Below are 122,818 nucleotides of genomic sequence, written 5' to 3'. Positions count from 1 at the left end.
AAGTTATGACCCAGGGGTTAAGTCTCCAAGGGTGGGGCAGTCCCCAAGGCCATCCTGGAAGCATATGTGCAATCATCTCTTTATACTCAGCAATTGTATATACCGTTATAGGGTGGGGCTCTCAACTGTTTCCAAGCTGTGACTAACAAACTAGGTCCCTAGGGGTTCGGTCAGACCCCAGGGTCTATTCTGATATCATGACTGCATTCATCTTTTTATGCCCAGCATTTATATATATAGTTTTGGGGTGGGGATCTCAACAGTTTTAAAGTTATGGCCCAGGGACTATGTCTCCAAGGGTGGGGCCAGACCCTATAGCCATCCTGGAAGCAAATGTGCATTTTTCTCTTTATACTCAGCAATTGTATACCATGGTTATATGGTGGGGATCTCAACCATTTCTAAGTTATACACTTTTTTTGCCCCACCCCTTAGCCCAGGGGGTCAGCCCCACCATTTGTATAATTTTGAATCCCTGCCTCCCATGAATGTTTCCGACCAAATATGATTGATATCCATGGCATAGTTCTACAGGAGAAGTCGTTTATAGCAATATAGCCATATTGCCCCCTTTTTGGCCCCGCCCTCAGCCCCACAATTTGTATGAATCCCCACCACCTAGGGATGCTTCCAGTCAAATATGGTTGATATCCACTTCTTAGTTCCAGAGAAGAAGTCGCTTAAAGCAATATAGCCAAATTGACCTCTTTTGGCCCCGCCCCTCAGCCCCCTTGGGGGTCAGCCCCACCATTTGTACAATTTTGAATCCCCACCACCTAGGGATGCTTCCAATCAAATTTAGTTGAATTCCAATCAGTGGTTAAGAAGAAGAAGTCGTTTAAAGAAATTGTTGACGGAAGGATGGACGGACGGACGGATGGACGACGGACGCCCGGTACAGCATAAAATAATAAAATAAATAAATAATGAAAGCTCATTGATTTCTGTGTATCATAAAGAATTCTACACAACTATAAAATATCTGATCTTGGGATCTTTGCCCTTTGTACCATTATGAATGGAAGGGACCACAATGCACTTTTTGAGACATCCAAAGATTTACCCAGGAATAAAACCAAATGACAGGGTATTGTCCAACATTATGAAAAGAATTCAGACTGTGTCATGAACTCGACACCCTTTTTTGGCCTGTTGAAATTCCCAAAAATACTTACGTAATGTTATCATTATTAGACTACATGTTTTGCTCTTGGTATAAAAACTTTTTGTTTTGTCATTGCAGGGAAAGAGAAGACAACTCCAAAGAAGCAGGGAAAACAAAAGACGGTCCCAGGTGAACGGCAAACAAAGGGAGATAATTTGCACAAATTTCAAACAGACTTATGACATAATAGACAATGTAATGTAAAGTGCAATCTGTCAAGTCTGAACTCATCCAGGTTTTTCTGATAACAGGGTTCACTTCATTTTACAGAGAAATCTAAAAGTGGGATTCAATGGGAGACACAGCCAATTTAATTAAGACATGTGACAATGGTTTAACCCTTTCACCATTGAAGACCATAATGGAATCAATGCATGGTTGAGTCTACTAAAGTTACATAGGGGTGAAAGGGTTAAAACAATTTTAAAAAAATTAATGAACCTGCATTTCCATATTTAAAAGAATGAAGATCTTCATCCATTTAGTTATTAATTGATGGCACTTAATTATCAATTGAAAATGGCACTCCTCTGACATTGTCACAATATACATGTAATCAGATCTGAACCATTTACACAATGTTGAAAATAGCATCTGTCATTCAATATGTTAAAATAATTGCTTACTACATGCATCATCATGAGACATATATATTTCAATACATTGTTCAACATTTTTTCTTCAACAATTTTGTTTAAAACTTGGTGTCATAGCATAAAAATGGTTTCAATTTGTTACATTTGTGCGAGAGCTGAAGCTATAATTTAAAAAACCCAATTCATCACGAGTGCAGATGTCAATATTTCTGAATTAAGACCGGTAAATGCTTACATATATATTTATTGTTTGATTAAGTGGATGTAGGAAGTACCTTATTGTAATGGTTTGACTAAATGTACACAACAGTACCTGCAATGTATGTAAATAAAAAATTTGTTTAACAAGTTTAACAAGTAATCTTTTTTATTTCTTCACTTTTCTACAGTTTTGAAAATTTAGTCACAAGGAATGCATGGTACTTTCCCACAATTCTGTAGCTGTGACCTTGACCTTATCAATTTTAGCTGTAAAGGCTTTTGAGAGATTGATGTCTGAAATATATATGAAACCTTAAGTCAGGAACCTGCAGCCAAAAATCTAATGAACCCATTACAATGTCCAGATTCTTTAGTTGTGACCTTGACCTTGAACATATGATATTACTGTATATTCACATGGACTCAAATGATCGATATAAAATATACTTGAATCGAGGTTATTAAAAGTTGATTCCAAAATTTTGTCAGGAACCTTCAGACACGCTGAATGTACTACTTCCCCTTTCAGATGTAGAGAGTATGTTACGGTGACCTTGACCTGGAATGAATAACCTCAACTTTATCAGTGGCTCCAGAGACTGATAACAGGAATAGTTTCGTCAAGTTTCATGAGCATGTATCCACCAGTAAGTGAAGGTTTTGAGTCAATGTGTTCGTATTTACAAGTCATGCGACACTTGATTAATCAGAGACCAGGGCCAACTTGTATAAAATATCTCAAATCTGAGATTTTTTCTCAAGTCTAAGATTTCCCATAGACAATACATTGCGTGAGATTTTCCTTAACTTTGAGATGTTTTATACAAGTAGGCCTAGGCACCCAAACTAGTAGAGTGGCTTTGTTGACATGGTACTGGATCATTATGATTCTGATTGCCTACTTGCCCGTGATCAACATCATGTCCAAATCATTACTCAGAAAAAGTCATCCCAAGGTTTTGACAAAATAAATGAATTTTCAAAATTTGCATACGTTGTATTTTTTTCCCCATCCTTCACAGGTATGTCTCCTGTTTTAGCCAAGAGAGATCAGCTTGTCACCCCTTAGGGGGAGGTAGCCCCGTGCAGAAAAGCATGCACTAAACTATGAGGTCTTAATAAGAGAAAGACGATCATGATGTCATAAAAAGGTGAATCGCGAACATTCTAATGCCAAATATGCTTTGTTTACAAATATGGCTATTGTTGGTAGAGTTGTGACTGAAAATACAGGATGGGAGAAAAATAATCATCCCCTACCTTGGTGATGAAACGGAGAAATCTCCCCTCGGATTGGAATTTTCTCTGTCACACCTCCAAGATAGGGGAAGACTCTATTAGTCATTCAGGTCAATGTCCTGTCCAAATATCTAAGCCACAGTAGTCAAGTGGTTAAGGCGTCTGCCCGTCTACGATCACCGAAACCTTAAGTTTCCTTAAATGACCACAGCTGTTCATAGGACAATAAACCCAAACAATCAAACCAAATGGCACTAGGCCACTTGACCTAGTTATGTTAATGTTTTATCAGAAAAGACTGATTTGGGGGACCTGGTCGTATTGAGCAAATGGTCACAATACAGTGTCCTGAAGAAAACTCAGTAGAAAAGTTTCAAAATGGTAGATTGCTGGTCACTTACTGAAAGCGGTACAATTTCAAAGTATCAATAAATAAAACCAAAGCTCAAACAATGGACTTATCATTTTTAATAATTATCATTTATCAGCACTTATGATGTGGATATTTCATTGAAATAGTAATGTTCAAACCAGATATAAAAATCATATTCTATAACTTAAACACCGATTACCTGCAAGGTTCTTTAACACGTGTTATTAATCATGAAAAGTTGGATCGGACAATAAAGAAATGTATTTTGTTACTCGTTAATAAAAACTCCAACAGGCAAAATTACATACCCAAAGTAGAGTAGATCGTTGTCATTCAAAACTACCTACCAGTAGGTTGCCAGATTTCTTTCAAATTTAAATTTTATCAAATGAAAAACAATAGAGGATTAAGGTTGTATGTAATACCTTATACAATAAAAACATTAAGTAATTTTCTGTTAATGCTTCGCTCTCATGCTACACACATAAACTAGCATCATAAAGTTTACATCGGTGTTATCAATGTATGGATCCACGTTTACCTTTGAAATTACCACTCTATGATAGATATTTTAACAGTTTCTATGAGTGGAGCTCTATTGGAAAGTGATACATATTGCAGCAATCCTTAAAAGCACCTCAATAGCATAATGGTGGGGGTTTTGGGGTTTTTTTCCACTGGGTGTACTATTCACAATCGCGCAGTAATCATTTTTTGCAAAAAATATATCCAAACAATTTCCATAGCTGATTGATCCAGTAATCCTTACAGTAGCACTTTGTACGATGGCCGTAAGACCCTATATCTGCAAATGCAGGTCCCCCAAAAATAAGATAATTTTAGCAAAGTTGCAAAAATTGGGCACTGCAAAAAAAAATTCACAGTGATCAGTTTAAGAAAGTCATCGTTGTTTTAGGGGGATTCTGGATTTATAAAGTTCTACCATAAACAATTAATTATTCCAACACATACAGTAGTAATATTGCACACAACATTGTTATGAGCACTTTTTACTTGAAACAAGATATTGTAAATATCTGTATGATCGTCAGGTGATGAATCTCTAGATAAACTCTAAACCGTAAATTCAGTATACTGTGCAATGCAAAATAGCCACTTTTAACACAGATTCTGTATCTAGAATGGAAATGAATATTTCATTTTACGAAAACCCAAGGTGACAAATGGCAATCTAATAAAGAAATAATCTCCTAACAAAAACAGCAGCACGATCTAAATATAGTCCTGTCCGAAGTGAACATGATGATAAGGATTGGACAGGTTTAGAAAATTAGAATAGAACTACATGAACAATAAAATCTAAGAGGTCAGATAAGCACATGTTGACACACCTGAAGGCTCGAGATATCGGAGGTATGCTTGTCATAAACATATATATTCTTGTAAACATTTTCTACATTACTTCACAGAATCCACCAAGCTGTATCTGTCCACACATAATAAAATCCTGGATCTAGCAACTGTATACATTGTACTAGTGATGGAGATTGGGACGAGGTTAAGGAACAGCATATTTACTGATTTTGAAAAAGCGTCCCAAAATTATGATATATTTGAAATTGCCACTCTTTCCCATTAATACCCTAGTGATATCCTTTTTTTAGAGATGTAAAGAAACAACCATGGGCTCATATTTAGCAAAAACAAACTGTGTACGGATGACACATCTGGTGCAGACTCATGTGGATCACACAGTCATGTGATAAAGCTTGATACATGTGTATAACATTCGGTCTGAAACACATACACTCCGAATCCAATGGGACAAAATCGGTAATATTTTTTCCACATTTTCTCCCAAGTGCACTTTAAAACCAGATTATGAAAATGCCATGAAAAGTCTTTTGTCTTTCCCCCCTCCCTCCTCAAATCTAGATCCCTCACTGATCTTTTGCGTACAGATCAGCAATAACATATTTCATTTCAATAAAATATTGCAACATTCACTCCATTGTCAATAAACAAAACAGATATTTAATTCAGAAGATGAACTGATAAAACACTTTCCAGAATCAAATCCAAGTCAAATAGATGTCTGGATGTTTGATGTACAGTAAAAAAAGGACCTCACAAACATTCCAACACGGAGAAGGATCAAGCACTTTGAATGAGTGATCAATTCATCTGTACATATCAAATGTGTCATCAATTCATGTGTACATAACAAATGTGTCATCAATTCATGTGTACATTTCGAATGTGTCATCAATTCATGTGTGCATTTCAAATGTGTCATCAATTCATGTGTACATTTCAAATGTGTCACCAATCATTTGACCTTGTCCTAGTTAACAAAAGGCAAATTACATCTCTTAAAAGTGAGGAACTCTTCTAGAATGGAGATAAAGTTACAGTGTGGTAGCATATTCCTTAACATTAGACATCAAGAACAACGGGTAGGGTATGAATAATTGAAAATTAAAAAGCTAATGATATAAGGTATTTAATAAGCACATCATCAGCTCTCAGTCTGTCATCACAAGACACTTCAGTCATAATCAATCAAAAATAAAGTTATCTATAACCATGACAAGCATCACATACCAATAAATTTATTAAACCTGTTGTGTTTGAAATACCTGTGCTAAATATTCCCCATTCTCATCACATCTTGTAGAGAGTCCATTTTGTTTATCACAAATATACATTTAAATCAAAAATCAATCAGCATGTTCAGAAACTGAATGGCTACACTACTCCTCACAAAAAAATAGAGGTTGAGTCACAACTAGCATGTTTTTTGTCCTCTATCAAGCTGTATTTACCCTCAACTGTTCCCTTCTACCCATTTGTATAAATCAGTACAAGCATCATGGGAAGTACTGCTGAAAACGCTGGTGTCCTTCTGCAGGGAATGTCTGTACTTTCAGTACCAGAATCTGAAATGTCAGCGGTTTCACTGACACAACGACTGCTCTTATTGTACCTGTGGATTTTATCCTTGGTCTCAAAAACTCTTCTTTTTTTATGAAAAATGGATACATAATACATTCAGAAAACAAGTACATTATCGGAACAAAATATTACCCTATTTTTCCCGTTATTAACAACATTAACTTATTTCTGTCTCTTATGCTTTCTAAAACACGTAGAACCTCCCTTCAATAGATGGCAGAGTTACACAAGCTATCCCTCAAAGTATCAGTAAAAGACAAAATTACTCGCAAAACTGTCTATAGAAAATATACGTATCGATCTTTCTTTTAGAACTACTGTTAATATTTGTGGTGGAAAATATCTATTTACAGCAAAAAACATGTCTTAATTAATCAGTATCCAACTCTAAGAGTTGTTTTTGTTTTTTCGCATGCAAAACATATAACAACAATACAATGTATGTTATCATTCAATACTTGGCATCATTCGAACCAGTTAAGCACTCAGGTTTCTGTGTATGACCAGACATTTTCTCTATATACGATAAGAAGCATGTCTATTATTATTAGTCAGGGCTTTCAGTTGACTCTGGACATTCTGCAATTTCAGAAATCAAACAATGTTTTTCCTGAAATTTAAAGAGTCAAAATACATTTCATATAGATGTTTTCTTCAAATCCTTAGAATCAGAGCTCCTTTTGGGGAGTCAGAAACACTCAAAGGTCTTATGAAAGCCCTGATTTTTAAGAACATGTTTACTAGCAGTGCAATCATGAACCTCCAATAGAACCACTGACCAGTGGCATGGTCAACAACTGTGACACTCTGATAATGAACCAGCTGTTTCAATGCGACGATGACAAGAGACATCACCATGGAAATGTACCATCATGACAGTGAACCAACTGTCATATCATGACAGTGAACCAACTGTCATTTCATGACAGTGAACCAACCGTGACATCATCACAAAGAATCAGCTGTGTTGCTGTGACAACAAACCAGCTCTTGTTGCCATGACAATGAACCAGCTATGTTGCCATGACAATCGGTTGTACATGACAATCAGTTGTGCCATAATGCAGCCTAACAAAGCTGCTTCCCGTTATCTACAAATATATAAATAGTGTCAGTCTTGTAGAGCAGCATATTTGTTCCCTAGGGACACCTGCATATTTGCTTTTGAAGAATCATCCATTTGTTTGCCGCCCCCTTGGACACGCTCAAAATTGCCAACCCTGCAACACAAAAGTTTCAAATCAATGTACATTCTTGTATTTAGCCTATATTTATACTTTACTTTGCCTGGGCATGGCTGTATTTACGAAACCAGGGTCCTGATTATAGCATTTAAAATCTACACCCATAGAGTACAATTTCAGTGGTATATCAAAGCAGTGATATTCTCGGTCCAAGATCCCTCTGCTCCGAAGGGTGTTTTGGAACCTCTCTTTAACACTTAAGCTTTATGATCACAGAAAAAGTTCTCAGAAAAGTTTATAACAGCAACTGGCCTTTGGTCCAGGTGAGCTAACAAATTAGTTAGTGCAACAAATATTTGCTTTACCGACAGGGTTAAACAAGTTTTTTCTTACCCTGATGGCCCCCAGGCTGCCACCTCTGGTGCACCGCCCCCAAGAGTTGGGAAGTCGTCTTCACTCTTCAGGTTTGGCGCTCCTTTCTTCCTTCTCATCATAGCGGCCCTGCTGGGGCAGTCAGAGTCCCCTGAACCTTGAGACCCGCGGGCCCCGGGAGGCACATACTTGGTAGGAGCCTTGGGAGCCTCTTCCTTGGATGGCTCCTCAGCTGGTGTAGGGGGAGCTTCCTCTACTTCTACTTCTGCAAAAAAGAAATGTTGCAGGTGATCAAACTTATACCCAAAACCATTGGCATCCATTTATGAAGTTGCCCAGATTCACAGGGGCTAAAACTTTTGTCATTCCTTGGTCCAGCCCAGAAAGTCGGGGTCCTTACATGGTTTTTGTAGGTCTTCCCACAACATAAAGGTCAATGAATAACGCTATTTAAAAGTAAACACTATGTAGTCTAAGATGAAAATAACCCCTTTAATTATGATTAAGCGCCAAAAATGGCAAGATATTTTTTATTTTTTTCACTTTGACAACATGGGAACATGTAGGTCAGACAGACTTTTTATAATATTTTAGCTAGGTCCGCTAGTCAATTTTTGGGGCCCTGAACTTTGGACATAGGAAATGTTTAGCCTCTGCTACCAACACTATATCAAACAAGGCAAAGTATTGCCATCAATACATGCTTCTCGACCTCCCAACAATCTTACTGTCAAAAATAAATAGGGTCTTGTACCCCACTCTATTTATAGTGGGGTACGAGACCTATTTTCACTAAATGACACTCCCCCATGGCCAGAGGTAATCACATACAAAATTTGGAAATTGTACGCGACAGAGTATATCCAAGCTAGTGTTGGTTATAGGTTGAGATTTCAACATCGATGATCGGATATAATCGGTTAGTGTCAATCGATCCATTTTCGTTTATTAATCGGTAAGCCTACCGTTACATAATCCTTAAAAAAATATTACTTATTTTTTAACAATGGCATGGCTTTTCCTTTTACAAATGTATTAATACTACGAATGAAATTTCAACTTTTCTGCGTAGTTTCGTATCTTTATTGTTTATCATACCATTTCAACGTACCAATCTCTATTGATGAACAGTTATCATTTATATTTTTTGCAATTGATTATGTTTAAATAGCATGATTGGTAAGAAAATATAGTTAAGAGTAAAATGACATAGAACTCTCATTATCTCTTAGTGAAAATGAAAGTAGAACCTTGCCGATGTTGACATCTCATAATCGATTGTCGGGAATCAGTTGCCTTTCCGATTAGATATTGATTATGATCGGGACAACACTAATCCAAGCTAAATGAGCTATGCCCCGAAACAAAGTATTCCAAAGTGAACAAATGGCAATAACTAAATGTATAAAGATAGATGGGCAAAGCTGGGCTAGACACTAACTTTTTTTGCTTGGTAGTCCAAAGGACTAGTTGAATAGATTATTTACTAGTCCTTCGTCAATGTAACTAGTCCCAGATTTCCTGATAAGGACACATCGCGATCTACAGCACGAAACATAAAAAGTAATCAACTATAGGGACTTGAAATAATTACTGCCATAAAAATATGGTGAAGTTTTGGGAAAAGTTTGACAATTATCATGCAATATATCTTATTTTAAGCTGTGTTCTAAATTTTAAAAAGATATCGTCTTATTTCATAATAATATTTTTCACAAGTCCAAAGGATCAGTTAGGTTAGGTGATTCAATAGTCCTCGTTGAAAACTACTCGTCCAGGAGGACTAGCGGACTAGTGTTAGTGTCGACTCCTGCGAAAGACTTAATTGCAGTACACAACACTCTGGAGATTATAGGTAACAGGGTATACATAGGACATGCCCTGGACAAAGTGACAATCTGAAAACGACTTGACCGATGGAGTATGTATACAAAGCGTAGCCCCCTCAAGCCCCCGTACTACCAGCAAGGGACTAATAACTGGCGTGGATGTATTCAGATTAAATGCCAGATTGCATATGCTTTCCAAACTGTTTTCTTTAAACCATCATAAATCTTTTACTTCAATTGATGAATAGCAGCAAGAGTCCAAGTGACAATGTGTTCACCCAGTAAAAGGGCCACAGTTAAAACCTAGACACAGGCAATCCTGATTTGAATTATATATTACCCCATTAACATTGCATATCAATAGCAGCAAGAGTCCAAGTGACAATGTGTTCACCCAGTGAAAGGGCCACAGTTAAAACCTAGACACAGGCAATCCTGATTTGAATTATATATTACCCCATTAACATTGCATATCTATATATAATAATTAGTATCTAGGAATGTTGTATATATGACTGAACATATGAAGATATTAGAACTTGAACTCACTTTTTTTTTTCTTCTTAACCTCCGCTCGAGGCTTGCCTGATTGGGATGTATTCCATGGACCAGACGTGTCACGTTTCTCACCACTTTCTCCATCTTCATCATTTTCATTGTCTTTATCATCTTCCTCTACCTCTTCTTCTTTACTGCATATCAAATTTGAAAACGTTTTATTTGTCAAATCCATTAAATATTACAACTTTTTTTCTGAAAAAATTGAAGCTCTATTTTTCCAATTTCATCAAAATATTAAAACATTTATCTGCTTGAATTTTGTGAAAATGTTGCAGTATTGTTATTTCCTCTCTTATTTTTATTTTTTTAAATCCACAATTGTCTCAGTCAGAAACAAACTTGAGTGGGTGATCGTTACTAAAGTCATGTGAAGCAAGTTCCATAAAAATTTTAAAAAATATGTAATTTGTTCAAAACTGAGCTTGTAGTCAATACTCTTAGTTATGTGTAGAAAGTTTCATGAAAATCATCAAAGCATTCCTTCAAGAGTAATCTTACAGAACCAAACTTGGATGCTGAAATCCAACCTGGCTCCCAACAGCCATACTGAATTTCTGATCAGACTGCATGCTGGCATCCATATTGAATTTCAGATCCGAGTCAAAAACAAACTTCAGTGGGTAACTGACATTTGTGGGAAGTTTCATGAAATCATTAAGGCATTCCTTTAAGAGTCATCTCATGGAAACCTTTGTGTGGACAACATTAACCATAGGATCATGGTCAGTCAATATAAGTTATTTCTTTTAAATTCTGGTCCTCAAAGGCTAGAAATATACTTTTGACTCTGAAATTAGTCCTCATCTATCATACATTTAGTTATAAATAGTATTCTTTAATCAAACGTATTTCTTTGTAAACAGTTAAAACTATACATCAGTGGACTTAAATACTGACCAATGAAATTCAACTAATAAATGAAGAAGAATGTTAGTTGATCATCAATGGCCATCACTTACTTTTTAATTTGCAGGTTTTGTATCCTTAATCCTGAGTAATCTTTCTCAGCCTCATCCTCATAGTCCACCCATTCTTCATCTTCCTGAAAACAGATCAGTATTAAATCTTAATTTCATTCGACTACAACTAGCCTAGACAATCATGGGTCGACACTAAGACCAGTCCGCTAGTCCTGGTCTCGTAGATTTCAGTAAGGATTAATGAATTACCTAACTGGTCACTTGTAAAAAAACATGATTATGAAATAAGAATATTTTTTTTTTTAAATTTAGAAAACTGCTTAAAATAAGATATATTGCATGATAATTGTCAAATTTTTCCCAAAACCTTTTCCATACTTTTATGGCAGTTATTTGAAGTCCCCTACAGTTGATTACTTTTGATGTTTCATGTCGTAGATCATGATGTTTCCTTAAGGAAATCTTGGACTAGTTACATTGGTGAAGGACAAGTAAATAATCTATTCAACTAGTCCTGTGGACTACCAAGCAAAAACAGTTAGTGTCTAACCCTGACAATGGTGGCAGTGATTGTTTAAAATCTATACATAAGACTGAACTATTTTAGACAAGTTACCAGCTATATACAGGTCCAGTACACTCTGCCGATTGAGCTATATAGCTATAAAGACCTATATAGCTATATACACCTATAAATTATAGCTGTATTGAGCTATACTTTCTCTGATTTCAATTTTCATTAAATTAAAGCAAGCTTAAGGTCGCATAAAACAATAAGGTTTTTGGTAATGGTGACTACAAAAAGCATAGTTAGAAGTTTATTTTCATTTTTCATAAATGTGAAATTTCCGATTTTTTTACATCATTATTTTTTAAAAAGAATACTTATACTTAATGTCTTTTGTTATCAACCTAATGATACAATCTTCTTTTAAAAGCGACTTTGTTTTGTTTTCCTTAAAAATGAAAATCGCTTGAAAATAGCTCAAAAGACCTATTTCAGATAGGTCAATAGAGCTATTATAGGTCTTTACAGCTATATACTAGCTCAAATTATCCTGTCTGCAGGGACATTGGATTTATGTGGTCCTGTTATGTTTTTCTATTACTTATGTGAGTGTTTGTTTGGATTACATTTTGTATTTTTGAAACACTTTATTTAGAATACAAATTTTGATACAACTGCACATTGCCAAAGTTGCAGATAGTAAATGATTTTTCATCGTTATATGAAATTTTACAATCATCTAGTCATGCTAAATGCATGTCAGTCAGGTAAATTCATTTTTGTTTTTCCGTGTGTTGTGCTTGTTTAAAAGTTTCCAGCATCCTTCATCATATATACCTTGTGCATGTACATGTAAAATTGTTTGTAAAATATCTGATTGTTTCTGGACCCGATCTGTTTGAATGGCACAACTGACCATTATATCCAATTGTCTAGAGCAAAGACATGCATCATGATGGCTGTGACAAATAATCAATTATATCTGGTTTATGCCCATTTGTGTGCCTTGTGGTTTTGTTGTCAATACCCAAGTTCTTGATGAGAGGACTTGAGGAAGTGACATTCCTTTAACTTAGATTTACGTGGTAGTGTCTTTGATTAAGCAAAAGATGCTTACCCTATCCGAAACACCTGGTCTTATTCGCCTTGTACGTTTTCAAGGTTCTCCCTGTTAATCCTAATCATATTTTGCCCAAATTTTAATGAATTTTATTCATTATTATGTTATTGTTGACATTGGTATTCTCATTGGTGTTTTATTTATACTAAATTTTATGTTTTTATTGAATTGGGCTCTCTTTTGTGGTTTATTCAAAAGGGATAATTCTGGAGGGGCATGGGATTCTGGAACTTTCAAAGACAGTCTCAAAATCTTCCAGTAAACAGGCAGACATATCTTAATCATATTTAATGGATCTGCAATTATAACTTAAATATATATTAACATCATGCTCAATAGTATTCTTTGTAGATTTTAATTTTCTAGGCTTTCCCAACAGACATTTTTGGATCCTTCCATCATATTGTTAACGAAACTGATATAATATATATATATATATCCTATCAAATTAGCAGAAAACACAACAGCCTTTTTTTCAATTCCTTTGCACGAATGAACCTTATTATTTCAATATTATGCAGCAGAGCTGTATTTGGTCGATCGCCGGCGACCTGATCTAGATCAATTGGTAGAGCCTCTGTCCCTTGTTCGAGCCCCAGTCTGGCTGTGTATTTCTTTTTCTCCTGTTACAATTAGAGTCTTTTCATCAACGTGGCCTTTCCTGTGGTGACAGGGAGTTAGATTTGATATATACAACTTACATGTTTGAATTAAATATGCATTGTCAATATAATCTTTTAAACCCCATAAATCTCGAACATTATATTTTCGGGTAGGACCGATACATCCAAATGCGAAAAATCTTGAATTTCTCTTGTTCGAAATCATTGCCCGACGATGCAAAATTCTGACTCAATAACGCTTAGTTTATTTATTCAGAAGTTCAACTGTACACTCTTCAACTAAAAATGCCAATCCCATTTGTATCAGACAATGTCAATATAAGATGTACCTACAACAGAAAATGAAACTGTCAACGGGCCGCTGTCAACACCAGATGTTAGCCCGAATTTCCCAATAGAAAAGTAAACATACAAGACTGGACAATAAAAATATCACCGTCAGTTATACCTTATTTAATCTGACATTTCCGGTATTTGTTGAGTCGGAATTCGACGTGGCAGCATTCTCTTTATCTTTCTTTTTCTTCTTCGATTTTGTGGTTTGGCTGCCGGTGTTATCTTCGGGTACGAAATTGTCATGCTTCGACAGGATATCACTTGGTGTTGTTTTTGACTTGTTTTTCTTTTTACCTTTGTCTTTCTTCGCAAAAAAGTCGTCAAGACTTGAGTCCGCCATTGTGTTTTAACTTGTCTTTAGATGAATTGTAAGAAATTATGTAAAAAATACACTCTTTATACGAAGAAACTTGAAACGTGTGGTCTATCCCCTCCATATGCGCATGCTTTTCTTGGAGAGATTTTCAGGACCGCAGAAATAGTACTTCCGGTAAAATAGGCCAGTCTTAATTATTTTTTAAATGAAAATATTAATTAGATGCTACCTGTGTTAATATGAAATGATCGAAAAAAATAGTTATGTTTCCTTGAATGACGAGGAAACAGCTCCGAGCACGACAGAGCAAATTGTGGTAACTAGTATTCAACGCAAGACTGATTCCGCGCACTGACTTGTTGAGTACCGCTGGAATTCCAGATCTTCATCTTCATCTGATTGACTTTCTCCGTCGATACCGACGATAACGGAAGTAGGGTCGTTGTGCTGTTGTGCGTTAATTATGTACAATGATGCTTTTTTTGATTTTTTTTTGTTATTTGCTATAGGATAAAAACAGGTTAAAAGCATTGAGTGAGTGTTAGTTTATGTTGTAGTTTTTGTATGTTCGATTATGTTGTATGTGGTGCATGTCCTGAATTCTGCTAGTGTATTTGATTGAATTATTGTTGTGGGAAGGAGGTTCCATTGTATTATGGTGTATGGAAAGAATGAGTGTCTGTATGTGTCTTTGGATGTGTAGATATGTCTGTAACTAAGGTCGTATCCTTGACGTGTTCTGGTGTCTGCCGGGATGAGATTGTTAGTGTGTATCTATCTATATATTCTGCATCACCCTCTTTCGAGTATTATATGCAGCGTGCGCGTCTGTGCATGTTAAAAGGTATTTTGTGGTGACCGAGATAGAAATGATAAAGTGCGGACTGGTGCATGCATAAGGGAGAGCGAGAGGAAAGAAAGAAAAGTGTGATGAGAGAGTATTTGGTGCTTAGAAATGTCTATCAGTTTAGACCTGCTACTGCCCATACAAGGGCATATTTTATGGAACCTCTACGGACGTATGTTGATAGCTCCTGTTGTACAAAATAGCGGATCTATAATGGACTTTGAGTCGGGGTGTGAGGGAGGGGGGGGGGGGGGGAAAATAATAGTTTGAAGAATGTTTACCTAATATATAGTAACATACACTCAAACTGTGCTGTATTTGGAAAGAGTTCTGATTCGGTGTTGGTCATATCATCTCTGGCCACCTTTAGGAACTCTTTCCAATACAGAGCCAGAAATAGTTTATTCGGGTAGGTGAACTATGTATTGCTACTTGTTGGTGTATTATTTTGTAGAGAAGAATAATGCGTATTCTTGTTCTGCGTGTGTGTATTGTTGGCCATTGCAAGTTATGTATCATGTCTGTGATGTTATATGGTATGCCTGATAATTTGGAATATGAGTATGATGTGTAGAATAACTAACAAATACCAGAGACGTATAATACATAATACGTCTCTGCAAATACCAAGAAAAATAGTTAAAATATATAATTTTATATGCAGACGAAAATTATGTATTTAAGTGAATTGTAAGAAATTATGTAAAAATACACTCTTTATACGGAGAATCGGAATTTATAAAAAAAAAAAAAAACTAAAGAAACTAACGTTAAATCATGTTGACAGATATGAAATATCACTTGAGGTATATTATGTTAAGGATTTTTCATCCTTCTTAGGCCCTAATACATATATGGTTTTTTTTTAATCTTGTTGTATTTTCTGTCGTCATTTCCGTTTTAAATACGTATCGGGGATTCCGATGCTGTGGGAATGGTCTAGAGAAATTCAACGCAGAAAAATACAAAACATTACATTAAGGATCCGATCATCCAGAAGTAAATTATACAATGAAAGAAGGAAACCTGGATAAGGAATAAAAAAAAGTAAATCAAGAAAAGATCTGGGCGTCATATTTGACAATTCACTTAAATTCAGTGTACATATAGGCATAGCGGAATGTGCAAAAAAGGCAAACAGGATGACAGGGCTAATAAGTAAATGTTTCTGCCATTATATAAAGCTTTGATAAGACCACAGCTTGAGTATGCCGTTACAGTATGAAATCAAATGCTCTTAAGGGATATATAAGCTATAGACGGAGTACAAAGACGTGCAACAAATCATACAGCGAAAGGCTATTGATTCTTGGTCTTCCAACATTTGGAGTACAGGAGGAAAAAGAGTGATGTTATCCAAATGTATAGGCTAATGACTAACATAGACAATCTTAGCCAAAAAGGTCTGAAAATGATAAAACCAAATATTAATTAAATAATATCATTTTTTAATTTTCATTGACCTCTTTATCAGGGACAAATATACCTAAGTATCAAAATTAAGTCCCTGTCACTATGATAATATTTTTTTTTTTTATCGAGAACAGTCGTTAAAAAACCTAAACAAATAGTGTTTATTTCAGCTTGTGATACGGACTAACCTACTAAAAGCCGGTATAATAATAATAATAATAATAATAATAATGCTTTATTTATACAAGGTAGCTCAATTAGTTACAAAACTATTCTCCCTTGAGGCCTTCTCTACAATCTACGGCAATAATATATACAGACTAATAGCATTAAATATGAATATAAATTCAGGTATAATCAAAGGCAATATTGCATAGATTTGAAATACAATTCTAGCATAATTACAGCCAAATATGTTGCTGTAAAATGTATAAAAATTAATTGTACATGGACACAATGCAATTATATTATCAATACTTAAATATGAAATCAAGAAGCATATACATAGTAATTTACAGACAACATTGCAAAGATTGTAAGCTTAGATTCTAGTATAGGAACTTGATAACATGGAGGATACAGCATATGGTCATAGTATATATATGGATCAAACAAGAATTCAGAGGTGAAGAAATTAAGTGTTGTTTCTTTCATTTTATTGACAGACAGACCTGTGCGAAATTAATGACTCATGTATTGTTATGGAATGTAATATGTAAATTTGCTTCGTATTACACATATATCGCATTTTAAAGTTTTATCATGAACAAATCTTATTTTGTCTTTAGTTTTAGACAAAAAGCTGGATCATGGGAACTGTTTCAGAGACCAGGGCCCGTATTCATTAAGCCGTTCTCTTGCCTAGTCAAATTTAGATTCTGTGCTCAAGCCCAATTTAATTTTCCGGGGACAAATTGATGGAAAAAAATCAACTTTTGTCAATGATTTGGAAGAAATTTACTGAGACGCACACCCAGCTGCTATTTTCAGTATCACAATCCTCGATATCCATGGGTTTCTCTCACTTTCGAGGGGGCTGCAGAATCGGGTTTTTTCTTCTGTGTCTTCTTCTAAATGACATTGAAACACAAATGTGCTAACCCCATTGCAACATTTGAGATCTTTATATGAAGTTTCTCTCGACTCCATAAAAACCTTGTTGTTTCCTAGTGACTTGCTTGGTAATACCTCACCTTTTGCCTTCATATTGACAAACACAAGTCCTTAAAATGGCAGTTGTTTATTCCTGTCCTGTTCAACGTTCAGCATTTAGGGTTATCCCAACAGCTGGTTTATGCCCGTTGTCAGTATAATGTGACCGGCTGGAATACCGTGCCGTGGCATGGCAGTACTCTAAAGTCGGCGTCAAATCTGCGCTATCGCCGGTAGGGAGACAAATACATCAACATACCCAGCTTCCAAGCACAAGTTCACGTAAGCACTTATGCATTACACACTTGGATGCACGTAAGTTGAATGACATCAGCTGTTCATAGGACGTTAAACAAAATAAAACCAAAGCCAACCAGACCCTCTTCCTCCTCACAAATCAAGTTCACTCTTTGATATTCCCGCTTAATCGTCAGTCGTAAATTAATGCAAGGACATACCTTTAGTCCCATTCGATGTGTTTTCACCAGGGAATTCTCGTTTTTTTTGTTAGACATGACACCGCTACAAATTAGTAGATATTTCTGGCATATTAACAAATCGTTCCCCTTACAACGTAACTTCCGGTTTACAGTAAAAATATAATTTCACAGATACATGATTTACAAGTATTACTATGCACTGGTTATTTTAGGATAACTCGCCAGTGTCATCACCTATTTTGCTGTAATTTGTGTTCAGAAAATATTTTCCTATCATTTAAGGTGAAAAATCGCTAGATGCACGTTTTAAAGACAAACTTCGTCTTAATAAAACTGTAATGTGTCTTAGGTCAGTAATATAAGATTTTGTAAATATGTCTTTATTATAACAAAACCTAGTTATGGTAACTGATTTGTGCCTCAGTTACAGTGCCAAGGAGAGATGGTTGCGTATGCGTAGCCGCTTTCATATATTGGCCCATGTCAACTAGGAACCGCCTCAAGGGTGTGAAAATCTGTCAATCATATTGATAGCGTCAAGCGATTACCTACTAATTCAATTTACTTACCTCAGTGTTTAAAAGTAGACATATAATTGTCATAGACAGCACAGTGCATAAGATGTATCGTAGAAGAATACATTTTTTAATATTAAATATAAACCTTGTTTTAGTATTGATGAACTAATTTTTAGTATTGATGAACTAATTTTCAGCATTGATGAACTAATTTTTAGTTATGTTGAACTCATTTTTATTATTGGGTGCCAATCATATATTGTTTGTACATTTTGAGATCATAGTTGTAGGTATGTTATGTATGCAAAATTGACATGTTACACTTTTAATAAAATAAATTGTGTTGTATTGTACCAGAGACGTATATATTATTATATATACTTCTCTGATCGTACGAATTCGAAATTTGTTATTGATCATATTTTAATACTGTTCATAGATAACAGCATTAACATGAAACTTAATTACAACAATGATTTCCAGTGTCTTTCCACTTACAGAACCAATTATCTACTAAATAATTTTCTAGTAATATGTTTGCGTGATTCACAATTACACAATTCACGGCGTTCGTATTTCCCGATGATAACTAAATTACGAATTAAAATTATTACCTTCTAGACACAATGAACTCTATGGTTCAGTGAACGAGTTAACGATCTAGAGTGGTTTTTTTTTTTAACCAAATGGACCATAATATGTCCAGCACATTTTCGGAGTTCCATGAGTGCTATATGCTTATTGCATCTGGTATTAACGTCTTATTTGGCGACATGGCAAGGGCGTGGTATAGTTTCTCTAATCTAGCGGAATATCACGTGAAACTGATACACATAGGTGAACAACCACCAAATGTCAAAACACGTCAAATTTAGTGTCAAAATATTAATAAAACGTATTAAAACTAGTTGTCATTTAATTTTTCGTAAATACATGTGAAGAAATCAGCAAGTGTTGCGCAAGTCTGACGTCAAACTCATAAATATGAAAAATAGGCATTACTGACTGATGGCTGATGGATAGTGGTATCAAACCGCACAGGGACCTGATAATTTGTTACAGCTATATTTGGACCTAAACTAAGGTGTTCAGAGTAATTTTACATCTTTAAGGGAATTACAGGGATACGTGATTCCGTTACAGTGTTAAGATAAGTCCACTCGTATCACCCGCAAAATCATCATACAGATAATTAGAGCGGTACACTTTGATTTCAAAGACGCATTTAATTCAGACTTTTGTGCTAGTGGTATAATCTATATATTCATTTTTGAACTTGATTTCTTTCCGCCACATTCAGTTCAAGTACATGTTAAATATTACTATATTTTTATTTTACAAATAACCTTTTTCAAAAGTTGAGACGGGCTCTTGAACTCCTTCTTTTCCGGAATCAGACTACCCTATCGGTTTGTAAATTATACCTTAACCGGAAGTAATTAACATTTTTAGCGTACCCTTTTTGTTCGCTGTCGGAAATCTGCCAGAGAAGCGGCATTTTCAACGAAGTCCTGCCTGATTTATCTACCTTATATGTGTAAGCATAAGTATAAGCAACCCGTTTCCCTAATGCACGTTAATAATACGCTAAAATGGTCGACAATACGTGTATTTTTCGACGTACTCTGACAAAGCCTTGCCTCGTGATGATACAGTGACGTCATAATTATTTTGTCCGGATATCACGGCGTGGTTTTGAAGATATGGCTCGCCGGTTTTGTACATTCCTGTTCAATTTGTAAATCAGTAGACTTATTTCATCTGTTTTGTTCATAGATTCCCCTCTTTGTCAATATACATCCATCAGAATTGAAGATGCCGATGCTCTTTGTGTACAATACACAGCCCCCCCGCCAATACACAACCCGGCCAGGCGTTTTGTCATTATTATCTGAAATGTTGACTTTTTTTAACAAGCTGACAAATTATTTTGGTTACACAGTGGTTTTTCTCTGGATATGTTTAACAATAAACACAGTTTTTTTTCTCTAGATCTGTTTAACAATAAGCTTTTCGACAGAACAGTGGAAAAAGTAGATCATGCGATGAGTGATCTCACTAAGATATGTTTGGCCTAACCCTATTCTGGAAAGAAAGCTGATGAATAGCAGGCTTCTTTTTAAGTTTCCAGCTTTAAATGAGAACACTGAGATGTAAATTAAAAAATAAAATGTTCGAAACTCATCCAGTGTGAAGTGATGTTTCCAAATGTCCTGGAGAGTCTTCGATTTGAGCATCAAAAACGCAATTTCCTAGTTTTACATAGAAACCTCTGACTATCATACCAAATTTATATCGCCCAAGTTGTCACTCAAAAGTTTTAATGCTGCAGGGCAAAATCTGAGACCACTTATGTGCACAATAGTCTTTCTAACTGCTGACATGAGTCATCGATCAGGCTTATGGATTTACAAGTTAAATTGACCATCTAGGTGTTTCAGAAGCAATTTAAATACACAAGAATTTGTAGAAACCTTGATATTAATCCAATACGGCAGTATCTGTGTCATATCTTAACTCATTTCAAAACTGCCCAATTATTTTCCTAATACTATGATTGTTCATTAGACAATTTGAAAACCATGTGAAGTCTTTCCGCGCTTAGTATATGATAAAATTGACTAATATTTGTAAACGACAACATATTTAAAATTTATTTTTAAGCCATATCTCTTTGTAGCCCAAGTTTTATCTGGCTCCAATACTAGCTATAGGCTTCTGACATCTTGGAATCTGATGTGGCACCAATATACCACTTTTTATCCAAATATGGAATTATTCTCAGAAAATGTTAGGGTGTTGACAAGTTTTGTGGTACTGTCAAAAACTCTGCTAAGCTGCAACAAGAGGCGCCAGGATTCACCGCGATACACTTGTACCACGATTATTCATGTTCAATTCGATTCACAATATTTTTTTCGGATTTCCGATACGTCACGATCTGAATATTTGTGTCGCTTCAGCTGAAACGTCTGTGAGACGTTCAATTTCATTGGCTGATCTCTAAACCCTCAAACAATCGGCTGCGAGGATGCAGTTTTCACAAAGCATTCATATCAAAATGGCAGACCGCCGTAAGGAAATGAAAATTTGTGATGCTCGGCCGGCAGGCTTCAAATCAAATGTGTGTAAACACTGCAGGTTTCCGTGTATCGACGGCTTATATATCTCATTTTGTTTATATTTTAAACTAAATGTGCATCGAATCGAAATAATCGAATGGTGGTACAAATATCGAGATTCATTTTGAATCCTGGGTAAAGTGTATCGTGACAGCTCTAGCTGCAACACCTACCTGACATGATGTATCCAAAACCAGCTACTTGTCACAAAATCAATGTTCCATTTCCATATGGAGAATATGGAGAGAAAAAAAACTCCAATCAAGTATTAAATCAAATTCAGTTCTATGTTTAATTTGTGAAATGAAATAAAGGTCTGTTGAGAGATATTAATTTAAACCTAGATCTTCAGAGATATTCAGATAGATTTCAGATTGTTTTGAGACTTCATATCATGACATTATTCAGAAATTTTAATTATATTTTTGTAACCAATAATTGCACTGGTAACAATAAAAAAAATGTTAAATTAATTTTGTGTCATTTTGCAGTATACGACCCAAAGCTACAAGATGTTGGACTTGTCCAAAATTAAGGAGGACTTCTCGTTTATGGTGAAGGAAGCCCAACCATGGACTCTCACTCAATTTGTAATGTGGCTAGACCTAAAACTGTCTGAATACAAAATTAAAGGATATATGGTCCTGGGTAAGTTTGCAACATGACTAACCAAAAAATATCTGCACATTCATTGTGGGTAACAGAAGTTGTAGTTTTATATTTCAGTACCAGTATTTGTTTTGTAAAGTGATTTAATACTATTGTGAATTTGTTTATACCATATCGTTCACAGGGTTTTCATTCACAATAGACAGCAGGTCAAAATGACTGGTTCAGCTCTTAGTATGGCCTGTTCAAATCACCTTTTTCTTATGCACTTAAATGTACATCTGTGTTTAATGATTGTATTCCCTTAGCTTGTATAGCGATGATAATTTTCTGAATTTATTACAGACAAATTCATCATGAGAAGTTGAATTACAGGCAAATTCATCATGAGAAGTTGAATTACAGGCAAATTCAGTATGAAAATATTAAATTACATATATATGGTTAAGCCCACAGACAGTAATCGTTAATATTAAATACAGATTATTTATTTGTAAGATTTCAAACTTTTATTTAATTATTTTTTTCAGATCATGAAAAGACGACTAAACCACGTTGGTTAAGTCCAGATGATGATAATGATGCTGCCGGTGATATAGCACCACAGCCCCCTAACTGTCCGAAGTGTAACACAAATAATCAGGGACAGACAAGGGCAGATAACTCCAATCAATTACCGCAGAGAAGAAACCAAAACACATTTCAGAGGCAGCAGCAAAGGAATAGAAATACACATTTCCGACGTCAAGGAAATGAATCTTACATAAATGAAGTTCTTTGTGTTGGTGACAATGTACAGAATTCCAGGACATCCATCGACCCCAGTGCACGGGGAAGCAATAAAGACATGATGCCTCAAGTGATATCGTTAGAACCTGCCACGGACCTTACGGCAGAGGACATCAAAGAGATGGACAAAGTGTTTCAAAGCAAAGACTCGTCCAATGTTGATGACGACGTTGTTGAGATTTCTCACCCTGCCAGCAGGGGAATTCAGCGTCATCGTAGACCTCAGGTTTCATCCACTGTGACTTCAAAACAAGACATTGGGCGTGGTTTCATAACAGCGGGAAGCACAGTGGGGTCTTCCTTTTTGCAGGAGGGACATGATCAGGAATCATTCTCGCGCCCTCCGAGAGAAGAATCGCCACCCAAAAGGCAGGTAGCCATGGTCGACTTATCTCGTGCCTCTGTACCTGAAGAGGAACCGTCGTACGACCCACCACCGACTAGTATTAGACCTGAATTATTGATGAGTGCTAGAAATGAACCCACACAAAACATGTCCCATAACCAGACAGGACCCGGTAGTGGTTTGTCTGATCAGCCCATCTCCATGTCTTTACCTGTACCTGTAGCACTCCATGTAGCCAGACCCAGTGACCCGGGTGGGTCAACCCCCATGGAAACATCCTCCTCAGTCGATCCATCCGCCACCGAAATCAAACAAGAAGTCAATGATAGTTTCGAAGAATGTTTCCTAACAGGTTGGTTTAACCGCTATAAGGTTCATGATGATGTACACAACTTGTTAACATTGTCAGTGATATACATACAGCAGAATGGTTGAATTCTGGATATTTCTTCCCTTACTTTAACCATTTTGATATTTTTCTCTCCTTTGTTGACCATAAAATTGTAATAAGTTGCCTGTGAAGCTCTCTACAATTTTGCTTGGATAATTAATCAAAAAACATTTTTCCAATATCTATTGTCAAGGGTGTACATGACCACTAGCCTGATGTCTGTGGCTAGTAGGTTTTATATTGGAACTAGTAAAATATTTCACTATTTTATTTGATAATATTGTTAAGACTGAATTGTAGAATTCTTTGAATTCCGCTTGCAAGCAAGTACTTTGAATTTATATGAAATAGAACATACTAAAGAAGATTATAAAATCACAGTTCAAGGCATTATATAAATTTATAAGTATGAACAAATTTGATTTTCTACATGCTTGTATACCCTTCCATTTCTTCATTCATTTAAATTCTTGTTGTAAGTTGTTTTAACCGTCTGAAATATAAAATTTGATGATGGCGAATTCGTGCTTCATTTGTTGTACAGGTACAGACGAACAGAACAGTCAGATGTATATGATGGGCGACAACAGTTTATCAGACAGCGAAGCAAGTTTTAATCAAGGACAGGCATACTCCCCCCAACAGAACCCCGGTACCAGTGGCATGACTCCTATGGGTTTTGGTCAAGGTCTTTACACTGTAGGCGAACAGGAAGTTGATTTACCGAAATTTGAAGATCCATTAGTTCGAAGAGTATTAGAAGACGGTGCTGCCCCCTCACGACATATGTGGTCTAAGATCATCACGAGATGCGCGTATCATATGCTGTCGAAAGGAGTCCCCCACAAACACGATTACCAACTGTTCAGTAAAGCCTTCTATCTGCGATATCCGTGCATAGGAACGAATCGAGGGCCAAATCCATGGGTAAGTCTTTATGTCATTTTTCTTTCGGTGTACACAGGCAGATGTTTCCATCTGACTGTGTATACATACAGTACAACTAGAAATTCCATCAACATATCTGAGCACTTTAGACACTGCAGGGTCCCTGTGATTGAAGTTGACACAGGGTCCCAGTGATTGAAGTTCTAGAGTCAAAAGGGTTGGGTAATCAGCTTAATAGCAAGCTACAGTGAACTGTAGGCTGTTAAAAGTGCCAGCATTTATGATCATTTTGGTAAAATATTAGAAATAAGGTAACTTATTCACAAATATATAGTTATAATGGCCTATTTATAGCTTTTTGTAAAATCTGGAGTTCTTTTTGACAAACACTGAAATTATTAGCTGATTTCATGAAAAATCAATTACTACTGATGAACTGTCATATATTTAGTCAAGCACATCAGGTATTGTGTTTTAAAATTTGTGAAAATGTCATTTTCGTATAAACAATACCAGAGTCAGCCATTGATTTTCTGTCATTTACAGTGTTAGAGGTGTAATTAAGATCACTGTAGCTTACTATTCAGCTAACCCTAAAAACAGAATTAAATGTTCTTAGGATTGAAGATGAGTAAAACAGCAAGCTTGCGTTAGATAACAACCAATACAGCACCTAGTCCATCGTTCTTTGCTTGCTGTTATTCAATTGCTTTTATTGGGAAGATATGTATTTTTTTTTTCTTGTATTAATTTGCAACAAGGGTTGGTCATCAATTCCAGTATCTGGTGGATTCAAATCAAAATCAAATTTCTCAAATAAATCCATGGTATAAGTGACCGNGGGGGGGTAGTTATAGGTGTAGTAGGTAAGGGGGGAGTTATAAGTGAAAGTAAGGGAAGTTAATCGGTGACGATGAGAAGTGTTTAGGTGAAGGTAGAGGGTGGGGATTGGAGAGTTTCTAGGTTGCTGTGAAAGAAGTTTATAGGCTGAAGTATAGGATGAAAGTTTATAGGTAAAGACAAGAGAAGTGTATAGGTGAAGGTAGAGGGTGAGGTTGGGAGAGTTTCTAGATTGCTGTGACAGAAGTTTATAGGCCGAAGTATTGGATGAAAGTTTATAGGAGAGAGAAGTGTATAGGTGTAGCTGAAGGAAGTTTATAGATGAAGGTGGGGAGGAAAGAAGTTTGTAAGTGGTGGAGAGGGAGATCCTGGTTCGCAATAAACATAACTCAAGGTCACATCATGTCATTGTATAGGTACTATGTGTCATAAAGAAACAAGATCATACAATTTTGTAAAAACAAGAGTTTCTTTTTTGTAAATTTTCTATTCGAATTATACTAATCACACTTGATAAGGCATTCTGCAGCCTGTATTTGATAGTAAGATTGAAGTTTAATTTGTAAATTCTCCTGGGTGTCACAGGCAAGCCATTCCCTGACAAATTCTCATGACGTGTCCGAAATTAGCAACTCTTCAAAAACTGTGCTCATGAAATAATTCAGTGGTTTTCATAATTTCCTTTTTAAATGGAATATGTTGTTAAGTAATGGCCAAAAATTGAAGATTTGCTTGATCAGACAAATAATGTCCAGTTAAACTGACTTGGGAAGCCAATATCAGTGACCACACAGGAAAGTATTTTATCCCAGGTTGCTGGATGTATTGTCACAGAGTGTTGATTTGAATGCCTGAGAAGGACCTTGATGTGACCTTAACAGTTTACACCAATATGTTGATGGAATTTCTATGTTAAATTTGTTTAACACATTTTGGGCTGACAGTTGAACTTTTAAAATGTTCTTATTTTGTTGCCGTTTAACCACACTCTTGTTCTTCATATCCATACCATGTTCATACCACTTTGATTCTATAAGCTTCCACAAAATAGAAGTCTGATAATTAAGATCTCAAACATATGTACAGCCTTAACCCTTTCACCACTAGGTAACTTTAGTGTACTCTACCAAACATTGATCTGGATGAGTTCATTATGGTCTACAGTGGTGAAAGGGTTAAATGAAATATTGTTTTTTTATGGAGAGGTATTGGTACTGGGTCTTCTTTGGTTCTTCGACTAAATTAATGTTAAACCACGAAAAGACATCTTGATGAAACTTGAAGAATACCTACCTGTGTCAGTCCCAGATGGTGTGCAGTACTAGTGCACTGTAACTAAATCACTGTTACCTTCACCTCCAGTCAAAAGTCAATTAAGTGCAAAAGTATACCTGCATCCCCCGCAGCAAGTGTACTGTGAATTGCATTTATGTCACTGTGACCTTCACCTCCAGTCAAAAGTCAACTAAGTGCAGAAGTATACCTGCATCCCCCGCAGCAAGTGTGCTGTGAACTGCATTTATGTCACTGTGACCTTCACCTCCAGTCAAAAGTCAATTAAGTGCAGAAGTATACCTGCATCACCCGCAGCAAGTGTGCTGTGAACTGCATTTATGTCACTGTGACCTTCACCTCCAGTCAAAAGTCAATTAAGTGCAGAAGTATACCTGCATCACCCGCAGCAAGTGTGCTGTGAACTGCATTTATGTCACTGTGACCTTCACCTCCAGTCAAAAGTCAATTAAGTGCAGAAGTATACCTGCATCACCTGCAGCAAGTGTGCTGTGAACTGTATTTATGTCACTGTGAACTTCACCTCAAGGTCAAATATGAAACAAGTGCCAAACAAAAATAAATATTGAATATTAAGAAACTTTGTATCACTGCCAAAACTGTATCTGTACATTTTTTAAACTTTCTTTTAGCATGACTGTAGATTGGATAAATCTTTTAAAAAATCAACCCATACCTTGTGGAGTTTTCATGAAAATAATAAAGGTGAAATAAAAAAAAAATCAACAGTTCTCTTCTCTTTGGTTTAAAAACAAATCTCCGGAAGTTTGCAATTGTTATCCAGAAATATATATAAGATACAACACTGATAAGATATAGAACTGCACCCCTGACCCATGTAAGTCATTATGATGCTCTCCAAGTCTTCTTCATCACTGAACTATCAAAAATACCTGCAGAATTTAAAAAACCCACAGAATCCTTAAAAAACATCGGAAGATTTATTCTCAGCATCTTGTATGAACCATTTTCATGGGAAATCCCTAAGTCCCTATAAGACCTTCAAATTGATATTCAAAACCAGAAAAAAATCTGACCATTTTATAATTTTCCTTTGAATATATAGTACTTTGCAACTAGTGATGGGCAATCAGATTTATAACTTAATCGATAATCGGTTTGTAATTGGAAGTAACATTCCAGTAAACCGATTGATTATTGAATACATAATTCAGTTGATTAGACATGAAAATAAAGTGACTACACTATTGTAGACATATAGGCTTCCTTTAATTGAATTGATTACAATGCAAACAGCCAGCAAGCATATAATAAAAGATTTAAAAAAAAAAATCTAATGTTCTTTGTAAGCGTTTGACTTTGAATCCAGTAATGAACCCATTTTATCGACTATGAGATTTGTAATCAGTTATTAGAAAGGACAAACTGATAGATTTTCAATTTTAATAGATCATCATGGTCAGACCATCACTGTTTGCAATGTGTTCTGAAATCTCTAGATCTAGATCACAGCATAGTGTAGAGAATTTCATGGACGTGCAGGTAAGTGTATCTATTTATAAGTTGAACTGTCAGTCCTTTTTATTCCTTTTCTTGCAAATATATTAGAAATGTGTTGACTTAAATGTTAAGAATATATATGCTAATTTGATTCACAACAAATTAAAGACAGAATGAATTTGTGCTATACGACATGTCTGAATAATCGCACAGGAACTTTGTTAGTTCGCAAATTTCGTCAATCTGAAAGGCAAAATGTATACGAGTAACTGCATATCCTGGTAATTCTTTATCGTTATTTTTTCTTCAATGTTTAGCGAAACTAACAAGGTTCCAGTTCACAATCCTTTTGAATATTTGAATGCATTTAGGCTCTAGAATTGTAATTACTTGCTTGAAGTTTACTTTGTGAATACACTGATGTGAGAAATAGTACAAACGATGGCGATCAGATTTGACTGAACGGTTACGATACATACGATTTAAAAAAATGATGGAACAAATTTAAACCGATTCTGTGATGAATGAAATAAATGTACCGAAGACCAGTCTAATAACTCCTCGCCTTTGTTACGATCTAGTTACGTTCGCTACAAACTTATATACAGTAGACATTTTATCATGCTGTATTTATTGAACAAGTGATTGTATTGTTTAACAACCTTGAAGATATAATTTGTCTCCCGGAATGTTGTTTCTGTTCTCATGTGTCGGCTTAAACGCTATGGCCTCATGATGTAGCTTGGTCATAATGAAATACTGCGTATGACTTGTAATAAGGCTTTGTAACTAGATTAATATACCTACGACATCGTGATAAAACTTTTGTCTCAATGGTACACAGTTTATGACCGAGAAATAGAGTGTTGTCATTATGGAATGGTAATGGCTAACTTGTAATAGCTTTGCAACCCCTGAATTATAGTTTTGTTTCACCGGAATAATTTCTATGACCGTGAACTGAAGATTTATAACACCGGAGGCCTGGAATCGTACTGTTATAAGTGTGGAATTCAAATAAATTTGAAAATACAGCGTTATAAACTAATCTCTCTCGGATGAAAGAAATTAAATACCAAACTTTTTAAGATTATGCTCTGGAACTTATGTTGGAAGATTAAAATGAATTAGTACTACACAGATATACTACTTACAATCAGAACATAATATATATATTTTTACTGTGTTTAATGCCAGATAACACTGTTAATGTGCGGGTGTATCTTTTCATAGACTTGAAACTGACAAAAGTATGTGATATGAACAACACTCGAGGAGTAATGCCAGTCAGCTGACATTGGCATTCATACTGGGATATGAATATTAAATGTAAATGTAGAATTGTGCAATTTTTTTCGGGGGATTGTTATTTTGAGGGCATACTTTCTTGATTCTAACACGAGTTGGTAACAAACGTTCATGCATGTCACTTTATAGCAAACTACCCAATCGGAAATTAAAGAAGCCTTCAGAAGCCAGTCATATAGCACCGCTGGCACATGCTCTATATGCTTGACAACAAAGTTTACATTGCGATATTTCTTCAACCTCCTATCACCAACGGTTTTATACATAGATTTAAATTGGCCAGATTCTTGTAAATTCTTGTCATCACAAGCCGAAAGTATTGACATTTGTTGTGGATGTGTAAAATTCATATCAAAGTTGCGATATATATATATATGTGAACAAGCAATATTTCGTTTTTGGTTGAGGAGTCAACAACTCACTAAAGGGATCTAAATTCCAGTAATAAGTTGTGGTACGTGCAATCTGTACAGTGGTTTGTCATCAGACTTTGTCAATTAACCCTTTCACCACTGTGGATGGACCACAATGGACTCATCCAGATAAAGCTATGGTAGAATCTACTAAAGTTACCTAGGGGTCAAAGGGTCAGTTCCTCTTGAGGATTGATCATGTTTTGATTAAACACAGGCTAGCCGGTCTTATTGGGGTTCTATCGTATTAGAACATGATCAGTATCCAATCAAAATACATGTTTCAAATGGGTTCTGTTAGAATGTTGGGAAGGAAATAAATAACTGGAATTGTAGTTCATATGAATTACATAACTGAGAAGCAGTAATCTTCTCAACTTGAAATCGGTTGGGATTTCTGTCAATAATGTGGAGCAGAAAGCTATATGATTCTGGAGTGAGCCGTCTGTTGATGGTCTTTATAATCAGTTTGATGTGTACTGCGAGTGTGAAACAAGACATATTTTTGGCCTTCGTGTCAATTTTAGTTCTGGTCGGAGCTGTAGCTTTATTGCCCTGGCTCAAATGGTATCATTTTTGTTCAATATGCGAGTACTGTTGGTGAATAGATCTAGAGACAAAGGTCCCTGTCAGTCAAGTTTTAAGTAATCATTTTAATAACACGAAACCTGTTGGCTGGACTCTCGTGTATACTGAGTACATAAGATACAAGCTCATATATTTGACTTACTATGGCATGTACAGCAATTTTCTGGATTCGGAAACTGATCTATATGCGGAGAGATTGCTTAGAATTATAAGATTTTGGATGAGAATTACATTATAACTGAGGCATTGAGTGGGGTCGACTCACGACTTTATGTACAGGGATGAAGGCCAAGTAATTTCGAGTTTTGGGATGGGGATCTATATATGTGATTTTAAGGTGGGGAAGTGGCCATTGGGATATAGTGGTATTTGTGGAAGGTGGCTATATATGAACTTACAAAATTGTCAAGTTTGATAATACCAGTGTCTCGATTTGCAACAACAACAAAAAACACAATATGTGAGGGTAATACTATTCTTCTATCAAATATGTGGGATTTGTTGATTGGGTGTAAAAAAATGGGGTATAATTTTTGTTAGATTTGTTGTCATAAAATGATGAATTTGTTGATTGTGAACAGTTGATTTGCTGATTATGAAGAAACATTCAATGTGTTGTCACTGAATGGTGGATTTGCTAATTTTCATTCAATCTTGGATTGTTGATTGTCGTAGAATGATTTGAAGCTGATTATAAATGTTGTAGAATGATTTGAAGCTGATTACAAAAGCTCTTTTTCCTTATAAGAAGATTTTAAAACAAAAGAGAAGGATTTTTACGTGCATTTTGAAAGTTATGTTCATCGATATAGCCTATTATTATCTGAATTCATAAAAATGAAGAAGAGAAAAGCAGAATTACCAATTTTAAAAAGTTAACATTTTGAAAATTCAGTCACAAAAAAAGCCATAAAAATCCTTTTCTATCCTCTTTACAGAGCGTGTTTGCAAAAACTGTGTCACAGAAAATTCGGACTGCACGATGGCAGCATAAGAGACCTGTTGGACCAAGAGATTTAGGAGTATAGCTTTATAACGTTTAGGTAATCTATACTTCTCCAGACACTTCAGTATACTGTCATACTGATAGGTAATCTATACTTCTCCAGACACTTCAGTATACTGTCATACTGACCCCTGTACGCGCAATAGGTTGGGGAAATATTGGAACACTGGTCCAGAAATTAAAAGTATAGGAAATGATGCCTTTAGTTGGAAAGAATATACTTGGCCAGCATTTGTTGCTGGTACTATATGATATACCACAGTGTAATACATAAAGCTGGTGTCCGTGATTCATTGTTAAGAATCATGTGACAAAATCTAAATGTCTTAAAAAGCACTTTAAAAAAATTAAAATAGAAACATAATAAAATGTTCAAGTTGTTCTATGGAGTGAAAAACAATTGTATTTGTACAAAAAGCCAGATGTACTGAATTTCTGCTGTTGTCAAAAATAAAATAAAAAAGGGTGTGAGAAGTGTGTCTTCCCTCTAATGTAGGGAAACTTGACAAGTACTGTAATTTGATTTGAAGGTTTATACATGCATGCAGCTAGACTTTCCAACACCTGGGGAGACCTACTGACCTTTCTAACAATTGTGGAGTTGATATATATCAGCACTGGCATATATTGTAATGTTACATGGTATTTAACTCATTCACCCCTGCCATTTCATAATGAACTATTCCAACCTTTGAATTGGAGAAGTTCAAAAGTGTCTTCAGGGGTGAATGAGATAAACCTGGAGCTTTTCATGTAAAAACTTCATTCTGATGCACATTTACCTGGAAATCTGGGCTAAATTATGGAAAATATGAGTATAATTTTGAAAACAAAATGAAATTGCGGCAGGCTGGTATTATTATAACATGGACTTGAGCACTGTTGTAAAGGGAAATCCTTTATTCTTTCAGACTGAATTCGCAAAAGCCATTTCACAAAAAGTTCGTAATGTGCGCAAGTTGGTGCGGAAACCAGACCTCCACGGAGTCCAGATTTTCTAAAGAGACAGTTCATAGTCAATACCGGCAGGTGCCATGCTTCACTTCCCATGAACAATATTTTGTGATATGCTATCATTAGTTTCCATGGAAATATAGACCCTTCTTTTAAACACTAATATATGTATATACTTACATGAAACCTATGTTATCGGTGGTCCTTCGGATTGTCTTCAGATTGATGTAAATGTCTCGTAGATTTCCGTCAATTTATTCTTACAACACTGTGATCTCTAAAGAAAGCCCACCGGTGATTCGAATTTGAGATTGTGTTAAGAGACAATATCTGTCTGCTTAATTAAGTTCTGATGAGAAAAATAGGAATAAGTAATTGCTGTACTCTGTATACTACAGAATGTCTACAAAATGTCTTGAAATAATGTGACCAAGATACAACATTTGGTATATATGGTGAATTTGTGATGGTGTTACTTATGAATCAATTCCTTATATTTAAATACTGATAAACCATGATGCATGGTATTAAATCAACCAATTATGTTCATATGTTGTTGCTGTTCGTAATGAGAGTAAACCTTAATTAAAAATCAAGATGATATGCATTTTATGTAAGGGTCGGACCCCTTGGCTATTACAAGTCAAACAAAGTATTGGGTATAATAATGGCCTTTGTGATTTATAGAACACAGACAAGGGAGTTTATTTGACAATCATTGGAAGCTTTAATATGGAAGAACCATTTGTAAAAGACTCCATTTTCCCTTTTTCTTGCTTCCTTGACTTTGTGTTGTGCGCTTTGATGAAAACCAGAAGAGTTCAACTGAAAGGTTAAAATCATGATCTTTTAAATTGATTGACTTGCGCTGAAGGGAGCATAGTAATGTAAGCTGCTAAAGGATGCTGTGTAGAATGACATGGAAGAGCTTAAGGATGTTATCTGGAAAATGTTTTCTTGTAAAGTTGATCAAATTGATCATAACAAATGCAGATTTATGTCTATATATAACGTTGATTTTGAGATGAAATATTTTGAAAGAAGGAAGTTGAAGATTAATAGAAGACTGATGATAATAAATAGAAATTTAGAAGAAACCAGATGAAGTGAATGTTGGTGGAACCAACATGGTACTTTCATCTTTTAACCACTGTAGGCAGTAATGGACTCATCCAGATCAATGCATGGTAGAGTTTAATAAAGTTACACAGGGGTGAAAGGGTTAATTGTTACAGACGGCAGAAAAAATGGGAAGGGTTCAAGAACATTCCGATCTAAATATCTCCAAATTACTGGTGACGTGTTGAATGAATATTACATTGATCACCTGACCATTAAATGTGTTTGTATATAGCATGGTGAAGCCTCACACAGCTTCCCACTGTACATTACATCGCAAAAAAACACCTTTGTGCTACACATGTATTTTTCTTACTGCCCCTTATTCCTTATTTTATGTTCTAGATATATATACTTATTGTGATAATATTATTGTTGTTATTTTGCATAATACTGCAATGACACAGGAAGGACTGAATGCACAAAAAACACATAGACTCTAAAACAAAATTGTGAAAAAAATGTTGCTACCAATGGAATTGGTTTAAACTTATTTTTATTGCCTTGAAAATGACAAAAAGGATTGGGCACAAGTTCTTACAACTTAATTAAGCCCTCTCCTCCTAACTTAAATACATTTTACGTACATCATAGCTGTCTTTAACATGTACATGTACATTTCATTTTTTTTTTTTTTTAATTTAAGTTGAGTTAACAAAATAGGTTGTTTACGACTGTTTCTCTGTACCCCGACCTGCTCATAGAGAATTAACCGAGGTTTTCACACAGATAAAGAAAATTTAATTCTTCGAACATGATGTAATTGTTGTAATGAATGGAATTGATTATATATATATTTAGAGGAGACCCCAAAATTCATACGGAAAATTCTGGGAATGACTATGAGAGTCGACTTGATTTAATATTGTAAGATGGACTACTTGGTTCAGATATTGTATATCGTATGCTTGAAATTTTGTTCTTTGATATGTTCCAATTTTCCAATAATTCAAACTGAATCCGCTTTCTGTGCTGTTCATTCCAGAGTGTGTTTTCTAAGACCTTGTCACAGAAAGTTCGCAACATCCGCTGGCAGAAACGGAAGGGCTACACTTTTACTGATAAACAAAGTGCTTTTGAAGGAATGTCTGTCAATGTCGCTGAACTCGACTCTCTGTTGAATTCTGTGCAAACTGATTAGATAGCAAAACATCTGTCCATGCGTGTTGTATAGAGCTTTACCGGATGGCTTAAATTATTGTGGTGAAATGTTTTGTATGTCAGTAATATTGAGAAAAAAACAACAACTTTCGTAAATTTTGCTTGGTTTATAATAAACATCTTGGCTTTGTGGCTGTACCTGGTAGTTGTTGCAAAATAAAAAAAAAGTGTATTAATGATATTCCAAATGTTGTTTAGGTTTGTTTTGTTTTGAAGAAAAGTTGTTCACAATTAAGTGATCTTTTATACCAGTTTATAGCGGTGTTCATATATGGGCTGTCTGCATCACTGCTGGTTATAATGATTTCTTAAAGAGAATGTCAGTTAGCAAAATATAGGTTTATTGAAAATTATTGCTCTATTAATATCTTACAATAGAATCTGTACCCAAATTGAGAAACTTTATTTTAATTTAAACATCATATCAGTTAAAAAGATACGAGACGATGAATAGAATCTGTACCCAAATTGAGAAACTTTATTTTAATTTAAACATCATATCAGTTAGAAAGATACGAGACGATGAACCTTAAGAAATCTGAGAGTTATGGCACAGTTAAGTTGTGGGGTGCTGCCCTTACGGGTAGAGGCAAGGAGATATAAGAATGAGGCTATGAATGAATGGACATGCGTTTTGTGCAATTCTGGAACTGTGGAGGACAAAATTAATTCTGTCTTTCTGTCCACTTTATATACTATTAAAAGAAAGAATTTCATTTTGAACATTGGCGTAGCTGCATAATTGATAATAGAAAAAGTGTTTTATTCAGTAAAAATTATCTTTTGTCTCAAAAATTGATAGACTTAGCCACCTAACAAATTATAGCTTGCAAGTTAATATGAAGCAAAGTGACTTACGGTACCCTTTTGGTCGTGTGCTAGAAACGTTTTGGAAAAATTATGAATCATCTTGAAAGTATGAAATTGTGATACATGCACATGTCAAAATAATCATTAAATTTCTTAAAATTTATGATGAATACAGATCTTTTATCTGTGTTGAAGGGGAATAGTTTTTAGGGAAAACACATAAAATAACAAATATTTTATAAGACTGAAGCTGTTAACGGACAGGTCAATAACCCCAAAAAGGTATCTAAATTGCCACAAAAGTAAGATCATGGTAGCCTATTTTGATTGAATGAGACCTTGCCGTAAACTGCTAAGATGGCCTGCAGTTTCATGTGTCTTTGAAGGAACAAATAAATAATGGAGCAGCACAAAACAAATAAAGGATAGAGTGATAAATAACAAATACATAATGTAGTTATGAAAAACCAATACATAATGTAGTGATGAAAAACAAATACATAATGTAGTGATGGATAGAGTGTTGAAAAACAAATACATACTGTAGTGATGGATAGAGTGATGAGAAACAAATACATACTGTAGTGATGGATAGAGTGATAAATAACAAATGCATACTGTAGTGATGGATAGAGTGATGAAAAACAAATACATACTGTACTGATGGTTAGAGTGATGAAAAACAAATACATACTGTAGTGATGGATAGAATGATAAATAACAAATACATAATGTAGTGATGAAACTAATACATAATGTAGTGATGGATAGAGTGATGAAAAACAAATACATAATGTAGTGATGGATAGAGTGTTGAAAAACAAATACATACTGTAGTGATGGATAGAATGATGAAAAACAAATACATAATGTAGTGATGAACAACAAATACATACTGTAGTGATGGGTAGAGTGATAAAAAACAAATACATAATGTAGTGATGAAAAACATATACATAATGTAGTGATGGATAGAGTGATGAAAAATAAATACATAATGTAGTGATGAAAAACAAATACATACATAATGTTGTGATGGATAGAGTGATAAATAACAAATACATAATGTAGTTGTGAAAAACCAATACATAATGTAGTGATGAAAAACAAATACATACATAATGTTGTGATGGATAGAGTGATAAATAACAAATACATAATGTTGTGATGGATAGAGTGATAAATAACAAATACATAATGTAGTTGTGAAAAACCAATACATAATGTAGTGATGAAAAACAAATACATACTGTAGGGATGGATAGAGTGATGAAAAACAAATACATAATATAGTGATGAAAAACAAATACATAATGTAGTGATGAACAACAAATACATACTGTAGTGATGGGGAGAGTGATGAAAAACAAATACATCATGTAGTGATGGATAGAATGATGAAAAACAAATACATACTGTAGTGATGGATCGAATGATAAATAACAAATACATAATGTAGTGATGAAACTAATACATAATGTAGTGATGGATAGAGTGATGAAAAAAAAATACATAATGTAGTGATGAAAGACAAATACATAATGTAGTGATGGATAGAGTGATACTGTAGTGATGGAAAGAATGATGAAAAACAAATACATACTGTAGTGATGGATAGAATGATAAATAACAAATACATAATGTAGTGATGAAACTAATACATAATGTAGTGATGGATAGAGTGATGAAGAACAAATACATAATGTAGTGATGGATAGAGTGATGAATAACAAATACATAATGTAGTGATGGATAGAGTAATGAAAAACAAATACATACTGTAGTGATGGATAGAGTGATAAATAACAAATACATAATGTTGTGATGGATAGAGTGATAAATAACAAATACATAATGTAGTTGTGAAAAACCAATACATAATGTAGTGATGAAAAACAAATACATACTGTAGTTATGGGTAGAGTGATGAAAAACAAATACATAATGTAGTGGTGAAAAACAAATACATAATGTAGTGATGAAAAAAAAATACATACTGTAGTGATGGGTAGAGTGATGAAAAAAAAATACATAATGTAGTGATGAAAGACAAATACATAATGTAGTGATGGATAGAGTGATAAAAAACAAATACATAATGTAGTGATCAAAAACAAATACATAATGTAGTGATGGATAGAGTGTTGAAAAACAAATACATACTGTAGTGATGGATAGAGTGATAAATAACAAATACATAATGTAGTTGTGAAAAACCAATACATAATGTAGTGATGAAAAACAAATACATACTGTGGTGATGGATAGAGTGATGAAAAACAAATACATAATGGAGTGATGAAAAACAAATACATAATGTAGTGATAAAAAACAAATACATAATGTAGTGATGAAAAACATATACATAATGTAGTGATGGATAGAGTGATGAAAAAAAAATACATAATGTAGTGATGAAAGACAAATACATAATGTAGTGATGGATAGAGTGATACTGTAGTGATGGAAAGAATGATGAAAAACAAATACATACTGTAGTGATGGATAGAATGATGAAAAACAAATACATAATGTAGTTATGGATAGAGTGATGAAAAACAAATACATAATGTAGTGGTGAAAAACAAATACATAATGTAGTGATGGATAGAATGATGAAAAACAAATACATAATGTAGTGATGAATAGCAAATACATACTGTAGTGATGGATAGAGTGATGAATAACAAATACATAATGTAGTGATGGATAGAGTAATGAAAAACAAATACATACTGGAAAGAATGATGAAAAACAAATACATACTGTAGTGATGGGTAGTATGATGAAAAACAAATACATAATGTAGTGATGAATAGCAAATACATACTGTAGTGATGGATAGAGTGATGAAAAATAAATACATAATGTAGTGATGAAAAACAAATACATACTGTAGTGATGAAAAACAAATACATACTGTAGGGATGGATAGAGTGATGAAAAACAAATACATAATGGAGTGATGAAAAACAAATACATAATGTAGTGATGAACAACAAATACATACTGTAGTGATGGGTAGAGTGATGAAAAACAAATACGTAATGTAGTGATGAAAAACAAATACATACTGTAGTTATGGGTAGAGTGATGAAAAACAAATACATACTGTAGTGATGGAAAGAATGATGAAAAACAAATACATAATGTAGTGATGAAAAACAAATACATACTGTAGTGATGGGGAGAGTGATGAAAAACAAATACATCATGTAGTGATGGAAAGAATGATGAAAAACAAATACATACTGTAGTGATGGGTAGTATGATGAAAAACAAATACATAATGTAGTGATGAACAACAAATACATACTGTAGTGATGGGTAGAGTGATGAAAAACAAATACATACTGTGGTGATGGGTAGAGTGTTGAAAAACAAATACATAATGTAGTGATGGAAAGAATGATGAAAAACAAATACATACTGTAGTGATGGATAGAATGATGAAAAACAAATACACACTGTAGTGATGGATAGATTGATGAAAAACAAATACATACTGTAGTGATGGATAGAGTGATGAAAAACAAATACATAATGTAGTGATGGATAGAATGAAAAATAACAAATACATAATGTAGTGATGGATAGAATGAAAAATAACAAATACATAATGTAGTGATGGATAGCGTGATAAATAACAAATACATAATGTAGTGATGGATAGAGTGGTGAAAAACAAATACATAATGTAGTGATGGATAGAATGATAAATAACAAATACATAATGTAGTGATGGATAGAGTGATAAATAACAAATACATAATGTAGTGATTGATAGAGTGATGAAAAACAAATACATAATGTAGTGATGGATAGAGTGATGAATAACAAATACATACTGTAGTGATGGATAGAGTGATAAAAAACAAATACATACTGTAGTGATGGATAGAGTGATGAATAACAAATACATACTGTCGTGATGGATAGAGTGATGAAAAACAAATACATACTGCAGTGATGGATAGAGTGATGAAAAACAAATACATACTGTTATGATCGATAGAGTGATAAACAAATACATAATGTAGTGATGGATAGAGTGATGAAGAACAAATACATACTGTAGTGATGGATAGAGTGATAAAAAACAAATACATACTGTAGTGATGGATAGAGAGATGAAAAACAAATACATAATGTAGTGATGGATAGAATGAAAAATAACAAATACATAATGTAGTGATGGATAGAGTGATAAATAACAAATACATAATGTAGTGATGAAAAACAAATACATACTGTAGTGACGGGTAGAGTGATGAAAAACAAATACATAATGTAGTGATGGGTAGAGTGATGAAAAACAAATACATAATGTAGTGATGGAAAGAATGATGAAAAACAAATACATAATGTAGTGATGGAAAGAATGATGAAAAACAAATACATAATGTAGTGATGGATAGAATGAAAAATAACAAATACATAATGTAGTGATGGATAGAGTGATAAAAAACAAATACATACTGTAGTGATGGATAGAGAGATGAAAAACAAATACATAATGTAGTGATGGATAGAATGATGAAAAACAAATACATACTGTAGTGATGGATAGTATGATGAAAAACAAATGCATACTGTAGTGATGGATAGAGTGATGAAAAACAAATACATAATGTAGTGATGGATAGAGTGATGAAAAACAAATACATAATGTAGTGATGGATAGAGTGATGAAAAACAAATACATACTGTTATGATCGATAGAGTGATAAACAAATACATAATGTAGTGATGGATAGAGTGATGAATAACAAATACATAATGTAGTGATGGATAGAGTGATGAAAAACAAATACCTAATGTAGTGATGGATAGAGTGATAAAAAACAAATACATAATGTAGTGATGAACAACAAATACATACTGTAGTGATGGAGAGAGTGATGAAAAACAAATACATAATGTAGTGATGGATAGAGTGGAATTACAAGTTGAACAAAATATAATGAAAAATATATATATATATATTGTCCTTGTGCCGATATATATTAAACATTTATGTAATACAATATTCGGTATCTCAATACATTTTATTAAAATGAAAAATAGAAGTGATATAAAACTGCTTTGTTTGAAGTTAAAATAAAGGAACAAATCAGGATTTTTTTTTTAAACTTTCCAAATTTCTGTTTGAGTAGGGTAACTTTGATATGTTACAGTAAAACTCTATCCTTTTATCCACTTTGTGTATTTTCAGAGTGTCTTTGCCAAATCAGTTTCCTCAAGTGTCAGAAAAATGAGATGGAGGGCAAAAAGAAAAGCAGTTCATGCATATGATGCATTGCTTGTTAACTAGGCTCTAGAGAGGTACAGAATGTCTTATAAACATGTGATAGCTAGACTCAAGAGGAGTACTGATTGTCCCTTTTTCTTCCATTTTATAAAATTTCCTTTTAATGTACGAATAGAACTTGAATAAAACTTAACTCAATTAATATTATAAATTTAACATAACAAAATCCTTATCTTACTATCTAAGAACCTGAAAGGACCATGACACCCAAAATCTACATAAAATGTTTGAATTTGGCAATAAAAAGGTTTTAACAAGAATAAAAATAATAATTTGTAACAAAACTTGACGATGACTTTCTTAAATTCATGATTTATTGGGTATATTGTTTGTGATACATGTATTTGTGTATGTTTTTGAAAGGTACAATATATAACAATCTTTTCCCACTTTCTCTCTGAAGTGAATTGATATTTTTGAATGACTGTTGAGAAATGGGAATGCAGACGGATCGGTTATCACAATTTTAATGATTCTGAAGTTCTAAAATTTGTCATAGAATCTTAGTTAAACACTTTAAAAAGGTTTCCAAAAATTTCAAGTGCCAAGGTTTAGTAATGTTTCTCAGTTACATGTTTGTATGTGGTTGAAAACCTACTGTGATAATGATGTCATAATAATGGATTTTGGCCATTTTGGTTCATCAGTGTAGTGTGTAGATCTTAATCAATTCATTTTTGACTATTGGTGATGGTGAGTTTCTTCACGAAGTTTGCTTCTGATTTCTCAAGTCTACCCTTTTCCAAAACTCTCTTGTTTTACTTTCAGAGTGTGTTGGCAAAATCTATATCCGCAAGTGTTCGCAACCTTAGGTGGAAAACAAGGAAATTAGCCAAGCAGAAGATTTATTTCTCCGAGATCGGAACCGTGAATTCGGACAGTTTGTCTGTATTAGAGGAAAAGTAGTGTTTTGTGTTTTGGCATTGGACATTTCAGTTTGGACGTTTTGGACGTTTGGACGTTTTCAGACTTTGCCATTGGACTTTTTAGGACTTTGTTTTTTACAATGAAGGAACTTTTCCAGTTGACATGCATACACATGTATTTATGCTTTAGCTGTGAACATCATATCGTATTGGAGAACTAAAATAAAGCTTTCTATACCTGTACAGACCACACTCACCCACTGCCCTGGGGAAGAGACTAGAGGACTCGAGGTTGATCAGTTGTTGTATGTACCTTGGATATTAAGGTTTAAAAGTGCTCTCACTGAGGTGTATTTAATGAGTGGGGGACAGAAACCCTTTTCAAGAAAAGTGCAATTTTTTCTATATTTTATTTTTCAGAATCTAAAAAATGTAGCATTTTGATAGTGGGAAAATATTTTTTAAGACTAGTGCAAAACTCTTTTTTGTTTTTTTCAGAGTTTTTTTGCAAAAACACTCTCTCGAAGTATCCGCAATATTCGCTATAGCAACAAGAGGAGATGCAAGATCATGGTGCAAAACGCTGTGGAAATGGACGGTTTGTTGCTCAAAAGTGATAACTTTAACGTTACTGATGAAATATGTTCAGGATCTTCCTTCAGTCAGTGATAATTTAGGGTGCAGCTCGACTCCGGAGTTTGTGTACATTTTGTAAATATTGCCAGTTGGACTGATTCTCATGCTGCGTGTGTGTGCATGAAGCCACGAACAGACACAAAACATTTTCCTTCCTTTATGAATGCCTTGTCACGAAAAATACTTCGTAAAAGTTGAAGTATATATTTTTACGGGAAAAGGATGATTTGATCGAGATAAATACATCTTCTATTGCCATGATGGTTCGTGCCAATATCTGGATACTTTTGTTCATGTACAACTCACAACTGTTGGATTAACTTCCTTTGTTTCTTCATAGTTTTGTGAGCAAGATTATTCTTATACCTATATATATTTTACTTGAAATGTCCCGAAGGAATGTTGATGCGATCTGACTGACTCTGTACACCTTGTTTTCCAAGATTGAAATCAAAAACAGGTCAGCTTGTCCAATATGATTAGTTTGATTATTAAAAAATAGGTCAATTGCATCTTTGTCAAAACGCTACCTTTACTAAAGTTTTATGTGGACTTGTCATATTGACAGAAAAATGGAGCATACTTATGCATATACCAAAACTTTTTATATCAATACAAGTACGCCAGGATACTTTGTGCTGACAGTGGATCTTTCTTATCATATATATAGCTATAGTCTTTTATCACTGTGATGGTTTCAAGTGTGGAGCATGCTGATTGGTTGTTAGAAAATTAACGGAAACACACAAAGATAACCGTCAGGATTTTGGAGATACACAGTCCAGTAGCTAGGATGCAAGATTTAGTGTTGTGAATAGTATATATATGACTTTGAAGGTTAAAATGTATTTAAAAATGTATCAAAAAAGAATCTGGATAGTTTGATACAATTAACAGTATCTGTAATGGAAGTCAAGGTTGTGTTCGGTTTCTTTGTATTTTTTGTACCCGGGGGTCAGTTTTATGACAGACATCTTTGAAGTTTCGACTTTGACCTACTTTGGAAATGTTATTAGGGCGGTGAATGTGGCAGTATACAGTGTATCTATGTCACGCCCGCCACAGTTGAGTATCATTGATCAGATGAACAACCTTCGTAACTGAGTTTATATAAAGAGTAAGGTAGGTCAAATTACTCGATTGAATTTGGTTTAACACTTTCAAGTTCAAGGCGAACTAATGAAAAAATTGTCGGCATCATTGCTCTAGCTTATTTTGTTTTGATGGAATTATTCAAACCTTAAAAAAACATTGAAGAGTTTGTGTATCAAGGCCAAGGCAAAGGTCGCCATTTCTTTAAACAGAACAAGGTTTTGTCAGGGGTTATATTGCTTCTTATAATGAATTATTTTAAATAAGTAATGAATATGAAAAAGTACATATGGATATTTATCTGAATTTATCAATTATGATAATTACTTTAGCCTTGAATGAGTTTGTATATCAAGGCACCAAGGTCTTGAGGGATAAGGCCTAGTAAGTTGTAAAAACTTGTGCCCAATCCCTTTGACTGTTTGTTTTCAATAAAATATGTTTGAATAAAATTTAAGTTCAAAACTAAGTGAAACTGTATCAATTTGCCAAACAATATATATATTTAATTTTACACTACAACTGTGCAGCATTTATGTCCCAACAGACCTTTTCCTGTTTCTGCAGGATTCACAATGTATCTCTGTGATACCAGTGTTAGCCCTGGTGCTGAGCAGGAACTATTATTGAGACTACCAAATATAGAAATGTAAAACAGAATCATCCCCATGGAATTTGTTCTTATTCTTCACTTTAAGTATACTTCAAAACCAAAATGAATATATATGTATTTAAGCATTGCTTGCAAGTGTAAGACATAATTCTATTATACTTGTAATTATAAGAGCTGTTTGCTTGTGTTGTCATTGACGAATTAATTAGATGTAGATAAATGTATAAAATGTTACACTGTATGTAAAACTTATTGATATGAAAATAAAATTTCTGTAATCCTTTTTTTGATATATCAGAGTCTATTGTTTGTATGAGATATTGTTGATGAATTTTTTGGATGCCATACACTTTAGGTTTACAAGTAAGAAGCTTATGTAAAGCAAGCAGTGATTAAGACAAAACCAAACATGTTATGATTATATCAGAAGTTTGGCAGAGATTAAGACAGAACCAAACAATGACTCAGACAAGTAGTGATTATGACAGAAAACAAGTAGTGATTAAGACAGAAGACAAGTAGTGATTAAGACTGAAACCAAACAATGATTAAGACAGAAAACATGTAGTGATTAAGACAAACAAGTAGTGATTAAGACACAAAATAAGTTGTTAGTAAGACAGAAAACAAGTAGTGATTAAGACAGAACACAAGTAGTGATTAAGACAGAAAACAAGTAGTGATTAAGACAGAAAACAAGTTGTGATTAAGACAGAAAACAATTACTGATTAACACAGAAGGCAAGTTGTGATTAAGACAGAAAACAAGTTGTGATTAAGACAGAAAACGAGTAGTGATTAAGACTGAAAACAAACAATGATTACGACAGAAGACAAGTAGTGATTACTGCAAGACTGAAACCAAATAATGACAAAAATCATGCAGTGAAAAAATAAAATACAAACCAAGCAGTTAACACTGAAACCAAGCTCTGATTATCATGGAAACCTTTTTAGTTAGCAGTTATTCAGACAGAAACCAAGCAGTGGTTAACACAGAAACTGAATGGTGAATATAGTTGACAGGTTGTGGTAATTGGATTATGTTTGTGCCTAATATTATCGGAAAGTGTTCATTTTGAATCCAAAGAGATGAATATTGTGTTCTGAACTCTAATCATTAAGCTAATTTCCTGAACCTTAATTGGTCATGAAGCTGATGTTGTTCATTACAACACAAACAAACCTCAGCATTTCAGCAGAGTGGAATTAATTTACGGTCATGTACAAACGGTAATGAAAACTCTCTCTGAAGTTTTTGTCTCTATGACTTGTGGGTTCAACAAATCCAAAAAGATCAAACTTTATGTTTAGTCTTCATGACTTTGGGGGTTAAATATAGAAAGTTTAAAAACTGAACCAAAGTTTTTGTTACTATAATGAATCGGAGTTCAACAAGTTCAAGAAAACAGAACTGAAATTTTGGTCTCTTTGATTTTTGGGTTCAATCTTGCAAGTTCTAAAACTCTGAACCAATTCTTTTGTCTCTTGTTACTTCTGGGTTTATTGTTACAGGTTCGAAAAGACTGAACTGATTTTTTTGTCTCCGTATCTATTGGGTTCAAAGTTCAAACACTGTGAAAATAGTCCATTGATTGATAGTTACAGTTAGCTTTGCAAAATAAAAGCTTCTTGCCTGTATTATGTACAGATGTTTGTCTGCATGTTTAATTAATAATGACGATTAATCTTAACCATAAATAAAGGCAATATATTCTTAGAAAATGTGGCCTGAAGTATTGGCGACTTTTCTATGTAATTATCATATCTGAACATGTGAAATTTTCTCACAAAGAAATGTAGATTTATAATCACCTAATACTTCCCTTTCCCTTTTCAGAGCTCTTTTTCAAAATCGGTGTCCCACAAAATCCGAGATATTAGATACTGCTCAAAAAAAAGAAGTTCAGCAACTCCTCAAAAAGATGCATTCTCTATGACACAAATACCATAGGTGAAAGGTAAATTTCTTTAAAATGTACTAGCAATGTTGATACTGAACTGAGGTATCTACTTAATTATTGGCAGAAGAAGTCAGCTCCACATTCCTCAGTAACATTACTTAAAAATAATGGGCGTTTCTTTTAATGTCATGTGTCATTTATCAGAGGAGATTGTGATATTAAGATAATTGTGATATTAAGAGGGATTTTTTTTTCTGTGAAAATAAACCATTTTAAAGTTAAAATTTAAAATAGCTTTTGAGAAAATAATACATTATAAATCCCCCCTTTTTAACATAACAAACCTAGTTTAGTAAGGACACTTCTTCATGAGGTTCAAGATGTTTTTACTAAAACAGACAATCACTTACACCAAGTCAAGGTGTAAAATACAGACAACCTCTTCAGGCTGTCACCGTTGCTTTCATAGATTAACCAAGAATGCATGTACAAATAATCTGGGCATTTGATCATGAAATTGAATAGACTTCAGTATGGGTCCTGCACTGTATTTCTGACTGACTTTGTATCAAGTTCATTTTCACAAATATTGGAACCTCAGGAAGAAAAAAATCAAAAAAAAATTGATGTCTAAATTAAAACTATTCTGACAAAGTTTTCTGTTTATTTTTCAGAGACATTTTGCAACTTGCGTGTCCCAAAAAGTCCGAAACCTTCGTTTTCGAAGCAAGATGAAACAAAGGAAAGTTGATCTTGCCTAGCACTAGTTGGGAACACACTGTACACATTTGTTTATAGAAATGTATTGGTGTTTGTAAAACTATTGTGATTTGGGGTAATTTTATGAAGAAGAAAAAACGTTTGGTGGAGAAGTCTTGAAACCTTTTCCTGTACTTGTTGTCCTATTTATTGACCAGCCGAAGAATTGTTCAAAATACCTTTTTGTTGATGTCTTATGTCGCTCTGAGGACTACAGAGCTAGCTATTGGCTTCAGCAATAACTGAATGAGTTACGAAAGTTTGACTACTGTATCTCCGATGACGACCAGATGGAAAAATTGTGGGGGAACCCCCCCCCCCCCCATTTTTTTTTAGAAGAAGCATTTCACAATGAACACTGGACACATACTGAATTACCTCCCTTTGTGTTACAAACGAGTAAACTGCACATTTCTATATATATGTATGTGTAATGTGAAGAGGCATTTACCAGCGAAGCACTGAACATCGCTCATTTTTTGGAAGCCTTCTCACTTGTTTTTTAATAAATCTTTCTGCATACTTCACGTTGTCTGAAATATTTGCTGACAAGAAAAAAAGTTTGTGCCTATATATGCTAGTTCATTTTTGGATCAATAATGGGTATCAGTCAATTGTCAAGCGAAGGTAGAGTCCCTTTCCTTTGTGTGTTTATGGGGGATAGGGAACGTCTATATAAACTAACTGTAACTCAACAAGAGGCATAATATGGATGAGAAAATGAAGTGACATTTCATAAGAGAATATTAAGTTGGGGTGAATTGCTAAACAACAAACATGCTTACCCTGTAAATGGGCAATAATTGGAAATTATTCCTATTTGTTTTTGAGGCTAGCCTGGGTATATTTACAGTGAAAGTGAAACCAATATCACCTCAACATTTCTGGGGACCTTTCATTATTATCTTAAATCATCCCAGATTTATTGATCTTGTATATTGAGTGAAAAAATTCTAAATTTGAACAAACGAGATTGTCAGATAACAGGGGGGCAGTTTAGGTAAAAATGTATACAGCAGGGCCTAGTTTTAGGTCTTTATTTATAATACACTCCGGTTTCTTGATTACACAGGTTCATCTTATGTAGAAATGTATGCATTGGGACCTAGTCTTGCTAGTTGGTACAGATATCGGTATGCTGATCGTAGATTCAATTAACTTTCAAAATATTGTTTACATCCAGACCGAGTCAAAGATCTGGTATACTAGTTTGAGCCTTGCAAAGCTTTCCAGAGCTCAACTGAGCCTTGTTTCGTACATTTAAAGCTTTTCAGAGCTCAGCTGAGCCTTGCTTCGTACATTTAAAGCTTTCCAGAGCTCAACTGAGCCTTGTTTCATACATTTAAAGCTTTTCAGAGCTCAGCTGAGCCTTGCTTCGTACATTTAAAGCTTTCCAGAGCTCAACTGAGCCTTGCTTCGTACATTTGAAGCTTTTCAGAGCTCAGCTGAGCCTTTCTCTTAGAATTAAAAAACATTCTTGAAGTTTCCTTGATCATAGTCACACACAACGTTTTGAGGAAGGCATATTCGGCCATTTTATGAAACCAAATTCATTGAAATTGCAAGATGTAACAAAAATGAGTTTGACATTCTTCTGTATTTATCCTGCAATTAAAAGAACAGGGCACCAAGGTATAAATTCTGACTCAAAGTAGGCGTGGGTTTATACTACAGGACGAAAAAAATATCAGTTGTGGGCATTAATTCTGAACTGAAAAAGATATAAATGGGCTTATTACCAGGCATGGGCTTATTGCCAAATAAATGGAGATTTTTTTGTCAGATTTACTGAACATCACATTGTCATCAAACCATAGAAAAATGCAGCCATTGCCACCTTTTTACTGTGACGTTATGACATCATATCATTATTATATATGACGTCACAATGACTGTTACATTTGTTACACTCGTACATAATACATACCAGAAATATACACATTACAACCGAATTGTGCGATGAACGTCATTAATATAGTGGATATTGACACTGTAGGAAGATGTTCATTAAATTTGCTTTTATTTTTATGTTATTTTGGTCTGAATTTGGAACAGATTTTAAAACACTGAACTGTTCTCGTTTCAGTGGGAGTTTGCCAAAGGCGTTTCCCAAAAGGTGCGCAACTTGCGTAAGCAATTACGTATCCGGCAACAATATCTGGCCAAATCACTTACTCCTGAAACGTCGGCCTCGGCTCACACAGGTCTGCTGTAAATAAAGACAATAGGTACTGTTTCTGACCATGTATTCCACTAGATTCGCGTTTCTCAGTGTTTGAGATTCCGACCAGAATATTTTTTTATGATTATTTCCTAATTCAGTTAATACTCGTTAAGTTGTTCAAAGGAGGAAAATTGTGTATCTGTGACTACGCCTCACTGTAATAAATTTTTAAGGTAAATAGAGCTTTGACAAGATTTTTAATCAATTTTAGGTAGAGAAAAAGATTTTTTTAAATTCACTTACCAATTCAAATTTTAAATGGATAAACAGAATAGGTCATTGGCTATATGGTATTAAGTGAGAATGGTAAAGATTGATTTTAATGTTTTCAGTTAACTGAGATAAATATTGTTCATAGAGAAATGGACACCATGACCTCCAACATTGTAAATATGAAGGCTAGCTGTCTCTCCTGTTTTATATCCCTTCAGTTGTCAAGTTTTAATCAACAATCATAATATTGTGAAGCAAGATGTCAACTTGAAGGAATCAAAGGAAATATACCAGTTAAAAAATGTACATCTTAAGTTATACAAAAAGGTCATGACCACCTATTGAAGAGGTCAGGTTTTAACCAATCATCAATTTATCCCTGGTATATTATACCAGTTCTGTATACAAATGTATCATGAAATGGTGTGATTTTAATTGGTCAGATTGGATTGTATGATGTTTTTTCAGAGTGCTGGGAAAATCCCCCAAAATATGAATAAACCAAATATAAATTTTAGAATGTCGTGTGTTTAAGTCTTGAAAGAATGCTATAGAGACGGATTAACATAAGTACTGTTGTACTTGTTTTTGAATCATGCATGTATGTTTTTCATGTTTGCATACTGCAATTTTAAACCGATAATAGAATAAAATTTAGACTAATGTTATAGAGACAAACACCACTCTTGGTATTGTATAGAGTTGTAAAAAGTGTACATTATACAACTGTTGATAGAGAGTCCTGGTTTCACTCAACAAAGAATTGAAACACACGAAAATATCCAACTTTGATAAAGTTGATATGATATGATGATGATGATGATGATGATGATTATGATGATGATACTGATGATGATGATGATGATGATGATGATGATGATAAGGACTTACAAGATGAAGAGATCTGTGAATTCCTTGTAAAACGTTGTCTCCTGATGTATATATATTTATTACTCTCCCTGCGAGGCAGTAATACATTCACATGTTTATAAGTTATTTTTAATGTATCATACACTTGTTGACTTCTGATGAGGATGATGCACCAACCCTTTAAGATATTCCGTCTTTGCGTATTGCAGAGTTATCTTCTCTTGGGAGCAGGTGTTGATTGTTACGTCATCGGGTGGTGTGAGAAAATTACGTCGTTTTCTCAAAAATTGATGACTTTACTCTCACAAACAAGTGACGTAACAATCAATACCTGCTCCAAACTGAAGGTAACTCTGCAATACACAAAGATGGAATAGGGAGTTGATCATGAGTGCCAGGGAAAGAGTTAATATCATCTTTTGGGTCGGGATATATCATTTCAATCAGCAGAAATGAAAAATCTGTTCATGTGATATAATTTATTTTAGATAACAATGATTTGAAGGCTGTAATAATGCATGCCATATTAATTTTACAATTTTATTTTCTGATTTTATATAAGGATCACTGCTCTTAACCCTTTCACCCCTATTTAACTTCAGTAAACTCTTCCATGCATTGATTTGGATGAGTCCATTATGGTCTTCAGTGGTGAAAGAGTTAAATGCTATAATAAGGGCAACAAAGTAATTTAAAAAATATAACTTTGAATTATTGCTTGTTGTAAAAAACAGGATTTCTTTTTTTCTGGATAATATAATTTCCAGAATCGTTTGTTTTGTTTTGTAAGATAACTTCTACCATGACAAATAAAAATGTTTACTTTCATATTAATGTTCTGTATATATAGTGAATACATTTGTAAAAAAGAAAAAAATATTATTTAAAGTGTAAATATGTCATATTTCAATGTCTACATATACGGTATATATACTAAAATGTATAATGTTCTTATTGTATGGTTGATATTTGAACATTTTAAACTATTCACACATATATATATATATTAAAATTGATACATCTTCGGAATGAATTCTTTTGTCTTGATTGCTTGGTGTCAGCTTATTGTTAAAATACAAATCACACTCGGCGTAATTGCTAGATTATCAAGTTGTGTCGTTGGATTTTAGTCGTGGAGCTGTGTCTATTGGTGGATATTTTTGGGACAAAGGTCAAGGTCATATGGTCAACGATTTTACTTTTATCAGGATAATAAAGGGAGGAGTAAAAAAGTGCTGCATGTATCCCATATAGGTTCTAGGTCGGGTGAAGTTTTTATATCGGTGCATGTGCAAAAATTGAGATAAAGAAAAGAGTGTATTGTATAGAATTTCTGAAGTATGTATACTTTTATTGACCAAACATTGAATGGCAGAAGATTAAATTGTCGTAGCAATTCTGTGTTGGAAATGAATTCGTGGCTATAATGCATGTATATGTCTATATGTTCAATCTTTGTATTCACAAATTAAATTTTACTGAAATGAAAAATAATTCTTATAGCAAGATTTCGGTCTAAAAGTTACAGCCTAAATAATAAAAGCAGAACAGTAAAAAAATGGATAATGAAAACAATGATGATAGAAAGAAGAAAATTGTCAATTTCTATCTCTAATCACACAGATGCATATAAGGTATTTTAATTAAGATGTATCATTTAGATGTACTCGTTTCTCAGGTCCATCTTACTTTTTGTCTGATAATAAATGTTTTCTGAATGTTTATTTACCAAACCCTTTTATAATGCCAAAGAATCATTTCATTTGCACCAAATGTTGATAGCATTCTGAATGGTTTAAAATATATATATAAAAAAACAACAACATTTTTCGTCTCATATTTCAAAATCCAGATATTAAGTACCTCAAAAATCTATATAGCCAGCACTTTCAAATTTAATTTCCTGAACCAGGTTATTTTGTCAAAACATGTCCTCTCCTATCAACCTCCTGAACAAAGTTCAAGTGATGTTAGACACTAATGGATAGGATTATTTTCATTTCAGTGGGAATTTGCTAGAATTGTTTCCCAAAGAGTGCGTAACTTCCGTAGGAAAGCTCGGAAACAACTATCAGTTGGTGATGTGACAACAGAGTGACCAGTTTTGACGGATGTAACTTTCAGATGAATACGCGACTGATGTAAATTTCAGATGTGTACCAGAGGGATGTAAATTTCAGATGAATACGCAACTGATGTTAATTTCAGATGTGTTCCAGAGGGATGTAAATTTCAGATGTGTACCAAACTGATGTAAATTTCAGATGAATGCGCGACTGATGTAACTTTCAGATGAATATGCGACTGATGTAAATTTCAGATGCATTTCAGAGTGATGTTAATTTCAGATGTGTAGTGAACTGATGTAAATTACAGATGTATACGGATCATTAAGCTGATTTTTGTAGTCTGGGATTATGGACAACGATGCATAATGTGCGAATGTATATATCTCTGTGTTTCTACTCTTTGGGATTTAAAAATGACCATTTACTAACTGTTTGAAGCACTACTTATGTTATGCAGCATTCTTTATTCAGAAAAGTGTTTTAAGTTCAAGGCTACAGGGCTGGTAGGAATGAAAAGTCAGTTCAATGTCAACGTAATCAGTTACTGAGTTTAATATTGAGACTATTCCTTTTAGAGGAAAAAACCCAGACGTTGGTTGTTATAAGCAGGATTTTACAATAAATGTTGTCCGTTTAACTTCATGTTGTAGATATATCTCTAGATTCAAATTACATGGTGACCTCTTCGTCTTTATATAAGGAAAACAACTGAGGCATTTTTTAGGTAAAAAAAATTGCATCAAACTTGTGTACACGTCTCTTTGGTTGGTGTGTTCTAATCCCCTAAAAGTAGAAAAGGATATCACCATTGAAGAAGCAAATTAGAAGAGCAGATTTAGGATCGGGTATTAGAGTTATGTTATTTCATGTATGTATCGTGTAATGTGTATAAAAAAACAACTCGGCAAGCTGTGAACTGACTCTCTGTACTTGTGTATTTTTCAGACGGATTGTGCGAGAGGCATCTCACAAAAAGTTCGTGACTTACGCAAAAAATTTAGAAGGATTAATTTTGGTAAACAAGACACTTACGCCTCATTAGCTGTTAGCAGTGTCGCTACAGATACTATGCAAAGTACAGAGTCCCAGCTTCAGCAGCAAAGCCATGCTCAAGAGACAGAAGAAAATGCCCTGCTACTTTTCCCAATGTAGGCGTCGACGGCAACGCCATTGCATAAGCTAATGCATAATCATTCTAGAGTAAATGTTTTATTTTGGTGCGAGAATGTATTTAATAGTCGACGACTGAAACGATATGTCGAGGGGATGAAATGATCAGACAGCTAAAATAACGACAGGAAATTTAGATTACAGTTTCAGTTTGCTTTTGTTTTAAGCCGCGGTAGTTTACCGTAGTTGACTGTAGTAGACCGTAGGTGACCTTAGTTAAACGTATTAAACATAGTCAGAAGTAGTTCAATGTAGTTATAAACGTAGTTACAACTTCAAGAAACACATGATTTGGCCGTGATTAGACCAAAAAATTTCAACATGTTCAAAATATCTTTTTATGATGAGTTTGGATGCCAAGACCCTACTGTGACCGTAGTTTGAACGTAGTTGACCCTAGTTGACCGTAGTGTTTACCGTAGTTGACCATAGTAACATGGCCCTACGTTTAACACTTTAACGGTCAAGTAGGGTCAAATAGGGACAACTACTAGTATCGTTAAGTACGGTTAACTATAGAGTCAACTTGGGTTAAGTAGGGTTAAGTAATGTTGAATTTAGGAGTTAGGGTTATAGGGTTAGGGAACTAGGTTTAATAAATTTAACTAAGGTCACCTACGGTCTACAAAAGTCAACTACAGTCATCCCCCACTGCGGTCACCTACGTGCGTGACCATTAGATGTGACCGCAGCTTTATAGTGACATATTTCTGATCACTGTTACACTTTGACTCTGATACAAACAAGTTACTTTCCTCTAGAAATGATGCTGGGAAATGCAATTATCCAGAATTCCGATTACAGATGTTTTTTTGTGTCGTACATAAGAATCGGATTTGATAAATTCTTTGATTTGATTCTGGAAGTATTTCATTTGAGTTGACTTGACTCTTGTTGTGTTAATATTTGTTTACTTATGAGGACCCGTTTAACGGCCATGTTTTGTGTAGTTCTCCTGTGTTATATTTGACGACCTTGTTTTCTGTAAGTTTCTATCCTCTGATGGAGCACACATTTGAAAGCCATATTTCTGTCCACTGATCATGATCAGGCACCTGTTTGACAGCCATGTCTTGGAGCATACACACTCAAAAGGATTCCAGAGGGATTGACTCCTTCGCAGAACACATGCAAGTACATGTAACATCTTTGACGGTGAATAAAAAAACACATTAAATTGTGAGAGTAGTGCTTAAGGATTTTTCGTCCTCCTGCCAGAAATTGTGACTGAGTATTGGAAATTTTTCCGGCATGACTATGGCTTTAATAAATAATTCCTAAAAAGAGTTTTGATTGTACAAAAAATATTGGGACTTGACTGGGATTCGAACCCTCATTGACTTCAGATTGTTATCCTATCACACTAACTGATTGAGCTACCCAGTCAACGGAAGTGTCCTGGCCAAACTGTGCTACAGTTGTATACTAGGGAAGCTAAGGGGAGGTTACTGTATATAGGGAAAACCACAGTGCAGTTGGACAGGGATCCTTACTTTGTTCATGAAAATTTAGTTAAAATTAATCATATTGTTAAAAAGGAAAGGAAAAATTAATTTCATTAATTACTAAAAAAAACTCTAGAAGTGCCTTTCCACAATGTTTATCGGTGAATGAACAGCAATTATTCCAGATGAAGAACATTTCTTTTTTCCTATTTGTACACAGATGTTGTATCCAAGTTTCTGTAATAATTTCTCTGTGTATATATTTATATATGTTATTTTGTGATGTCCATATTGAGTTGTTATGTAATTACACCTGTTTACGCGGTAATCAAGCACCTAGCTGAGCTCATGAAATATTTCATGCGATGATTACCTGGATAGATCTGAAATGTGGTATATTTAATATTTTGTAAAATCTATATTTAAAGTCGCAGTTTTGACACAGTAAAAAGGTCTGAAAGTTATACCAAAGTTTTACTTTATAACCAAAACAATGTACATATAAAACGTGTCGCAATGTTTTAATTAAGACCGACTGGTCCCTTTGCTATGAAAGAGTGATGAGCGATTGTATTTGTTCACCTGTAATACGATTTGACGGAATTGTATATTTCCTATGTCACTCCACCCGGGACATTTGAAGGTTGATCTGATATATTGCGACAAAGAACTTTTCATTGTGCTAACTTCAAATTTTAACCAGGCCAGAAGGTTTCCTCTATAAAGAAATTGTGACCTGTCTTGACCTCTCTGTTTTACATGCAATCACTTGACTTGAAACTTTCTAAACCAATCGGATAGCTCTGTTATGAAATACCCGTATCAGTTGTAAACATAAATGTGTTTTTCAGATAATTTTTGTTGCCATATAACTCTTATGTTATTTCCGTCAACAAATATAACCTTAATTTCACATTAAAAGAGAGGTTATTCCAGGTCATAACTTTATTAACCCTTTCACCACTGTAGACCATCATGGACTCATCCAGGTCAATGTATGGTAGAGTCTACTAAAGTCATTTACTCCAGAATACTCACTTCAAAAACAGTCGCAGATCAAACGTGTCTAATACATTATAAAGACTAGTTACACTCATGTATAGAAATGTTTACGGTCAATTTGGAGAAAAAAAAGTTTTTTGATCATCCATGTTATTTATTGATTGATTATATACAATTCTACAAGGACCGTTTCAAATGGAATAGAGTCTATGACCCCAAATGTGCTCCCACCAGTTACAAATTCATACAATGGATTCCACTTAATATCATTTTGCATAATGTCACCTTTGGTTAATATCATGTTTTCTCAAAACATTTTTTTTCTCTCTCATGTATCAATTATATTTATTGTAATTTAGTATGTTTTTTTATGATCTGTAATTTGATATGAATTATACTTTATTAATACTTTGACTTTCCCATCTTTCTATATGTAAAAATTGTATGTGCTAGCTAGTTCTTGTAATGGCCCTGAAGGGCCTATTTCTTTCTACACCTTAGCTTTATGCTACACAGAAAAGCGTACGCTGACATTGTTATGTTATATATAAAAAAAAAGGAAAAGATCTATATTATATGTGGTATTTTAACATTAAAATTGTATTGTATAGTTTAAACATTGTTTGTATTGTTTAACTTAAGTTCAGAACATTGTGACAATATACAAACCTATATAAATATGATACAAATATACATTGCACAGTATTGGGGCCTGAAAATGGCTTAAGTACAAAAAAACATTACATTTGTTGATATTGCAAAATGGATGGCTGTGATGAAAAAACTACACCATACACTATTTAGTCAAACTTCAATAAAATTGAACTTTGAAGATTCAAATTTCTCTTATGTGTCGAACTTGCCTGTAGATCTCCAAAGGGACAGCCATTTTAAAATGTATATGAAGCATTGATCGATAGCTTTATTTGATATATTGACCTCTTTGTGTTGATTACATTAAAGAGGTCAATAAAACACACCTCTTATTTATTAAGCAAATGTTGTATATCGGGAAATGTTTGCTGCAGTTTAATTTTCTCCTTTTTTTGCCAGATGTAATGAAGGCAAAATTATAATTACAGTGGACATAAGTAAACAGCGTAACATAGGTAATAATTATAGGAAAAGGGCGAAATTAACACTGGGCAAATATGAATGGCTGGCGAAGGACGAAATTTCCTGGTATATTTCTAAGCTGATTTAAATTGTCTGATGACCGTTAGTCTTTGTTGGTCATAGATAAATAAGATTGATATCAATGAGTTGCAATATCATGTTCACCTTGCATGGCCATGCAATTATTGGCCAATCGTAGTCAAGGTTACTGGAAAAAATAGAATAAGGAATTATAATGACAGCATGTGAGACTTGAAGTTGCCGCACACCATGACACTGACATTGCACAGTGTGGTTACTGGGGCTGCAACCATGCATTCACATGATGATATGATGCGTATCACTTATAGACTATAGTCACGATACCATACCTATCATGATACATATATAGTAACAGTAGAAGCAAAGCGAAAAGATAGGTTGTAAATTTTCAATGGCAATATATATTACAACAGGAAATAGACTGGATCTAAATGGGCATATGACTTTAAAGTTTCACACAAGTCACGTCTTTCGACGTGCATGCCGAACTGGAGCTGTCATTTCGCCATGTGGGAATGGATATGAGTAGACTTAAATCAGAAATGACGAAATCCGGAAAAAATCATGGATTTATTGTAACCACACAGCAAATATTGTGTATCGTACAGTATTCAAAATATCATGATATGTCATGCTGTTGCAGCCCTAGTGGTTACAAAAATATTTGTATTTGCTTTGGCGTGATGAACCTATAGCGGTTTAACCCCTAGGGATGTACATTTCTACCAGGTGGATGTCTGGGACCAAAAGATTCAGTATTTTCTATGAAATACAGGTTAGGCTAGCATCATTTGTCACAATGTGCCTTCAGACTGTAGTACTCTCAATATGAAATTAAACACCCTTGTTTCATGGGTATGATAAAACTTCTATGTATTTTTATTGCTATTTCTTGTCTCCCTTCTGATGTATGTCTTTAGGGTTTTTATAATACACTAGTTATTAGTAATCTTATTGCTTTTATGGACGATTATAGGTCTTAAAAAAAAAAAAAAAAATACAAATTGAAATGTCTACATTTTAATGATGATTTGGCCCCGGCCCACCCTATTGCTTTCAACCAGTGGTCAACCATCTTTATAATTCCAAATTTTAATTCTTCATTTCTGTCATTCAGATTTATTTTGCCTAAGACATGAGCCTGTTATGTTGTGATTATGAGGATGCCAGGAAAAATGAGTTTGTCTTAAATACATTATACGTTTTAGATAAAATGATTCAACAGTCATGTAAAATCAGTCTTGTGGTTTATTTTTCAGAGTGTTCTTGCAAACTCACTCTCGCACTGTGTGAGAAATATCCGGTATAGGAGCAAGCCAAAAGTGGATAGAATGATGATGATGCAATTAAAAACTGCAGAAGAAACGTTTTTAAGGGACCAACAACCGCTTAACATGAGTTTTGTGAAAGCCGACCCTACACAGATGACCTTTAGAATTAAGGATCCTCCTCCATTCATAATTAACGACTGATATAGCCTAGACAGGAAGCGTTTAGACTAAAAGGTCCTCGTACCATTGCGAAAAACTATAAAAAAAAGTATTGGAAACTGTTTTTTTCCCAGCATGATTATATAAATTGATAAATAATTTTTCAAAAATGAAACCATACCTTGTGGGACTTTTATGAAAAGTTAATGAAAATGAAATAAACAAAATAGAATCAACAAAAGGGTTCTGATCCCCGCAAAAACATATTGGGGCAAGACCGGGATTAGAACCCTGGGCTTCAGAGTGTTGTATTACGTATCACTCTAACTGACTGAGCCTGACCTAGACAATGGAAGCCCGACTGTGCTACAGTTATATCAAAATGGAAGTTAAAGGGAGGTTACTATGTATACGAAAAATGTACCTGCGCAGTCGGATAGGGATCCTTAAGGACCTGCATCATTTATTTTTAATGACTTATAAAACCTACAAAGACCACCTTAAATAGACTTGAACAATTAACCGCAGTGTTTTTGAGTGTGGGCCTGACCGCTGCTGTAGTCAACTTTGAGCTATCTGGACAATGGTAAACTCCTCGACCAAGTTACGCTACAGTTATATCAAGGACAAAATAAAGGGTGGCTACTCTATGTACGAAAAACTAAGGCGAAATTCTCTGGTGTTTTTTGCCTGCAGTGGAACAAGGAGAATTTTATGTCATAATATTAAAATCAGGTCAAGGCCATTGTCATGTGTATTTAGGTCATGGCCACTCATGGACTTTACATGTAGGTCAGGTGATTGTCATATAATGTTTAAGTCATGAGACTGTTATATGAATGGTAGGTCAAGACCATTATCATAAAACTTTAGGGCTTGGTTCTCATATAAAGTAAGGTTGTGACCGTTGTCATATGAATCAAAGTTCAAGGTCATTGTCAAATACAATCAGCTCATGAACGTTGTCATGTGAATTATAGGCCAAGACCATTATCATATATATTTAGGCCATGGCCACTGCATATCAATTGAAGTCATGACCACTTTCAAATAAGTTAAAGGTCAAGGCCATTGGAGTATGAATTTAGGTCAAGGGCAGTGTCATGAATGGAAAGTTGTCATATATATTTAGGTCAGGGTAAATGTGATTTAAATGAAAGGTGAAGGTTATTGCAGTATGAATTAATGTCAAGGCCAATATATCATTAGTGGAAAATTGTCATATACATTTAGGTCAAGGTTATATGATATGAATGGAACGTCAAGGTCATTGTCACATGACAATTCTGAAAATTTAAGGTCTTAAAAGACAATACAAGAGACCATTTTTCTAGGTTATAGATTATCTGCTAGAAATGAAAATACAATAGTGACTTCTGTGTTTTAGACAAAATGTTTTTCAGGAAAATGAAGTTTTATATCTTTTTGACATCATATTTTCAAATGTTTTATAAATTACATGTGTTTAACAGAAAAGTGAAATCAGTCTTTCATATTACAAAGAATTTTTGTCATCATATTGAAATACTATGTAAAAATTAGCAGTTTTTGTGTGTGTAAAAGCCCCAGGTATATGGCAATGTGTTTATTTCATACGAACATATTACAGAAAATATGTACTTTACCACAGGCGGACTTGTGAAATGTTGTGTGTCCTCGTCTATTGCACAAAGAAATGTATCTACAAAACTGAAACCCGATTCCTGAGACATCTGATCATCAAAACAGTGACAGCCAGCTTATTATAAAATAAAAACAAACAATCTACAGGTTTGAAAAGAACCTTCACGATGGGACGTCAAATGATGCCAATAAAATATACAGTGTTTTAAATAGAGGATCTTATGTGAGTGTCCTTAAAAATGTTCATTAACTTGATACGACACCCGCCTTAAGGCTCATGTCGTATCAAATTATGTTTAATAAATTCAATATGACTTGGACATGAATGTAAGATTCTATTTGTCCCATGACATTTATAACACAATTACGTGTTAACAGCTGTCTCTATATAGGTCAAATCCACAAAGTGCTCCAAGTAATGTCTTTCCATGCAGTACAGTGCAGTTCCAGATTTTTCTCTCTCACAATGATGAACAATTTTAAATGCATTGAACATAATAAAAACGGCAAAATAAACATTTCAAATTCATTTAAAACAGCAGTAAATGTGTTGTTTGGTATAGTGAATAAAAGTAGTACCTGAAGTGGCGTAGGAATATGTTCCCACGTTGTTTTACGAATCACAGCACTTTGAGGTTTTATTGCACATGTGTAACACCATATTTATGCCATGGCCGTATATGAGTCGTAGTAAAATGGGTCAGTTAGGTGATAAATTAAGTTATGACTTGAGCAGGACTGCATGCAATTGTCGCCAAACCTGGCCACGCACTGATCTTGTTTTGGTACTTATATTTTTCAGGGGGAGTTTAGACGACTGCTCACAAAGTGTACTTACAACATTCGCTATTATAACAGAACAAAGCAAGGCCAGAGTCAACACCAAAGTGAAAGTACTGACTCATTAGACACTCAATGACCTTGGTGAAGGTCAAGGTCACCAGACTTTTTTAATAAGGTTAACATAAAAATATTTTATTACCCGACTCTCCATATAAAATTTTATATTTACTCATTCATTCATGAAAGACACATTTGAACTCCTCCAATTCAAAGGTTGGAATAGTTCATTACAAAATTTCAGGGGTGAATGAGACAAGCAGTTTTGACTGTTTTCCTCCTAAAAGTGCTAAACCGAACAAATAAATTTGTGCTAATGTTCGACTGTTAACAAGTCACATGATAAAATGGTGTTTGCTACTTTACAACTGATGACTGATCATGTGATAAACTGGTTCAATTATATTTGACTGGTCATGTGTAATGTCCTTTGTAATGAAGTGCAGAATGCAGGGGTTTTCATCTGCCACCACCATTGATAGGCTAAAGTGATAATGACAAAGAATTGTTGCAGTAAATTAAAAACTGTGACTCGACAGCAAGCACTTAAGTATTGCATGCTAAATTGGGAAATAAATTGTGAATTTGTACTGATATTAAAAGTGGATTTCTAAACTGTTTTACATTGGTCATGTTTCGTCAAATTAAACAAATTCACACACAGTGGTTTCGTGCCAGATCAGTCAACATTTTAACTATTTTCCCTTAAAGTTGGGACAAAACAGGTGAACTGTTTTGACTGCTGACTGCAAAGGCATGAAAAAGCTGTTTACAAATATAATATGATTTATGTACAACTGTCAACATCAAAATTTTATGTGACCTTTAGTTTCAGAGCATGCAGAACTCTTTCTAGGTCATTTAATTTGTGTTCAAAAGTACTACTTAGGAGAAATATTTCAGGTAATCAATTCCATATGTTAGTTCTGCTTTAATTTCTACAAATTATTGTGGAACTAGCTCTTATATTTTCCACTGCAAGTTCCTGTATAAGCATCACAAGAAGATATTGCATTCATTGTGCTATGAGTGCCGATTGATCAGTATGTGTCATTTTGAAGCTTTTCCTTTCAACTAGAATAACATGCTACCATTAGAAGCAAACATTTTGATGATGTTAGGATGTTCCAGGAATCTTGTATGCACCGATGACACAGACACTTCAATATAAAAAATATATAAGGAAATTCCTATATTTACATAAATAATAAATATAAAATTTAGAATGCAAATATATGTATTGAGCGTTCATGCTGGTATGGCTGTTCAAAAAATGCTGTTCAATCCTTATTTGAAAGAGATTCTATTAAATCATTAAATGTCATGAACTTCATATAATACAATGGTTTCTTAACAGAAACATTTTCTGCAAACAGTTGTTATTTTGTCCGGAGACATAAATTGTATTTTGTTTGCAGTCTTCATATGGGGGGTTTCCAGAGACTATTGGTATTTTGTTTGATGATGTAATAATGAATTTTATCAGCAGACATTTAGTATTTTGTCTGTAGACAATTGATGATTTGTCAAATGACATATTTTGTCATGAAACAGTTGGTAGTTTGTCAGGTGATGTGTATTTTGTCAGGTGATGTGCATTTTGTCAGGTGATGTGTATTTTGTCTGCAAACTGTTTGTGCATACTTTCTACCTAGTATTATTTTATTGATCTTTGAGGTCTCAATCAGTTCAAAATATATTTAAAACAAACTGTTTAACCAAATGGCAGGACAGCCATTTTTGTAAGGAACCATTGCTATGGTCACCAATTCCGTGAAGTGGTGATGTGACGGTCAATCAAAAATCAGTCAAGAATTTCCGTTATAATTTGAATTTAACCTCATGTCATGTCATGGTTCCTGATAACTGAAACAATTTTACAGAAAGTCATGGACAGTTTCTGATCGGAAGTCATTAATGTGTAATACATCTTGCTTTTATTGGATAATAACAACATTTTTGGTTGATAGGTTTATCTGAGGACTGTACAAAGAAAATGTAAATATGTTAAAGTAACATCACCTAATTTGGTGCTTGTGGTGGGACGTTTGATTCAGTATCAAGAGAATGGTATATTCTTTCGTAATTGATATCATTGTACATAAAATTACATATCTCATCCTTTTTTTGAATATCATAACCATGATCATATACACACATGTGATGTGAAACTTGTTAAATTTGAAATTGATGTCCTTTATAACTCTTGGTGCGTGTCAGTGGTGATTTTAAGTATCAGAGAGTTTCCGTCACTTTCAGTATTCCTGTATATGGAATAAAGTGTAATTGTTTTTATATGTAACCGAGATTTCAATAAAATTTCTTGTTATAATAGAATATTGATGTTTCTTTGTTATTTTAATTCCATATATTGTTGGGATTAAATTCTACAGACTATCTTTAATTACTACATGATCGACACTTTTATAAAAAAGAAAAAAGAAAAAAAAATCCATTCAGCAAAAAAATAAAAGTAGTCAGTTTCTTTACACATGGAAGCGCTTCCTGACGCCTCTGAATTATCTAAATGTAAGCGCTTCTTGACGCATCTGCATTATCTCAATGTAAGCCCCTCTGGAAGCCATGCCGTTTCGGTGAACTCAGACATGAAAAATCCCATGATTGAGAGTGACACTTATCTGGAAATCACCTATACTATTTTGAGTAGATATCAATGCATCGACCAATCAGATTTGTACATGTCATTCCTACAAATAGTTTTTAATAAATTGACCTAGAAACCGTGAGTCATGAGTGTAAAAAAGTGCCACAACAACGAGACATTTTTGAGGATGATGATGATGATTTAGAGTTTGATAGCTTCAGCCCTGAGGGCATTGAGTCAGACGTTGATCTTAACGATGTTTTAAATGAACTGTTATCAAAAAATGAGTCCGAAAACAATGATGATGTAGAACAGATGAACAGCGACCGTGTGTACTGTCGCCATAAGGTAATGTTGATGACTCGGAATGGTCTCGAGATATTTCACTGATCACTGTTGATGATTTTGTTAGAGAAACGGGGCCAATTCTTCCAGAAAATTTTGATGTTGATACTGTAAGTCCCATTGAATATTTCTATCTTTTCTTAAATGAGAATCAGTGCTCCGCCATAGCCAGACACCAACAACTAGGCTCGCTGGCGTTTGGAAAACCGAAAAATAGATTTGACCCAAAATGGTCGAATACAAATTCCGTCAGAATAAAAGCGTATATCAGCTTAAATGTATAGATGGGTATACAATATATGCCAGAAAGAGATATGTATTGGTCAAGTGATGATGTAAGTCCCATTGAATATTTCTATCTTTTCTTAAATGAGAATCAGTGCTCCGCCATAGCCAGACACCAACAACTAGGCTCGCTGGCGGTTGGAAAACCGAAAAATAGATTTGACCCAAAATGGTCTAATACAAATTCCGTCAGAATAAAAGCGTTTATCAGCTTAAATGTATAGATGGGTATACATTATATGCCAGAAACAGATATGTATTGGTCAAGTGATGATTACCTTGGTAATTTTGGGGTGAAAAAAGTGTCATGCCTTGCAATAGATTTCAAAAACTTACAAAGTATTTTCATGTGTCAAGACAGGGAAAATTAACCAGCTCGTGGACATAGAAATTATGATACACATACAGGTAGCAGTGTACAGTAGCGTACGACGGCCATGGGTGATATTCTTATACAATGAATTACCCCTGTTAACCTACAGTTTTGGGCATTTACAAATCTGTGTCTACGCAACAAAAGCTAGCTTTTCATGTAGACTATTTTTGTACTCAGCACATGTGTAAATATTATGAAAAATCCACCGGAATGACCTATGCTAAAACATGAGTATTTCTGTTATCGAGTAGGCGGTATTTAATTTCAGACAGGTTTCAAGAACAAAATTTCTGCTTGCAGGGGTCAAATTTTGGGTTAAAAATCATGTTTTTTTGCATATTTTGGTGTTTTTTGATGTGGTAACCATGGTTGTCCCAAGTCCCATATCTGGGGAAAACAGTTTTTGGAAAACCGAAAAATAGATTTGACCCAAACTGGTCGAATACAAATTCCGTCAGAATAAAAGCGTATATCAGCTTAAATGTATAGATGGGTATACAATATATGCCAGAAAGAGATATGTATTGGTCAAGTGATGATGTAAGTCCCATTGAATATTTCTATCTTTTATTAAATGAGAATCAGTGCTCCGCCATAGCCAGACACCAACAACTAGGGTCGCTGGCGTTTGGAAAACCGAAAAATAGATTTGACCCAAAATGGTCTAATACAAATTCCGTCAGAATAAAAGCGTATATCAGCTTAAATGTATAGATGGGTATACAATATATGCCAGAAACAGATGTGTATTGGTCAAGTGATGATTACCTTGGAAATTTTGAGGTGAAAGAAGTGTCATGCCTTGCAATAGATTTCAAAAACTTACAAAGTATTTTCATGTGTCAAGACAGGGAAAAATAACCTGCTCGTGGACATAGAAATTATGATACCCATACAGGTAGCAGTGTACAGTAGCGTACGACGGCCATGGGTGATATTCTTATACAATGAATTACCCCTGTTAACCTACAGTTTTAGGCATTTACAAATCTGTGTCTACACAACAAAAGCTAGCGTTGATGACTCGGAATGGTCTCGAGGTATTTCACTGATCACTGTTGATGATTTTGTTAGAGAAACGGGGCCTATTCTTCCAGAAAATTTTGATGTTGATACTGTAAGTCGCATTGAATATTTCTATCTTTTCTTAAATGAGAATCAGTGCTCCGCCATAGCCAGACACCAACAACTAGGCTCGCTGGCGGTTGGAAAACCGAAAAATAGATTTGACCCAAAATGGTCTAATACAAATTCCGTCAGAATAAAGGCGTTTATCAGCTTAAATGTATAGACGGGTATACAATATATGCCAGAAACAGATGTGTATTGGTCAAGTGATGATTACCTTGGAAATTTTGAGGTGAAAGAAGTGTCATGCCTTGCAATAGATTTCAAAAACTTACAAAGTATTTTCATGTGTCAAGACAGGGAAAATTAACCAGCTCGTGGACATAGAAATTATGATACACATACAGGTTGCAGTGTAAAGTAGCGTACGATGACCATGGGTGAGATTTTTATACAATGAATTACCCCTGTTAACCTACAGTTTTGGGCATTTACAAATCTGTGTCTACACGACAAAAGCTAGCTTTTGATGTAGTCTATTTTTGTACTCGGCACATGTGTAAATATTGTGAAAAATCCACCGGAATGACCTATGCTAAAACATGAGTATTTCTGTTATCGAGTAGGAGATATTTAATTTCAGACAGGTTTCAAGAACAAAATTTCTGCTTGCAGGGGGCAAATTTTGGGTTAAAAATCATGTTTTTTTGCATGTTTTGGTGTTTTTTGATGTGGTAAGCATGGTTTTCCCAAGTCCCATATCTGGGGAAAACAGTTTTTGAAAAAAAAATCAATCTTCTAAACAAAATGCAAAATGTAACCAAAATAAAGTTTATAAATATGTACAGGTATATATATGTAGGTGTGTTGTGCAGGTTGAATTCACTATCCATGTTTATCAGAGACACATGTCCTTTATTTTTAGGATCAAACCATTTCAACTGTACACTGTTACCACAGCTGATTTCATGGTTATGTGTGTTGATGTTTTTATGAGGAAAATAGCACTGAATTAAAATTTAAGAAATTCTAAACATAATTGTAACTTACTAAAAAAGCCTAAAACAACTATTTCACTTTCAAAATTAAGTTTAGAAAAACAAATCAAAACAAACTTAATTTCTCAAAAACTGCCATTGGGGATGGTGTATACACATTTCAGTGATCAGCGCACCAATGTTGCTTTGCAGCAATGTATCTTTGCACCATCAGTACAGAGTGCTCAAATGTATTGATTGATCTGATCATGATGACTTCTTTAGAAATGAAATGCAAATTTAATTATTTATGACACTCCCTATACTACTTGGACAAAACGATTTATACAGTGAATTGCTTTGAAGATTTCCCAAAATATATATTTTGGAAAGTATTTGACCAGTATTCATAGATACGGGTCTCGTTATCTTTTTGAGTTCCAAAATACAAAGGAAATTAAGTCCCTAGCTACAGATACTGAAAATGTCATGTCAGTCTAGTGGTTAAATGGTATCCCCCTCCCCCCAAAAAAGAAGGGGGATCTTACGCAGACCTTGAGACATGTTTGGGTTAGACATATTGAGACTGCACCCTGGGATTTCATAGGAGATTTCTGCCACAAGTCTAGAAGTTTCTCCATTTTAAGAAATGCTCATTGAAAACAAGGAGTCCACGATGGCCAATTGGTTAAGGCGTCTGACATTCTGCTACCACTAGCCGTCCATTGACCACTGGGTCGCGGGTTCGAGACCTACGTGGGGCAGTAGGTCATGGTTTCTCTCTGGGAACTCCGACTTTCCTCCACCACCAACACCTGGCACTTCCTTAAACGACCATAGCTGTTAACCCTTTCAACCCTATGTAACTTTAGTAGACTCTACCATGCATTGATATGGATGAGTCCATTATGGTCTACAGTGTTGAAAGGGTTAATATATGATGTAAAACTCAAACAGTCCAAACCAATCATAGTAAACATGTTAGAGTATAGAAACTGACTTTAAGGAACCTTTTACCACTGACAAAATATATTATGATGAATTGGAAACTATTTCATCACCGTGATAATAGCTATAAAAAATCATTTCTGAATAGAAAACCATATCTTATGGAACTTTAAAAAGAAAAGGTTTTGGGCTATAGTGTTTTATCTTTTAGAGGATATATAAGCAAACAACTGATGTAGAATCTTCATTATAAATTAGTTCTTTGTAAGATTTACTAGTCTATTAATATTTAGTAAAGATAGAAATATTTTGATATTAAATGTCTACTGATAGTAGATTTCAAAACCGATAAGGTAGTCATTTTTTGAAGCAAGCATATTTTCTTAATTGACGATAAGCTATCCTCTTGTATTGATCTGCTTTAAATGCCATGAACATGTGCTGGTTTCAAAATTAATTTTACATACCAAATTAACATGTATATACAGTAGTATATAGTATAATCTATATGAAGAAAGAAATTGAGGAAAAAGGTTTCTCTCACTACAGTAACTGCCGTTTCTGTTGAAGACATTTTATGTTATATGTTGGTCTGTGCCAACCACAGTATCTCTTAGGAAACGTCATCGATCCATTGAAATACAAACTTGTATCAAATACTGGGTAAGGATGTTATAGAATATAAAATATTATGCATTCATAAAAATAACAGATGTGCAACAGAAATGAGACTGACAATATAAATAATTTGTTTCAAACAGCGTTAATTCGTCCTGATGTTGATAGTAAAGTTTGTCGTTTGTTGGCGTTGTTTAACGATTTGTTGTTTATTGGTGTTGTTGGTGTTGTTTAACGATTTGTTGTTTATTGGTGTTGTTTCTGACCTGCTGATGTTTCCGTTGCAGGACAACTTTCAGAGGTCTCTCACACGCTGTATTTACAACATTCGCTATAACTCCAAGCGCAAGATGAAGTACGCAGCACAGACAACGTAAACAAGGTGATTGTGGTGGCATTCTCTTTTTAATAAAACTCAATTTTAAATCCCATTAAAACTCAATTTTAAATCCCATTAAAACTCAATTTTAAATCCCATTAAAACTAATTAAAACCAATTAAAAATTGCAAGGACCAACATTTGGAGAATAGCAGGTGTACATCTTGTCCATTATTGCCTTCATGTGTTCTTTTTCCTGAAAGCAATGAACTCTGTCAATCAGAACTGTGATAGCGATTCTTACAAACATACTGCTTTAACGGGACAATTTAGTAACTTCTTTCCAAAAGAGTTCGACATTGAAAACCTGCATGGAAGATAATTTGGGAATGCTATAATTAATTGATGAAAGATAACAAAAAACATCCATCTCGATCAAACTTCAGTAATGCAGATAGACTACATGATCTTGAAATACTAGCAATGTTCTTTTTTTCCCCCAAGCATTAATGTTTTTTAACAACAAGGTAAACCCATAAATAATTCTAGTTAAGTAATGTGACATATGTAAGATACCAAAACTTTAATCTAACAGTCTTTGAAAATTGGTATTTACCACAAACACAAAAATGTCCAAAATTGAAGAAAAAAATTAAGAGAAACATTCCCTTACTCTTCTGTGACAAAAAAAACGTGTAAATGGGAGGTTACTCTAGCAAAAATTAGAGGCATATACATCTATGTAAAAACTTTTATTTTTTTTGTCATTTTGAATTCATTGTTCTGCGTACTGGGATTTTTTTGTTACTTTTTACTTTTGCCTTTGTTGTATTTCATCATGTATTTCATCATGTATTTCATCATGAGGGCAAATTTATCCTGACAGCAAATATAATACTTAAAATACGTATATCTTGACATGTGAAGGGCGAAATTAACGCTGAGGGAATATGGATTTTACCAGCGCAGGACGAAAGTTTCTGGTATGAGGTAAAGCCGTTCAGCCTTATCAGGTGGATGCATATAAGACATAACTTAACCCTTTCACCACTGTAGACCATAATGGACTCTTCCAGATTAATGCATGGTAGTGTCCACTAAAGTTACATAGGGGTGAAAGGGTTAACCACCAAAAAAAGACTGATATGTAGAAGTTCCCCAACGATTAGTTGGTTATCATGTTTATCTAACTCGATTAAGTTAACTTTGAACTTGTATAACGAAACGACGTTTACAGAATGTCTTTTACAATTTAAAAAATTAACCAACGAGAGTATGATAAACACAAAAATAATCCATCAAGAGACGGGGGGGACCTTTTACTTCCACAACATTTAGATGTTATATCTAGAAAACCATATGCTTCTCTTGGGAACACACTATTCCTGTTTCCGATCGGGGTCAGGGAAACCATTTGCCACGAACCTACTATATGACGTCACATAGAAGATGACGTCGCAAAGAATCGTTACTTGACGTCATGATCAGAAGATTAACCATTAAAATAACATCCAGGTTGTTGTTACCCACTAGTGGGTAACCAGTGGGTAACCAAAAATGTATTTACCAACTCCTAGCAGGTTTATCTGATGAGTCGGGAGTGAGGAAAGCTAAGGTGGTTGTTTTGAGGACAATAATTTATCAATCGTGGAGGAACGGTAGTCTAGTGGTAGGACGCCGGGCTCATGACCAAAGGAAGGGTTGGGGGTTCGAGTCACGGCACGGCTCTGTGTTGTATCTTTGAGCAAGAAACTTACTCCGCTTGTTCCAGTCTACTCAGCTGTAAATGAGTACATGGTTGGGCAGTGTAAGAATTGTCAATGCTAGCTGTGAGCACCGAAATGGCAGCTCTGAGTGTATGCTCCCCAGGGAATTGAGAAAGATATTGGCTGGTCGCAAAGGCCCTATAACCACGAATAATAATTTGAGAACCGCTATGAGACCACCTACAAACTAGGTTGTGATAAAGCGGTATATAAGAACCTCAAATTATTATTATTATTATTAATCTGAGGAATGTGATATTTTAAAGAGGATTTTTAAAAATAAATGAAGTTGAAATAATGATGATTAAGAAGTTTATTTTGATGATGCCTTAACCCTTTCACCACTGTAGACCAAAATGGACTCATCCAGATCAATGCATGGAATAGTCTACTAAAGTTACGTAGGGGTGAAAGGGTTAAAATAGGCTGATATTAGTTGTTCAGTCAGTTATTAGGCTATAGCGATTTACCCCGAGGCAAGATCAGATTTGTGTTTTTAGTATCTATAGTGAGTAAAGTGAAGGAGATTCCTGTTTGCTGAACTCCCTACATCTGTGATGCTGATTTTAGTTGGGCAAGGGTCAGACCCCATGGGAACATCAAATCTTTGAGGAAAATTTGTTTTTATTTTATTGTCATGATACTTTGACAATATCAATTGCTTAAAAGTTACTCAAAACAACTATTCTTATTTTTCAGAAAATGTGAAAAAAAAATAAAAAATAGAAAAGCAAAAATTTGTTTTTATTTAGAATGCATGTGTTTTGTTTTGTTTTCAGGTTGCCTTTTCCAGAGGTTTGGCTCGCAGTGTGACCAATATAAAATACTACCAGAAAGCAAAGTCGCGGTCTGTCAGTTCATCCTGGAACTCTTCGGCTGCAGAATTCGACCCAACAAAATTAGATTTTATTGGAACGTAGCATCATGTGACAGACCTTGACAAATCCCAAGCTGGAATTCCTCATCTTCGTTAAAAGATGTTGCAGGGTGCACTGCATTTTGCTGTGAAAAATTCCGCAAATTTTGAAAGTCTTACGAGTTTGGACGAAACTGTGGTCTAGACATAGGTAGTTAGGATATACCTGTACAGTGATTGATATACAGGACATAAAGTGATATGTTTGTAACCTTTAAGTAATAACACGACACTCATAATCTAATTTTGATAGTTGATAATCGTTATTTATCTAAACCCAGTTGTGTTTATGAAAGCCGAGTTAGTTCACTTAATTACGTAAGCAAATTTTCAAAATGCAATTTCTTAGAAATGTCTGAAAATTATTTTTGAACTCTTTGTTGTCCAATGGTGTTTTCAGATTGATAAACAGGTAGTTTTGATTTTGAATTATGCACTGCCCTTAAGCTAATCAGGTTAAAAACAATTAATGGATGGTTAATAATGATTGATTGATTAATGAACAATTATTTGTGAAGGAATACTCATTGATTACTTTGACTGCCTTAATATCCATTAATTCATTAATTGATATTATTCATCAACTCATGAAGGACTTTTGATGAACGGTTATCAAGATAATTATGATTTTTTAATTTATTAGTGATTATTTATAGTGACTCTGTATGTTTGATTGCTAAATTTGATAGTTTAATTTTTGTTCAACTCGATTCATAATGATTCATTGGTCTCTCTTTCTCTCTCTTTCTCTCTCTCTCTCAGCAATGCTACAGAATTTATCTATATTGATGGAAAACAAAGTATCACATAATGTACTGTGTTATCCAGTGTATATACACATGTCATATTTTTTTTGCGTAATAACCCATGTAATATGACCTATCAATCCTGTGATTGGTTGTAAGTTTCAATTGTTTCAATTGTGACGTCACGCCTAGGACAAGTACATGACGTCATAGGCTTGCGCACTGGAGACAAAATGGCGGCTTTTTACATTTCAAAGTTGCATATAAAATTGTCGTTTTACACGAATAAATGCGGCAGAGGCTTGCTAAATTGAAAAATTCTTAGACTCTTTTCATAAATCTCATATGTAATGGAAACTCATGTAAGATCCTGTATATAATGTTCAGATCTACATGTACAATACATACCTCGTACAGCTTGATTTGTTTGAATCCGGCATAGATTTGTGATATGTATTTCTCCCACCCTACGGCGATTTGTCTCCCATTTATCTAAGCCATGGTTTCTATATCATATGTGTACACATTTGTGATATCACCTAATCCATTTGTTTTATAACCTGATGACATTGTAATTCATAGCCGGGTTGTTGGCATAGAAAAAACACGTTTTTCATCAAAACAATTTTTTAAGGGTGGAAGAAAAAAATCACTTCTATTTCCTTGAGGATATTGTGAAGAAATCGCAACCGTTGGGGTAACATTCTTGAAGTCAAACCCTCAGGAAGCAACAGTTTTAGACATTCAAGAATCTTTCCCGTCAGGTTAGATCTCTGTGTCATAAACTCTAGGTAAAGTATTCTATTATGAACTTTTGGCATACTGAAGCTGATAATCCTGTACTTAACCTTTTCACCACTGTAGACCATAATGGACTCATCCATATCAATGCATGGTAGAGTCTACTTAAGTAACATAGGGGTGAAATGGGTTAATAACATAAGTTGTGTCAAAACTCTGTAATACAGGCTGTTGGTCAAGTTTGTGTAGATATTTAAGAATTATTGACAGCTGTCACAAATTATGAGGATCCTGTTTGAGACAACGAAGTGTGAGGCTGAATTTATATGACTACCGTAAAAACCTGTGTCATCTGCCCACTTTTTTTTAAGAAATTTAATGCCCAAAGTGGGGGGTGCGCATAATACATAAATGTAAGCAATTTCAAGGTTTTTTCTTGAAAAGATCGACGATTCTGGCAGACAGTCATCTTGGACACGAGATAATCTCTCTTGGTACACTGAACTCAACGACAAACGACGATCAACACATTTATTTATGTCAAACATCAATAAAAGATACAATTGATACATACTGTGTTGTTACCTGAGTTGAAGTGAAAAGGATTATTAAATAGGTAACTGTTAACAAAGAAAGTTTAGCCAATTCCTATGCCAGAGAATTGCCGATCAACTTACGTTTCGACATCTTGGCACGTTGTTTTTTTTCAGCCTCAAAAATGTACCTGCGCAAATTACATAGGTGCACAAATTACACGGGTTTTTACGGTTAAGTATACTATTTGTACCACAACATTAACTCCTATTCAGGTAAGGGTACAAACAGGAACCGTTGGCACATTCCGTAAAAAAAAATTCTCTTTACAGAAAGTGCCGACAGTTCCTGATTGGTAATGGTTATGCCGTACTATATAGTACAAATCTGTATATTTTTCAAAAGTATTTTCAATCCAATGTGTTTTTCTATTTTTCAGAGTATGTTTTCAAAGGGTTTGTCGCATCGAGTGAGGAATATCAAATACCAGGCCAGAAAGCGAATTCTCCCGTGATGTGGAGAAACATGTAGGTATTAGTCTGTATGTTAATAACTACTCGGTGTTGCTTTAAACTTTGATTAAGAAATTTTCAAATTTGAATGTTGAAAATAAAGCATTTTCTATTCAACTGTAACTTTTAATCCTATTTTTTTTTATATATATATTGTACCCCTAAGTTTTTATTTTTCAAATTAAAGCTGACATTTTTTTTAAATTACATCATCAGTTATGAAATAAAAGTGATTATTTCAATTGGAAAATTTAAACAATTTAAAGTTTTGACAAAAGTTTATATGCCACTTCATTGTGACCTTGATCCATTTCAATGACCTTGACCCTGATGTCTGACATACATGCCATGGCACCCAAACTTAAAATTAGACCAAACATATTTTTTACAAACCTCCCTCTGAAGAACATTTAATGTGAGGGGGGAATAACATGAAAAATTAATCAGTTATTGAATTGAACACACATTTGGAAGGTACGAATTTAAAAAATACTAATAAAGGTGAATTTGTTATATTACTAGGAGATGAAATTAAATAAGGGGAGATAACTCTAATTCATCAAGCAGGTTTTCTGGGGAGTTTTAACCTCAGGTCTTCTGTGCTCATCTTTCTTACATCTGTGTTACGATTGGAAGATTTTTCAGTAGAGCTACTGAAAACTGTATGGTAATCTAAAATTGCACACCATGAAACTACATCACAACATATGTACCCTTCCTAATTTCAGTCTTTAGTTGTTCAAAAGTTGATTATAGTTTAGCAATTAAGTGATGAATGCAAATTTCATCTTTTGTGTTTCATAAAACCAATCAAATCATTTATTTCAGTACAGTAAAATTGTATGGAAAATTATGAGTTTTATGCGAAACTTTGGTCAAAACCACCTTTTGAACAAGTGGGCCAAGCTTAATTTTAAGTGTCTGCTATTAAAATCTAGAGTATTGGGCCTAAGATTGTTGCAATGAGCTTACAAACTTTTTCTGCATGTCATTAAAATCATGGGAGTCATTTAAAATATTATCAAGTTTACTGCTTCACAATCCTTTAAGACCTCACATTTTGCTGTATTAGAACTATAACACTTTGTTGCTTTTTGACCAGCTTGCTGCAGGCCATTGGTAAAAGATGAACTGAATTATGGATATGATACAGCAAAATGAGACGTTCTATAAAGAAAATGAAGCAAGAACAATAATTCACATATTTAACTTAAAATATCTCATATTTATTTTGTTTGTTTTTTCCTGGGACCGACTACTGCTATTCTTGGTGCCAGTTTTATATTCAGTTTACAAGACATAAGGTTTAATCATGATAATATCTGTGATTTTACAAACTTTTATCATAAAATATTTTATATTATAATAAAAATTGTAATCATAATATCTATCTTGCCTAATTTGAAGTATGATTTTTGTAATATTTGAGTTACAAATTGTTTTTTTCGTATTCTGTTTGTTATAATCATAATCATAATCAAAGCTTTGTGAACACAGTCTATGTACAATAACATCTTGTTATACTGCCAACATTTGTCCAATGTAACGTTGGCATTAAAAAGAGGCTTGGCAATATATTGAAGGAGACATATATTAAGGTATTGCTAAGAGAAATTACGCTGGATAGACGGACATCGGATGCTGCACCACAGCATAAGCTCACTTGGCCCTTTAAAATAGGGACCTTGAAATGCACTGCAGTAAGTGAGGTGGCAATGAAGTGAGGGGCATTATAACAAGGTTATAATGTCATAATGTTAACCATACTGTTTAATCATATATATACTTCATAGTTATTGAATATTTTTGTAAAAATTCAGAATTAAGTATTCAAAATTTTTTGCAACGTTACGATTGAAGAAAAAGTATAGTTAAATTCATTATGCTTCTTTTCATTGTTTTCATATTTCTGTTGTCAATTAAATACCTTTTTCATATGTCAAGATTTAAAACATTGATCATTTGATACAAACTATCACCGTAATCTTAAAGGAGATTTTTTAATTTCTTTTTGTGTCTTTTTCAATGGAAATGTTTTCACAGCGTCCAGTCGAGTTTATACCTAGCGTGTTCAGCAGTTACGTCAACTATTAGTGACATCATTGAATTGTTTTCATTGAGACGTCAAAATTACGACCATGTCCATCATTATGAAAGAGGATAGCGATTCTCGCAAATCGCAAGTTTCACATCTGGTTTTGAATTGAAGGATAATTTTAAATTATTTAAGAACTTTCAGCACATAAGGCAATCCCCTTCAGATTGTTCACTATTACCACAGCCAATGGAATATTTTTGCATAGTAGCTTTAAAAACTTACTAATACTGTATGTATGAGCAACTACATTTAAGCAGTTAAGAGTGTAAATATATGTATATATGTTAATATGTATATATCTTAATGTGTTGTGTTTTGATGTTCAAAATATATATATTATAGTTTGGAAATAAAAGTAATTAAAACAATTTAACTTGTGTCTTTAATCTATTCCGCATCAAATTTATTATGACAGGGCATATTTTGGTGTTAGGAGCATTTAGATGTTTTCATCAATCCATACTTTGGTTTCCACAAGATAATTTGCATAAATATCATTTGATTTCTAAAGCATGTACGTTATACAATGACTGAGCCTCATTTTGAATTTGAACAAAATCTGCACATAATGTTAATCATCAGCATACTGTGCTCTGATTGGTTAATAATTTCCACACAATACCAGGTAACTTAATCAAAAATTAACCTAGTGATGGTTGGATTATTTTTAAGTACAGTAAAACGTCAATGTTTCAAACTTTGTAGGACCATCGGTAAAAATTCAAAATATCGGGACTTTGACTCCCAAATGTTAAACATCAAACATTATTAAAAACCTTTACATAAGACTGAACAAGATTATTAAATGACGAAATGCTAAAATAAAAGTTTAAAATCTATAAATATTACTTTGCAGTAAAGAAATCATTATCATACTAGTTTGCATGGTGATCTTATCCCATTCAACATTTCTTTGTTTATCAATTATCCTATGCCCCTGTTAAGGAGGCTCCACCCTTTCGCAATTAACCAGCAGAATTCAATTAAAGTTTCACATAACGGTTATGTCACTATGTAGAGATGATTTTATGAAAATATAAGCATTCCGATAAACTGGGGATTTTTTTGCAAAAAATTGCTCAAAAAAGTTCCATTCATGAATAGAATGTTAATACATATCGTTATTTTAAGGGGGAAATGCAGACACTGGCATACGTTTGCCTGTACCTTCATCCGTCAGAGTGGACATCTCAGACAGGTAGAATAACATATATTACTACTGTCGTGTAATTGTCTCTTGCTCTTTCTAGGAAATTAAAAAATAAACAAGATTTGAATTTTAATATTATTATTTAGAATTTTAATAAAAAGTGCTTGATGATATATATATATATACAAATGCGACAATGATAGATAATCCTACAGCTGTACATGTGTCATACAAGTTATCGATGAACACACAAATATGGTACACAAAGATCTGCTCAATAGAGGCACACTTTTATCAGTCACAGACATTTTTCTCAATTTCGAAAAATAAATATTTGATCATTTCTTTAATCTTCTTTTGTATAGATTTTCAATTCCTTTACATTTACACCAACAACTATATATATATATGAAGTCATATTTTCTTTTTTTTTTTCTTTTTTGCAAAAACTTTTTTTTATTTGACTGAAGTACATTTATATTGCAAGCCCAAGCAAGTCTTAAAATGAAGAAATATCTTTATATCAAAATCAATGACCAATCAATTTAAGACAGATATTGTGGTTCAACTTCAAGTATCTGGAAAAATCAGGGTGATTTCTTGATAACGCGAAACACACCTGACATGACGGAATTTGATAAACTGTGAGAAGAACCAGAAGATACCTCTATAATGAGACGACAACACAGCTTCGCACCATGACAACAACCTAACAGACAAGCTTGTCAAGTGATAACACAAAAGGCATGTCACTGAGGGGCTTAATAAGTTCTTTATGTCTATAAAACAATGTCCAAGTGTGGTCAAAAATGTCTTCCCAGCCTGGGGATTTTATATTTTACATTATTCATCTTGATTTAAAAATGAGTTTATTTGGGTCGTTATCATTCAGCGTTTTCAGCAGGTGTCGTTTGTTCAGCTTCCTGTGCGGAGTCGTCTACCTTCTCTTCATTGGCACTTCTGTCTGCCACTGTGGCGTTACCATTAACGTTGTCATTGGCGCCCTTCTCCTCCACGATGGTCTCCAGCTTCGGCTCATTGGACGAGTCTACCTCTACAGCCGAATCAGCTGTCCCCGGTGTGCTACCTGAACATGAAGAACATTGAGAAATTGGGATATATCATTTTAGTAATGCACAGTTCAACAATATCAGTATACACAAATCATTTGTATCAAGTTCAAAGTATAATAAAAGATAAAGGATACCATACATCATAAGAATGATGGCCTTATAGCAGGCCGAAACGTGTAGACGAGACGTAAACATCACACACTATTCTTGTGGTGTTAAATATCCTTTATTTTTCCATTAAGTTTCATTAGTGAGAAGCTATAATGAAATTGGCCACGGATCCGCCCAAGAATGCTATATTCAACAAAGGGAGTGTTGGATCACCATATTTATCAAAAGTATAATTATACTATTATTCAGGAACATAAAATGCATCATATGATATCTCAACGATGATCCTACCTTCCTCTCCAGATTCTTCTTTCTTTTCTTCCTCTTTTTCAGAGGCTGCAGCTACCTCCTTGGGTTCCATAATGGTGACCTTGACCTCACCTTGGGGAGGGGTCGGGGGTTTTGGTGGAGGGTACATAATTTCCTTCTCAGATATTAAATCCTAAGAGAAAATTAACAAAGGATTGATTAAAATTTCAATATGGCGCAGAAATATAATGCTGTTAATTATTTCATATTTTCGGAATCACATCATTACTGCTGTTTCCAGTGGAGTAACTGGTATACACAAATATTTCTTAAATTTTTCTATATCTTTGACCATTTGTCTGTCCATCACTCTTTCACATAGTGTTCACTGATATTTAAAAAAAAATCAAAAAAAATCTTGAATTATTCTTCACTAGGACAATCATTTAAACACACTTTCTATGAACTGTGTTGCTTTGGGATTTTTTTTTCTTTTTTTTCTCTCTTTTACAAATTCATTATATATTTGAAATATTAGTTTCAAAGATCATTGGTTGGATGTCCAAGGTTATTTTTCACTCAATATGTCCACTCAAATGCAACTGGATTGTTGCAGCAGAAAGTTTGAACACTCAACTCTATTGGACAGCATTGTGTTTCCAAAAACTATTATCATTATTACATAACCTATCATTATAGCAAATGAATTATTTGAACCATTAAATTAAAAAACATGGTTTTAATCCTGAAATTCAGTTATTTTGCAGGCATTTAGAGCCAAGGTGTTTGGATTATTGGGAAGTTTTGCTATCTATATATATATCTCACCTGTACTGTGACCTTGAGTGTCTCCTTGACCTCCTCTGTGAGGTCAATGTCCTCGACAACATACCAGTAACCCTTGGGGTGCATGGTTACCGGGAAGGAGTAAACAAGTCCATCTGGGACGCCATACCAACCTGGTAAACAACAATTAAACAAACAACATTAGTTTCAATAAAAATGTCAATGTTGTAAAGGATTTTTTTTTAAAATATTAGCTTAAAATCCACATGATGAAGAATATAACAAATTCCATGTACATGCTTACTTCTGCATCATAAATTACTACAAAATTATTCAGAACAGAAAAAAAACAACTAAATTCAATTGACCATGAAGCTTGAAATACGTACATATTTAAATCACCCTACTGCATTAATTAGGAAGAAAAAAAATGTAAATTATTCAAAAATGCAAATTTATCGTCAGAATGTCATGAACATTTGTGTGTTTATTCAAATGAAAACCATAACTCCATATCTGAAAAGGTTTGGAAAGAAATCATTAATGAAAGCTGATTAAGCATCGGTTGATTATTTTTCGAATGTTTTTCTATCCTGAGTTACGTATTCCACCATTACATACAAACGTATGTTGATTACATCTACTCTACCAACCACATCATATGCACATGCAGGCTTGTACCGTCACTCGACAAAGCAAACTTGTCCAAGATCAGACGCACAGCTCATTTGTTTTGCATTTGAAATACAGTGGAGGATTTCGCACAATATTACATGATTAATTAGTAACTTTGGGAAAAAATTGCACCAGTAATTAAATTATGGGTGCTGTAAAACTTTCAATAACTATAGCACATGGTATTTTGGATAGCATTTGGATAATACATACTTTAATTCAGACTGACATTTTTGAGGTAATTTTGGAACTTTTTAACAGAAAATAACTTTTAGTGACAGACATTATTGATCCAAAGACTAGAGGATCCTAACTTTCATCCCTTACCCTCTGAACAAACTGCAAGAGAAAAGATCTCTCCACTGGGAGATCCAGTCCACCAGTGGCCCAGCATTGTAGCTATGGCTGCTCCCTTAGACATGTAGGCTCCATGGTTCAGAGCCTCCTCCACCATGGCTTTCCTTGCCTTGACAAGTTCGGGGAACTCCTTGGCAAGCCATTGCTTGTCCCAGATCATCTCCTTGGTTGGTAAGGAGAAAGATGGCGGTCCCCAGATGGCTCCCTCGTATCCATGGACGCGACTGGTTTCAAGATCAATGTAATATTCGCCGCTAACATTTCCCCAGATTACCACATTCACAACTCCACTAGAATTGACCTTCAGCTTGTCTGCAATCACAGCCTTTGTGTGGTTTTCCAACATTCTTGACAATCCTGCGAAGTTTTGACGGGGGATATTTGGAGCATTCTGAAGCATCATAAATACATTAAAATTGACTGGTCCATCACCTGTCAAGAGAACCTTCACATTCTTTCTAGCCACATCATTTATAATTTTTGCATAATTACAGAACAGGTTTGAATTTCTTTTGTACCACGAGTCCTTATCTTCCCCTTCATTCCTCACAACCTCATCCATAAGGATGATTGCACTGCAGTTACTGAAAGCCTTACACAAATTTGATTCGACTGTTACGTCCCTCAAAAGTCCATGGGCCAGGTCGATGGCCTCCATCCTTAATCCTTCCAGCATTTCCATTTTATCGTTAGCATCATATAGATGGAGAGCCACTTCCTGTTTGCTACCAAACACATCCCCCTTGGAGATGGCATTCACCATGGCATAGCAGGCAGGATTAGATGCCACTGTGAGACACACATGAAGAGGTTTACTCTGGGCTTTGAATTCTTTCTCTTCTTCATCAACTTCTTTTTTGTACTGTAAGTTTTCCTTGGAGATTTTAAGCATATCGGAGCTGAGAAGTTCCGATTCCATGCCATAGTATCCATGAGCATACTCCTGGAAATCATTTGCACCTCCGATCAAGACACCTTTTCCACCACGATCAATCAACTCCCTCCATACAATTGGCGACTTCATGTGCGTCCATCCACGCTCATTGCAAGTTGCCTTAAGCCATTTCTAAAAAGAAAGCACAACAGTCACACCATATGTCATACAATTTAAAATTATGTATTTTATATAGCCAAAAGTTCTGTTTTGTTTCATTTATCATTTAAGTTCATGAAAAGGATCAGATATATTTGATGAAAAATATATAGAAAATTTATAATATATATATATAAAAAGTAATCCCCTTCACTATGAATTGTTTTAACTGACATACCAACTGAAACAGATGCCAGATTTATATTTGATCTGATCCGAAACTCACCTCCCATTCGTCATTCTGTTTCACGATTTTGTGGAGACAAAAGTCTGGAAGGTTTTTTGCTAGTTTGTCCCCAAGAAGCTCACATCTGGCATAGTAAGGACAGTCAGCTTTCCCTGAAATTGATCAAAACTTTTGAGCATTACATTTATGTAGACACACAAAATTCTAATACATAGGTTTTACTAAGGAGGAAGGACCCAATTTGGAACAGTACCAAAAAGCATATCTCTTTTTCAGGTGCCTCGGTAGCTGTGATTGCTAGCGCGCACAGTCATCGTACTAATGTGTGCAATCAAAAAATGTGAGTTTCAGACCACTCGCTCTCCCAATAATTTCTGTTCGATCCCCAGCTGTGGCAGAAAAAAGAGAGTGATGTCTGATAGGGTTAGTTGTTATCCCTCAGATGACACGGCGGTTTTCCCCGTGGATTTTCCTCCACCATGAAAACACCATTTGTTCCCTTAGCGGCATCGTAATAAAAACTCTACAAAGCTTATGTTTGTTGTTGACAATTGTATTGTACCTCAAACCAGACATGCACACCCTCACGCATACAAACACATATCTGTACAAAGGACACCTACAAATATTCATTCTTTCCACAGACAATAACACAATGGAATCTCCTTCCCATAGCAGCAGTTCAATGCACAAAACCTACCCTATGCAGACCAGTACTTGAAGCCCTCATCACATGCTAAATAACATATGCCAGCTTTTATCTTTTATCTATACCTTGCACAAAAAAATCACAAAAAAATAAACAACTAATCACTGTAAATAACCCCCTTTTTCATGCCTCTGCAATAGGACCCCCGAGGGTATAAACATCAACATTGATGGAGCCCCCGTAAAATAAAGAAGAAGACAACGTTAAATAAAGATTATTATTATTATTACAACAAGAGTCTAGCGTAAGAATGCATACAATGTAGTTATGCATCATTTTTGGCAACGTCTGTGGATTAATAAACGAGGTGAAATAACATCAGAAAAATTACTACATTTGTATAAATTTAAAAAAAATAAAGAACAAAATTGATAAATTTCTTTGTTACAATATCCATCAATACTGTATTGCTCCTATTGATGTTTTATTTAGAAAAACTATATGATTATAATTTTATAGAGGATGACAGAACACTAGCTTTACAGTTTTTGAAAGCAATAAATACCACTTAAAATGTTGTACATTGGGCCAACAGTACAGTAAAATTGCCATAAAGTTTATGCACATACATCTGTGTTAAGCTTGTAAATATGAATCTTCTCTATGCTACAATTGTCAACGATTTAATCTGAAATGAACTGCCTGTTAAAACAAATTAAAGGGTGGTAGTCAATCATTACGGACAACCAATGTAAGCAGAACGTTTTTAAATCCATGTATACATACACAATTTCAATTTCCCCTGATATATGGTTATGACCAACAAACACCACAGACTCGACAGAAAAACGAAACATCATGTCGATAAAAAAACATTGTCCAACGCTTAGAGCTGTATCTGCATCTACATGAACAAAGTCACAAACAATTATGTAGTGTAAACTAGAAATACTCAAACTTCATGTTCGATAAGTGAATTAGCAACCACGAATACAGCAGAAAAAAAGCGATATATCGTTTTATTTCGTACCTGCAATGACCACCTTCGCCATCTTGTTTTGTCGTTGCCAGGCATACTATCAGGACACCTCGCTTTTTTCATACAGTTCAAGGAAGAGTAGCGAGGTGTTTAAAATGTCGTAGTATGAACTAACATAGAACCCAATTGGCGAACGATACGATCCGGATTTCACCTTATTGTAATATCACATATAAATAGGTGGGAACCGTTTAGTCAGGTATCACAACTGGTTTCATTGTAATTTAATTAAAATGTGTTCGTTATAAGCCAATTTGTTTACCAATACCGTCACAAACTAAATAAAGTGTCAATGTTTCCCATTGAAAATATGAGCCTCTTTGTCGGATGATGATTTACCTAGCAATAATAAATAGTCTACATACTTACCTTACACACCACTAGAAATATGCACATTCTTTCTTCGTTTATACATTTTAGATTGTAATAAAGATACTGTTTCCTTGATTATTGATTATGTACAATATCTTCAACGTAAAAAAAATAACACGTTTTATCACAAACTCAGTCTGAAAAGCTCACGTAATATTATCTAGTGTGATACTACACATGTACGTATGGGTCATAGCTGAAAAACTATTGTTACAGGTATAACTTTTAAATTTTTAATAATTCATAATGATTTTAGCCGGTGACCGTAAGCTAAATATTTTACTAACCAAACTCCGTCATAAATGCAGCCCTTTAAATGATGATCTCTTTAATGTTAACCTAATCAACTCTCCTATTTGTGCATGTGGATATCCTAATGAAAATGCTCATCATTTCTTTTTTACATGCAGTATATATACTGATCAAAGATTTGAAATGTTTAGAAATCTTCATGAATACTTACCTCTAAGCTTAGAGAAATTATTGTATGGCCATGAAGATTATTCGAGTGACGAAAATAAAAATGTATTTATATATGTCCAACAGTATGTATCGAGTACTCGCAGGTTTTAAATTTGGTCACGTTCTTCTGTCTCCTCTCCAACAGTCCTCATTATCTTTCATATTCATTTCTTAGCTTGTGTCCGTATTACATGGCATAACGTACACTTGTGTGTTCCTTATTATTTTAGTAATCCTCTGTAATGTTTAACTTTCTTTTAAGTGCACGAGAGCGTGAATGCAAGAAGTGTGCGTGTGCTGGAATGTATGTAATATAGGCATGTGATGGGCCATTCAGTTACAGCCAGTGCGGTAGAAACGAATTTTCGAGAAAGGATGGAATGAAAAGGAGAAAGACACAAAGCACGGGACGTGACGAACTGTTGAATAGTTGAAAGTATGGAATAGTGCCAGGATATCACTGCGCTGACTGTGCTGGATGGTTCCATTTTNCTCTCTCTCTCTCTCTCTCTCTCTCTCTCTCTCTCTCTCTCAATAATAGATAAATCTAGTGATTTAACTATGAAAGCCATCTTATGATGTGTATATACAATTATTTATCTTATAAGGAAAGGGCGTTAATAATGTTCATGTAACTTGTGCCCAATCCTCTTGCATTTTTTTGGCAATAAAATATGTTTAAACTGAAACGATTTCATTTTTACCCGATCAATTTATTTGACCTGTTACCCATCATAGTGGGTAATCGATTGTAACTTGCCTCTAAACAGAGACGTATGTCATTGCATTCAACGGGTCGATTGGTGTCATCATACATTGTGTAAAGATGGCAGAAGAAATGTAGAAACTATTTGATTCGTTAAATTAAAAGAAACATGGAGTCAAATAAATATCATCATAACGGCTTCAAGTCGAACCATATTTATAACGGCTTCAAGTCGAATCATATTTATAACGGCTGCAATATTTGGAACTACAAATTCAACTTGTTTCAGGGTGGTCGGGTGGTGCAGTGGATAGCGCACTTGCCTTTCACCGAGGCGACCGGGGTTCGATTCCCCGACTGGACGTGAAAAGGTCACCCTTATTGAAATAGACAAGATCTATATTGTATTATGTAGCCCGATTACATGTATATGCATGAACAATTAATAAAGTATATCGATACTACTTTTTAGGTCACCTGAGCTTTGCTCAAGTGACCTATTCCGATCACTTTCCGTCCGTCGTCGTCCGTCGTGCGTCGTGCGTAAACTTTTACATTATCAACTTCTTCTCAAGAACCAGTTGGTGGAATTTTTTCAAACTTGGTCAGAATCATCCTTGGTATATGAGGCTACCAAATTGTAAAATTGGGATGCCTACCCCAACCCTAGGGGCCAGGGCGGGGCCCAAAAGGGAAAATTAACCAATATTTCAAAAATCTTCTTCTCCAGACTCAGAGGTATTACAGTCATTTTCTCTGCATGGATGGAAAGATCATCAGGGGCTTTCTTTAAATTGTAAATTTCAGGACCCCCGAGCTATCCGTTCTCCCTTGGGGAGGGGGTAAAGTTTACTATAGTTTATATAGGGAAACAACACTTTTGGGTATATTTTGACAATTTTCTGTTGGAAATTATTTTTACTTGGTCAGAATCATCCTTGGAGGAGGTATCCGTTCTCCCTTGGGTAGGGGGTAAAGTTTACAATAGTTTATATAGGGAAATAACACTTTTGGGTATATATTTCATCCATTTTCAGCAGAAAATTACTCAAACTTTGTCAGAATCATCTTTGGTGAATGAGAGTATTACTTTGGAAAATTGGGATTCCTGCCCCAACATTTACCAATATTTTCAAATTCTTATCCTTTGATGACATGACAAGTATTGTATTTCACTTAGTTTACATGCTGATTTCCACATCACATCTAAACAATAAAATAAAGCTACCAGTACCTATGATATAACTCAGGTCACCGCTAAGGCCCTTGGGCCTCTTGTTTCCATTTTCAAAAAAAAAAAGCTACCAGCACGTATTTCTGAAAGAATGACAATGAACGACGATAATATATCCATGATCAATATAACTTCATTATCTTGATAGAAAGTGACTGGTTTTATCAAGTTTTCATGATTGCTGTTGAAAGTTAGAACTAGATATACATATGATATGTTATATATATGATTTTCTGAAAATGATGTGCGAGGCTCGTTTTTGAGCAAGATTTAGCTCCCCCTAGACGAAGCGAGGCTATATCGCCCACAATGCACCACGTTCTTTTTTACCAAACAAAGATGGCGGCCTCCATCGAGAAACGTGGACCAGAGGAAAACAATTTCAAAATGCCTCCAAATGTCAGTTTGGAAACAGATCAGCAAATAGAATTTGAAAAGAAAGTAAAGAACATCAAAGCAAAGGTAACACACCTACCAAAATACTTATTATGTATCGGTTTTGAAGCTGAGCAAATTCTATTGATTCTGTAATCTGTTACAGCATGGTTCAGCCCATTATTCGTCCTAGATATATTTAGTCAAAATCTGTCTATATAGCCAGCTTTACCGATGCTCCATTCTCTCTACTTTCTGAAAACCTGTTTGTTTCCTAGTTCCTTGCTTGACAATACTTCATTTTTGGCCTTGGCGTATGAGCGTTCGCCCAAGTGGCAATGAATGGGTTCTGTCCCCAGGCCGTTGCATACCAATATGTGACCTGCTTGACACGATGAATTTAAAAAAGAGCATGAATGTGTTTGTAACAGAAGTCATTATTTTTTCAATGCCTCCGCTAGGAGGCGAACCCGGGTCCTCTGGCTTACTAGTCTTACGCTCTACCGAATGAGCTAAAGAGAAATTCTCCCTAGCCGGGGCGGTAGGAAGCGGCTAGTATTTTACCAGAGTGACATGTTGTTTTGTTCAAAAACTATTTTATTTTGCTCAAAATGAAACTTTACCTGAAAAAAACACATTTATATGCCCTGTCTTTTTTGTCTGTCAAATGTACGAGGGTGTCATATTCAAATGACTAAAATGAGGCCACACTGCCTCGCCAATTTTTTCCACTGTCGAAGCCACAGCTAGCTATAGGGGCTCGAGTAATATATAATGCAGGGGAAATCCTGGAGGGTGTTATGTGGCCGCCAATGGCAGCCTACCGCATTACGTCCCTTTGACGCGACTCTAACACCACCACACTTGTGACAAAAGTTGCAGACGCGCGTAAGGTAGTTCCGGTGTAACCAAGGTCCGGCGTCTAACGTCGTGAGGGTGTTGACATCTAGTGTGTATCAATCAATACGTGCCGTTTTGATAACATATGATGACATAAGACCATCATAATGCGGAATTGTCATTCGATAACAAAGATTTTAGGATGAACGAGCAGATAACATGGACGATCGAAAGGACGATAAAGGTAAATGTTCATTCTGAGAAATAAGCCCAAGGTGCACAAGTAACGTTATGGACACTATCCAGATACGCTTTTTCAGCAAAACAATAACTCTTTACTCTCACGATCCCACTTAACTTTTTTGGTGTCATTGTCGTCATATAGCCAAAAATTCTCTCACCTCTTACATATTTGTGTAAATTGGCAGTGTTTTGGGGGTATTTCGGGAAATTTTCACAAGTATATTTTGAATGATCGCACCTTTATGGTAATAATTTATCACACCCACGTTCATGAGGGGGTGGGGATGGTGGGTGGATTTACATACTAACATAGACAGAAAAAACACTGATGGGTAGATAGGTAGGTAATAAATGTCTTTTAGGAAATAAAATTAATAAAAATGGTTTAGCATTCACTCTCACAAGATAAAGAGGTTATAAACCACATTTGTAAACAACATTTATTAAATGGGTTCTTCTTTTTTTTTGTTTACAATTTCATAAAACATACAATGTAATCCCAGCCACAGTAAAATCATGCATAGGTTAACAAATTTAATTTTAGAATGCTTTCATCTATGTATGTCTGATCCAATGATGCATGATTACAACATGAAAATCAGACACTACTTCAGAGATTTGAATCATTTCTAGATATACTTTTGATTCCTTTACTATAAAACAAGAAACCCTTCCTTTTTGGAATAGTATCACAACACTTATTTAATCTATTTTAACAATGAATGTCCATGGTGATGTGCAGGTTTGAATGTGTAAACTATTCTTGTCAAAAATATTAAAACATTACCAGTAAAAAAACAAATAACATTATAAATCCCTTTATATGATTTCAGATTCTATCATTGTTAAGGGAGGGAAAAGATACTGTTTACTGTGCTCCAACTATGCAGGTAAAATTTGTGATGATGGTACAACAGTAAAACTGCACTGCATTCCATCAGGTGACGGTGCCGATCAAACAACAAGGAGATCATTGTGGATTCAAAAAATCAAACTTGTGCGACCAGATGCTCCAATTAGCTCCAACTCTAGACTCTGCAATTTCCATTTTGAAAACAATATATGCAAACAGGGATCTATTCCATCCAAATTGAATCTGACCACACCAAGGAAAATAGTGTTACCCCGCAGACCTTTAGTGCGCTATTCTGAATTTGAGAACACTGAAAACATTCCCTGTAGGGATACATGTATATCTTCTACTATTGGTTCTTTGTCTTTAAAGGAAAGTTCTGAAACACAGACTGACCCTATAGTTGGGGATTCCGTATATGTCCAGACATCAGATGTGCATGTAAGAGATGATGCTACACAGACACAATTAAATAAGGCCAAATGTATGAAATCATCTGCATCTCAGACATTTGTTCCTATTTTCAAACCAGAGGTAATTGAAAACGATGATGAGAAGACAAAATATTATACTGGTTATCCAAATTATGCAACATTTTTACTGTTTTTTACTACTTTCTGCAAGCATGGTGCAGAAAAGTTGACTTACTGGGAAGGGGAAAAAAGAACTCAACTACATGCAGAAGACAGAAAGTATTCCCACCCAAATATTGAGAAACCTGGGAAGAAAAGGAGCCTACGAACAATCGATGAGTTCTTCATGGTGTGTTTGAAGTTGAGGCATGGTCTTCGGCAAGAATTCCTTGCAGATCTATTTAGTATTTAGTGTGTCTGTTATGACAGTTTCTCGAATCATTAATACATGGATAAATTTTATGTTTGATCACATGCAGTCCCTTATCCCATGGCCATCAAGAGAACAAATTTGCCTAAACATTATACAGAAATGACTGGGGTTCGGATAGTTGTAGATGCTACAGAATTAATGTGTGCATATTACATTTTATGAACCGAGTTTAGGCATCAATAAATACATGTTTACACTTGATATGTTGTACTTAGTCCAGATGTTAGAGTGGAAAGAAAAAAGTGGATGACTACTCTGGAACTCGTATGATTGAACGTATTGTATAGGTACAATCACAGTTACCAGATGTTAAAAATGCATCAGCTACACATAATTGTTTTGAGCAAGACTTGGGATGTAAATAAAGGTTGACATGACCTCCACAGATGTTAGATATTGCATTTGTCTATGGATAATTACAAAAGCAAATGTGAATCACACAGTTAAATACATATTGACACATGTACATATAATTTTCTGTTCAACAGTTAGTAATGATTCAATCAATATCTTTAAACATATGTTATCAAAATATTAGCTTGCTCAGACCACAGGGGTTTGTATAAAATGTCTTAGATACACACACTAAGTTGACTGTCACAGCACATACAAGTATAAACAAATATGCATGTTTTAAATACCCCAAATTCACCTTAAAAATCACTAAATATTATAGCTTTTTGAAATGAAGCCTGATATATTTATATGCTGTGTGACCCATATCAGTTTAGCATAAAATTTGTAACAAACCCCTGCGCTTTGTAATAACCCCACCCTCTCTTCCTCAAGTAAAAGTGCACAAAAATACCTTTAATTTGACTTAAGTATCCACGGGTTATATGCTTCGCCGGCAAACACCATAGCACAGGTGTGTCACTTATGATGACGTAAGAGGCTGATCACTCCAACACATAACATATCTAGGTCCAGGAGTCGAGTCAGTCAGTGTTTACATGTAGATGCTCTCGAAAAAATGTTGACAAAGGTATCAAAATGATAACATTTCTGCTAATAATTCGCGAATATATGCAACACAACACATTTAACCATATACACAAAAAAAAACACTTGCATCATAATAATTGTGTTAAGAATACAGACGTTAATAGTCGCGCAATTTTAGCATTATTTGCATCGGAGCGTTGCATACGAGCTCAAACCGGAACTACCGTTGACAGACAGCGCCAATGTTTATTAGCGGCCAACTATAAAGGGACGTAATGCGGTAGGCTGCCATTGACCCCCCAAAACTGAAATTGACCCCTCCATGTTCCTTTTTTCTTTAAATTTTACATACAATGGCCCCTCTTAATTTTCATTTTCATTAAAACTTGCTGAAATAACCCACTGCTATCAAATTCCAGGATTTTTTCTGTAATGTAAATGAAATGATTTCATATACACCTTTAAAACCTTAATTGGTACCCTCAATTTTTAGAATAAAAGGTTTTAGAATGAGTATAAACATTAGATAAAAGTTAAGTGTGTTGCTAAAATTACTGATGTGTATATTTATTAACAGAAATTATTACAATTTACGTCATACTCAAAATCCTGAAACCAAGCTACTGTTTACACCGAAGTGCGAAGAAACCTTAATTTTGCTTTGATGTGAACTTCCAATTTTAAATGGAAAAAGAATCAACAATAAGTTGCCATCAAACAAAACCAATTATATATGAGACTATACAAATAAATAATAAGATTCTATTCAATATAACCAAGTAAATAAAATAAATTTATTGAATTATATGAATCCATGTCAGTTGACATATTGCAAAATGAATAAAGAATGTGCAATTTTGAAAATTTGTTTTTATAATAAACTTAATGATCAAATATCATTGTTTGTGTGGGCAACGTTGGAGAATTTCTTTTTTAGTTTATTTAAGTTGTCCCTCTTTGAACACTGCATCCAATTAGAGGCATGGAAACATATGAAGGCTACTTCCGACAGGTGAAGTTTGTTGAAAAATGTTTGTTCTTATTTTTGTTTAAATATAGTTGTTGTTGAGCACTATATTTTTTGTTTCCATTAGTAGATTGTTCACATAGCTATTACAGTCATCAGTAATTTCAACTATTTTCTACCAATATGAGCACAAGATCATGGCTGCTTCTAAATGGCATGGAAACCGATGAGACGAGGATGCCTGCTTATAACGTTTAGCATTTAGGGTTATTGCAACGAGTGTTTTACCTGTTGTCAATGGAACACTGAAGTTGTTATCAGATCCACACTATTGCAAGGAGGCAAATACCTCAAGAAACCCTGTCTCCAGCACACATACGTACACACAAGCACGAATACACTAGACATGCACGCTTACTCAACACACATGGAGACATCATAGCTTTTGATATGATGTTCAACAAAATAAAACCGAACAAAACTGGTGCTCCAGTCCAATACCTGATACATAAGCAGTTTGGGAGAAATTCATGCCAAAAGCTGGTGTTTGCAGATGGGCATGGCCACTAATTACAAGTGTTCAGATCTGAGGAATCTGGCTATACAAGGCTGATTTAGCTGCTGTCTTATCTGGCAATATGTATATATGTAAACAATTAATTTGCATGTGGTCACTATTATCTTGTGCACAACGAAAGAAGGGACCAATATTATATATTACATGGCGTCCCATAATTAAACTCATTCACCTCCCTTGGAGACACATTTGATGATGATCTCTTCCAATTCAAAGGTTGAAATAGTTCATAATAAAAATTTCAGGGGTGAATGCATACGAGTTAAGCTCCTCTTTGCCTTGAATTAGTTTAAGTGAAACAAAAACAAAGTCAGAAATAATCCTGGTGATTTCGAAAGTAAAACAAAATATTAAAAAAAAAAATATGGAAAAACCTTATAAAACACTTAGATTTGGTAGGTTTGAAATTAGAAACATACTGGAGGGAATATAACATTTCATAGAAAATTGGAAGTAAATTTAATGAAAAATAATGACAAATATCAGTAGACTATAGCTATAGACTATTATTACTTTACCTTACAGAAAAACAGTGATGCACCAAAAGGTGTCGTCTACCTGGGACACATCCCAGTGGGATTCCATGAGCCTCAGATGAGGGGGTTCTTCAGCCAGTTTGGTACAGTGACACGCCTCAAACTCTGCAGAAGCTTAAAGGTATGTATAGAGTTGGTAAATCTTATATTCAAAAGCATTCTGATTGGTCACACTGTAGTTGACCATGTTGTGATTAATGTTAACAAGAATCAGTAATGATAACTGAATCACGGTTCAATGACAAATTTTGTTTTTTACAATTTCTTTGGACAGTCATCCTTGATACTCCACGGGTTACGCTCACTTTCCCCCCTCTGCATCACTGGCTTATGTCATAACAAAAATTAAAGCCTGAAGGCATGTGGCTAGCTATTTAATTGGTGTCGGGTAAAAAAACCAAAATCAATCGCTAGGCTGATACCTGTCCTTTGAAGATTACAAGAGGAGCCGACACCCGACTTTAAAGCGAGTCAATTTTAACTGACAAATTCTTTTGATGTACATACATCGAAGGATCAAACCTAGTCTTCTCTTCTCATCCGCAAGGCGTTCACACTGAGCCTTCAATTTTGCTATGACATATTCCAGAGGTGCAGAGAGCAAAGGGGAGTCTAACACCTGCAGTATCAGGTTGTAAGAGAAGCGAGATTGAAAATGGCTATCTTTCACTATAGCTAAAATGTTGTCCTTTCACAAGAGTCTGTAACATTTTAGATATAAATTTTGAGTTAGAACTTCCGCAAAGACTTGTATGAATTTTCTGACCCCAATTCTACAACCTCGGGTAGATTTCCACTTTACCTACTATACATGTTATAGACTTTATAAGTCTTTGTTTTGATTAATTGACATGTCTAAATAACTGGTTTATAACTTATATACATAGAATGTTCATTTTTCTCATTTTCCCTTACAGACAGGACGCAGTAAAGGGTTTGCCTTCATAGAGTTTCTATATGAAGATGTAGCGAAAGTTGTTGCGGAAACAATGAATAATTACCTGTTGTTTGAAAGGCTTTTGAAATGTAAGTAAACAGGATCTTGTTGACAGATACAATGTACATGACTGCCAGTGTCATTTTTGTCACGCCGCCACGAAGTAGCGGAAGCGAGACTAAGGTGTTGCTTTTCTGGTGAAGACGGCAGCTTCAACATTGATGTTTTTGCATTTAAGTTAGTTTCACTGAAATAATCAGTGCTAGACCAACCAAATTTGGACTATAGATGCATCTGAGGTAGTACATATATATCAACTCATGCATCAAATGCTTGTTGCGACCTTGTACCTTTCATGGTCCATTGATCATGACTTTGTCAGCATCTCCATCAACATTAAGTTATTAGTTTAAGTTAGTTTCTCTGATATGTGCATTGATGGTCAAAGCGGGGTACAGGCAAGACATATTAATCCATATTGCTTGTTATTTTATTTCAATAGTTTTTCAGTTTTGACATTTATACTAACGACTAATGTACATGTTTTATAAATTGATCAATTAGCTCATGTGCACCTCACATCCTTTTTTTTTTTTTTTTTTTTTTTTTTACATATTCCAGTATATTCAATTAGGTGTGTTCATTTCTAGAATAATTTCAAGGATTTTATTTCAAATCTAATCAAATATTAAACACATGAAAAATTTGTGCACAAGTCTGCATTTGGATTTATTTTTTTGTCAGGATATATGGATTCATCTTTGGACTTTGTGAAAAAAATCATAAATCATTTAAAAAAAAAAAACTGTCCGATTCACATGAATTAAAAGTGACCTGTCTCCAGTTACAAGGATGTATACTAAATATCTACAAGTACAGTGGAACCTTGAATAACTTCTGAAGTTGCAGATTTGTAACTATTTCACTGTATTACTTCACTTCATTTATGTCATTTTTTTTTCAATTATAATAATTCAACGACTGTGAAATAGCAGCAAACAATTTCTGATGCACATGAGATATACAGAATGTGAGATTCGTAGGAAAACATAGAATATTCTCTTTACATCATATGCACATTGCTGCTATTTATGTGCATTATTTAATATTCAATAACAGAACCATAACTTTTATTTTTAGGCGAGTTTGTGCCAAGTGAAAAAGTAAACGAGGGCACCTTCAGAGTGGTGAATAGAAGAATTGTGCCTTTCAAAACAAGGGAAAAGAACACCTTCGTCCATAATAAAACAAAAAAAGATAAAATTCAACTGCGCAATATGAAGAATTTCATATCCAAAAATGAGAAAAAGATGGAAAAGCTCAAAGCTTTGGGAGTGGAGTTCAGCTATGCTGGCATGGTAAGTTCAGTGGTTCTGAAGTTAGTAACAGTGGCATGAAACGTTGATACATACTTTGAAACAAATTTGTTCTAATTACGTTAAAACCAATATTAATGGTTTTCATATTAAATTATTTGCCTTGTGTTTGTTCCGTCACTTATAACAATCACAATCAGTTCATGTTCAAAGTTTAGCATTCTCGAGTCGAAGTCTCGACAATTCAAATTTTTCCCGGTAATCCCGTAAAGTTCGAAACATCAAAGTTTGACAGCTGTACTGTCATTTTATTGTGTAACGTAATCACCCGGTCACGCTTGTAATTGTGACAAACAAGATATTTAGAGAATAAACAATGAGATTCAGTAACTTCAGATAATTAATTTAACGTAGTGTTCATAGGCATTGTCATTGTAACCTTTTTATGTCATACCTGTAGGACGAGCTTAAGGAGGAAACTGCCAAACTTGGAGAAAAGGTGAAAATCAATAGAGAGATAGTGGAAGACAAACAGGCGATAGCAGAAGAATTCAAACGTAGGAAGCAAGAAGCGAAAGCAAAAAGATTTTCAAAGGTGAAAGCCAGACGTGAGGCATGGCTTGCAGAGAAAAAGGAAGACCAAAAACTTGTATCGGAAGAATTCAGACAGAGGAACCAAGATGCATCCCCTAAAAAGGCTGTCAAAACAACCACTAAAAAGGCTGTCAAAAAACAACCGAAAATGGATGGGAAATCGGAGCAAAAAGAAACTGTGAAATCAAATGCAGAGATGGCTCTAAAATCAGAATCCAAGAAGGCAGTGAAATCAGATTCTAATACAGCTGTGAAATTAACCGCTAAAAATGCTCCGAAACCACCATCAATAAAATCTGTAAAATCGGAGCCGAAAAAGGCTATGAAAGTGGGGCCTAAAAAGGCAGATAAGTCATTGCTTGTGGATGATTCTGAGGAGGAGGAAATCAGTTTTAAGACTCCCCCAAATACTAGGAGGACTTCAAAACGAAAGTTAGCCAAGTCGCTTCCGGCAAAATCAACATTGGCAAGAAAAGACACAGAGGTATCTACTTCAGTGACCACACCAAAAAGGCAGAAGCGTACTGTGACGTCGCAAGCTAAATCTGTCACACGGCCTGCCTCTGCAACAAAAACACGTAAATCGCTGCGCTAGTTTTTGTGACGATACACTGATACGGGGCCCTACCATTAAATGTTTGTCTTCAAACAAAACAGACTTGTTTCTAATTTTTTATGTACCTTGCTTATTAAATGGTTACCTTTGTAAAAACTAAACCATTACTGTGGAGATTTTTTCATCTTAAATCGTTATTCTCTGAAGCAAAACAGCACTGGTCACTAGATGGATTGAAAGAACATGTACGAAGATGCCCCAGAAAACACATTACACAATACATTGAATACATCACGGTAACACTCCATATACTGCCACCATTTGTCCAGAGAAAGATTGCCATTATAAAGGGGTTTGTCTATACATTGAGGTAAGCATGAATAATTCTTAAGAAAAGAATGAAAGGGACCTCAATATAAGATGGCAAATGAAAAGAGGGCCGTTATAATAAGGTTTTACTATAAATATCTTGTACATAAAATTATGTTACCGTGTTCCTGTTGAAAATCTTTTTCATTAATATTCACAAATCAATAATTGGGAGAAGTACTACAGATGGAGTGAAGTTTATGTATTTTAAGGTGTCCTAATTTAAGCTAAAGACTCGAGAAACACATTACAATCACTCTTCACACAACAACATTAAACGTCAGTCATGCAGAAACTTTTTACATTTATTACTATAATCTAACCAGTGGACAAATTTCTTTAAAGTAAGGAACATCCTTGGTAATCGATAGCACGATTAGGGATTGAAAAATTAGGGCTATTGTCCATAGTCAAGGTGCTTTTGCTAGGGTGAAAATTTTACAGAAAAATTGACCAATGTCTCGAATCTTCCTTTCAGATTATATGTCCTAAAATCAAATACTGGTCAAGGATGAAAGGGCCCAAAGGTGCTGAATCTAAAATGTAAATTTCATTTCCCCTGGTTCATCCTTTTGTAGCAGTGTAGGGTAGCATCTGGTGGTCAAGGATGATATTTTTGTACAACAATTAACTGCTGTAACATTACATGTACCTGGTATCAAAATTCAAAAATAAAAACAGCACTACAATTCATATATACTGTATATTTCAAAGTGGACTAGGTGGGCTTCATATATTTGAGAGACAAAAAATAAATATGGTTTGAGAGGGTAGTTTTGGTCATTAACAAATCTGTCTACACAACAACAGCTAGCTATAATAATAATAATAAATTCTTTTATTTAGACAGGGTCACATGGTTAGACTTTGTCTAGTTTACAATATGGCCCTGTAAAAGACATATATACAATGTACAACATCACTTACATGGAAACAAAATAAATAAACAAACATATTATATTACCGGTATAAGATGATAGTTCAGTGAGGCACAACAGAGCTTTCAAAGAGTTTGGGAGGTCTCTTGCTGCGAGGTTTGCCCACTGCGCCCTCACTTTAGTTAATAGTTGTTATACCAAGGACATATTAAAATGAACACATCTTAACTATAACATATGAATGGAAATTTAATAATAAATACACCGTAGGGATAATTCAAAGGATAAAGTTGAAATAAAACTGTGGCTTTAGGACAGACCAGGTAAGCTTTTACGAATTCATATTGCACTATGTGTTGTTGATTTAAAATAGTTGCTAAGATATAACTTTTTAAATGACAGCGTTTCGTGTCTCTTCAATATGAACGCTTATAAAATGTTGTTCTGCATTTGGGAATATAGAGTTTCTTTGATGTTAAAGAACGGGTAGTCCTAGTTGAAACCTGGCTGACATAAGTGAATAAATTTTGCTTTAAAAAACCAGGAGCCTCATCATTGAGGATTTTGTAGGTTAATACACATTTCCTGATAGTATAAAAGTCAAGTATAGGCATCCAGTTCAAATTCTTAATATAAGTATGAAAGTTGGAGTTAAAATATCTTTTACATTTTAACTCATCGCAGCTCTTTTTTGAAGTTTAAACATTCTTTCTGTCAGTGATCAGTTTGAAGGATTACTCCATATTCCGTCTTTGCGTATTGCACAGTTATCTTCTCTTGTGAGCAGGTATTGATTGTTACGTCATTTGTTTGTGAGAGTAACGTCATCAATTTTTGAGAAAACGACAATTTTCTCACACAAACCAATGACGCAATACCTGCTCACAAGAGAAGATAACTCTGCAATACGTAAAGACGGAATGGAAGAACAATACATAAAATGTGGTGAAACGATAGATGTGTATACTTTTTTGGACACCTCTGCCGGCATGAATTTTCTGATACGTTTTTACATCCTTTGTTTTGTACTCCTAGACTTGCACATGTATGTGTAAATATTGTAAATAAAATCCACCGCATATAGCTATGTAAAACGTGATCTTTTACTGGGTAGGTAATGTTTAATTTCAGACAGGTTTTAAGAAAAAAATGTATCAGCGAGGGTAAAATTATTGCTTTAAAATCGTGTTTTTTTTAACCATGGAGTTCACAAGTTGAAATCTTGTTAACCTACTTTTTTTTTTTTTTTTTAAAAGGACACGTTGAAAGGAGAACAGTTTTCAGTAGGAAATAATTTAAACTTGTTTGGAATTATTATGATAGATATTAGTTAGATGGTTTGAAACTTCAGATACTTAACCAACTTGGGGTCTGTTGTCCTCAAAATATCCAATAAAACCCCATATGTTTCAAGGATAAAAAGGTATTAAAAATCAAACACAAAATAATAGGGTCATTGTAAAGTGCCCTTTTTGCGTGCTTGGATGAAGGATGACTAAATTTGTTCATAAAAATTACCTTGACCCACCACTTTCTAGGTTACAGAGATCAAAAGTGTTTAAACTTTTTATGCAACGTCTTGTAAATATTAATAATCAAGAGACCAAAAGCCATTATATAAAGCTATACCATGCTGAGATGGAGGGCTGTTATATTTGTTAAAATAAATAACCCTGAAAGTAGAGTGGTCAATCATGTAAAAAAAAAACACTAATAAAATGGCTTTCTTTTTATGACAAAAATGCTCATTTTCAAGGTCATGACGCTCGGATAGATCAAAACCTTTAAATGACTAAGTTTGAATAGCTAAGAGAGATTATAATAATTATAGTTGGCTATTAACATGAAAGGATAAGGGGCTATTAAATTTGTTCAGATCAATTACCAATTCGAAGTAACAGAGGTCAAATATATCAAATCTTTGAAAAAACATAATGATTAGTCAAAAGACCTATGATTGTGATATTTCGGTACAAGAATTCTAGGATGAATTACGATCAACATCAACTTAAACTTTTTTCGAATGAATGACCATAACCCATTTTCTATGTCACAGAGGTCAAATATGTTAAACTCTTTTTGATGTTTTCTTTTGAATAACCAAGAGGTCTAGAGTCATAATAATTGACCAGTAGCACAAGTAGGTTTGTCCAAATGAATGACTGATCCTCTTTCGATCCATTATATGTATGGTAATGGTATTTGACCATTAACAATTTAACCAGATTTGAAGGTCAAACATGTGTAGTTAGCGATACAGCACCATGAGTGCTTCTCCATGTTTTGTACTGCTAAGTGTTCATCCAATTCACTTAATGGATTGTCAGCCTCGTTCATTAAAACACCACCTAACAGGTTGTTTTGCTACCCACCATCGCTAAACAAGCTACCATTTATTGCTTAGCCAGCACTTGTGGGGTATGTCATTCATTCTTACCATCCTCGCTGATCCAGACACAAGTTACCGGCTTGTCCGTAACCATCCAGCCTTATTAATTCAGACACCACTTATCAACCTTATTACCTTGTTGAACCAGCCACCAGTTATCAGGTAGCCAGCACTGTGTGGTTGTCACTCTTGTCATCCTCGCTGATCCAGACACAAGTTACCGGCTTGTCCGTAACCATCCAGCCTTGTTAATTCAGACACCACTTATCAACCTTGCTGGGCCAGCCACCAGTTATCAGGTAGCCAGCACTGTGTGGTTGTCACTCTTGTCATCCTCGCTGATCCAGACACAAGTTACCGGTGTATCCGTATCCAACCTTGCCAAACCAACCACTAGTTATCAGGTAGCCAGTATTGTCTAGAAGGGATTGTCCCTCTATCCATCCTCGCTGATCCGGGCACAGGTTTGTCTGTATCAATCCAGCCTTGTGGATTCATACACCACTTGCCGGTTGTGTCGCTAACCAACCTCGCTAAACTAGCCACCAGTAGCCAGCATTACCCAGAAGGGGTTGTCCCGCTATCCATCCTCGCTGATCCAGGCACAGGTTTGTCTGTATCAATCCAGCCTTGTGGATTCATACACCACTTGCCGGTTGTGTCGCTAACCAACCTCGCTAAACTAGCCACCAGTAGCCAGCATTACCCAGAAGGGGATGTCCCGCTATCCATCTTCAACCTATCCATCCAACCTTATTAATCCGGACGCCAATTGTCAGTTTGTACCTCTATCCAGCCCTTAGCAATAGAAATCCCTCTATCCAGCCCTTAGCAATAAAAAAACATCCCTGCAATCGTTTGCATTTGCTGGGATAAATGTCGATGAAATGTCGAAACACCACTGAGACACCATCTTCATGTAAATTCGTATCTCTTTTTAGTATAATGCACCAGGTCCGAACATCGCTTGCAACTACTTCAATAAAAGTTCTTAACTCATTCCCCCCTGAAGACACATTTAAACTCCTCCAATTCAAAGGTTGGAATAGTTCATTATGAAACTTCAGGGGTGAATGAGTTAAACTACATAACGAAATAGACGTTGCAACACCTCTGTTAGATGACTTTAAAACTACTGCCTTGGTCTAAATTACAATGTACCTATTCCCGAAAAATGTAATAAAAATATACACTATAAAATGTATAATATGATTTATCAACTTCTTGTTAAAAGCTGCTGCAGATTTCGAGCCGAAATATGTTACCTTTAAATATATAATGGTTACAAATGTTGTAATCTCTAACACAAATAAATGCTTAATTTTCAAGCCAATTTGGGTAATGTTTATTAATTGGAGGAGTATTTCGAATACCTCAGAGTGTGATGTTAATATTTGGATGGATCACGATATTAATAGTAATGTAAAATGTATGAAAGATTGCTAGCATAGCATGACTAGTGTGAAATTGTGACCAAAGTTAGTCAGAAATTTTAGTGCGTCTGCAACAACATTGTCAGACTGACAAACTTTGCAAGAAGTTGTATTGATATAATTTGTAATTTATTTCCATTAATATCTCCCTCTTTCGGACTATGATGACATTGTAAGTGTATACAGATTAAAATGACACATGTTTTGCTGTTATTTCTATTTAGATATTCGGCTCTATACACTATTTATGAAACATAATAATTTTCAGAATAGTTACACGGAAACTACCGAAGTTTATGGTAACAATTGGACGAGCCTGGCAAGAACGTCTTACTGATGACACATTCGAATCGATCACAAAAATTAACCTGTAATAAGTTGACCCTGTGTTGTCACAGAAGTATGTAGTTGTTCGTAACTTTATTACAAATAACATCATCTTTGTCTTTAAATACTATATAGCTTACTGCTTGCGTATACAGAGCTCAGTTGTGTGGACGACCTTTGTTCAGACGTTTGACCTCTTCCATGCCATTTCTTATGCTAAAGTTTATTCACGACACTGCAGCATTTTTTTTTTATTTTTTTTTATTTTTTTATTTTACATTTAAATTTATATATATCTATTATCAGTCTGTCATCGAAGGATTTTCTGTGTAAATAAATCTCATAGATGGTATACTACAACTATATCGGGACATTTTTGCCATGTCAAACTTTCGCCATTCGCTGGTAAAATCCATATCTAACCAGTTCTATTTTCACCCTCCACATTAATTTACTAGACACATTGTATATTATCTTGTTTACAAATGTTCGCTGTAAAGATAAATCGCCCTCATTAGAGAGGGCAAAAAGGTGAAAACTAAACTGCAGCGAAAAGTTTCTCTTTCTAAAGGTAAAAGTTAATTGATTAATTGTTTAAAAGTCCTCACAAACCTTATTAAAGGCGGAATGCCAAGAATCACATTGACAGTTATTGAATCATTGCCAAAAACGTATTCCGTCTTTTCATATTGCAGAGTTACCTGCTCTTGTGAGCAGGTATTGATTGTTACGTCATTTGTTTGTGAGATTAACGTCATAAATGTTTGAGAAAACGACGTAGTTTTTTTTCACACAAACTAATAACAATCAATACCTGTTCACAAGAACAGATAACTCTGCAATACGAAAAGACGGAATACACATCCAATGTGATTTTCTTTCGTTGGTTTATTTTGAAACGAATTGTTGATACAATGTTTCGTTGTCTACTGGTACATTTGAACAATTGTATGTTAAACTGTAAATTGTGTTGGCCTCACTGCAACCACGGGGTTTCGTTACAAATGTAACGTGCTTGGGTGTCTTGTGACCCATATCAATATAGCAGACGTGCATTGTAGACATTTGTAACGAATGCATATATATGCCGCAACCGATGAAACTACGAGAGTATATATATATATATATATATACATGTCCACACTGTTGGAATTACTTCTTTGCCCCATATATATACATTTAGTAACACTTTCATGGAGTGGACCATGTTGTTTGTTTTCCTAGCCCACAATACAGAGAAGCATTGCAGGATAACCAATAATAAATTTAAGCATTTTTTTTAAATATCTTAATTAACGGAACCCTGTCACACTGCAAGGAAAATACTAAAGAGTTCTACTGTAGTTTTTCATACAGACATTAACTTTCCCTTGATATCATTTTAGTAATAGATATAGTGTGATATATACCAGGGGTAGTACATCGTACCTATAGCCAGGTAGACCAGTTGGTTAGAGCGATAGCATAATGTCGGCAGCCCCGGGATACTCGGCCCGGAATGTCCCCCAAGATATCTTGCAGATACAAATAATGATTGGAGAACAAAGGGTTTGAATCCAGGTCTGGGACTGTTGCAATTTTACTTCCAGAAAACTCTCGTTTATATTCTTTAAATATCATCTTTTTCATTTGTGCAATGTATGGTGGTCTATTTAGAAATAATATATTGAAGCTATAGGAATGCCGGAAATGCCTTAAGAAGAGACCGATTCCTAGTTTGACTGGAATACTAGGTGTAACTATTACATATATTGACAAAAACGGAAGGTTAAAGAACAACAAGAACAGATAATAAGGACTAAATTCTGCTTTATTTCGATAATTAAGAAATGTTAGATAAGGCTAGAGGTCGATGTAAATCAATTACATTCTGAATTCCGACGAAAAAATAACACTCCTATCTGATATTTAATGTGTTACATTGTATAGAGTTGTACCATATAATAAAAACAAAACCATGTTAAGGCATTTATCTAAGTCATTGTATTGAAAAGAATATTGAAGGAGCATTCTTTGGCATAACAGTGCCACACATTAGTCCATTGTTTAGAGTAAATGAGCCCTGGAATAAGTAATTTGGTTGTACTGATTAAAATTTAGTCCGAAAAAGATTTTCAATAATCATTATAAATCCCAAATTCATTTGGTGCTCATCTTCAACATTCATTATTCCTATTATTGTATGTGACATGTTTTCCTTCCTCGATATATTTTCAACTCCGTTTATACCACACAATGCTACCAAATATAGCGTGACAGTAAAACTATGTCTTACATAATTACTGAATTAATTAGTTTATATATTTCAATAATTAAACACACGTCTTATGTAATCAAGCATTACTTGAGCTATTTTTTCTCTCTTTTGCAATTTTTAACCAATTAAATGACCTCGATACATACACAGCTACGTGTAAGGTATTACTGCCAAAACGAACATCGAATCTCATCTCTCCTCTGATAACACTTATGTCTGGATAACTCCTTGGACAAATGATTTATTTTTTTATTATTTGCCAATGTGTTTTGATAAATTACGTGAATTATAAATAAAATAGGATGTTCGATGAAAAAGGATAATTTAATCTGATCGCAGAAATATTCTTAAAGGAAGGAATATTTGCAACTGAAAAAGAAGTATTTGTCAGTGTCTGCTTTTCAATTTTCACGTTTTACTACAATGTTAAATGTTATGTTTAGAAAAAGTAAGAGGTAAACGGCTCTGCCCTCTTATTATAAGACAATTCATGATCTTTTCTTGAGAACAAAACACAAAATCACTTTAGTGAAAACTGGCCTAATATTACTTTTACATGTCGTATAGATGGAGGTTTGGTAAACATGTTCCACATCCATTATACAAAGAACACTGAGAACGACTCGACTATTCGTTAGTGTTAATATATATTGATAGCTACTTTGTATAGAATTTTTCATCACAACTGATTTGTGTTATATTTTCATACATTTTGATTGACAAGTTACGTTTCTGTCTTTCTGAGATTTGTCTTCCTTTTGAAATATTGTTTTGGAAAAAAACGTAGCTATGAAAGTGACGTAGTTGTCGGTAACCATGGTGACGGCTACAGGCAGAAATCTTTCGTTAAACCTGAAAAGATAAATATGAACATTTGTAATTAAAACATTCGCCAGCTAACATTTGTCGTAATCTTAGGATTATATTGTTTAAGGTTGTCATGCCAATGACTCAACATGTAATTCTGTTGGTTGATTCTTAAACCTTGGATGACGAATTCAAAATGTGAATGACAACGTGATCGATTTCAAAACATGAAGCGATGAAAACAATGACGTTGTGGTTTCACAAACATTCTTTCTGTCCCGCAGTTAATTTGAAAGTTTTTATTCTATTATTTACTGAAAATTGAAGGCTATCTATATTATTGAAATGTGTCAACAATATACTGTGACATCATAACGTGTTCTGCGGCTGTTGATTTTTTTTAGCAGATGAAAACATTGCATATTCACTATGTTTTTGCTTTTATTGGAGACTCTTGAATGTTTCTCTCAAATTGCCAACAGAAACAATTTTTGCCCATTTCCAGAAATATCGCGTCTAGGCCATTGTAATTGTTATGGCGACAAACATGTTTAAAACGTCAATTTCAAATTCTGCAGTAAATGCTTGTGATGAGAACGTTTGGAAATTAATCTGTAAATCCTTTGAGAACAGGACAATGATTTCAAAAGATTACAAACTAGACTATGGTAGTATCCTTGAAGCTAAAGACAGACCCGATGTATGTTTCTGACTGTGTGCATAATATCGAGATAATATATAGTAAAGAAACGACCAGACAGCCAAAAAATACATATTTCGTGATATTACCGGTGAGAGTTTAACTTAATTCTCCTTTTTTGTTTGTTTTTCTAGTCATGACTTAACGTAAAGAGATGTTTGACTCTGCTGTTGATCTCTCATGTTCCGAGGGTGACCGTGGCTTTTTAAAGGTTTAAATGAAATACGAGTTGAAGACTAAATTGTCAATTGAAGCCAAAAGCTGTAAAGGACAAGGGACGTTTAGAGCCATTTTCGGCCTCATCTGTGATTTAGAATTAGTCGTTATATTTGTAATGTTGGATAAATGAAGTGCATAGATACTACACTTCGAATTCATTGGACAACTGGCATAGGAGATATGGCATAACAAAGAGAGGTAATACACCACATTCTTTATAATATGTTGCGTGAATGTCGTCTATTGTGTACCATTTACGTTGAATATTGGCCATTTTGAAGCAAATTAACTAATCACCGTTCATTTTTTTTAAAAGCCCCCACAAGCAGCAACCAAATACATAATTGGCATGCTGAAACATTGTTATACCAGTGTTCAGTCGTATGCAGAAATTTTCGGCTGTCATAAACGGAGGCTTTCATTTCTGCGTGCTAACTATCGAAAACACCATATTTTGGCTATTTCTGAATAGCAACGAAAAATTGTTGTTATGTAGGGCTTTTACGCATGCCCAATTAAAAAATGTAGACCAAAAAAGCTAGCCCAGGTTTACTAATTTGATGTTTATAAAAGAAATTTGTAAATTAATTAAAGTTGAAATTTTTAATTTTTATGAGGCCGAAAAGACCCAAAACGACAAATGTATGGGAGATATGGCATTACAAAGAGTGGTAATAATCCACATTTTTTTATAATATGATGCGTTGAATATTGGCCATTTTGAAGCAAATTAACTAAACACCGTTCCATTTTTGAAAGCTTCCACAAGCAGCAACCAAATACATAATTGGCATGTTGAAACATTGTCATACCAGTGTTCAGTCGTATGAAGAAATGTTCGGCTGTCATAAAAGGAGGCTTTCATTTCTGCGTGCTAACTATCGAAAACACCATATTTTGGCTATTTCTGAATAGCAACGAAAAAGTTATGTGATATAGGGCTTGTACGCATGCCCAATTAATAAATGTGGACCAAAAAAGCTAGCCCCGATTTACCAATTTGATGTTTATAAAAGAAATTGGTAAATAAATCAAAGTTGAAATTTTTATTTTTCATGAGGCCGAAAATCACTCAAAACATCCCAAGTCCTTTGTAACGTTATAAAGGATTAATAGGCACCTTTCCGTTCGCTGTATGTCTACATTTTGTTCTGTCTTTTGACCTTATTACCACTGATGAGTCGTTAATAGAAGAAATGCCCAGATGGTGTGGTAAATATTAACTTTTTTACTGTCTACATCAACAAAGTAATGCATGTTTGACGAGGTAGCTCCGTCGGTTAGAGCGGTAGTATAACAATCTGAGGCCATGGGTTCGAACCCCGGTCTAGCTCCGCAGAATTTTACACATTATTTATACACATACCACCAATGTTGATTTTATGTTGTTTGTGTCATCTTTATTAATTTTTCATTGAAGTCTCGCGAGGTGTTGTTTTCTTTTCAGGAAAGATTAATCAAAACTCATATTTAACAATGCTAAGTTACAGTTTTTCAGTGGCACGATATCCTTAAACTAGAAATGCGTGTAATCCATGCCCGATAAAATTCCAGCAGTTTGATCAAAGGTTACAGGAAACCTCGAAGGCTGATATGTAACGACCAGAGTCAACCCTCTTCTTACGTTAAACAACGCAAGTAGAAATACCAAGTAAGGACAGATTGATGAATGTTTATTATACAAAAACTTAGTTGCCAAATGAAAAGTTACATTTTGATTTATGATCATAATGAATGGCATATTTAATATAAATAATAATCCCCAAAAGGCCTCCCGTAACTTATGGAACAGACAGACAAATAGTTCTCCATGTACAATATACATCCGGGTATTTACTCAATCTACGTACATATTGCCGGCCGGACGTATGCATCAGATGCTCTTTCGGAAGTCCTTTTGCTGTGTTGATGTTCGCAGGCTTTGACACAGTCCTGATATTTAGCTATCATGCCGAGTAAGTCCCCACGGAGTGGCTTCAACCAAAGATACCGCTCCGAAGCCGCCACTAGTGACGTCACGAACGACTCAAATGACATATCTGAAATCAAGAACGATAACTTCTGTCAAAACTAGCAAACGTTTAAAGCAAATGGTGTGTTTACAGTTAAGAGTTTAGTAAATTACATTTATTTATTTATCTGTATCAAAATTTACAGTGATAAAAACGAACTAAAGGATGAGAAAGAGGATGAAGAATTAATAAATTTGGCAAACATTTTAAAGCATTAGTTGCTTTTCTTGTTGTTATATGGAAGTCAAAAGATGGAATATGAAAATGAGACAAAGATTGAGGAGATAGTGACGATAAGGTGTCTAGTATTGTATAGTCCTATCACTATACTTGTAACAAGCTTATCGATGTTGTTAGACAAAGGGGTAAACATGCAGTTAACAGTGTATTAGAAGAATCTTACGATTCACGGCATCTTCGTTTACATACAAGCAGGCTCTAAAGCACACAGCACAGAGCAGCAAAGGTTTGTACAAGAGAAGAGGATGCAAGATGAGCCATGTAAGTGACAACAACCGTGAATTCTTTTGTTCTATAAGGAGGTGGAGCAGATTGTACCAAAGATACTGCCAGATGGCTTCATTAAATTCTAAACCAAAAAAGGAAAGAACCTCCAGGAATTTAACCATTTTGATTAAACAAAACAATATTACAAACTCAGTAAGAAATAGCAGCAGATCAGTATAAGGTCAACAAAGCCATACAACACAGTTTATGAATGAACTTGTTCTTTGTGAGGACCACCATCGACTCGAATGATCTCGAGGAGGGATCGCAAGAACCACAACAATGGGAACATTCAAGGATGCGATTCTCAACCTGGACTAGGCTATTCGATTTATCGTCAAATAAAAAGGAATTATATGACGCACCCCAGCAGACATAGTTGAAAGTAGTTGTAAAGTCTGAAACTTGAATTTAAGGTCACTTGGTTTGCTTCAATGTATTGACGTTGGTCTCACGGTAGGCGAGACGGGAGGTGAAGCGTAAAAATTACACTGATTGCATTGCCTTTATAGACCTATGAACGTAACATCTTCTGTTATCGTATAAACACGTTTAAAGAGATGTTATAATTACAAAAACATGAAATAGCAATGTAACAGCTGTGTAGACTAAACGCTTTTTAGAATCTCCTCGGATAAACTGTGTCACAACAAAACGTCACTCACTGTCTTTTATAATTATCTCGAAAGTTTTGTTCTGTGTGGAAAATTTGTTTTATCTTAAACGCAAATCTAGAGAAATTTCAAAATATGAACGAAAAAACGCCACTGTGAGTCAATAATAAGAGATATCATTCCTGTGCGCATATATGACAGAGCTGTCCGGTGCAAGAAAGCAATTTAGAACTTGCACCTCATTTCATGCGCTTACATGAAAGAATCTTAGAAATAAACACCAGACAGATGAAAAGTGTAAACATATTTGCAAATGATATTGATCTTCATAACTTGAGTTTTGATAATGCTTTGAATGCACCTAAATATATTTAAATGTTAAGAAAAAGCAATTGAATTCACAGGGGAGGGGGAGCTGATTCGTCTTGACTTCTTGCTTCCTTGATACGCTATAAGTAAAATTGAACATATGATTCACTGTGTCTCGGTAACGAGAATGTTGTCGACCTAACTGTTATGTTCTCCTTGTTGAAGTTATATGTTATACAATACCTAATGTGTATATGAGTCGCAGTTCAGTTTACATAACAGACAATCGACTCTTTTAACATGGTTTCGTATGGAAACAAATCACGCTATTTCTTTATACTTAATCAGCAGACATTTTGTTTTAGGGTCTGACGTTTGTTTGACTAATCGTCAATTACCTTTCCCGACAAGCAATCACAGTTTACTCCCGCGCTCAATCTAGTCAAACTGTCTCCCCAATTTCAACGGCCATTAAATCTAACAAGTATTTAATGAGTAGTAGATTCTAAGCTTTAGATTGCCATAGAACAAACTGGGTGCGGGAGAGTTTATACTTCGACAAATCACCAGTCTTGAAAATCATTCTGTGTGCGATTTGACGAACTTTTTTTCTTGACCTTAAATGTTGATTTTGATGTACTGTTCTTATGGTCGACTCGTTGAGCACATTTTGTTGTGCAAGTTCAATGAGCATAAATTCATTTAAACCTTAATACGTATTAAGAACGCTTGATAAGATAAACAGTACTCAACGTTTTGTGCAATTTGTCACTCATTGGGACTAATAAATGATTCTTATTGAAAAATGCATTGCTTTATAAATCTTGATAATCTGTACCAGAACATCTTTTAGATTTTTTAAGCTAGTTGTGGTTATTTCTATAATCCTCAGTTATACTGTTAAAAGTATCTAACTCTTATGAAATTGTAGCACTTAATCCGGTTATTCTCAAAAATATATTAATCGCTAAACGTAAATTGATTTGCTACATGCATGATTTAAATATTTGTATCTCTAAATGATGATGCTAGTTACTTAAATGACCTCCCCGATGGGCGGAATATGAATGCACTAATAAAAGAACAGATAACCTTAATATATTGCTAATATATTTTACCATTTGGAGGTGTAGGAAATGGTTATTTAGCACTCTTCAGAACTAAGAACTTGCCTTGCTTGCCGATCCGTTTTGACGTTTTGTGCCACACATCTTTAAGAGTTTGTAGGTGTGGTGTTGACGATTCGCATCTTCCTTCACATAATGAGCGGACCCCAGCCTCTGTGTGGACACTTGTGAAAATGATAAGGACGGTAATGGAAATGTAAACCTGTCGTATCGTGTAGCTTTTCATAACCTGGAAGTATAAAACAATTATTTACAAAGGTAAAAAAAACCACCATATCCCAGAACGAAAAATAAAAGTTGAACAGAAACAAGCTCAGACGTTCACAATTCAATATTTTTTTATTCATTTTGTTTTTCCCCTAACAAATTCGTTTTGTAGTGATGTCTTGATATTCAATTATCAACTGACAAAACTAACTACCCATTGGAAAATGATTTTCGAGGCATAATTATAGATACGGAAATGATTCATTTGATTTCAACATTTTTTTTGACAGATGTAATAGTCAAATTGATTAAATAACAGGCAAGCCTATATAAATTCTTTCCATGAGTGGCTCAAAATTTGATAGAATATATATATACAATGTAGTTACAACAATAATGATTAATTAATTTAAGGATACTTTGAAATGAAAAATTATATATATATATATATATATATATAGAATNCTTTTATTTAATCAATTTGACTATTATTTATATATATATATATTATATAAAGAAAAATTCTTAACAACGAGTCTTTAGTACTTTCATCTCTTCTAGGAGATTCTTCAGACTGTTTATTTGAAGTATTGACGTCATAAACTATGACGTCATATAATAGTTCGCTATAACGACGTCCGCCAGTATATATATATATATATTTATAAAGAGTAATACTAATTAAATGATCAGGGGAGATAACTTCAACATGATAAACATAACGGGGATGAACTCATAGGACATCACTACATCCAACACACACACAAATATTTCCTACTTAAATTGCGGAAATGATTCCTGAAAAGAAAACCATACCTTTCGGGACTTTTATGAAAGACTAATATAGCTGAAAAAAGAAAATCATCTTTGGTGTTTACTGATACTTCATATTGTTATACCATCAACTAACCGACTGAGCTACCAGGTCAAAGAAAGTGTTTTGTGCCAAATGTGCTACAGTTGATATATCCCAAATGAATTTAAGAGGAGGTTACTGTTTTTGCGAAAAGCCACAATGCGACGAGACAGGGATTATGAACACATAGGATATAAGAGACTCATATTCAATAGAGTTTGAGTCTATGTACTTGTATGTGTGTTACTTATATTTTTCTATTAAAAGCATCTCAATTGCTGTGATAATAATCATCATAATCGAAACCTAAATCTCGGAAACTGCGATGCAGGATTATGACTATGCAAACGTTACATCACGACATTACAAAGGGGCTTAAATCAAACGACCTCACATGTCTGCTTAAGTCGTATATTCGGGGTTGTTAACTCTAAGCAGGCGTCAATAGTAATCGATGCATGTGACTTGCTAACCGTCTGGAGTTTTTCTATAGATCGAGAATATGTATCTCCGGGGACATTATATGGGTAAATTAATGATGATAGGAAATATTCATTTTGTTTTTCTGTCGACGTTATTAGTTCTATTACACATTCTTCTGAGCACAAAGAGCTATAAATGTATACTTACCCATATGATCTAATCATAGACATCGTCGTTAAAGTTTGTTTTGAACATATCTCGAGTTGACCTTGAATATAAATCAGGCATTTTCTTTCACTTTACGTATACAGTCCATTTATAATTTATTAGATATAAATTTGTCAAAGGAAGATCAATTTGGAATGTTGGTTTTAAGTGAAAACAAAACAAAATAGTAATAAAGTGTCAACACGTAAGGGAAAAACAACTGACCCGATTTCGATAAGAATAGACAACAACAGCAACTGAGGAGACACGAAACAAAGCAGAAGGTATCATAAATCTCAAAAAGCAAAAAGAACTGTAGGCAAAACCGCGCGTTTCGCAAGAATTTTCTGCAGCACATTTGGCACCCGGTCAAAATATAAAATAACAGTTAAATTATGTTTCGAGAGAAAGTGATTTAGTTTAACCTAATTAGTCTATTTCGTGAGTTGAAGGAGAACCAATAACTTATATCATATATATCATATAAAAACGTACAATATATTACAATTTCTATTTTTTTTTGTCAATGATTTTTACTATGAGAAATATAAAACAGATATCAAAAAAAGACGGAACGTAATAAAATCAGCTGAATTTCTTTAATATCGTAGTAAATGTATATAAAAAATAAACAACATGAAGCAAGATTCATAACAAGTCTCCTCTTGCTTTCACCAAAGTGTTAAAGTAAAAATTATTTTTAACAATTTAAATAAGAACATAAATATATACCCAGAGACATATATATTTGTATCGTTTATGTATAATAACGCCCTTGAAATATATTATGTTAACGCGTACCTAAATCAGGCATTTTCTTTCACTTTACGTATAAAGAAATTGAGAAACTACTAAGAAGATTGAGTAAGGATGCGAGAAAAGAAAACAAATACAGATCTTAAGTGTTGCTAAAGAGGCAGCAGATAAATGATGGTTTCTGCAATGTTACCTAAGCAGAAGACAAAGTCCCCCCCCCCCCCCCCCAACACACACACACACACACACACACACACACACACCTTAGCTGTCTGTTACGATAACATGCAGTTTGATGCCACTGGAGTCTTCTTTCCCAAAGCCTGCAGGATGAAGGCTAATAGGCACATAGACATATCGACATGAATGTATATATAAATATGACGACAACAAAAGTACAGATAACATATTTTGAATTAAATTGTTATTTGCAGTATAATGAAACAGTTATTGAAAGAGTGCTAATGTCCAAAATACTATATATCTCTTTACATGGGATATATATTTAAACATCAAACTGCACTCGGTTTAGAATTATGGTCCTATATGCCTACACAGAATTGCAGAAAAATCGAATAACGTGTGTTTATGTCTTATCAGTATTTGTCTGCCATTTTGTTCAGAATTATTGAACTATTGTTTTGTACAGATTGAAATTTAATATTTATCCTTTATATTGATTTTCGCGAAAAGTTACATTTGTTCTTCATATTTGTGGTATATTTTCAGTAAATGGAACAGCCAACAAGTACATGTAGTCTCAGCATCTGGTTTCTTCAATGATATCATACATTTCAGCTAACTTTGGCATGTTTGTAATGCAGATCAAATTTCAGTATTAGTTTTTTAGTTAATTTGTGGTAATTAAAATAGAACAAGAGATATTTTTAAGTAAGATAAACTTCAGAGATATCGCATATATAGTTATTTTAAAAAGACTAAAATAGCTGTGTACCTACATCATGAACAGAAGAAGGCGCATTAAATAAACTAATGACTGTAAATATAAATAAATAAAAAAAATGATTAGTGTGTATTATCAAATTACTTTTTTTCTCTCTATAATATCGTTTACATATTTGACGTTGTTATTATTTATGTAGCTGCTAGATATCATATAATCGTTATAGATGTCATATTTTAGATATGATAAGAGATATGATGTTTTGACGTAATATGAGAGATTTAAACATACGAAACAACCCGTCGCAATTTTGAGATCTACATACCTACTGATTTGATTATATTTTGCTTCGTATCTAAAATCCAAGTTTGTATTTTACAAAAACTGTTTTGTGATCCAATCCAAACACTGCTAATCATTCATCCTGCATTGTATGAGTCAAATGACGCGTTGACTACCAAAGCGGTCTCCAAAGGGTCTGACGACAACGTACCACATCATCGTTATGCAAAGTTAATATGAAACATTTTGGAGAAGTCAGGCTGTTTCAGGAATCTCGTTTGCACTGACGACATAAACACTTCAATATAGGAAGTATGAGGGAACATTTGTATTTAGGTCAATAACAACTAAACATTTAGAATGTAAATATCAGGATGAAATGGCCCTTTTTCATCGTTCATGCAGGTATGAATGCAAATCGGTTTATACTAGCATGCAATTGAGCATAAATGCTGTTTAATACTTATATGAAGATATGCCATTCAGGTTTTTACGTCTTCACAATTTCTATTGTCAAAGTCTGATGGGTGTCTTGAGGGACGAAACCGAAAAGAAATTTGCTAATATGTTGAATATTGATAATTTTTGTTTAACTCATTCACCCCTGATGACACATTTGATCTCTTCCAATTCATAGGTTTGAATAATTCATTATACAATTTTAGGGGTGAATGAGTAAAAAAGGAAAATGACGTGACTCTGTGTTATCATTGTGGGTGTTCACACATACCCTTCTATGAGTTCCCACGCGTCAGAATAAACCCTATTTGACTTCGTGTATGAGCAAATTGATGAAATATCAATTGGAAATGTACACTGATACATTACAACAGCTCTTTATGGGTTGTGTCAATCTCTGGTCCTCAGATTAATGATTGCTATCAATAAACTAATCATTTGATATCCACATTAAGAAGAACAAAAATAATGTCTAAGAAATAGATATTGTTTCTATATTTGTTTCATAAGATGATGGAAATTATCGACTTACAGTGCAAAAAGGCATAGTATATAATATATAAATTTATATACTGGCCTTGGAGATGCTTTGAGTTTTCATTTCTAAGCGATGCACAAAGTCTTTACATTAAATTACCTTTATACATAATGCAATGTATTTTTGAAGGTGTACCGCAATCCCAAGTTGTCAACTCTTACTGTACTTGCGTGTCGCTAATGTTTTGTGCGTATTTTTTCCCTCTTGCAGTTTAACTCCTTTTTGAGAGACAACCAATTTTAAGAGACACCACATGTGATTAAGCACCATTTTAAGAGATTCAATTTGGCTACATCAGTATTGAGACAATAAGAAATCACGTAACCGACATTCCTGAATCGGGTTTGAATGTAATATCCAATGAGGAGCATACAACGACAAACAGAACAAATCGATATATCTATATAGCTTAATATACATAAAGTATACAATATCCCCAGCATGAAACAGCATAAAAGAACTTTGAAGAACCAAATGAAATGAAAATAATCAAGACGAATATATTTTGCTCTTATCTTCTACTCCTACTCATGAACAAGAAAACAGGCAAAAAGATGTAAAAGAACTAGATTTCTTTCTGTAACCTTATCCGCAAGAAAATCAAAGAGCCATCAAAACGACGTTTTAGATAGCTATTTGTTTTCCATAAAGCAATATTACCCTGACAATTGCAGTTTAGTAAAACGTTATAGAAAGTTCACATATTTATATATATATATATTGCCTTTCTGCGGTCACCTAGCAAACAAATGAATATCGTTAACATATTTTTTAAACCTGGAAGGTTATCTTTCCTTGTGCTTTCAATTTCTCAATATTCTCAAAGTAAAAATACCAGCCGAAATTCAATCCGAGCAGAATGCCACCCTACTTATTGACGTTAAATTATAACTTTTGACTACATGTATTAACGAATAAAAAGCGCTATCAAAAAGTATCCAATATATTGGAGTGGCTTAAAAGACAAAAGAAAAGCCATTTTTAAACAAGACTCACTTGAAAAATCGCGAACGTACATACGATTTAAAGGAAATTATATGTTTCTTTAACATGTTTTAGGATCATAATCGAGTAGACATAGTTACATTCACTTGTAATAGGGACAATTCGATGAGTTAACATTCATTTATCGCCTAAATAGAACAGCTCCGTCTGACAGTGATATTTTACGTTACATTTATGACGTTTCAATTGCAATATCGTTCCGGTCACTGGTATCAAAACTTTTTGATTTTAACGTGTATTTAAGTAATGTTTCGTATAAGGCACATACAATTCAAGTATATATCTCGTGTCTATAGAGAATTACAAAGCATGCAGATTTGAAAATGCATAATCCTTAACAAAAAGAATAAAGGACGAATTTGAATTAGATATTCATTTTTAAATTGAGAAATACAAATTGTCATTGCTTACGTATTTAATCCTAAGAAAACTGAATTTCAACAGATATTCAAAACGTGATGTAGAACAATATGATAAATGAGTATGTAACCTTTCATTAACATAATTGGGAAACTAATGAATGCCAAATAAATGAACTCTTAATAATAAGATAAAGTGTGTTTTGCCATCTCTCAGGCATTGTATTATATGTAATATTAGTCAACATTTAGCTGGATATATAAACAAAACAAACAAAAAAACAAGAAAAAAGATATGGAATCGGTACTTATTACACCTAAAACAAAATTTACAAATTAAATAGTAAAAAGACTTACCTTTAGTTTTACAGAAAAAGCAGCGACGCAAAAGTTAGCCCTATAAAATGGAATGTCGGCGATAGCAATTCCGGATTACTCCAGCCAGTATTTATACATGACTAGCACCGCTTAGAAGACACTCAGATCGCTATTGCGTGGGAATAAATGTTTTTTGGTGAATTCTGTTGGGAAATCTATAAACTTGCCATAAAGACTATAACTCCATTGGAAGCATTAGGTGGTAACTACACAGACTGAGATTTGTTTCATTTCAATTTAATGAATGATTGAAACACATGCATGACTACTTGATAGCTAACAGATGAATGGACACGGAGTGTCTATTTCAGATGTATGTTCATCTTAGCAGCCTCACCATGACACTGCGCACGGTCGATGATAGTCTCGGAAATAGAGCTGACTGCGTTGTACGAAATTCAGTCGCTAATAAAACATTTACAAAGTGATTCCAATTCGTGAAATATATACATTTTTTTTAAGTTCAACATGTTTTAATCCTAAATTTAAAATTTAAATGAACTTTGGATAAATGATCTGACCACGTGTTTTATTTGTGTGGGAGTATTCTCAAGTTATTCCATGTCGTCTTAATGGACCCAAAACCCGACATCATTAACATCTGGAGTGCAGTTTCGCGTTCGATGAAGTTGTTACCATGGTATTATAATTCTATTTATTGACCTCCTTAATAATCTCTAATTGTCTGGTCGCCGGTTGCCCGGTTTGATTGTAATATCAACAATGAGTTGTAATTATGTATTATCACCTAATTGTTCCCCCATCGCTGTAGAAATCAGAAAGGTCGATTGATGACCTCATTCAAATTTTCACTTGTCCCTATTTCATATTTTACAGAAGGGTAGTAGAATGTTAATGCGATATGTTTCAGAAAGATATAAAAGGTATAATTCTTGGTCAATGTATAAGTAGCTGTTATCTTACTACTGTTTTTGTTTTTGTTTTCTGTGTTATAACCCTTACAAAATTCCTGTATATCTTGATATATATTATCTAATTTGTGTTACTGACGTCCTAATTTCTCAAAACCTCTATCATATATTGACAGGAGCTGGTTACCCTGTATCAGCCGTAACGATCACTGCGGTCGGAGACAAAATCATTGTTGTGTGTCACAAAATATCGTACTGTGACTTATGGAAACCGGTGCTTTGACAGGGTTTCGGCCACGTTGTGGAATAGCTTACCATCTGCTATTAGAAAGTCAAATATACCCTGGCAAAATTCAAGAAGGACATAGAACCCACCTCTTCACGTCTGCCTTTTAGGCCCTTTGCACAGACGTCATGTACATACCACCCTCCATTTATTCATTTATGTGCATATTGAGATGATTATCTTGTTGCCTAATGTATATTGGTGATTGTAAGCCTTTTTGTTTAATAATTATAACTAATGTTATTATCCATGTGTTGTAAAGCGCTTTAGAGTATTTTTACAAATTAGATAGGGCACTATATAAATGTAACAACGGACAAATTATAGTTACATCATGACCATTTTGCTATACCGGAAAACAAAATATTAACAAGATATGACTAGTGCATCTTTATTAACTTTCGTTTTATTAGAGGAAGAAACAATTTAACTCTTGATTTACTGTAAAGTAGACGTTTTCGCAGTGTGGAAATGTTTAGCATTTTTCGCGTAAAGTAAATAAGCGCGAACATATCCTCACGCGCATATTTATTTACAGATACTATAGATAATAGATGATTTCAAAACTAATGTCAACGCGGAAATGTTCACATCGCGTTTTGTTCAATGGGTCATCAAACGAACCTTTTCACATGCCAACAGTTTCTCTGTTACAGGTTAATCGTTCCCAAAAGTGATTTCCCATTAATTATTTACTGGCTGGAGCTGGATGATTAAGCTTCATAAAAAACAACTGGTTATAATTTGTTATTAATTATGGCTGTATTGCTTATTTGGATCTCAATTTATGCACGATTTTTTGAAACATTGGAGCAACTCTCCCTCTGGGAGTAATGAAAACGAACGCATATAGCAAATAATATACCTTTACAGCAAATATGGTTTTGAATACAATAAGGAAAATGTGTATATTTATTGTTCATGTCTCAATACCACAAACCAGTCGGCACGCATTCCTGTCTTAGAAAAAGTGAAAAAGGACTCTAAATAGACTAAGTTAATGCACTGACGATCATTTTGGGCGACAACTACGATGTTTTAGAAATTGTAGTATTGATTTGATCATATGGAAAATGAAAAGACAATTTGGTAAAGCATCATGTAAAAGATGTTTTTATCTATTTTTAGAAAATAAATTACGTTCATTATTTGCCTACACGTTTGTTTTATACAACACTGGCGATACGGCGCTTCGTCTTGTATGGATCCGATAATACAACATTGCAAACCATTATCATTTTGTATACTTCTGATGATTGTCTCGTCAATAAATACATTGAATTAAAAGAAAAACAGTTTATTACATTGTTACCAGTGACATATAAAAAATGGTCATTATATCAAAATCTTATATTTGCACTGAAGATACAAGATACAAGATACAAGAATTTTTATTTAGAATCATATATGTTGCAATGGGAACATTAGCTCTGTCGAGCTATTATTACGACAGATATACGAAATATAATATTTTCACATGTAAAGGATGTTATATTAACCAATCAAAACTTTTAGTTCTATTTACTTCATTCAAAGCCAATGCTTTTTTGTTCAACTGCAGATAAAGCGACAGTAGATTAAATGGTGTTTTATATATGAATTTGGTACTCACGCCAGGTTATTTAAATGCCTACCTAACAGGTAACTTTTTTTTGTAAGCACAACGTACCAGATAATAGCAGAAACAGTAGGATTGCGTTGAACAGCTATTCAAAATGGCGCACAGACTCGTTGTCTAGCGTGACGTCATTAATATTACATACTTTTGATACAGAAACGTTTTTATCGTTTTTACTCAAAAAAAAATAAAAAATAAAATAAAAATCCCGTTGTATACCATATATATTTCACTGGTATGGCAGGAAAATCCGGTATTTTCACTCGTGCAAAATTTATCCGTTTTCTCTTGTAAAGATGGCGAAGCCCTGTGTGGAAAGTAACACAGCTAGAGACAGTGATTGCGTTTTCGTTGTGACAGGATTAAAATATGTCTTATTTTTCCTGTAAAATTCCTCCAATGAACTGACATCAAGAACGATGTTTAGACAATCGCTTACCCTAACTGTTTTACGAAGGAATTAGTACCCTGTTATAACCGACTGTTCTGTTACTAATGGAAATTAAATGCTATCCGAACTTTTCTTTTTCATTCAGCTAAGTTATTTGCTATTGTCATTGCCTTATTACATCATATTACATGAAAAAATGTTAACCTGAGCTGTGTTCCGCGGTGAATGTGAAATATTGGAAAACCCCTTGAAGAAATGGATGTTGCTATGTCGAGGTGACACGAATAGTAAAGCTCGAACAAATATTGCAAACATTTGGTGTTTATTTGTGATTTTGATAAACGATATGTGGTCTAACGAAAAGATGGCGATTCTGAAACTGAGTTTTCGCCTCAAAACACAGTTTTTATAAAATTAACCATAATATCACACCTGCACACTTTTTGGGAGACATAAGGTGAGATTAATATGTTGTTTTATAAGGATTTTTGAAAGTATTTTTTATACATTAAACACCATGGTTACACCATTTCAGTGCTACATGAAGACCTCCGAAGGATCAAAACTAAAACATTTCTTCAGGACTGTTTTGACATTAATTCAACATTATATTTGGGTGATAAAAGATATGAATGAATATCCTACGTTCTTTTTATATCTCGTCGCTTCATCTGAATTTGAAAAGTGAAGTAAATAGAAATAATATTCTGACTTGACAATATACTCTGGTAAAAAAATGTAATAAATTCCAGATATTTGAGTTCGAAATAATAACACCAGCATGTAGTGCTAAACTAATTGTGAGCAATGTCGAACTGAGTTGAGAAATAANCCCCAGTATTATAGTAACATGTGTTACACAAGAAAACATTATCATCGTCTGTTTAAATTTTCATAAGGGGAAACATTTTATATATAACTAAGAATAAAACTTTTCGTTATTCAACATATTGAGTATGTCCACGTCATCACAGTTCAAATTTTGCTCCTCTCATTGTGTTTTAAAGATATGTCAATCAACATTTATTTGGTTTACTTTCTCGATTTTTCTTTTTTTTAGATTTGTATTCCTGTTTAGAAGCAGGAGTCAGAATTAAAAACAAAATTGTAAATTGAACCTACATATGTGTTGATAATCTTATGTGAAACAATTTAATTCGTTTGCGACTACCTTTCGCTGACGAAATTACATGACTTTATACATGTTATTTTGCTAATTTTATGAATTAATCGTGATTATAAGACATGTTTTCATGTAACTTTGAGGATGTTATTCACTGCTGTTTTCGTAATACAATATGTAAAAGGTCAGCAGGTCAAGTGTGAATCACATCAAAACGTTTTCTTAATTATTGATTTTTGATGATTGTTTATGGTAAAGGATATCACTGCACATGTTTACTTTCACAAAGAAGATTTCCGCTTAAGATATGTTGTATGCATTTTGAGTCATTCCAATTGTATATGGAAGATAAAGCAACAACTGGAAGGTAATCGTTTTTCATTTTGATTCTATTCCTATATTATTCCTGGAAAAAACGTCTTTATAAGTGTTATTGATCGGCAGTGGACAGGTTTTACTTCGAACTTTGAATATTTATTTATTTTCACATTTTTTGTGTGTAAAGATTTGAAAATTTTGAACAACGGTTCTTTATGCTGAGGATCTTTCGTCCAGTCAAATATTCGCCCTCCACTTGTAAAATCTGTTTTCTCCCAGTGTACATTTCGCCATTCACATGTAATGACTATATAGGGTTAACTGTGAACTATAATTGGCTTTTGTGATAAATTCGCCCTTAATGCAAAAAGGCGCAAAAGGCGAAAATAAAACTGCAGCGAACATTTTTCCAGTATACAACAGTTTTATAAAATTATTTACAAGATGGAATACATCTGTAAAATTACTTCATAAACATTTAATAATTAAAAAAAATACTTGATTGTACTATTTTTCTTAAAGGAAGGTCTATAGACAAGCGAACATATTGTGCCAAAATTAAAATGAACAGAAAATTCAAACAACATACATGTATTTATTTATCTTGCTGATTTGATTGTTAAAATACATGGCAAATACACTGTAGTTCTGGTGGGTATGAACCCTAACGGAATGACATATCAAAAAAGCGTTCAATTTGCATTCCTAGATAGCGGTGACTATTCCAAATACCTAGCGTGACAGATGAAGTGTCCTAACAATAAAGTATTTTACGTCATTAAGAAAATCAATATCATATCTTCTTTCTGCTTTCGCTCACCATCTAGTCAGATATTATCCATTAATTCCGGTGTGTGTTTCATACCTCGATACAAAAATCAGGTCGTACCAGTTTCCTGTCTTTATTGAATATTATTTTATTATAACAATCTTATCATTATTGTCATATAAAACGTTTACGCCAAAGTTATGTTCATGAAACATGACTTTCTATAACACACATATTAATTGATAACAACAATTGCCATTTCGATATTGACGTCAAAACTGCAAACGTTCGCATACCGAAAACAAACATACATACATCAACGATGGTTCTAGTCAGTAACTGGATGATAACGAACTCGATTGTTTGTGGAAAATCCGAAGCTGAATAAATTTGATTCTAAATATAAGCATAGTTCTAAATACGTAGGGAGAATGGTTGGATATCTGAGCAAGATCCAAATAGGATTTTTTTTTTTTTTTTTTTAAATTTCCTTTTATGAAAGTATAGTATTACTAGTGTCGCTATACGATTGAGTCAAATAAATCGTTCCTCGCTTTATCATGAGTCTTGTGATAATAGCATGATGATTATTTAAGACATCATATTTCCACAGTAATGTTGTGCCTTAAATTTATATGAATGCTGAAATCGCATTGAATTAATATAAAGAATTAACAATCGAATATAAAATGTGAACAAATATGAAATCAATATTTAATGATGTTGGAGTGAAAAAATACTCAAAATATCGTACAGATTGGTTAAATCCTGCATTTGACATGTTGCAAAAGCTCTGTGCGCTTTAGTGCAGCTTTTGTTTTATTGTTTTACATTATCATGCCTCGAATATTACCTGATCATGTTGAACTCGTAGTTTTACTCTACTCTGACATTTGTGAAGATAATGTTGCATGACGACAAGGAATCTGTATAAGATTAAGTGCACGCTAGCTTTTTCTCCTACTTCATGATACATTACAGACAATCCTCAGCAAATCCTGTGTAAATCGGACCATGAAAGAAACGTTAACGTAAGTCCAAAGAAAGTTGTCGAAATCATTCTGGTCAAAATCCAAACACGAGTTACATAATACATTATTTTATATATATTCACATGTTGAAAATATGCGATTTATCTTCGTGCGCTGATACCATAGTATATAGTTAGCATAATTTGTCTGACTTAGAACTTAAGTATTTTCGTCATATTTTTCTTCCATATATAGATATCAGTGGTGATTGATTAACTGTCATTTCTTTTATAACTCTCCTTATAACGTCGGCGAACTATTGAAACATGAGTCTTAATTCCTTATTACAAACTGAGCTAACACCGTTAAATATTAATTTTTAACAAGGTCCCGTTAATATATCTAAATTACATATATGAATTCCGATGTTTGATTATCAAGGGGTTGCAAATTTGGGATAACCATACTATCCTTAATGGATTCTTTATAAGGCCTCTTTAAACATATTGCACGATATCGCAGGGATACACCTTACTGTAACTAAAATAAACAAATGTGAATATAATAATAAACAAATATAAAAAAGCCGGTTTACTTAATCTATTATATTTGCT

General features: G+C 34.3%; 5 protein-coding genes across 24 annotated transcripts; 2 read left to right on the top strand and 3 right to left on the bottom strand.

The window, feature by feature from the left end:
- Positions 1–3,651: 3,651 nt before the first annotated feature.
- LOC110460757 (protein CDV3 homolog) lies at positions 3,652–14,419 on the bottom strand. Its single transcript, XM_021513873.1, has 5 exons — positions 14,056–14,419; positions 11,396–11,478; positions 10,425–10,567; positions 8,068–8,311; positions 3,652–7,710 (listed from the first exon to the last, which is right to left on the bottom strand). The coding sequence occupies exons 1-5, from the start codon at positions 14,281–14,283 to the stop codon at positions 7,602–7,604; spliced, it is 807 nt and encodes a 268-aa protein (XP_021369548.1). The 5' UTR covers positions 14,284–14,419; the 3' UTR covers positions 3,652–7,601.
- Positions 14,420–20,063: 5,644 nt separating this feature from the next.
- Positions 20,064–76,162, top strand: LOC110460779. Of its 20 annotated transcripts, none has more exons than XR_002464058.1 (6): positions 20,064–20,166; positions 22,243–22,399; positions 22,891–23,847; positions 24,431–24,813; positions 41,807–42,209; positions 42,403–42,487. XR_002464058.1 is itself a non-coding variant. In XM_021513926.1 (6 exons), exons 2-5 carry the CDS (start codon positions 22,264–22,266, stop codon positions 68,549–68,551), a joined length of 1,566 nt encoding a protein of 521 aa, XP_021369601.1. In that variant the 5' UTR covers positions 20,064–20,166; positions 22,243–22,263; the 3' UTR covers positions 68,552–68,556; positions 71,039–71,110. The 20 variants fall into 20 exon arrangements, 19 of the variants coding, with proteins under 19 accessions (XP_021369601.1, XP_021369591.1, XP_021369593.1 ...); XM_021513926.1 differs by lacking the exons at positions 41,807–42,209; positions 42,403–42,487 and adding exons at positions 68,462–68,556; positions 71,039–71,110; XM_021513916.1 differs by lacking the exons at positions 41,807–42,209; positions 42,403–42,487 and adding exons at positions 48,995–49,136; positions 52,221–52,276.
- A 921-nt stretch (positions 76,163–77,083) lies between these two features.
- Positions 77,084–83,247, bottom strand: LOC110460791 (putative malate dehydrogenase 1B). The gene is made up of 6 exons (XM_021513943.1): positions 83,167–83,247; positions 81,527–81,639; positions 80,178–81,273; positions 79,218–79,348; positions 78,432–78,582; positions 77,084–78,043 (listed from the first exon to the last, which is right to left on the bottom strand). Exons 1-6 carry the CDS (start codon positions 83,186–83,188, stop codon positions 77,841–77,843), a joined length of 1,716 nt encoding a protein of 571 aa, XP_021369618.1. The 5' UTR covers positions 83,189–83,247; the 3' UTR covers positions 77,084–77,840.
- Positions 83,248–86,270: 3,023 nt separating this feature from the next.
- LOC110460783 (MKI67 FHA domain-interacting nucleolar phosphoprotein-like) lies at positions 86,271–95,632 on the top strand. The gene is made up of 5 exons (XM_021513931.1): positions 86,271–86,411; positions 92,121–92,252; positions 93,049–93,157; positions 94,209–94,426; positions 94,845–95,632. The coding sequence occupies exons 1-5, from the start codon at positions 86,289–86,291 to the stop codon at positions 95,571–95,573; spliced, it is 1,311 nt and encodes a 436-aa protein (XP_021369606.1). The 5' UTR covers positions 86,271–86,288; the 3' UTR covers positions 95,574–95,632.
- A 7,101-nt stretch (positions 95,633–102,733) lies between these two features.
- On the bottom strand, positions 102,734–115,878 carry LOC110460809. The gene is made up of 4 exons (XM_021513968.1): positions 115,836–115,878; positions 109,528–109,711; positions 106,764–106,952; positions 102,734–104,039 (listed from the first exon to the last, which is right to left on the bottom strand). The coding sequence occupies exons 2-4, from the start codon at positions 109,706–109,708 to the stop codon at positions 104,014–104,016; spliced, it is 396 nt and encodes a 131-aa protein (XP_021369643.1). The 5' UTR covers positions 109,709–109,711; positions 115,836–115,878; the 3' UTR covers positions 102,734–104,013.
- Positions 115,879–122,818: the final 6,940 nt, after the last annotated feature.

Source organism: Mizuhopecten yessoensis, unplaced genomic scaffold, assembly GCF_002113885.1.
Source record: "Mizuhopecten yessoensis strain PY_sf001 unplaced genomic scaffold, ASM211388v2 scaffold10479, whole genome shotgun sequence".
In the NCBI taxonomy this organism is placed as follows: domain Eukaryota; kingdom Metazoa; phylum Mollusca; class Bivalvia; order Pectinida; family Pectinidae; genus Mizuhopecten; species Mizuhopecten yessoensis.
The sequence above is the reverse complement of the archived record's forward strand: the minus strand, read 5'-3'. Positions and strand labels throughout refer to the sequence as shown.

Bases quoted from the DNA above. Each gene is read 5' to 3' on its own strand.
- LOC110460757 (XM_021513873.1), bottom strand. From the start codon at position 14,283: ATGGCGGACTCAAGTCTTGACGACTTTTTTGCGAAGAAAGACAAAGGT. The intron at 8,312-10,424 runs GTGAGTTCAAGT...TCTTTTTTGCAG, and splicing joins GGTTAAGAAGAAAAAAAAAA to AAGTAGAAGTAGAGGAAGCT. The intron at 7,711-8,067 runs GTAAGAAAAAAC...TTTGTGTTGCAG, and splicing joins GCAGCCTGGGGGCCATCAGG to GGTTGGCAATTTTGAGCGTG.
- LOC110460779 (XM_021513908.1), top strand. From the start codon at position 22,264: ATGTTGGACTTGTCCAAAATTAAGGAGGACTTCTCGTTTATGGTGAAG. The intron at 23,848-24,430 runs GTTGGTTTAACC...TTTGTTGTACAG, and splicing joins CGAAGAATGTTTCCTAACAG to GTACAGACGAACAGAACAGT. The intron at 24,814-58,318 runs GTAAGTCTTTAT...TTTATTTTTCAG, and splicing joins ATCGAGGGCCAAATCCATGG to AGTGTTCTTGCAAACTCACT.
- LOC110460791 (XM_021513943.1), bottom strand. From the start codon at position 83,188: ATGGCGAAGGTGGTCATTGCAG. The intron at 78,583-79,217 runs GTGAGATATATA...ATTTTCTCTTAG, and splicing joins CACTCAAGGTCACAGTACAG to GATTTAATATCTGAGAAGGA. The intron at 78,044-78,431 runs GTAGGATCATCG...CTTCATGTTCAG, and splicing joins AGAAGAATCTGGAGAGGAAG to GTAGCACACCGGGGACAGCT.
- LOC110460783 (XM_021513931.1), top strand. From the start codon at position 86,289: ATGGCGGCCTCCATCGAGAAACGTGGACCAGAGGAAAACAATTTCAAA. The intron at 92,253-93,048 runs GTATGTATAGAG...TTTCCCTTACAG, and splicing joins AACTCTGCAGAAGCTTAAAG to ACAGGACGCAGTAAAGGGTT. The intron at 93,158-94,208 runs GTAAGTAAACAG...TTTTATTTTTAG, and splicing joins GTTTGAAAGGCTTTTGAAAT to GCGAGTTTGTGCCAAGTGAA.
- LOC110460809 (XM_021513968.1), bottom strand. From the start codon at position 109,708: ATGAAAAGCTACACGATACGACAGGTTTACATTTCCATTACCGTCCTT. The intron at 106,953-109,527 runs GCAAGTTCTTAG...TCTTGATTTCAG, and splicing joins AAAACGGATCGGCAAGCAAG to ATATGTCATTTGAGTCGTTC. The intron at 104,040-106,763 runs GTACGTAGATTG...TTATCTTTTCAG, and splicing joins ATACGTCCGGCCGGCAATAT to GTTTAACGAAAGATTTCTGC.